The 144,179-nt window shown below is 37.8% G+C and overlaps 3 protein-coding genes, 1 long non-coding RNA gene and 2 pseudogenes across 6 annotated transcripts; 1 reads left to right on the plus strand and 5 right to left on the minus strand.

Moving 5' to 3' along the window:
• The first annotated feature begins 10,786 nt into the window (after positions 1-10,786).
• On the plus strand, positions 10,787-27,920 carry LOC142621866 (uncharacterized). The gene is made up of 2 exons (XM_075795234.1): positions 10,787-11,719; positions 27,440-27,920. Exons 1-2 carry the CDS (start codon positions 10,952-10,954, stop codon positions 27,596-27,598), a joined length of 927 nt encoding a protein of 308 aa, XP_075651349.1. The 5' UTR covers positions 10,787-10,951; the 3' UTR covers positions 27,599-27,920.
• A 17,683-nt stretch (positions 27,921-45,603) lies between these two features.
• On the minus strand, positions 45,604-98,911 carry LOC142611855 (DNA ligase 4). 3 transcript variants are annotated; one of them, XM_075784005.1, is made up of 27 exons: positions 98,437-98,911; positions 94,354-94,445; positions 93,871-93,956; positions 93,636-93,772; positions 89,120-89,194; positions 88,809-88,900; positions 88,055-88,126; positions 86,243-86,322; positions 86,089-86,126; positions 85,978-85,984; positions 85,648-85,809; positions 69,925-70,000; positions 68,670-68,794; positions 68,518-68,552; positions 68,359-68,417; positions 66,201-66,284; positions 65,679-65,774; positions 65,537-65,585; positions 65,294-65,381; positions 64,953-65,147; positions 64,034-64,159; positions 63,810-63,909; positions 63,624-63,726; positions 63,102-63,232; positions 62,801-62,962; positions 60,575-60,730; positions 45,604-46,485 (listed from the first exon to the last, which is right to left on the minus strand). In XM_075784005.1, the coding sequence occupies exons 1-27, from the start codon at positions 98,767-98,769 to the stop codon at positions 45,846-45,848; spliced, it is 3,399 nt and encodes a 1,132-aa protein (XP_075640120.1). In that variant the 5' UTR covers positions 98,770-98,911; the 3' UTR covers positions 45,604-45,845. The 3 variants fall into 3 exon arrangements, with proteins under 3 accessions (XP_075640120.1, XP_075640113.1, XP_075640127.1); XM_075783998.1 differs by having other exon boundaries at positions 45,604-46,566; XM_075784012.1 differs by lacking the exon at positions 94,354-94,445 and having other exon boundaries at positions 45,604-46,566; positions 98,437-98,733.
• Positions 73,757-74,658, minus strand: LOC142622494 (uncharacterized). The gene is made up of 2 exons (XR_012841916.1): positions 73,943-74,658; positions 73,757-73,880 (listed from the first exon to the last, which is right to left on the minus strand). It is a non-coding gene; the product is annotated as an uncharacterized LOC142622494 (long non-coding RNA).
• A 3,240-nt stretch (positions 98,912-102,151) lies between the features above and the next one.
• On the minus strand, positions 102,152-111,576 carry LOC142606408 (protein ANTAGONIST OF LIKE HETEROCHROMATIN PROTEIN 1-like; annotated as a pseudogene).
• Positions 111,577-111,842: 266 nt separating this feature from the next.
• On the minus strand, positions 111,843-112,860 carry LOC142609809 (uncharacterized; annotated as a pseudogene).
• Positions 112,861-121,390: 8,530 nt separating this feature from the next.
• Positions 121,391-121,858, minus strand: LOC142627762 (uncharacterized). Its single transcript, XM_075801640.1, has one exon. It carries the CDS (start codon positions 121,856-121,858, stop codon positions 121,391-121,393), a length of 468 nt encoding a protein of 155 aa, XP_075657755.1.
• Between the last annotated feature and the right edge of the window lie 22,321 nt (positions 121,859-144,179).

Consider the following 144,179-nt stretch of genomic DNA (forward strand, 5'->3'; position numbering starts at 1 on the left):
TGTCTTTAGCCACCATCCTCTTCAACCAAGTCTCACGGATCCTGCCCAAGACCCTTTCAGTGAAGACAAAGATATAAAAGACACTATCATCACTAGGAATCCCTTAACGATCTCCAAATTGCCTTGCAATGCCATCTAGGGAATAATAAAAGCAACAACGAAGCCCAACCAAAGGAACATAGTTGTCTTTGAAGACACGGTTGACCATGGTTGTAATGCACCACCATTCCACTACCAATTGAATATCTGAGACATCAATACTCATCAAAACTCATCTCAGTGCATTTGGGCCTATGGTCATGATAGTGCTTAGGGAGATATTGACTAGGAGGAACAATGGGGGGATGAAGCAATCGAAGCCTCTCATATAGCCATATCTAAAAAAAGGGGAAAGAAAAGAGAGAGAAAAGAAAAAGAAAGCATAAGTGGAAAAATGAGAGACAAAAAAAATGATGATATGAAAAAGACGACATAAGGAGCCTTAATGGGTTGAAAACCAAAGGGCAATCCATGCAAAAATTAGAGAAATTCTCCTAGGTTGAGAACCTATACAAAAATTAGGGATAATACCTGAAGGAGGAGAGGACTCCCCACGGAGAAGGTTGCTTCCTCCCTATGAACAACATCCAAGCCATTGAGAGTTTCAGCCAAGATCATGCCTATAGGGCTTCCCTTGTCTAGATTGTTGACCATCAAGCACATCCTTTGATCTACTCAATATGTTTCATGCACCAAGAAATACCTCACAAGGAAGCATAAATAGAAGGCGTTAAGATAGTGAGAGTGTCCCCTACTAGTCACAGGAATGGCCAAGTGAGAGAAGTATGCAAAAACCATGCAAATGTTCAGATGGTCAAGCGTACACCATTGCTGTGCCGCAGCTAGAGAAATCCGTAAAAGGTCATGAGCCAAGTCAGTGAAATCCTCGCCAATGGTAGGAAGGATACGAGTACTAACTTCAAGTTCTCCCATGATTGCACTGAATTCTTCAAAAGTGGGGCATATTTCCACATCGTTGAAGTGAAAGCCATGCCAAGAAGGAATCCAAAAATTGGCAGTAGCACGAAGAAGAGGTTCATCCACCTTGATTTGGTGATATGAGAATACGCAAGAAAGGCCAAGACGGACAAGAGCATCTTTGAAACTAGGGCCAATCTTCTTGATCCATGCTAAGACTTCTAAAGGAGAGAATTCTACCATTGGAAGGCTTTAAAGAGTGTTTTCTGAGCTTAAAACACATTTGGTGAAGGTTTAAAGGCCCCAACGACTATTTTTTACTTGAATAAAGTAGCTAGGGTTTTCTTGATGTGCGATGTGTATGCGTAAGGTCAAGGCTGCGTACGCAAGTGCGTGTACGCGTTTGTAGGAAGACAAACATAAATGAATCCCTTTTCCTATTTAGAACGTGATTTTCCCGCGAAGACACTTCCCGTGATTCCTACAACCTAATGGACTCCTCAAAGACATAATCAAGCTTAGATTTTCAAGCATCACAAGTTGAGAAGAAGCAAAATTATATAAAATTGTGCAAACATTTCCATGAGTTGTAGATTAAGTATATGTCCTAAATAAAAGCAAAAATGTAAAAGATGTTCTTAAAATACAACCTAATGTCTCAAATGAAAGATGAAGTGTGGAAATAAATGCTAATAAAAAAAAAGAAGAATGAAAAAGTAAAAAGAAATATGCTATGTGTCTGTGTCTGTTTGTTTATTTGCAAGATCACCGGAAATGCATCTTCCTTGGTTGTAAACTAGGAGTCGCCTCTAAATCACCACCACCATCACCACCATCATCATCATCATCATTACCTCGGTAGGTAAACCTTCCAGGACTGTAGATTTGCCTAAAATACTCAGTCATCTCCAGCTTGAGGTTCCTCGCCAGCCAAACCAGCTCCTCATGCTTTGAACAATGGGCAGAATTTTCAAAGAAAGGAAGTGTTAGAACAAGTGTCGGGGGATACATGAATAGATAGGAAGAGAAAAGACAAGAATGAAAGAGAACTCACTGCTCATGTACCCTTCAAAAAAGGGTAGCCCATGACATTTGTGTTGCGGCCCACCACACTCTCACGAGCAAAACCATCAAGACCATAGACTAAATTGACCACAGTAAGCAAGGAGGGTCGATGGGAACACCAGTAGCAAGACCAACCTGACACAAGTAGCCTGTGTGAACATCATCTAATGAAGCGATGCAAAGGAAAAATGGAAATGAATGAGAAGAGAGAGAGCATATACCGCAAGAGTGAGAGAAGGCATGAGGTAAGTGAGGTTGAACTCATCATAATCCAACTCCTCTAAAACCCGCTAGGCATAGGGAATGCCGCCGCTCCTCCATCATGACCTGCGACATATCCGCACCCACCAATTGGCAGTGTAACCTCTCCATCAAATAGAGCGCCCTCAAGCCAGAGCCTCGAAGGGTTGAGTTATCCCGAAGATGACGAGAGCAGATGCCTCTAAGTTTAAGGCTGCAACAACAAGAAGGCCGCCCCATAGGCTCTAGTTGACCTATGACAACACATAGGGTTAGTAAGAGAAGAACCCTAAAAGGCGTGCAAGAAACGTAATAAAAGGCATTGAATTCCTAACTCACCTCATCAGAAGATAGCCCTTCGAAATGAGCCCAATTGAAGAGACACTCTTCAAATCTATGTCCACACCACGAGCAATGAGACCATGTTGAACGATCCAACACTGCAAAGAAAAAGCAAGATGACAGTTTGCAAGATGATTGAATAAAATTTGCAAGATGAAAATTTGCAATACAGTTTGTAAAATGACAGTTTGCAAAAAGAGCAATTGTAAAATACAGATGTGAATAGTTTGCAAGATGATAGTTTGCAAGATGAAGACATGGATACAGTTTGCAAGAGCATGATGCATAGTTTAGCCTAGGTGACATACAGATGGATATGATTGTGAAAAAAGAAAATACATAAGCCACAAAAGAGAAAAGGAAGAAGGACTAACCTCAAGGAGCTTCTAAGGCCCCACAAGCTAGCTTAAGGTCCTTTGACTGAGTGTGTCTAAGGAAGAGTACAAGTAGGCAAGACATGGCTGCCCCTAGTTGGCCTCTCGAGCCTCCCTAAAGTCGCAGAAGAGGGCTAACCACCTCAAAGACACCATCTGCCCTATGTTGACAAAGAGATATGCCCCTATAAGGTACAGCAAAAAGGCCCTAGACATCTTGGCACAGTCTTCGGCCGTCACTTGTGGGAGAGGCTTGTAATTCGCTTCGATGTCAAAGTATCAGATTGTCTCAGTGGAGAACCTCCTCCCAAGCAAGTCAATGCCTGAATCACCCTCCAAGTTTATGAGAGCCCCATCGCACCTAAGGCTAGTCATACGGTGAAAGTCGTGGGGAGTCACAGTCATCTCCCTGTTAGTAATGTGAAAGATGTAGGTAGTGTCCTACCATCTCTTAGCAAGGGATTGCACCAAAATGGCACTAGCAGATCTCTTTGGTAGTAAGTGGATGATAGGCTTAAAACCCTCTGCTTGAATGCGGGCCTTTGTTTTAGTGGCAAGGACCTTGTACCATGCCGCCACACTATTGGTACTATTAGGATTAGTGCTCTTAAATCCTATTATATGATGCTATGTATGTTATTATGTATGACATTATGTATGACTTAATGTTGTGTTTAATAAAGTTGTTTTATTATTATCTGAAATAATGGTAACATGAATATTGAGACATTATCATATAGTCCATGAGATGCATAGTATGTGATTTATGTGAAAAGTCACAAAAGATATAAATCACAAGTTCTTTGTAAACTCAGAATTATAGTTCGTAGTTGGTGATGAAATTGGGTTTTTCATCTGCGAAGATTATAACATATCAACTAAAATAATTTGTCTTGATCATGGAAATAGAGATTTCTAGTTGGTATGTTGATATGTTTTAAGAGTTAAAATATATTGAATTGGACCGTGTGAGATTTATTATTCTCCTAACGACTGTCAAATGAATAATAAACTCACGACTTATATTTGCATGAACTCTTAATCTTGAGAGAATAATGGACTTGATCATAAAGTGTGGGTTGCTTTAATATATCAGGAGTGAGGTCTAAAGAAACGATCAAAACCTCAATATGTTGGGCAACCACATTTAGTGTTGATGGACCAGGTATTCTCAAGATGGAATTCATAGTCTCTTAACGGAGATACAAAATATTCCCTTGAGATAAGTTTAATGGTTTTGTCATTCAGAATGCTAGGCCTAACTACTTTAGTAAATTGTTGCTAGAGTATATATTTATGAAATCCAATTTCATAAATATATGATGAATAACTTAAAGATTAAACCGAGTACTCAAGGATAAGATGTAGTAATTTACAAAGTGGCAGTCTACATTCATGACTTTGTATTACTACGAATATTTTATTAAGGGGTTGCATGTACAATAAAGTCTTGGGATATAATTTATAGATAAGGCCTAGAGTGCAACTATATTTATATAGTGGTATTAAATATAGTTAATGGTAACTTTGGACTTGTCAAGAGTTGACAGAAAAGCCCAAGGCCCATCTAGCTCTTATTGGTCCCACTTCAAGCCACATACTAAAACCCAATTGGAAAGGCCCAAAAGGTCAGTCCAATTAGATAATCAGTTAGATACAAAGGGAGAAACATACAGAAATTTCTAGAGAGAATTCTTGAATTGAGAGAACACTATTGTGAAATGGTGTATCTGAGAGTGAGACACTCTAACATTCTCCTTTGTAAATTGATTGAGAGACCACACATCTTGGACGTAAAGTGGAATTGGAGTGAAGATTGAAAGTGTTCCCGAGAACTTCTGATCTTTGGTTTTGAATTTCATCGCTCGAAGGTACACTCTCTTGTTCTTGAATTCTGAAACTTACATAGTGCATGTTATCGATTGTGAATGAGGTAGATCCGTTATTTTTCGGTTGCATATGTTTTGTATGAGATACAAACCATGTTTAATCCTATAATCCTTCCAAGTACTGCCCCTTCTTGAAAATTGGGTAGGGGGGGGCTACTTGAAAATGGGGGTGAAATCTACAAAAGGATGAAAAAAGGTGTTAGATTTGCATTTGGATGAGAAACAAAAATTAAATTAAGGTTTTTGCTTGGCAGCATGCGTACGCAGGTCTATGTTCGCATATGTAGGAACGAAGCACGCATACACAGGTTGGAAACCACATCCATATGAACTTAAGAACAAACATGTGTATGCATGAAAACACCCACTTATGCATGAAGTCTGGCTGCGCACACATAAGCACAAGCTGCATACGAGGCTCGAACCCACGTACGCATGAACATAGACAATAGGTCGTTCTTTAACATTTTCAAGCATTTTTCAACTAAAATTCATCTTAAACATGTTCCTACCCCTCCTAAGGTGTCAGGTATCATTTAAACCCATCCCACAGCAAAACCCAAGCACTTACATGTCCAAAAACATATTAAAATGGAAGATCAAAGGAAAATGAGAAAAGTTGGAAAAAAAAACTTACCGATCTAGCCCTTGCACCCTCCAAAAGATGGTCTTGTGGCTTGTAGGTCAGTGAAGGAGACTCATTCAGCCTCATCGCTCCACTTCAATGTGTGAGATTGAAGGCATCACTAAAGAGCATGTAGGAGGTTTTCTTGGACTTAAGTGCCATAGAGAAAATGAGAAAGTTTGGGAGAGAAAGAGAGTTTTGGGAAAGAAGAGATCAGATGGTGAGGAAATGAGAGAGAGGTAGGGAGTTTTGTAGAGAGAAAAGATGGAAGTTGGAAAGTTAGAGAAAATGTGAATAGTTAAGAAAGATGAAGAGAAATAAAAAGAAAAATAAAAGAATCCCACATCGTTTGGGAGCTGTTCCAAACCCCTATTTTCTCACTATATAAAGCCATACATGGCACCTTTTCAAGGACACATAAATTCCTAAAGGAAAACCTAAGATTCACTAGAAATAGTAGTGAATCAAAGATGGAGTTTTCCACAAAACATTTTTAAGTCAATTTTATTTTGATTGGGACCTTTTCTGGTCTTGATCTGATAGGCCAAGAATGCATTGACCCCTTGTGATGAATTAACTGATTAATTAGCCAAATTTATTAATTAATCAAATTAACATGCAAACGCGTGGTAGCACAAACAAATCACCAATTAACCAAAGTGCAGCAGTAAATAAATTGACATGATGATTTGTTTACGAATGGAAAAAACCAACACGGCAAAAACCCTACCGGGTGATTTTAAGGTCACTACTCCCGAGAATTCACTATTATCACAACAAGCGGTTACAAGTAAGGGAATCCCAATACCTTATATCAACCGACAGTTGAACCCTTACCCCAATACCCAATTGGACTTGTTCTGTAGTGACAATCTCTTCTTTTTCAATGCACGGCTCCTAGTACGTGACTAACTAATTGCGCGAATCCCGGTACGCGACTTCAATCACCAACTAGAAAAGAAGGTTGGCTGCAAAGTTCTTCTGCTCTTCAACACATGAAGATCTTGAAGTTGCTTGGTCACAAAACCCTACGGTGTACAAAACACAGCAGCTTCTCAAGAACTAGGGCAAACTAGGTTTCTGGTCACACTTGATAAATTATGCTCTTGTGCAATTATGCTCTTGGCTATGTAACCTGATACGGCCCTTAAAATAATTATTTTATATGTCTAGGGTTGTGAGAAAAGAAAGCCTAAAGACATAATCACGGATTGGAGGAAAAACAGAGTCGAAAATCTGAATTTCATAAACCTCGACAGATACCCTATCTGTCAAGCTACTGTCGAGCCACGGGCTAGAACAGCATTTCAAGGCTCGATAGATGCTAGTTATCTAGCTTTAATGAACAACACTTTTCACACTTGAATCTTGAACAGACTTGCATGGCTTTAACACTTGGTCTTGAAACAAGGTATCTTGAAGTATTAAACACATCCTAGATCTATCCAATTACAAGTAAAGTGCGTTTTGTCAAATGATTAGCCAATTACATAAATAGTGATGATATGTATGGTAGATGTATGCTAGGTTTGATATGGTTGCCATGATAAATGTATGTTAGGGTTTGGGATGAAATGCCATATTGATTGTTAAATGCATGTTAGTGTGTGTGTGTGTATGTGTGAGAGAGAGAGAGAAAGAGAGAGTTAGAATGCAATGTTGAATGTGCCTTTAATGAGATTAAGACGTAAAACAAAATGAGTGGAAGCCGACTCATAGGTCGGGCAGTTTTGGGCACCTAACACCTTTTCAAAATTGTACCTAAACTCTAAACCCATACCCTGGTAGTATGATCAAGTGCTTCCATGCAAGGACACTGTATACATGGTTCCTAAACCATAAAACTAGGTGGCAACTCCTTTTTCTCTACCCCGGTCCACTCGGTTGAGTCGTACTCCTCAAAGGTGGACCCACGCGTGTTGGTGCCCACAACCCCCCAAAATGGAATTCACTCCATGTAGAAGCAGTCCAGCAATTGAAAAAGTTAGTAGAAAGGCTTCCTCCATCACAAATTCTAGGACCAGGCAAATGAATCCTACAGACAAATGCAAATGATGAATACTAGGCAGCAACCCTTTTGAAGAAAATGATGGAAAAAGAAACATTTGAGGATATAAAAGTGACACATTTAGGACCTTGGAACTTCATTACCATTCCTTGTTCAAAGAAATACTTGCAGTGAAACATGGAATTGAAAAGTTCCAATTTCATCTCCTTGGGCATAAATTCTTGGTAGAAATGGACATGTCCTCCTTCCCAAAATGCTTCAGTTCAAAAGGAAAATGCTCCCTCATCCCCAGTTGCTCAGATTGTCAAATTGATTTTCATAGTAGTCTTTTCAAGTCAAACATATTAAAGGAAGAGACAATTTCATCACTGACTATCTTTCTAGAAAGCCCCCAACCATTAATACCACAGTCATTTCTTCACCCTTGTATGTTTACCCTATTACAAACCCGTCCTCATCCTCAAATCCATGTCTTATTAATATAACTGACATGATAGAAAGCCTTCCTTTAGATATAAAAGACCATATAAAAACCCTGACCCTTGAAGCCATATGTAAAAAGATTATCAGAGTCCTCCATGATTACCTTAAACAGCATTACAAGCATTTTCTTGCCATTTACGCTGACTTAGACTAGCCATGGAAAACACCTTTTGCCTCTTAGATATCCAACTGGACTGTGTTCCATTACCTTTACATGTGGTATTTGATTAATGAGTACTACATGTGCCTTCATTTTGAATCAGGATTTTACAAGCTCCTTTTCCCTAATAATAATAAATATTTTGAAAAATTCTGGATTGAAATTCTAAGAAATGATGCTCATAATGGAAATTGGAAACAATATACTACTATTGCTCATCCAAGATTTGGACACATAATCAATGTAGGATCCATGATTGTCAAGCTTAATTCAAAAATGATGTCCAAGTAGAAGGAATCTTCCACCCGCCAGAAGTCCATTGGCTCATTAATCCAAATAACTCCCTCCGTATGCATGTGGACCCATCTTGGTCATGTTACCATAAAGCACTCAGGTGGACAGAAACCCTCAACATAGGAATTGAAAATCTGCATGAACCAAGTCCAAGTACTCTAGAAGTTTATAATCACCAAGTGCCACATGTTGACTATTGGGAGCTACCCAATACGCTTCTGGTAGACCACGACTTTGCAATCAATGAGCCTTATTATGACAACAATGACCTAGATACGGATCTTGATGTTGAATGGTACTAAGGAATAGATGGATGGAACTAATCGTGTTCAACACTTAAAAAAAAAAAAAGAGCTATCATCTTTATTAGAAGCTGTTAGAAACTTTTATCATTCTAAACCGAATTTGCCAAAAGCTATTATGGCCCTCCGTAACAGCTATATGTTTCGTGGTCTATAAATAGCAAGTCAGTATATGAAGGAAGGCGGAACAGAGCCTTAGAGTTTCTGAATCCCTTCCTCCTCATTATGTAAAAAACCTTGTTCAATCTAATAATATCAACCAATCTTATGTAATCTTCCACTCTTCTTTATGTTTTCCTGTAATATTTTTATATTTTTGTGTTGTAGTCTTACACCCCCTTTGAATTTCTTATAGATTACTTACGTTTATCTATGTGTTCTCTTTGTGTTCTCTCACATTTGGTATTAGAGCCAAGATGGGTCCACTAGAAAAGAAAGATGTACCAGTCTTTCCAACCCAAATGGCAATGTTGCAGCTCGTATCATATGTTGGTGAAAAAGGCCTAGTAATCAAAGCATTCCATGAGAATGGGAAACCTTGTTATGAAGGAAAATCACCTTCTGGCCACATATGATGGGATATTTGTGATTGTGAAAAATGCAAAGAATGAGCAATTGATGGTGTTGATCAACCAAGAAGAAGAAAGAAAAAATTGCCCCAGCAAAAGTTGAAAGAGAGATATGAAGCAGGTGATCCTAAAGTAGATCTCCTTGGAGAACTCTCTAGAAAATTTGATTATTATGTCCTTTATCCTAGAACCAGAAAGAAAAAACTTCAACCCCCTCTATGTAAAGATACCAAGACAAGACAAGACAAAAGATATATAAATATATATATATATATATATTCTATACTACTATTAAGAGATTTCAGACAGTTAGGTATGGTTTCAAAAAATATCAAAAATACCCCTAATCTAATTAGATAATTCTTATTCTTAAAAAATAAAAAATAGGGTTAAAATTGTAATTCAAAAAAAAAAAAAACTACAAAAGAAACTTTTTTTCCTAAAAATCAGCAGACTCTCCATTTAAATATATCTTACATGCGTTTAATACATTTTTTTCCCTAAAAACTAACACACACTAAACCCAACAATTTACTCAATTTCAAACTATGAAGCACGGGTGCGTTTTGGGACTTGGGTGCGGGTGCGAGTGTGGGTGCGGAACTCGGCAATTTTTGAAAAAGGTGGGTGTGGGTGCGGCGGGACTCGGCAATTAAAAAATTATTAAAAATATTTTTATTTATATTTTCTATATATTTTTACAATTAAAATATTCTTAAAAAACATATTACTATGCCTTGATTCACAAAACAAAGAAAGAAGAAGGCAAGAAACACAAAACAAAACACAAAACCAAAATGAAAACACAAAAAGAAGCAACAAATATTCAACATAAATTGAGGAAGGACAGATTTAGGGTGTTTGGGCCTCATTCAAAGCCGATTTCGGCCTGTTTCAGTATGTTTCGGCCGTTTCGGTCGCCGGCCGATACGACCCAATACGGCTGATACGGCCCGATTTTGGCCGAATCTGCCCAGTTCGGGGGCGAATCGGGGCGAATCAAGCTGAGTCGGCGCGAATCCATGAAAAAAAAAAACTCAGACGCGCGGGCAACCGCGTCGGACTCGGGTGCGACACCCTCCCAGCCACGTCCGTGCTTTCTAGATTTCAAATCCTAAATTTTAATTTCTTACAAATCTCAACCTGTGTAATCTCACTAACAATAGATAAATTCAAATTGAAAAATTATATTAAACTAAAAAAAAAAGCATCATTGCAAGAGCACATGTGACGAGGCTAGTATATTAATTAGTGATAATTTAAAAGAGCCCAAATTGAATGGAAAAACAATCCAACAATTAATTGCAAAAGCCCAAAATTTGGAAGCTAAACAGTGTAGGCCCAATTCTGAAATTCGGATTGGACTGACCATGACCAATTAGGCCCAGACTGGACTTGTCTGGTTAGGTTTGGTCTAGGGATCATTTAACAGACGGAAGAGATTTAAAAAAAAATTAAAAAGAAAAAGAAAAAAGAAAAGAAAAGAAGCAAAACGGGAGTATTTGTAATAAGAGAGATCTGGCGATGAGTGTTGAGTGTTGACCACAACTACCAGCACCTCACTTCTCCCCCGAAAACCAAAAATATAGCAAACAGAAGATTGTTAGTTTCTTAATTTTTAAACAGAAGATCTCCCTTTCGCTATGGACTCTTTGCTAGCTAGCTACGGCTCTTCAGAAGAAGAAGAAGAAGAAGAATCGAAATCATCTCCTTTCCTTTCTCTCCCTAAACCTAAATCTTCCGGTCTCTTTCTATCCCTCCCCCAACCCAAATCCAAATCCCTAAACCCAAACCCAAATCCAAATCCAAATCCAAATCCCAACCAACACCAACATCAACCCAAAAGGGTTGTCCAATTCCGCCCTCCCATAAAATCAACCCACCATGAGGTTGAGGATGATGACGACGAAGACGAAGACGAAGAAAAGGAAAGAAATCGGCCAAAGGAATCCGAGTCTTTGGCTGCCGCTGAAGCCCCGTCTGTGAAGTCGTTCTTGTCCAGCATTCCGGCACCCAAGAACTCCATCACTTTGGGCGTTCTTTCGAGCCGTCGAGCCACCATTGAGGCCACCCGGCCCCCTGCCGAATCCTGTTATGCAAATTACGAATTGGGTAGTCATCACAATCACAATCACAATCTCAATGTCAATATGGATGATCAATCACAATATGTTAGTAGTAGTGGTGAGAGTTTGAGTTATGATGCTATTTATGGGAGTAATTGGGGTGATACTGTGTCGGGGACCTCGCCCTCGCCCTCACAAAGTGCGGTTACTGTGCTGGGGAAGAGAGGGAGAAAAGAGATTCCTACAGAAGAAATAGTTGAGGTCAAGCAGGATGAGTTGATGAAGAATCGGCCGAGAGAGGATCAGGCCAAGCTAACTGGAATTGCTTTTGGGCCTTCTTACCAGGTAGTAATTTCCAACTGCTTCATTCTTCATTTTTAATTGCATAGCGCTCTTTAAATTTTCTGCTTAATTAATTGGGATTTGTGGCAAGAGGTGCAGCTGTTTTATCAATAATCATCTTACAAAAATTGTTTTCTTAATCATTATTCCTTGTGGAAGGAATTTTTATGCATTTGAGATTATAACTCAATTGCAACTTTATTTATTTATTTTAATTTTGGTGGAACAATTGAGTTGTATAGGCATGCCACTCTTATTAATGTTCGGAGTAAGAAAATTTTGACAGTTTAATTTTATATTCAAAAAAGAAAAGAAAAAAAGCGATTGGTAATTAGTTTGAAGGAAGTATCTATTTATGGTATTGGCATACAATGGTGACGTCGTGATGGTTTTTTCTTTTCTTTTTTTAGTGATTTTATATTAAATAAATAGACAAAAGTCTTTGAATTTTAAACTTAATTCATCAAATATAATATTTGTTGCTAACATTGTATATAACTTAGTTGCTTAGTGGTGTGTTATATCATTTATGTTAATTTTATATGAAATCCTTTTAGTGGCCAAGCAAGCTTCATTAAAAAAATAAAAAATAAAAAATAAAATAGAGAAACCTAGCATAATTTATTTTTGTATACATTGATAGTTGGGGGTGGGGGATTTGAACTTTGGATGTCTTTGTTGGAAAGACCAAGAGGTGCTGGTTGAGTTACAAGGCCCTTGGCACAACTAGGGATGGCAATTTTTACCCATATCCATTAACTCACCCATGATCCACTTAATTTGGGTAAGTCTTGATCCAATTCAATTAAAAATTTAGGTTAAATGGGTAAAGACCCCATTGGGCTAAATGGTTTAGGTTTTGGTGAGGAAAAGGCGGGAAAATAGTAGGGATTATAGGATTTTCAAAGGGGACAAGGATTGGTAAGGTTTGGGGATGAAACAAAGGAGAAAAATCAGAATTTAGGCCGTTGTTCCAGTGCTGTGAACAATAATCTGTGAACAGTAAAATTAAAGAAGAAATAACATTCTAAGTATCACACCTAGACTTCCTAAACATCACACCTAGGGGGCGTTTGGTTCGCTGTGATGTGCCCTTCATTTACGATGATGTGACATTAAGATTTATGATTTATTTGATTTTTTTCTAACATTACCATTATCTGAAATTACAAAATATATCACATCACCTTAATCTCATCACCTTCCTAAACAATATACTGTTCTATTCTTGTATTAAAATTACATTAATTAGATTACAATAATGTAATATTATGATGTAATATAACATCATGGCAAACCAAACATCCCCCAAGGGTTCCTTGGCATCACCTTGGAGAGGGTTGCATCACGCAAACTATAAACAAAAGCTTCATATCTCTTAAATTCTGAAAATATATTATTAATTCCATTAGAAAGCATTACAACTCTTTAAATAGAAGACTTATACACATTCCTAGTTGAAATAGGACTTTATTTAAAAATAAAATACTAATAAGGACTTGCACTCCTTGGGCTTTACTATTAAGCCCAAATGAAATAAGTAAACTCAAGTAAAACCAAAAAAGGCCCATTGAACTATTGGCACAACCCTTTCCTCTTTGTATTTTCTAATATTGGGCAACCAAATTGCATTAAACATGAGTTAGATTCAAGGATTTAGTTTTGGAGGAGCTCCAGCTGTATGAGGAGACTTGTTTATGATCCACTTGTAAAAGAGGATCTTTTTTTGGTTTGGTGGGGTTGGTGTGGGGGGAAGGAGGGGGGAGTGAGGAGATTTAAGATTCAAATGCAGGCTTTAATGTTTGGTAGGTGTGGATCATATAGGCTATTGAAATTTGCATGTTTAATTGTGGAGCAAACCGTTAGTGGTAATATCTTGAGGAAGGAAGTTCATGAAAGAAAGGTTCACAGTTGACACCTGCTTACAAGGTGGAAACTATTAAAATTTCTTAGACAAGTCTTGGAAACCAGTAGTAGACATAGGATTGATGGTAGATTTAATGTGCTCTTCCTATGAAACTACTTTTTCTCAAGTGTCTACAATGTGTGCTACCGTATGCTTTCCTCTTTCTTGGGAAACAACTAATTAGAGACAGCGAGGTAATGGGTGGAAGTTAGAGGAGGAAGGAGAGGGAGAGGGAGAAGTAGAAGGGAAAGAAAATTGGAGGAAGAAAATCTTGATGGCTAAGGTGATGTCTCTCCCTCCTCCACCCTCACCCCCAACTGTCCCCAACTCCCTCTCTCTTCCCCCTGCTACCACTGGCAGTCCCACATTTCCTTCTCTCTCTCCCTATCCTTTTTTGTTCCCAGCTCAATTCCCACCTTTTGGATTACCATCATACACCTTTTGTCACCCCTTTACAGAAATCCCCCCAGCTCAATCCCACCGTCACACCCTATACAACCATCTACATTGCCTAAAAACCTTCTGTGCCTACACCTCCATTGTTACCCAATATCTCACTATCTAAAACTGGTACCAAACCAGTTTCACACCTTAATACCTCTTTACCTTTATTGGATCATGGGGGTAGAAAAGTTTCTTTTTGTATTGATGCAAAGTTTTCTCGTTTTCTTTCAATGGTGGGCGGCCTAATTTGTATGCTATTCACAAGAGCACACGGCATGTCAAGCACAATATTTGGTAGGGCGTAAAGGTTTTGAGTGGATCCTTTCTAGTTTTGCTAATATTCGTGATTGGGTTTCGGGTAAAGTTTCTCTTTGTAAATGTTTCCGAGAAAATAATAAGTTGTTGGAATTTTGTGGGAGATCGAATAAGGCTGACATTTTTGTGGCCATAGCTGATTACTATGGTGGGGCTCGTCGAGGGTGTGTTATAATACCAACAAGCACTAACCATTCTGGATGGTCTTTGTTTCACAAAGAGTTAGGCCTCTTCTTTTCCGGTGACAAATCAAGGCCGGGTAATGGAGGTGAGAGCGGTGTTTTCCTGCCAGCCAATGGTGGTCGGAATAGGCAAGCTGTGAATAATTATGGGAACTAGCAAAAAAGTTTAGGAATTTTGAAATTTTGGGAGGTAAATTGGGTAAAAACGTGATTCTTGGTGATTCTACCAAAAATTGTTTTAATGGCAGACCCACACGTGCATTTATTTTTAAGTTGACTATTGAGAATGTGGCTTTGAGAATTTCTAAATCTGAAGATGGGAAGAGAAAGTGCTTTAGACTAAAGCCCAATGAAGTCATTAAGTATGGGCCTTTAAATGTGGAAACCCAGGTGCCCATTCCTCCTATTTTTAATAGGACTATTTCTGCTGGGCTTGACAAGGCCCACACGTTGGCTCCGAAAGACCCTAAAGGCAAAGGGCCTTTAGTCCAACCCTTAGTCCAGCCCGTAGCCCAACCTTTGTATGTGCTGGGATCTCAGGTTCTGAAGCCGATAGAGAATCAGCTGGGTGAGAGTGAGTCTCAGGGCCTGTCCTCATTAGAGAGACAAGTGGGTGAGAGTTGAAGTAGTGATGGGATGATGCCGATGAGAGTATTTGGTGATCTAGAGATCGAAAATGACTCGGCGTCAAGGTGTAGCTCTACTGCAGATAATCTTGATTTTGTCAAGGCTATTTTGTCTATGGTCACGAGCTCCGATGCCAAGGTAACTCATGGAATAGGTAATTGAGACTCTGGGTTCGTCGGTGATATGGTGGTTAGCTCGGCGACGACGGCGATTAAGTCTCCGATTTTGAAAGATGTGTCGCTGATCCTTTGTCGGCATACATGGGTGGTTCAAAATCAATTTTCTCCTCTCTCAGACTTGGGTAATGGGGTGGAAGTTGAGTTTGGGGAAGGAGAAGATCATGAAGAAGAACAGAGGAGTAGTCACCATGATGATACGACGCAGCAGAGGTCAGTAGATTCTATTGTGGAATTTTAGACAGATTCTGGGCTTTACCTTTTACCATGGGAGACCATTGGGGTGGATGACCGTGGTTGTGGCAGTGGAGAGAGACAATTTTGTTAAAGTGTGACCTTCTGTCTCGGTGGGAATCCAATGAACTCAAAGAGTTGTTGCTGGTTCAAGATTTAGTAGAGGGAACTCAAGTGATAGAGTCTGGGCCACCTTCATTGGGTGTCCCAGTTGATGAAAAAATTTTGTAATATGATGGGTTTCCCTATTGTGAAACACGAAGCTCAATGTTTTGCTTTCTTTTGCCTTCTGGAACAGGAATGTCTCAAGGTGATTGATGATGGGATGCCTAAGCGGCCTGCAAACTCAGGGTCACTAGGTTGCAGGGAGCTTAAGGGGCTTAGTTCTAATGTTAATTATGATGGTGTCTCTTCTAGGAGTAGCAGAGCTTCTTCAACTGCTATGGGGGTTGTTGGTGGTTTTAAATGACTCTACGACTAATTTCTTGGAATGTAAGGTGGCTTAACAATCTCCGGAAGAGAGAGGCTTGTAAGAATCTTCTAAAAGAATGGAAGTGTGATATTGTATGTTTTCAAGAAATGAAAGTATCTTCTATTGACGTTGCTTTTGTTCAGAGTTTATGGGGTAGTCCTTTCATTGATTGAGCTGTTTTGGATGCTATGCAAACTTTGGGAGGGGTCTTGCTGATTTGGGATAAAAGGATTTTTGGAGAGTTGGATGTAATTGTTGGACAATTTTTTGTCAGTGTCTTATTGAGAGGAGTGGTGGATGACTTTGTTTGGGCTTGTACAGGTGTGTATGGCCCTAATGACGATGGACAACGGTCTATTTTGAGGGAGTTATCACAGGTGCGTGCCAAGTGGCCCATGGCATGGTGCTTAGTAGGTGATTTCAATGTTATCAGGTACCCAAGTGAGAGGCTTGGCTGTGAGTCTTTTAGCCCTGCTATGTTTGCATTCTCGGATTTTATAGAGAGTAATTCTTTAGTTGATTTACCTTTAGAGGGGGCTTCCTTCACTTGGTTTAGAGATTCAGGTCTCCCCTCTATGTCAAGAATTGACAGGGCTTTGGTTTCTCTAGACTGGGAGGAACATTTTGAGAATGTATCCCAACAGGTGCGTCCTTGTGTTATTTCAGACAACTACCCGCTTTTGTTGGAAGTTGGTGTTGTTCAACATGGTCGAAGTGCCTTTAAATTTGAAAATATGTGGTTGAAAGTTGAGGGTTTTGTTGATAGACTTCAGCAATAGTGGAATGGGTATAGTTTTGCGGGCTCTCCAAGATTTATTTTGGCACAAAAATTAAAAGCTCTGAAAGTAGATTTAAAAAAGTGGACCAGGGAGGAGTTTGGTGATTTGCCTTTTAGAAAGAAGAATTTGCTGATTGAATTGATGGGTTTAGATGCTAGAGAGGAGTTGGTGGGTCTATCAAATGATGAACAGATTCGTCGTATTCAACTCAAAAGAGACAGAACAATTGGCTTCTCTTGAGGAGATTTCCTAGAGACAAAATCTTGAGCCTTGTATGTGAAGGAGAGAGATGATAATACTTGTTTCTTTCATAGATTAGCAAACTCACATAGAAATGTTAATCAAATTAAGAGGATTGAGGTGGATGGTGTTCTTTATGAGGATTAGTTTGATGTGCGCTCTTAGTTAGTTTTCTTCTATAAAGGGTTGTATGAGGAAACTGAGGTGGGGCGAATTATTATGGATGGGTTAGATTTTGCATGTATTGAACAGGATGATAGGTTGTCCTTAGAGAAGGAGTTCACAGAGGAAGTCATCCAGATCTTGAGGGAGATGGAGGGTGATAAAGCCCTAGTCCTGATGGTTTTACCATGGCTTTTTTTCACAAATGTTGGAGTGTTGTGGAAGAGGATGTCATGGATTTTTTTGATTATTTTTATCGGCACTCCGCATTTGAACGGTCTATGAATGCTTCGTTTCTCACTTTAATTCCTAAGAAGTGTAATGCCGTTAACATTAAGGACTTTCGTCCTATTAGTTTGGTGGGTAGTGTGTACAAGCTGCTGTCCAAGGTGTTGACTAACAGGTTGAGGGCGGTTTTGGATAATCTCATCTCTGAGACTCAAAATTCATTTGTTGGCGGAAGGAAAATTCTGGATTCAGTGCTCATTGCAAATGAATGCCTAGATAGTAGGTTGAAGAGCCGGTTACCAAGTGTGGTTTGCAAGCTTGATATTGAAAAAGCATACGATCATGTAAACTAGGAGGCCTTGTTTTATCTGTTGGGCCGGATGGGTTTTGGGTTGAAATGGATGGGGTGGATTAAGGCTTGTGTTACTTTTGACCGTTTTTTAGTCCTGGTAAATGGATCCCTTGAAGGTTTTTTCGGAAGCTCTCATGGGCTGAGACAAGGAGACCCATTATCCCCGCTTTTGTTTCTCTTGATAACGGAGGTTTTAAGCAAACTTTTGAGGAAGACAGAGGAGAGTAATCTTTTTCGGGGTTTTCATGTGGGAGCAGTGAATTCTGTCGTTGTGCATATTTCCCATTTGTTGTTTGCCGGTTACACTATCTTATTTTGTGATGCTTCTAGGGAACAGATGTTGTCCATAAGGTTGGCATTGTCTTGTTTTCAGGCTTTTACAGGATAGATGTTGTCCATAAGGTTGGCATTGTCTTGTTTTCAGGCTTTTACGAGTTTGAAGGTCAATGTTGGGAAAAGTGAGATTGTCCCTGTTGGGGAAGTGAATAATCTAGATGCACTGGCTAATATTCTTCATTGTAGATTGGGCAGTTTGCCTATGAAATATTTGAGGATGCCGTTAGGAACTTCTTTTAAGACAACTTCAATTTGGAATTTTATTTTAGAGAAAATGGAGAAGAAACTATCGGGGTGGAAGTATCTCTATTTATCTTAGGGTGGTAGGCTCACGTTACTAAATAGTACTCTCTCTCAAGTCTTTCAACGTACTTTTAATCACTTTTTACCATTCCTAAAATTGTGGCTGCTAAATTAGAAAGTATTCAAAGGAATTTTCTCTGGGGGTCTTCTGAGGGGAGTTTCAAATATCCTTTGGTGGCTTGGGAAAAAAGTGTGTTTGCCCATCGAATTGGGTGGTTTGGGGATAAGAAGTGTGGTGTCATTTAATCAAGTTTTATTAGGGAAGTAGCTGTGGAGGTATGGTCATGAAGTTACCCATCTTTGGCTGGGAGTTATCTCCACAAAATATGGTGAGGGTCAAGGGGGGTGGAGTACGAAAGTTTGCAAGAGGACTCATGGATATGGCTTTTGGAGAAGCATTCATGAAGGGTGGGAGAGCTTTTCTAAGCATTTGTCTTTTGTAGTGGGTGAAGGCACCCGTATTCGCTTCTGGCATGATAGGTGAATTGGTGATAATATCCTAAAAGATCTCTATTTTGAGCTCTATGTTTGTTCAGCTGCCAAGGATGCTTGTAGCTTTTGAAGATTGGGAGCTAGATGCATCTTATTCTCTACTTCAGATTATCCAAACTCGTATTCCTCAGGGTGATAGGAGAGATACTCTTTGTTGGCGACTCAAAGGTGATGGTAAGTTTGACACCCAGTCTTACTACCATGCAATTTGGGGTACTCCGAATTCTTTGTTTCCTTGGAAGGGTGTTTGGAAACCAAAAGTTCCTAAGCAAGTGGCTTTCTTTTTGTAGACAGCTGCTCATGATTGGATTCTCACTTTGGATAATCTCATGCTTAGGGGTCGCCCTTTGGCAATCAATGTTGTATGTGTTGTGATGGGGAATCGGTGGACCACCATCTTCATTGTCCTGTTACACATACCTTATGGACTTTTATGCTTCAAGCTTTTGGTATACATTGGGTTATGCCAGGATCGGTTGCGGAATTGTTATCTTGTTGACATCGATGGCTTGGGAAGTATAATTTGAACATTTGGAATTTGATTCCAGGGTGCTTAATGTGGATTATTTGGTTGGAACGAAATTGTCGCTCCTTTGAGAACAATGAGAGGACAATGAGAAGGGATGAGTTAAAGGTTTCTTGATTACCCTCTTTCTGCTGTTCGTTTTATCTTTTTCTTGTTGTTCATCATCATGAATAACTTGTACCCTTCTTTATTTTTTCATTAATAATAGTTCTCTGATCACCTATTAAAAAAAAGAAAATCTTGAAACCAAAACTCACATCATTGTCCTCTTTATATTTCTTCCATCTTCTTTTCTTGGTAGGGGTCACTTAAGCTCAATGCATCTTGCTGAAATTAGGCCTTTAGACGTGTAAGCTTGTACATTGATGTGTAAACATTGATTTCTCAGTTGTTGTCTTTGGGCTCTTGCTCCTAATATATATGTGTGTGTGAGTGTGTGTGCACATATATATATCGAGAGAGAGAGAGAGAGATCATTCAATCTGTTATCAATCATGGGCAATATATGGATAGGCTTAGCCACAAGTCAGGTTGGAGTGATGATGTTTTGCAGCTAATAAAAGTCAGGTCATCTTTAGATAATATTTTTATGTTTGGTATTGTTCAGGGGAGATTTGTGCTTGTGTATTAGCCTGTTGAGGATCCATAACTGACCTCAAATTTTTCGAATAAGGCTTGGCTGTTGTGTGTGTGTCATACCTAACAAAATTTTGCTTCCCATATGTTGGTTTATAATTATATTGAGCATATCATTTGGCCGCCTCATGAAGCTGAGATCCTTAGTTTGAATCTTCCCTTACCTGCCCCGAGGTCAAACAGCCCATACATACTTATTACACACACACACATCATATCATTTATCCATTCAGGGCTGGATTGCATAAAAGTTTGATAAATTATTTCTCTTTTAATTCCAACTTTGAATTAAACTTTTTTTTTTTTATAAGTAATAAGGATTTATTGATATTAAAAAGAAAGACACCCAAGTACACAGGAAGTATACAAGGGTGAACATATCAAATACAAAAATTACATAAATCAAGTAAATCCAAAATAGAAAAAAAAAAGGTTGGTTTCTCCACATTGAGAACCAGTCCAATAAGGTTCTGAAAAATAGAAGCTTGAGACACTCATTGTCTTCAAAACGCCTACTATTTCTTTCCTTCCAAATACACCACATCAAACAATGAGGAACAACCATCCATATATCTCCATTGCAATGGCGACCAAATCGACCTTGCCAGCAAACGATGATGCATTTACTCCAATTACGAAGCTTCCGAATTGAGGATAATATTCACGATAAGAATGTATCAGCCCGTAATATGGCTTTCTTTCTACTATAAACCCCTATATGGTATACTTTTTTTTTTTGTAACCTCCATATGGTATACATTTGTTATTAGTAGAATTTGAGACTTAGTAGGCGTAAACCATAAAACTTGTACTCTTTTTCTCTCTCTGCCCCTTATAAATTTATGTAAGATTTATTTTCATGCCAACATGCCCTAGCTCAAATGGCCCCTCCATCCCATGTAAAGTGGAGGATGACTTCATGGGCTTAAGAACCACTGGGGTGCCTAATTAACCAATAAAAAAAACCTTGCCCCGACATTGGATTGCATTCAATTCTCATGCTCATTTAATATTGATTATTTCGGTGATATAGTGCTCAAAATCAAAGATATGCATTACAAATATCATTATCTTTTCTGGAAAAAAGGTTTTAGCTGATCTTTTAGGCATAGAAAAGTTAGGTTTAAAACCAAATAGTTAGTTGATGTCCTATCATGGTGAATTTTTTGATACATAAACCAAACAGTTAGTTGATATCCTATCATTGTGAAATCTTTTTTTTTTCTTTTTTTTTATAGGTAATCAGAGAACTATTATTAATGAGTAAATAAGGAAGAGTACAAGTTGTTCATCATGATGAACAAGAAAAAAAAGATAAAACAAACAGCAAAAAAAAGGGTAATCAAGAAACTAGTCTGAGGGAAAACATAAACTCAGAGAGAGAAGAATAATCAGTAAAACCTCAACAATGAGACCACTCAAAAAGACTATACTGGCGTAAAACCTTTAACTCATCTAGCGTCTTCTCATTGTCCTCAAAGGAGCTACGATTTCGTTCCAACCAAACAATCCACATTAGGCACCTTGGAATCAAATTCCAAATGTTCGAATTATGCATCCCAAGCCACTAATGCCAACAAGATAACAATCCCGCCACCAATCCTGGCATAATCCAATGTATACCAAAAGCCTGTAGCATAAAAGTCCATAAGTTATGTGTAACAGGACAATGAAGAAGAAGGTGGTCCATTGATTCCCCATCACAACACATACAACACCAATTTGCCAAAAAGCGACCCCTAAGCATGAGATTATCTAAAGTGAGAATCCGATCATGAGCAGCTGTCCACAATGGGCTGAATAAGATACATAATGCATGCAAGGAGTTAAAGTAACCCACTAATGGGCTGAATAAGATTCAATTTCTAAGAATGTTGTTAATAGGTGAAATACTATCTTGTTTTTCCATCTTGTAAATACACATGCCCCAACAAACACGTAGATAACAATAGAAAAAGTCATGCTTTGGAGACAAATCAGGCATCAATCCAAAGTGTAATCTCAGTACTAAAAGTTTGAGTGAGTAGTTGGAGTTCCACCCCTCAAAAAAGATGATACTTCAATTAATGCTAGACATGACACAGCCACCCGTGTTGCCATTCTATTAATTTTTCTTTTTCTAATCGGGGTATGGAAGATGCATTACCACCTGGGAGTTGTTGCCTTGGCATCTTCCTTATCCCTTGGTCAGGATCATTTTCAGAAAGTATAAAAATGGTAGATCAATAAAAATTTTACAAAATGATATTCTAGTTTCTGAGATTCAACAACTCCTTTCTTGAGTAATATCACACAGAAGAAAAGTATATTTAAGTCCTTGGAATAGTCTCCTGGTATGTATATAATGAAAGTAGGCATATAATTCTAGAGGCTTGATAGGATGGGAAATAAGGTATGTATAGGAATGATTAGGATGCCTGTATTGGGGACCACCCTTATGGTTATGACTTTGGAAAACAAAATGTTGAAGTATGTTCATTCATGTAAGGTATTCTGGTGGTGTGCAGAATGAATTCATCATGTTCTCAAAAATTACTTGATGGTTTTACTCTGCTACTCGTTTGATGGTTTTACTTTGGTGTAGTCATTAATGTTGAACCTTGGACGAGAGAATTATGTCTGTAGAATAATAAATGGAGCAGCATGGTTACATTGCTTTTACAGATATCTTAAAGTTTGGGAGGCAGATTTATGAATTCATCATATTCTCAAAAATTACTTGGTGTTTTTACTCTGGTACTCATTTGATGGTTTTACTTTGGTGGTCATTAACGTTGAAGCTTGGATGAGAGAATTATGTCTGTTGAATAATAAATGGTGCAGCATGGTTACATTGTTTTTACAGATATCTTAAAGTTTGGGAGGCAGATTTAACATAGAAATGAATGCTACCTTGTGGTAAACAAGGTTTGGGGTCTTTGGGTGGGGATCGGAGAAGATGAGTTGAGAGTTGAGACAACTCTGGAGTTTTTATAATTATTATTATTATTATTATTGAATAGACAACTCTGGAGATTTCACTGTTGAGTTGCTTTTTAACTGCATTGGCGAGTAATGGGTGAGGCATCTTTCCCAGTTACATTACTTTGGAACCTAGGTTCCAAAGTGTCACTGATGAAATCATGGAAACTTTGCAAATTCGCCTATTCCAGAATTATTTTATTAGGTTCTCATGTGAAGTCCAATTGAAGTGAAAATCGTGTCATTTTAATGATCTAAGTATGAGTCTTTTAGGGTTAAAACAGTTTTTAACTAGGTAAAAGCCCATACGTTGCACGGTTTTATCATAATATTATAATATATATATTTGAAAAACAATTATAAAATAAATAATTATTATAAAGAAATGAATAATGAGTTTTTAATTGCTACGCCACATGGTCCATGCTTGCATCAGGAATTGAGCTACTGCTTGATATGTATCTAGATCTGTATCTTTGTTTGGAATTTCTACTGATGGTGAAAGCCAAATCAAAATGTGTGCATGGGGCAATCATCTTTTGAGGAATTCAATAGTGTACAAAAGTACATAGAACAAACAATGTATTTTTAATTATTAATTATTGTAAATAAAATTATTAATTGTGATAATATATTTTTATATAATTACTATAATTAACATGTAATCATGCAAAAATTTTCATTTTGAAATTTGAAGGCATTTTATTTGATAAAATTTAGTTTTTCATCATACCTGCAAGGCTGCAATAACTCTCCCAAACAACTGACCCTGTACAATGTCCTTTTATCAATTGATCCAATTTTATTTTGAAGACTAGTCTTGATATTAGGTATGTCTTCAGGGTTTGTGCTAGGTATTTCACGTCTTTGCAAAGTTGCAACAACATTAGCATCCTAGTTTACTAAAGAATATCAAGAAGATTAATTTTACTTGGAAACAATTTTATTGTAAAATACATGTTCCCAATTGAAGCAAATTGATACAAATTTATTATGTAAAATAAATGTATGACCATATTGGTTACCTTCAATTGTTAATTACTTATATGATTTGTTTGCAAAAATAGTGTTTCTTTGTTTGGCTGAATTTACAAATCTTGATAGTCGTTAATTCATAATGGTATTTCGTTTTAATCTTGCAAATGATTAACACAACCAAATTAACAATATACCTATTTGAAAGAAAAATTAAGTGCATGTAAAGTGTAAAAAAATACTTGCCTGTGGTAGTGGTGTTGATGTCTTCCATGTCAAACCGCTTCTTGGAGAGGGAGTGAGATTTTTTTTTTTTTTTTTTTAATTGAAAGAGAGACTTTGTTTGAAAAAAAAAAATATATATATATATATATAGAATAGCTAAAACATTAATATTTAGAAGACGTATTTGATGCGGATAGTGTTTCAATTGTAATCAAATTATCTTCTCCTTTTTTGTCTTTTGTTTTTTATGTGCATTATCCTTTTTGTTTAGGTGTCTTAGTCTTATCAAATTAGTTTTGTTGGTCCTTGTAATTCAGTTTAATTAGAAGTTTTTGTAGTCATGCTTTATCTAATTAGTTTTGGAAGTGGTATTTGATGGGGATTAGTATTTCAATTATGATCATATTCAAGTAGGATATAGTGATATACATAGGGCTTAATATTTATTTATTTTTTGCCCATTTTAATTATAAGTTTTTGTAGTCACAATTTATCTAATTAGTTTTGGAAGTGGTATTTAATGCGGATTAGTATTTCAATTATGACCAGATTCAAGTAGGATATAGTACATAGGGCTTAATATATATATATTTAATCTATAAATTTATTGCAATTTGGATTGTAATCAAATCTTGAAGTTGCTGCTTTTTGTTATAATACACTACACATAAAAAATAAGGACAAGACGGATTAGATGAAGAATTTGGATTGTAATCAAATTTAGCTTTTTATCAACTTAAAAATTATAGAAGGAAAATTACATTTTTTTTAATTCTAAAAATCTAAAAAAAAAATTCTGCAATATGGTGAAGCCACTTGGCACAACTACAGCTTCTAAGCTTAACTTTTATTATATAGTATACTAGTCGCTAACCTGTGCTATGCACAGGAACCTACCTATTTGTGAGATAAACTAAAATAATTTTTTAAAATCTTAAATTAATTAAGAAGCTACACCATTACATGATTTGCTCTTATATGATTTCAATTTTTATTACCATTTGATGAAGAAGTCATTGCTTGAATGTGCAATGGCTTACAAAAAATTTGTCAGACAATTTCAAATACTGCAAAAAATAACTTAAAATTAAATTCAGATATTAAAACTTCTGAAAGATGAAAAAATATTAAAGAATCAAATGACTCACGGCTTAGAAATTATTGAAACAAAAAAAAAAAATATATATATATATATGACTAAAAAAGAGAAAAATATAAGAAAAAGATTGGGTTACATTGAAAAGAATAATCCATGGCTATAAGTTTGCATTCTATCATAAAATATCACGTTAGTGAAGTAGAGTAATAATAATAATAGCAATAGTAATAGTAATATCAATGTTTGAGTTTGAGTTTGAGTTTGAGTTTAAGAGATAGAGTTCCACTTCTTTCTAAGTTTGGATAAAACAAAAATAATTTTGTTTTAAAAAAATGATGAGTTTGAGTTTAAGTTAGACTTGTTAGAGAGATAGAATTTCACTCCTTGTTAAGTTTGGACTAAACAAAAATTATTTTATTTAAATAAAATGATAATTTTATTTAAATATTATGTTGACGTAGAAAATTGTGAAAGTTTTAGTGACTTCGGTTTTATATATAGATGATATAATATGATATGATTTGAGTTTTTATTTTATTAGTTTTGGTCAATTTTATATTCAGGGGCAAATCTTTAATTTTTGCAACTCTTGCGAATTAAGGGTATTTTGGTAATTTAGTTGAATCTAGGATCTTCTAGGGTATTCTAAGTATCTTAGGTTTATTTTCTTTGGGTGCAAGTTAGTATTTATTAGGTTTTATTTTACTAGTTAAAGTAGTAGTCCTAATACTACTATGAGTCTTATTATTACTAGGAGTCCTATTACTATTAATACAAGCAAGAGCCTTAATATATGTTCAATGTATTGAGTTAATTAATGAAATTGAGTGTATTGAGCAATAGGCACTTTGGTCTTTGTTGGTTCTTTCTCCTTCTCTATTACTACTAATACAAGCATGAGTCTTTATATATATTATGTTCAATGTTTTGAGTTAATTAATGAAATTGAGTGTTTTGAGCAATAGGCACTTTGGTCTTTGTTGGTTCTTTCTCCTTCTCTATTCTCTTTCTTTCTTCATCTTCTTTTTCTAGAGTTTTCGTTCATAGGTTTTCACACAGCCCCTGGACAGCCCTTATTTCTCTCTAATTCTTCTTCTTTCCTAACCCTAAACCCACCAAACCGCAACTATACGTAGACAAATCCCTAATGTGTCCTACATCTCACTCATTTTGGTCAATAGTGTTGGATAAGATCTTGACAATGAGTACCTCATCTCCAAGCAATGACCTATTTACAAAAGATACTAGGAGTTTTGGATTATCTATTTCTTGACTGGCAATTTTGTTGAACTTTGGAGTTTGGGTTATGCTTCCTTTAATCAGCTTTTATTTTCATGTTATCAGAATATGGAATCATCTAGATGAATAGTTTTTGGAAACTGTTTTCTTTTGCATTTTGAGGTAAACTTTGAAAAGGTTAGGAGAATTTTGGAGGGGAGGAAGATTATTTCCTTGTATAGGTGAGTTGGTCCCTGGTCATTCTGCTGGGTTCAATAGCCTGTTTTATGTTTTCTTTTTTATTTTTCTGCAATCTTGTTCTACTTTCCAACATAGGTGCAAAATGTTTAGTGATGCTTTCTTTGAGAAATAATTGTGGAATAACTTGAAGCTGTAGTTAAGTTGTGGAATAACTTGAAGCTGTAGTTAAGTTGTTCCTCTAGCTTTATCAATGGGTTGAAGTTGTCAAGATGGCAATATTAGCAGCATTATTGGGAACTGTATAGTGAAAAGCCTTTCACTTGTATTTAGTAGTAGCAAAACTGAGCTCCAAAGTATGGTTTTTACAAAATAAATAAATAAAATTAAAACCCTGGTTAGTGAGTTAGAATTTTGTCGTGAAGCATGGTGTCAAGTTCTTGTTGAAAACTTATTCATAGTAGATTTAGTAAACCTTTTCCTTATAAGATTTATTTTTGTGGTAGACTCTTAATCCTTTTACCTATAGGATCATTAAATCGACAATTTCTGAATTCATGTGTGATTACCTTTTCACATTCTCTTAAATTTGTACTCTCATTTTATATACTTACCTCATATTATGTTTCTCCTGTAGCCTGTTTCGACCAAGGGGAAGCCTACAAAGCTGCACAAGAGGAAGCATCAAATTGGTTCTTTATTTTATGATATGAAGCAGAAGGAGATGGAACTTGCAGAGCGGCGTGCAAAAGGCTTCCTCACGAAAGCTGAAACGCAGGCCAAGTATGGGTGGTGATTATAGGATGAGTGTCTTGTTGTATTTTATCACTGTACTTCAGAAGAGCAGACATGACACAAAGGATTCCTCTCATCTTGTAGCTATTGTTCCATTTTAATAATTTATTTCTTGAGAATGTATATCCATATAATCTTCCCCATGCTAATTTGAGAAAATTCACTGTCCAGATAGGGGGAAATCCTGGTACTTAGGGCGTAACTCAATTTGGTGGGAACGTCCCGATGTTTTTAGATTATCTTCAAAAAAGGAAGCTATTTGGAATCTCCCTGTTAAACCGAGTAATTAAGTCAATTTAGCCAAGGTTGTCTTTCATAATAAACTCTGTGGGGGAGCGCTACATGTGTGACAACTGACAAGGTGTACATTAGGGTGTTACTCAGTTGGGCATATTTTTTGCTGGACACTAATTTTTTGAATATTTAATTACTTAATGATGGTGTTACACAGAGCTGGGTGCTGAGATTTACATCTCTCCGCTCATTTTGGTTAGTTTTTCTGATGATTCGATAATTATAATTAAAAAGAAAGAGAGTTTTGAACTCTAGATGTCTTCATTAAAAATGTCAAGATGTGCCAACCATTGAGGTACAAGATTTTAGTTTTATATAATGTTGGGTGTACAAAACTTTGACAGCAGGTTTGGCTCATTTGATGGAATGAAGATTAAAGATTTTGATCATTTCTGCTTTCGTATTATATGTAAAAGCACTCACATTATTGGGCGTATAATTGGGGTAAAATTTATACATTTTTGCTTAAAAAAGACCTGCATTAGTGTGTATAATCGTTTGAATTTTCAAGTTTACTATTATAACTATGTAAATTTACACTAAAAATCATTTCAAGTTTTCTAGATGTCTTCATTAAAAATATCAAGATGTGCCAACCATTGAGGTACAAGATTAGTTTTATATAATATTGGGTGTACAAAACTTTGACAGCAGGTTTGGCTCATTTGAGGGAATGAAGATTAAAGATTGTAATCATCTCTGCTTTCTTATTATATGTAAACCACTCACATTATTGGGTGTATAATTGGGGTAAAATTTAGACATTTTTGCTTAAAAAAGACCCGCATTAGTGTGTATAATTGTTTGAATTTTCAAGTTTACTATTATAACTATGTAAATTTACACTAAAAATCTTTTTTTTTATTAATAATTTTCTTTAATGTTTTTTGAAGATGGATGAAGAGAGTAGATGGTGGTTGTTGACATGGGTATAGAGAAAGAGGAACAAATTTTAAAAATTAAGAAAATTTAATATTTTAATAAAATGTAGTGTAAAGTAGATATTCTGATATGAGGTATTTTAGAAAGTGAATATGTAAAATAGAAAAAGCAATTTTTTATACTAAAATAAACATGAATTTTTACATAGGCTGATGCGAGCTCTCTAAAAATATAAGATTAAAATCACATTACCATAAATTATTAATTAAGGTAAATTTCACTAACTATCCCTAGAGTTTGGGCTAAATACCAAGGAGATCCAAAAATATTTCAAAACTGACCATTTCAGTCCCAAAGTCCAAACGGACTGTAATGTTAACTCAAACCTCTTGTCTCATTCTTTGACTATCTTTCTCCTCTCTTTCTTTGACTTAGATTAAAAACAAAATAAAATAAAATATGAAGTATACAAACTTTCTCATAAAACAAACAAGGAAAAAAAAAATGCTAATCAACAATCAAAACTCATCTTCAAGTGGTGTTGGGTGTCTAACACCTTCTCATTCCCATACATAAACTTTGGACACATGCTCTAGTAAGATTAGTCTTTCACATAAGGATGCTATACATATGGTTCCTAGAATTAATCTAGGTGGCGATTCCATCTTGACCCTTCGTTTGGTCCACTCGGCCAAGGCTTATTTCCCATGAGAAACATTATTGCAAGCGCTTGCACCCACGCCAATGTGTTCCATCTCCTAAATCTAACAAGGGGTTTTCTAAATATGGTTTTGCACACATTTTCACTTGATTCTTTGTCCATTTTTCCATGCTCGGAGATGAGTGGGAATTCGAAGACTCCATTTGGGCCAAGACTTTCCAAAGATCATCCCACTAACTCATAATCTATGTCATTGCCTGTGATGGGCTTTGAGTACATTAAAGGTTTGCCCACCAATCCATATGGGGTCCATTTAGGTCCTAGGTTGGAGCATGACCCACCTAGTTGTGAGTGACCTATTAATCTGTCCTTTTAGCTTTAAGGAGTTTACCCACACATAAAGAGATTCTAAATCCTATCAAAAGAGGGTATCAATTTTATATCACTTGTTTGTTCAACCATATATCTTGTGATCACCTAATTCTAAAGGACAAATAAAGATTAAAATTGGAAGTATGACCTAAAAGTTATGGCATTCTCTAAGATTTTGGGATGAAAAGAAAAAAAGTATCTCACATATAAGAGGTTTATCTCAAAGCCCAAAAGTATATCTTAACTTGAAAGGTTCATGGGACCATAACCCATTTGCTATCATAAGCCTAATCAAGGCCTTTTGAAAAAGAAAGTCTTGGGCCTAAGGTAACAAATATGCTATGAGTCTAGCATCCAAAGATCCTACAAAGTCACTGAACCACTCTAGTCTTGGCCTCCTTGTTGTATTTGAAGGACAAGATATACCATTCTAAAGTACGTTTTTTATAATTTCTATTTTCAGTTATGTCTTATAAATAGCATGCACTCATTGTAATAGAGGAATGATGGAATAAAAATCAGAAAAACATGAGGTTTTGCTTCTTCTTTTGGTTCTTCAAGAACTGTGAACTTATCAGGGATTCTTCCTAGTGACATTCAAATTTTATACCTTTGGTTCGCGATTCAATTATAATCATTGGGTCAAGGTTTCTATCAAAATCTAAATTTTAGTTTTCTTAGGAAAATATTTCAATATTATTTGTTGGGTCTCAAAGTGTGTTGATTGAGGTTCGCATCATACATGTTCTAAAATAAAGCAGAAAATATAAAGATGTTCTTAAATACAACCTAATGTCTCAAATAAAATAAAAGTGCGGGAAATAAATGCTAAAAGAAAAATAAAATAAAATAAAATTGGAAATGTGTCTATTTGTCTGTCTATATGTAGGATCATCGCCGATAATGCCTCTTCCTTGGGTAGACCCTCAGCGTCACCTTAGGATCATCATCATCATCACCATCTAGGCCTCAGGCATACCCATCAGGACCATGGAGCTGCCTACAATACTCTATCACCTGTAGCTTGAGTTTTCCAACCAGCCAGATTAGGTCTTCATGCTCAACTACAGTAGGCTAATATTTTGGAGAAAGAGACCATATTAGGATGATCTAAGAAATTGCAGAAGGAAAAATGCAAAGGATAAGGATAAAGAAACTCACAGCTTGTGTCCCCTTAGGGAATGGATAACCCATGACATTTGGGTTATACTCCATAGGAAACTTCAGAGGAACCTTGTCCGAGCCATAAGCAAAGACCGACCAAGGTAGATGAGGAGAGTCAATAGAATTTCCATCAGCTGGACTGGCACCACCCTATACATATTGATGTTAACACATATAGGACATGACATATAAGACAAGAGAAAAGAAAGAGATGATGAAAAAAGTTACATACTGTAGCACCGATAAGAGGCATGAGGTGACCCTCACTAAACTCATCATAGTCCTAGTCCTCTAAAAGGCGATCAGTGTAGTTGAAGTCGTCTCTCCAAGTCTGATACTCAGCCTCAATCATAAAAAGAGGGGTAAGCATAAAGAAGGGAGGGTTGATATAGTTTGCAAGTTAGGAACAATTTTCAAGAAACAGAGTACAGATACAATTTGCAAGTTAAGAATAGTTTGCAAGAAAAGAACAAAGTTACTATTTTGTTAGTTAAGAATAGTTTGCAAGAAACAGAGCATAAATACATTTTGCAAGAGTATAAGATACAGTTGCAAGTCCAGAATAGCAATTCAGATATAGGGAACAAATACAGTTTGCAAGAGTATTAAGTACAGTTTGTAAGACTTCAAAGAGAAGTAAAGAGAGAGAATATAACCTTAAGGAGCTTCCAAAGCCCCGCTAGCTAGTGCAGAGTCCTTCAATTCAATGTGTCCATGACCGAATAAAAGTAGGAAAGGAAAGCATGCCCCCAATTTGCCCTTCAAGCATCCTTAAAGTTGCAGAAGAGAGCCAACCACCTCAAGGACACTGTTTGACCTCGATTGGTGAAGAGATACGACCCTACCACATAAAGATAAAATGCCCCAGCCATCGGAGCTTAGTCCTCAAGAATCACCTGAAGTTCACCTCCAAATCGGTGTAACAGACACACTCACTAGGGTAAGCACGCCCTAATAGGTCTAGACCAAGCTCCACACTTGACTCGCCTTCTAAGTTGATGATGGGCCCATGGGATCTTGAACCGGTCATCCAGTGGAAGGAGTAGGGAGTCAGTCATCTCCCACTCAATAATGTGAAAAGTGTGGGTAGTGTCCCACCACCTCTTACCTAGTGCCTAGACCAGCACACCGCTGGTCGAGCTCTCTACAAGAAGGCGCATGAGTAGCCCAAATCGACCGCCTCTACCAAGGCCCTCATTTCGGCTGTTAAAGACCGATGCCAGTTGAATAGGGATTTGGACTTACCCCAACTCAAATATGCTCGTAGACCCAAGCATATAGCGATACAGCGTGTTCTAGGTATAAATTACGCTTGTAGGCCCAAGCATGCGTGTGCATAGTATAAGTATGTGTACATGTACTACAAGTGTACACACATACATAGTGTACATGCACACATACCCCGAGCATGCGCATGCACACACTAAGTATGCACACGCATGGATGAAATTAGAACGTGTTCCTTTTTCGACCTCCTTTTGATTAAAACTCATCATAAAAATGTTCCTACCCTTCTAAAGGCATCAATTTTTCATCTAAACCCTCCCTATAGCAAAACCTAAGCATTTACAAGTCTAAAAACATATTAAAATTGAAGATTGGAGCGAAACTTGAAAATGAGAAAAGTTTGGAAAACTTACCAATCTGAGCCATGCATTTTCTGAGAGATGTTCCCCTGGCCTATAGAGTAATGGTGAAGACTCGTTCAGCCTTGTGGCATCAATCCAATGGGTGAGATTGAAGATATTGCCAGAAATGGTGTAGGAAGCATTTTAAGTTTTTGGAGCCATTGATTTCTTGGAGAGAACTTGGAGAAAGAGAGATTTCAAATTTGAGGAGGGAATGAGGGAATAAGAGAGGCAGAACGAGAAGGACTTGGAGAGTTAGAGAAGAAATGAAGAAATGAAAAAGATGAAAAGAATAAGAAGCAAAAGAAATAGTCAATAATTTATTAGAAAAATGAAGAGGCGAGTAAGACACCTAGTGGCTAAACTATGTGTAGTATAGGCCATATTGCTAAACTACGTGTAGTTTAGGCCACATTGCTAAACTACGTGTAGTATAATCACAAATTTTTTTTTTTGAAGGACAAAAAATCACAAAGACACCCCTAGTGGATCTTTAAAATGCAAGAAAACTAGAAAATCTCAAATCATAGTCAATGGTTCAAGGAACATCAGAAATTGCCAGATTGCCCCTAAATATTAAGAAGTTACAAAAATACCCCTCAGTGGGTTTGGAAAATTCAAAATTACACAAAGGGCCCAAAGAGTCCAGGAATGCCAGATAACTCTGAAGGAAAAAATTTGGTTTTGCATCTCATACAAAACCCACAGCGGAAGCGACGAACTAGGATCTATTTCATTCATGATTGATAACGTGCACCATGTAAATTTCAGAATTTAAGAACAAGATAGCGTACCTTGGTGTGGAGAAATTCAAAACAAAGATTAGAAGCACTTGGGAACACTTTTAATCTTCACTCCAATTCCACTTTACGCCCAAGATGTGTGGTCTCTCAATCAGTTTTCAAGGGAGAATGAAAGTGTGTCTCACACTCTCTCACACACCGTTTCTTTTTCTTTTCTAATCTCTTCTTATAAAAATTCTGTATATTTCTCCCTTTATAACTAACTGATTATCTAATTGGGTTGGCCTATTGGGCCTTTCCAATTGGGCTTTAGTGTGTGGCTTGGAGTGGGACCAAAAGGGACCAATAAGACACTAGCTCCAATGGGCCTTGGGCTTTTCCGTCAACTCTTGACAAGTCCAAAGTTACCATTAATTATATTTAATACCACTATATAAATATAATTGCACTCTAGGCCTTATTAATAAATTATATCCCAAGACTTTATTATACACGTAACCCCTTCATAAAATATTCGTAGTAACACAAAGTCATAAATATAGACTGCCACTTTGTAAATTACTACATCTTATCCTTGAGTACCCGGTTTAATTCTTTAAAGTTATTCATTATATATTTATGAAATCCAATTTCATAAATATATACTTTAGTAATTTCTTACTAAAGTGGTTAGGCCTAACTCTCGAATAACCTGAACCATTAAACTTATCTCAAGGGAATATTTTATATCTCCATCAAGAGACTATGAATTCCATCTTGAGAATATATGTTCTATCAACACTAAATGTGGCTGCCCAATATACCGAGGTTTTGATCATCACTTCGCATCTCACTCCCGATATATCAAAGCAACCTACACTTCATGATCGGTCCCATTATTCTCTCAGATTAAGAGTTCATGCAAATAGAAGTCGTGAGATTTATTATTCATTTCGACAGTCATTAGAGAATAATAAATCTCACATGGTCTCGTTCAATATGTTTTAACTCTTAAAACATATCAACATATCAACTAGAAGTTTCCACTTCCATGATCAAGACAAATCATCTTAGTTGACACGTTATAGTCTTCGCAGATGAAATGCCCAATTTCATCACCGACTACGAACTATTAATTCTGAGTTTACAAAGAACTTGTGATTTACATCTTCTGTGACTTTTCACATAAATCACATACAATGCATCTCATGGACTATATGATAATGTCTCATATTCATGTTACCATTATTTTGGATAATAATAAAATAACTTTATCAAACACAATATTAAGTCATACATCATGTCATACATCATGTCATACATAATGTCATTCATAATATCATACATAGCATCATACAATAGGATTTAAGGGCACAAATCCTAACAATCTCCCACTTGCCCTAAAGACTATTGTGTACTAATCTAACTCCCATTCCTTCCAAATGTGACTCGAAAGCCCTTTGAGGCAAGGTTTTGGTAAAAGGATCTGCTAGATTATTTGCACTTTCAATCTTTGCTACCACAACATCTCCACGAGCAACAATGTCTCGAATGATGTGGTACTTCCTCTCAATGTGCTTTCTTTTCTTGTGATTTCTTGGATCTTTGGATTCTGCAACCGCTTCACTATTGTCGCAAAACAATGTGATGGGAACTTGCTCCATTCTCACTACACCAAGATCAGAAAGGAATTTCTTGAGCCAAACAGCCTCCTTTGCTGCTTCACAAACAGCAACGTACTCGGCTTCCATGGTGGAGTCTGCAATACAAGATTGCTTGACACTCCTCCAACTTATGGCTCCACCGCCCAAGGTGAAAACACATCCTGAAGTGGATTTTCTGAAATCTAGATCCGATTGAAAATCTGAATCTGTATAGCCAATGGGAATCAAATCCTCACTATGGTAAACAAGCATATAATCTCTCGTTCTCCTAAGGTACTTGAGAATATGCTTTACAGCTTGCCAATGTTTTGGTCCTGGATTTGATTGATATCGGCTGACCATGCCAACTGAATAACAAATATCTGGTCTAGTACAAAGCATGGCATACATGAGACTTTCCACTGCAGAAGCATAGGGAACTTGTCTCATGATATTTTGTTCCTCTTGAGTCTTAGGTCTTTGGTCATCAGACAGAGGAACTCCATGTCTAAAAGGAAGCAATCCTTTCTTGGAGTTTTGCATGCTAAACCGTTCTAGGACCTTATCTATATATCCAGCTTGTGATAAGCCTAACATCTTATTCTTGCGATCTCGCTAAAGCTTGATCCCTAGAATAAAGTTAGCCTCACCCAAGTCTTTCATATCAAATTGGCTTGACAACCAAACTTTAACCAATGACATTACCCCTACATCATTCCCAATGAGTAGAATATCATCAACATAAAGCACTAGGAACATTACTACTTTATCTCGATGTCTTTTGTACACACATGGTTCATCAAGATTTTATTCAAAACCAAATGACTTGATTGCTTGATCAAATCTGATGTTCCATGACCTAGATGCTTGTTTAAGTCCATAAATGGACCTATTCAACCTGCATACCATATGCTCTTGGTTCTTTGCTATGAAACCTTCTGGTTGCAACATGTATATTTCTTCTTCAAGATTGCCATTAAGAAATGCAGTCTTGACATCCATTTGCCAAATCTCATAGTCATAATGAGCAGCAATGGATAAGAGAATTCTGATAGATTTAAGCATGGCTACTAGCGAAAAAGTTTCATCATAATCAATACCTTCTTTTTGTGTATACCCTTTCGCCACTAGTCTTGCTTTAAAGGTTTCAACCTTTCCATCTATCCCTCTCTTTCTCTTGTAAACCCATTTGCAACCAACAAGTTTAATGTCGTTAGGCGCCTTTACAAGATTCCATACATGATTGGAATCCATAGAATCCAATTCATATTTCATAGCTTGGACCCAATGATGTGCATCTATATCATTCATTGCTTCATCATAAGTGTAAGGATCTGATTCAGCCTCTTCTGAGATAGCCTCATAAGTTTCTCCCAAACCTATGAATCTTATAGGAAGCCGAACAATTCTCCCACTACAACGAGGCACCTGTGTACTAGACATCTCATGAGTAGTATCTTGTGGTGTATCTAAAACAGTCACATCATCCCTAGTTTCATCCATTGGTTGTTCAACTACAGGCTCATTCATTTCAGCCAAGACAACTCTACTTCTAGGAGTAAAATCATTCATATAGTCATTTTCCAAGAATTTGGCATTTGTGCTAACAAACACTTTATTATCCTTATGACTATAGAATAAACCTCCAACTGTTCCTTTTGGATACCCTACAAAAAATACCACTTCTGTTTTAGACTGTAACTTATCAGACTTTCCTTTCAACACATGTGCTGGACAACCCCAAATGTGGAGATGTCTCATACTAGGCTTACGCCCATTCCACAACTCTACAGGTGTTTTAGGAATAGACTTCAAAGGTACTAAATTCAGAAGATACATTGCAGTATTTAAGGCATATCCCTAAAAGGAAATTGGTAGAGTCGAATAACTCAACATGGACCTAACCATATCTAAAAGAGTCTTATTCCTTCTTTCTGCTACACCATTTTGTTGTGGAGTTCCAGGGTGCCAATCAATTGGGATATAATCCCATTTTCAGTCAAGTAATCCTAAAATCACCAAGAAGGTATTCGCCACCTCGATCAGATCGAATGGCCTTTATGTGTTTACCTAATTGATTCTCAACTTCAGCCCTAAACTCTTTGAACTTTTCAAAGGCTTTGGACTTCCGTTTCATTAGGTACACATAACCAAATCTAGAGTAATCATCAGTGAAAGTAATGAAATACTCATAGTCACCTCTTGCTTGGATTGACATAGGACCACATACATCTGAATGTACTAGTTCTAGCAAATCTTGGGCTCTTCTACCCTTTGCATTAAAAGGTCGTTTGGTCATCTTTCCTTCCAAACAAGATTCGCAAACTGAAAAACCATCAAAGTCCATGGGCTATAAAAGTCCATCTTTGATTAGTCTTTGAATCCTACTTGAATTAATATGACCTAAACGCAAGTGTCATAGATATGCATCACTAGTAGAAGGAAACTTTCTCTTTAATGATTTCACATGAGAGCTACTATCTAATTCAGAATTGTATAATTCATGCTTATCAGGAGTTAAAATATAAAGACCATCCACAATATTGCCAAAACAGATAAACACTTTATCCTTCTTTATTACAACATTGTCTTTCAGGATAACACAATATCCATGTTTACCTAAGTAAGTTACAGAAATTAAATTCCTACGAACATTAGGTACATACAAACAGTCTTCCAATATTAAAACTCTAGACTTAAAACACAAATTAAACACTCCAACAGCTTCAACCGGAATCTTGCTCCCATCAGCCAAAGTAAGAAATAGTTCTCCCTCATTCAACTTTCTCGGTCTCCTCGGAACCCCCGCAAAGAATTGCGTATATGATTAGTACAACCCGAATCCACACACCAGAATCCGTTGGATTCTGTACCAAACATATTTCAAGAAGAAATGAACTTTTCATACCTTTATTCTTGGCAGCCTTGAATGTTGGACAATTCCTCTTCCAATGTCCTTTCTCACCACAATGGAAACACTTTCCTTTGGTTTTCTTTCCTTTGTTGGCAACCCCTAAGGCGATTTGTTTACCATCTTTCTTAGCGAAGTCCTTCTTCTTCTTCTTCTTATCCTTGCCTTTCGACTTAGGTTGAGAAGTAGAAGCTTCACCCACATTGGCTTCAACACTAGAAGTACCAAGGATGCCTTCCGCCGCCACTAACTCATTCATTAATTCAGACAAAGAATAAATCTTTTTGTTCATATTATAATTGAGTCTGAATTCCTTGAATGATTCTGGTAGTGACTGGAGTATCATATCCACTTGGGATTCTCCATCAATGTCGGCACCTAAAACTTCTAATGTGTTCAGATTAGCAATCATCCTAAGACAATGCTCTCTCACTGAACTTCCTGCAGCCATTTTGGTATTATAAATTTGCCTCATGGTTTCTTGCCTTGCAGAATGGCCTTGCTCACCAAACATCTCCTTCAGACTATGCATTATGTCCGAAGCAAGTTCTACATCCTGCATTTGATGCTGTAGAACATTTGAGATAGATGCTAGGATGTAGCACTTGGCCATCTCATTAGATTTATGCCAACGATCATATCGTTGTTTTTCCTCAAGAGGAGCATCTAATGAAGGAAAGTTAGGACATGGTTGAGTAAGCACATATTTGTGCTCTTCAGCAGTAAGAACAATGTCCAAATTTCTTTTCCAGTCAACATAGTTGGATCCAGTCAATTTCTTTTGGTTAAGAATAGAAACAAGTGGGCTAAATGATGCCATGACAAAATCTGAAAATAATAAACATGAATATAATAAGTAAATTGGACATTATCAATTTAGCATAAAAGCATATAATATGGAACCTTAATAAAAACATAAAATAATATATGCAACGACAACCCAATCTCATATTCAATATCCCTCAGCATAGAGTGAACATAAAATACTATGATTGATTGAGAACTATTCTCATTATTAGTGCTATCATGATAACTCTTATCAAACACTAATAATATGCCGTTTTACATTTAGCCTCTAAGTAATAATAGTAAGAACTCAGCATAGAGGATAATATAATACTTAGTCTAGTGTATACCATTGTTTAGAATCATGTGTAACCACATTTCATCCCTTTAACAGGCTTATTTTGTAGTACCATGATAAAACACCCTCCGCATGGAATGCAAAGCTCGAAGTTAAGACAAAGTGTTTATCAAACCACTATAAACCAGGAAATTCAATCTTGTAGGACCATGAAATAAATACTCTCCGCATGGAATGCTAAGCTCGAGGCAAAAACAAAGTATATATTTCACACTACTATGAACTAACAATGGAGGCCGTGAGATCCAACCCTTGAATCTCTCTCCCACTAGATGTTTTAAAATAAAGGTTTTTAAGATCAAGAATGATAATAATGCTAGACACGTGAAAAAAAATATAATCCTAATCTCATTAGGAATAAATTTCATTAAACTAGCATTAACATATATAAATATATATAACGTAATAAAAACATTTATTACATATAAAAATCCATATTATATTATATATATAATATAATATACCAATTAATATATGTAATATATATTAAATTACATTACGTTATATATGTATTATATATATTATAATATAATATATGATTATAATATTATATTATATATATAATATATAGTAGTCAGGAAGTTAGAATCCTCACGGATTCTAACTTAAATGTATTATATATATTATAATATAATATATGATTATAATATTATATTATATACAATATATAGTAGTCAGGAAGTTAGAATCCTCACGGATTCTAACGTTCTTCAAAACACATGAATTGGTCAAACCATTCAACCATGCAATGTGATTACGTCCAAGCCATGCAAAACAAATGGGCCAAGCGGTGCAATCTTCTTAGAATCATAAACAGTTACAACCAAAACAATAACCACCATTTCAAGATACGGCACTATTCACACCAACTTCCAACATATATATATATATATATATATACAGATTCAATTATTCTAACGTAATAATGCTTGGTGTGCAATCCGTACATGAATCCATTAACAATTCCTTATATTCAATCAACCATATATAACAATTCTTGATATACAATAAACATATATCAATGGCCATCACGAAGACACAAAAAAAACAGTTTTCTTAAATTTCTGAAACTCAATCACACGCTATACAATCATGATATGAAAACCTGGCTCTGATACCAATTAAAGGAAAAAATTCTGGTTTTGTATCTCATACAAAACACATAGCGGAAGCAACGAACAAGGATCTATTTCATTCATGATTGATAACGTGCACCATGTAAATTTCAGAATTTAAGAACAAGATAGCGTACATTGGCGTGGAGAAATTCAAAACAAAGATTAGAAGCACTTGGGAACACTTTTAATCTTCACTCCAATTCCACTTTACGCCCAAGATGTGTGGTCTCTCAATCAATCGGCCAAGGGAGAATGAAAGTGTGTCTCACACTCTCTCACACACCGTTTCTTTTTCTTTTCTAATCTCTTCTTATAAAAAATTCTGTATATTTCTCCCTTTATAACTAATCGATTATCTAATCGCTGGCCTATCGGGCCTTTCCAATTGGGCTTTAGTGTGTGGCTTGGAGTGGGACCCAAAGGGACCAATAAGACACTAGCTCCAATGGGCCTTGGGCTTTTCCGTCAACTCTTGACAAGTCCAAAGTTACCATTAATTATATTTAATACCACTATATAAATATAATTGCACTCTAGGCCTTATTAATAAATTATATCCCAAGACTTTATTATACACGTAACCCCTTCATAAAATATTCGTAGTAACACAAAGTCATAAATATAGATTGCCACTTTGTAAATTACTACATCTTATCCTTGAGTACCCGGTTTAATTCTTTAAAGTTATTCATTATATATTTATGAAATCCAATTTCATAAATATATACTTTAGTAATTTCTTACTAAAGTGGTTAGGCCTAACTCTCTGAATAACTGAACCATTAAACTTATCTCAAGGGAATATTTTATATCTCCATCAAGAGACTATGAATTCCATTTTGAGAATATATGTTCCATCAACACTAAATGTGGCCGCCCAACATACCGAGGTTTTGACCGTCACTTCAGATCTACCCCGATATATCAAAGCAACCTACACTTCATGATCAGGTCCATTATTCTCTCGTGATTAAGAGTTCATGCAAATAGAAGTCGTGAGATTTATTATTCATTTGACAATCATTAGGAGAATAATAAATCTCACAATGTCCCGTTCAATATGTTTTAACTCTTAAAACATATCAACATATCAACTAGAAGTTTCCACTTCCATGATCAAGACAAATCATCTTAGTTGACACGTTATAGTCTTCGCAGATGAAATGCCCAATTTCATCACCGACTACGAACTATTAATTCTGAGTTTACAAAGAACTTGTGATTTACATCTTCTGTGACTTTTCACATAAATCACATACAATGCATCTCATGGACTATATGATAATGTCTCATATTCATGTTACCATTATTTTGGATAATAATAAAATAACTTTATCAAACACAATATTAAGTCATACATCATGTCATACATAATGTCATACATAATATCATACATAGCATCATACAATAGGATTTAAGAGCACAAATCCTAACAAACTCCCCAGTGGGTCGAAAATCACCAAGAAACTCCTCAGTGAGTCAAGCAATCCAAAAATTACAAGAAATCCCAAGAATGTTTGGAAAACCCCTTGAGCAAGTTTTCACCAAGATCATGAGAACACTACCATCACCATAAGGAGGCATCAAACTTTTTGCACATATCTTTCGGGAATTAAACATGCAGGCACAAGTTCTCAGAATGTTTAATATCATAATTAATGATTACAGAACTTTAGTACATATCCTCCTTGGAACTAAACATGTACACCTAGATAAAGGCATGAGCCACCAAGAATAGAAGAGGTTGAGACAGAGGTGTGAGCCACCCAAAACAGAAGAGATTAAGACAAAGGTGAAATCCACCCAGAGGCAAAAGCCACCCAGATAAGTTTGAAACAAGAGCCACAAATGGACACCATGAGAACACTACCATCACCATAAGGAGGCATCAAACTTTTTGCACATATCTTTCGAGAATTAAACATGCAAGCACAAGTTCTCAGAATGTTTGATATCAGAATTAATGATTACAAAACTTTAGTCCATATCCTCCTTGGAACTAAACATGTACACCTAGATAGAGGCATGAGCCACCAAGAACAGAAGAGTTTGAGGCAGAGGTGTGAGCCACCCAGAACAAAAGAGATTAAGACAAAGGCAAAAGCCACCTAAATAAGTTTGAAGCAAGAGCCACAAATGGACACCGTAGATATGTATCATTTGAGCTCGTAACAACACTTTGTTTATTTGGTTGATGGTTGAGGTCGTTGGTCATGTTTGTTTTTCTTTTTTGATGACTCCAGGATATTGAGTTACTCGCCTTTTGCTTGAAAATTGGCAAACTAGGTTCTGGGATAGTGAACCTATCGTTGCTCGTTTTCCGAGTAACACTCATGGGACTTTGGGCATACGAATCCCATACAACTCTTTGGAGTTGCACCTCGCCCCACGCATATGTATTGTTTGCCATGTGTGTGGGTTGAGCTCAACTCGTATGTCAAAACATAATGTTTTGTCTCTTTTTCTTTTGATTTCATTAACGAAGCTTACAAATAAAAAAAAGGGCAACTGTAAACACCTCATTTTGTGTACCCCTTACGACCTGAGCCCCCTTTCCCCATTGATGACATCACTCAGAGTCCTAAGGTTGATTTAGGGCCCAATCTTGTGAAATTTGAGTTGAGAGATTATTTTTGGAAAAGAAAAGGTGCAGGAAAAACCCTAAGCATACTTACGCATACACACATATGCGCAGGCACGCTTGAAGTATGCATACGCATACTTAGGGCATGCACACACATGCCCCGAGTATGCACACACATGCCCCGAGTATGCACACATATCTAGAATTCCAGAATATCTGTAAGGAAAGTTTTTGGACATAAATTCATGTAGAATAAATCCCACATTGTTTGGCAGCTGCCCTACACCCTTCTATGATTACTGTAAAAAGCCCAAAATAGAAATTTTACAAAGGAGAACGAAATATACAAAATTTACTAGAAAATAGTGAATCAAATAGGGGATATTTATACTAAAACATTCTCAAGTCAAGTTTTACCTGGTTTAGACCTATTTTGGTCTTGGTCTTCAATTTCTAAAGTTTACTAACCTTCTTGGTTTTGTTCTTAATTAGATTAACTAAGGGGAACGGTCAAATCAAAGTTCTAGAGAGTTCTTGTGTTGACGTAAAGGTTCAACTTTTCCTCTTCACTTCTTTGTTTGTTTGTTTACTTCCATGTTTTAATGCTTTGATATACTTGTTTTAGTCTAGTTTTATTTCGCAATCATATTAGAAGCATGATAGGATGCTAGATTTTTTGCTTTGATTTAGTTGTTCTGTATTTCTAAGTGTAAGTTTTTGGGTGTGTATGCAAGCACATGCTTCATGCATGCGTACGCATTCTCATAGTATGCGTATGCATACAACTCGGATGCACATGCACTCCCTATGTATGCGTACACATACTCGTGCCCAGAAACCTAGATTCAAGTTTCTTTGAATTTTGCTTACTTTCTTTCACATGTTTAGCTTCTGTTTGGTCTAGTTTCATATGTTTAAGTCCTAGAGTCAGTAGAATGACATGCTTTGTTTTGTTTAATTGATAGATGAATGGTTAGGATTCTTGCTTTTCTTGAATATAATAAACATACATAAGAACATAAATATGTATTGATGCACAGGTGCTGAGATGTTATGGTGCAGTGAGGTAAGTGAAGGTAAGTATGGTGCTAAGATGTTATGATGCATATAAATATGAACATGCATCTTTGAACACGATGATTGACCTCTTTGATTGATGAATACCATGATGCTATGTTTGAATGCTCAAGTATGCTTGATGTTATCCCTTATTGATGTTGCTGCTTTGTAATATACTTGCTGCCTTTGGATAATTATGAATGTCAATGTTTGTTTGATTTAGATGCATGTTAAAGTGTGTGAGTTTAGAATAACATATTAGAAGACAAGAAATGGAGGCCGACCTACGGGTCGGGTGGGGTTAGGTGTCTAACACCTTCCCATCTTCATACTTAAACTTCGGATACGTACTCTGGTAAAGATCAGTCATTCCACAAATGCCACTATATATATGGTTCCTAGACCTAATCTAGGTGGCGACTCCATTTACACCTTTCACTTGGTCCACCCTTGGCGTACTTCCCACGAAGAGAACACCAAAAACTCGTCGCGAACTCTTGCACCCAAACTTACACATTCCCATCTTGTAACTTAGCCCCCAAATCCAGGTTTAAGTTTGTAAAATAGCCTTTATTGTTAATAGATTGTAACTAGGAGACAAAGCTTTGTAATCTTTTTACGTAGCTTGTAGATTAGGACACGCTCTCACACGCGCCACTTGGATTTCTCACCACACGCCATACACGTGCCAATGAACTACATCATCTAATGACGTCATCCAGAGCCACGTTAGTCACCATGCAAGCATTGCCATGTCAGCGAGTCTCCACGCCAACATCGCGTCATCTTTAACCCTACTGACTTGGACCAACCCAACTTGTATATCCCGAATCTAACCCGTGACTACCCCGTTGACTTTGACTGCTGCCCTTTGACTTTGACCTTTTGCATTGACCATTGACCAAAAATCAAAATTTCTAAAAGGACCTATGTTGCTCATTTTTTCGTGTAAATTCCAATTTTGGATTTTGTTTCTTCATTTAAAGTTTCAAAATCGGTCAATTGGCACATTCTTCATCGTGATTTCTTCAAAAGCGAATGCAGGGCATCATCAAAGGATCTCCTCATGCTTAACCTCAAACCTTCATCAAGCTTTTGCCTTGAATTTGAGAGAGTGTAAAGATATACTAGACATATTAGCTAATGTAATAAATCCAAGCTCATACCTACTGCATTCTAGTAGTCTATGGTTTAGTTGCCTATATTAAGCATGTTATGGTTCATTGTAATACAAGTTATTGTACTACACTCTTATACAATAAATATGTAGCTCTTAAGGGTTTCCTTCATAGACGTGGGCCAATAAGGCTAAATCACGTAACCCTTGTATTCTTAATGTTCCTATTCTATGATTCCCCTTCCACACCCACTCTAGCATATATAACATGGTATACATATCGCGTTGTTAATATATTTAACAGTTCAATTCCTTTAATTTTATATGTGTGTGTGCGTGTGTGTATATATATATATATGAAAGGCAAGACTGTTTTTGGGGGGAGGGGGGCCAACCAGACGCAAAAACAACATAAAGGTAACGGTTGAAGAACCATTAACGAAGTACGTATTTTGAAAGCCTTTAATCCACTTGCTTTGCAGTAAAATAATCAACATAACAGCAACAATAACAACATTAATTATATGTTTCTATGTAAAAATCAATAGAAAGTTAGGAACACTTCCATACGCTCCTTTTGAATTGTGGCTCACATCAACCAAAAGATCGGGAGGAACAAATCATGTGTTATAAACTATTGGTCCTTCAATACGTTGCTGGACGATATTAGCGGCATACCCATAAGTAAAATGTGTTCAGACCAAACCAACAACAACAAAATAAATTTTTTTGAACAGATACTATCATCAACTTCTCCACTGACTGACTAATTATGGTTCCTGCATCTGACAAGAATTTTGCAAATAGTACAAGAGAACAAAACAAGAATTTTGCAAATAGAACACAAGCACGAAACAAGCTTACTGAAAAGCTAGTTTGTTCCCCAACCCTGTCTCACTCTACAACAGACATTTGATGCAAAACTTACAGCCAACACAGATGTAAGATATTACCAATCCTTCAGAAGCTTACCAGCAACGTCCTTGTAGCTGACTTTCTTTTTCTTTGTAGGCTCTGCATTGGGATCCAAGAGCGGTTTCTCGCGTTCAAGAATTGTATCTGTAGTCTCAATTTTCTTCACTCCAAGGCTCGGAATCATGTCCAACAACATGGCTTGAACAGGATCGATCATAACTTCGAATTTTTCAGGCCTCACACTGTCTTGGCTTCTATGTGTTTCAATCAGTTCAATATTAGGAACTATATTGTACTCTTCATATCTAACATCTTTTTCAACTTCTTCCTCAGATGCCTTGCCTCTATATGATGATTCAGAATCTTGTACCATCTCAGTCTCTTGGATTTCTGAACTTTCCTTACATGACATTTCATGATTTCCTTCTCTAATTTTGATTTCTTCCCTGCAAGTCTTCTCGTCGTGAGACCCACTTTCATCTGATTCATTATCACATATTTTACCAGGCTTCTTTCCAGTACATGCTCGTGTTCTTCGAGCTTGTGCCACAGTTGTTTTTCCTTTTCTATTGCTTGTACCACCAGCAGGTCTTCCTCTTTTCCTTTTCCCAACCTCCTCATGTGAGACCAAAATTTTAGGAATTTCTGGAGCAGTTTTCTCCCTTCTCTGTTCCCTTACATCAAGAGAAGAGGATATATTCAGATTGTCTAAATTGTCCAATCCAGAAAGGGCTCCTAGATCTACATCGTGTTTGCTGGAAAGGTAGCGAGAGCAAAACTATTAATTACAACATATAGCCAACAGAAAAAGTATTATAGACAGCGTTCATATTTTGAAAAAAGAAAAAGAAAAAAAAAGAAGGGCTTTACGTGTTTTACAAAAAATTGACCGCTGAATTTGACTGGGGACCCCTTTTAATATTCTAACAAAACTTCAATCTTCTTCCTAGTAGTTTCAAACAGAAACTTTGAAGAAATTTCTTCTTCAACCAGGACGATAATCAATTCTTAGGTGAACTTCGGAGAACTAACATGTATGAGCATGGGACCTGGGACCACAATCCAATTGGACCAGCGTTTTCAAAGTTGGGTTATGCTATTGATCAAACTACCATTGTCAACAAGCCACCTGGTACCACCAAAAAGTGATGCCCAGATTCAAACGATTTGACTTCAATGTAATACACTAAATTTGACAGTCATTGAAGGATTCTAATTTTATAATTCTTTCATTACCATCATTTTGTATCATGGGTTTTCTATCTCCTAGTCAAGTGCAGGTGGGCTAAAGAGGAACTTATTGTGAGAATCTACAATCTCGGAGCATATTAAGCACTGAACATATACTTGACAGTTTAAAAAAAGGAGCATATTTTTATCTTCTATTAATTCTCAATTGATTTAATTTTACCCATAATAAAAAGAAAATGAAGAAAAAACGAAAAGACATTATTAGCTCTCTTTTTTTCTTTTTAATTTTTATTATTTCCCTCACAATAGAAAGATATCAGAATTAAGCCATCCATGTACCTCATTGTAAGTACGGTTGTTAAAATCTGGAACCCTACATAGGATTTGTGAGAGGGTCTCATGGATAGGATCGAAGATCGTATTTTTATACTTTCCATAAATACTATAAAATAATAATAATAATAATAATTGAGGTGAAAAATTGCAAGTAGCGATGATGTTATATATCAAAGATAATTAAAATCATTATAGAAAATGAGAGAAATTTGACATAATACAACTATAGAAACATCATATATTTCTCAGCACAAATTAATCAAAAGCCAAATAACTACCAAGTACCAAATTGCCTGGAGTATCTGAACCAAAAAAAAAAAAAGGTTTATTAGATTGGGTTCAAAAAATTTATTAGCGATTTGCTTGGGTCAATGAATAAATTAATATTTGGAAACCCTGATATAAGGTTATTTAACTAATGAGATCGCTCATAATTGGGTTTTATTTCATTTTAATATATCCTGTTAGGAGGCTTTAGATTTTGAATTATTACTGAGAATAGTTATTGATTTTTTTTTTTTTTTTTGGCTATTGACCTTTTTTTTCAAATAAAAAAAGTTTTATAGGTAAGAAAAACTGTATTAAGAGAAGAGAAATTCATTAAAAGCGTGAAGTAGCCAGAAAAAATATGTACAGAAAACAGGAATATATATACAGGAATATGTGCAGAAAAGCATGAGTGAAAACCTCAATATATTGGGTAACCGCAAGTAGTGCTAGGAGAACACATATTCTCAAGATAAAATCTATAATCTCTTTCTATAAAGACATGAAATATTCCATTGAGATAAATTTAATAGGAACAGGTTATTCAAGGTTCTGGGCCCAACCACTTTAGTAAAGAGTTACTAAAGTTTATTTAATGAAATTAGATTTCATAAAATATATGAATAACTAAAATATTAAACCAAGGACCTAAAGGAATAAAATAGTGATTTACAAAGTGACATTTTATTATAACTTTGTTCACTACAGATGTTTCATGAAGGAGTCAAATGATATTATATTAGAGTTTTGAGATAAAATTTATTAATAAGGCCTAGAGTGGAATTATATTTGCATAGTGGTATATGTTATATAATTAATGATAACTTTGAGCTTGTCAAAAGTTGATGGAAGTCCGTGTTAGGATTAGTGCCCTTAAATCCTATTGTATGATGCTATGTATGACATTATGTATGACATGATGTATGACTTAATATTGTGATTAATAAAGTTATTTTATTATTATCCAAAATAATGGTAACATGAATATGGGACATCATTATATAGTCCATGAGATGCATTGTATGTGATTTATGTGAAAAGTCACAGAAGATGTAAATCCCAAGTTCTTTGTAAACTCAGAATTAATAGTTCGTAGTCGGTGATGAAATTGGGCATTTCATCTGCAAAGACTATAACGTGTCAACTAAGATGATTTGTCTTGATCATGGAAGTGGGGACTTCTAGTTGATATGTTGATATGTTTTAAGAGTTAAAACATATTGAACAGGACCGCTGTGAAATTTATTATTCTCTTAATGACTGTCAAATGAATAATAAATCTCACGACTTCTATTTGCATGAACTCTTAATCCTGAGAAAATAATGGACCTGATCATGAAGTGTAGGTTATTTTGATATATCAGGAGTGAGATCTGAAGTGACGGTCAAAACCTCAGTATGTTGGGCAGCCACATTTAGTGTTGATGGAACATATATTCTCAAGATGGAATTCATAGTCTCTTGATGGAGATATAAAATATTCCCTTGAGATAAGTTTAATGGTTCAGTTATTCAGAGAGTTAGGCCTAACCACTTTAGTAAGAAATTACTAAAGTATATATTTATGAAATTGGATTTCATAAATATATAATGAATAACTTTAAAGAATTAAACCGGGTACTCAAGGATAAGATGTAGTAATTTACAAAGTGACAGTCTACATTTATGACTTTGTGTTACTACGAATATTTTATGAAGGGGTTACGTGTATAATAAAGTCTTGGGATATAATTTATTAATAAGGCCTAGAGTGCAATTATATTTATATAGTGGTATTAAATATAATTAATGGTAACTTTGGACTTGTCAAGAGTTGACGGAAAAGCCCAATGCCCATTGGAGCTAGTGTCTTATTGGTCCCTTTTGGTCCCACTCCAAGCCACACACTAAAGCCCAATTAGAAAGACCCAATAGGCCAACCCAATTAGATAATCAGTTAGTTATAAAGGGAGAAACATACAGAATTTTTAAAAAGAAGAGATTAGAAAAGAAAAAGAAACGGTGTATGAGAGAGTGTGAAACACACTTTCATTCTCCCTTTGAAAAACTGATTGAGAGACCACACATCTTGGGCGTAAAGTGGAATTGGAGTGAAGATTAAAAGTGTTCCCAAGTACTTCTAATCTTTGTTTTGAATTTCTCTACACCAAGGTACGCTATCTTGTTCTTAAATTCTGAAATTTACATTGTGCACGTTATCAATCATGAATGAAATAGATCATTGTTCGTTGCTTCAGCTATGTGTTTTGTATGAGATACAAAACTAGAATTTTTCCTTCAGTCCGATGGTGCAGACATGAGGTACATGCCTCCAATTATGTGCACGTATGGGAGGAAAAGAAAGAAAAAAAAAAAAAAAGATGGCCCAACCTGTGGCCTTATGGATGGAGCCTGATAGTAATTGGGCTTAAAGATTAAGCAAGCCCGATCATTAAATAATTAGGGTTTCTTTATGCATTTTGTTGTTTGCTATTTAAGCACTTTTTCTTACTATTGTAAGACATTTTTAAGAATTATAAAAACGTGTGTTTCTTTTACACTAGTGCCGACTCCAGTTTTGCTTAGTGCTAACTCCAAGCAACCCCTAGGTGCTAACTCGGTGCTAACTCCTAGGGTTTTTTCTTTTGTTTGCCGTTGTTTAATTTTATCAATGATATAGTATGGTTGTCCTGCGTCAATTTTGGACATTAGAGCAGACTTCTAGTCCATGCAACACAACCATAGCCAACCACTTGAAGAAACAAAACCATCAGAAAACAAACCAAACAACTATGATGTTACCCTTCAATTTCTTATCCCATGAGATCTTAAATAATCCCAAACCAGTCCCAGTCTGTATATAAACCCTTTATCCACATGAATTTCTCATCCCCAAGCCAACAGAGAAGCCAGTTACTCCTTCCAAGCAAGTGACCATCATCTATGCCTGCCTAGGCACCTATGATCACATAACCCACAAACCACAAGCCAAATAAAACATAGAAAGATTGACCCACACAAGACCCATCAGCCCACCAGACACCGAGATCCAACATCAACCTTAACTAACTGCTGCCGAGATTGTCAAATCGCCACCACTACCAAGCCCCGAGACAAGCCACCACCAATCTCCTTTGTTTCACGCTACCACTATCTTCCCCGCCTTTGTGCCGCCACTAGCCATCAACCCCCAACGCCAGTCAAAGGCCTTCATCGCATAGAGTTTTCATTTTGAGTTTTGTTGGGTTATCTTTGAGTTTATGTTGTTTCTTTTAGTCTCTTTTGTATTTGTATTGTGTATTTTATTATTTCTCATTAGAAAAAATCAAAAGAAAAGAAAACAAAAGAAAGAAAGTGAGAAGGTATTATATGCAACAACCCATTTCAAGTATTTGACTCTTAAGTTGCATGTCCAAAATCCCACTTTGTCCAAACAGATCCACTCACTTGAGGAGCCAAGCCGTGTCATCCCAGTGCAGTAGGTTGGCCCACATAGGGGTACGGTTTCTTACTCTCCTTTGGTGGACTCAATTTTGTTTCATTAAAATATCATCTTTATATTTTTATGTGCATATTCCACCATGACTCCTTTGGCCTACCCATTTTGTGCTTAAGTTAGTTGTTTTTATTATTAGTTCCTTCTTTCTGTGCCTATCATAAAAAAACAGAAAAACAAAACTTTGCACCAATTTCTTTGAAATACTGATTCTCATTATTAATTGTGGAGCTTATTGGAAGTTGAATTTCATTTGGGCTATCTCTCAATATTGTAAACACTAACACTACTTGATTGCAATTTATCCCTTTGATTCATTGACTTAGTCTCTACATGCACACTTGCTTGACCTTAATTTTATATTCAGAATTAATTGCTTGAAAATTTTTCCGAATCTCAAGCATTCATATATGTACTAGTGCATGCATCTACATAGTGGTTGCATCATGTCAAACCTTGAACATCAATCCACTTTTGAACCTAAGTCTTCCTTAGAGCAAACCATTGAGGACCAAGCAAAAACCATCTAAGCCTTGCTAGAGAAGGTAGAGCTAGTTAAAGCATCTCAAAAAGAGAGCAATAACCACGAAGGTGAGATGTCCCACATAGGAGGAAATAACATGCTTAAACACAATCATCACGATCACTTTAATAGGGGTCCAAACCTTGAGCATGGCACTATAATCACAATGGCCCAAGGATTATGATGATAGGACGTCCAAGGAAAAGATAGAAGCACCCACCTTTGATGGTTTTCAAGACCCATGGAGTTTCACTAATTGGTTACGTCAGATGGAGAAAATCTGACTATTACAATTGGGTTAAGGATAAGAAAGTTAGGCATGCCAGGATGAAGTTAATTTGAAGAGCCGACCTTTTCTGGGAGGATCTTGAGGATACCCTTAGGCGATGACATCAACCCCCCATTACTGATTGGCTTGAGATGAAGGATGCACTCTCAAGGAATTATCTTCCTCCAACTTATAGGAGCTCCCTCTTCGAGGAATGGGATCCCCTTAAGCAAGACACTTCTCTTGTGGTTGAATATATAGGGAAATTCAAGGAACTCAAAAGGCGAATTCAAATAGTCAAGGTAGAGGTTGTCACACTCAATAGGTTTAAGAAATGTTTAAATGCTAACCTACTAGGAGAGATTATTACCCGAGGGGCCACTACCTTAGACTAGGCATGTGAGCATGCTAGGAATTGTGAATTAGCATCCAAATCTATCTTTTGGAGACATTCTGAGCTCCGAAGTATCCCTACCAACCCCTCAACCTTTTGGTAGCAAATCTAGACTTACCTTACCCCCTCCTAAGGTCAACCCTAATAGCACCCCCACTAGGAAAAGAGGATAAAGGAAAGGGTGTGGTCAACGAGCCTTCAAGATTAGGTTCTCACCTCCAATGTTTCAAATGCAATGTGGTTGGACATATTGTAGCTAAATGTCCCTCTAAAACCCTTGTCAATTAAGAAGATGAAGAGAAGGTAGGAGATGTAGAGGAGCGTGTATGACCCTAATGTTGAAGAAATTCAGGATGTTGAAGTAGAATGGGATGATGATCCCAGCTACCTTGCATGCATTTGAGCCATATCTCCCCAACTTGATGATTTCAAGGGCATCTTTGGTGTCCAAACCCCATAGTGAATGTGGTAAGGTGTGCGTTGGCACAATAGAAAACACTGATGATTGGTGAAGGAGTGCAATCTTCCACACTTACGCCAAGTGTGGAGACAAAACTTGCAAGGTTATTATAGATAGTGGGAGTTGTATTAATCTGGTGTCCTCTAGTGTTGTTTCCTGCCTAGGCTTGAAATTGAGCACACACCCTAACCCATATAAAATTCCTTAGGTAGATACCTCCTCCAAAGCCATAAAATAAAAATGTGTTGTTCCACTTCAATTCCTCACCTACAAGGCTAAAATATAGTGTGGTGTGATTCCCATTGATGTAGGGCATATTATCTTAAGTAGACCTTGGCTTTATGTTTTGGATGTCAGACTTCATAGTCGATCCAATTCTTGTTCATTTGTGTTTGAAGGTAAGAAAATTGTGCTCAATCCTTTGAAACCCAACAAGCCAATTGACCTGAGCAAGAAGAAAGAAGTGCCAAGGGCAAAAGGTTTGAACATCATACAAAGGCATTTGAAAGGGTGGCGGTTCAAAAATCAGTTGTGTTTGGCTTAGTTGCCAGGGAACTCAGTGGGTAGGCCCGTGAGGAGCCTCCTGAAGAAGTGAAGTCAATGCTCCATGATTTTAAAGATGTTTTCCTTAAGGAACTCCTTGATCATTTACCACTCATGCGTGACATATAACACGCCATGTATTTTGTGCCTGGAGCAACCCTACCAAACTTGCCTCACTATAGGATGAACCCCACAAAACATGCCGAGTTGCAAAGGAAAGTAGAAGAACTACTTCGAAAGGGGTTTGTTCATGAAAGTATGAGTCCATGTGCAGTCCCTACACTCGTCTTCAAAGAAAGATGGAACTTGGAGGATATGTGTTGATAGTCGTGCCATCAACAAGATCACTATGAAATATTGTTTCCCCATCCCTTGATTGGATGACATGTTGTATATGACAGCTGGAGCAACAATCTTCTCGAAGATTGACTCAGAAAGTGGATATCATCAAATCAGGGTTCATCTTGGTGATAAGTGGAAAATTGCCTTCAAGATGAAAGATGGTTTATATGAGTATGAGAGTGATGACACTTGCCCAAGCCTTTTATGGGCAAATTTTTGGTTGTGTACTTTGATGACATCCTCATTTATAGAAAATCTAGGGAGCAACACTTAGACCACCTCACTCAAGTTTGTACTACCCTTAGGAAGGAGTGTTTATATGGCAGTCTCAAGAAGTGCTCTTTCTTTACCGATCAAGTCATTTTCCTAGGTTTCATCATATCCTTAAAGGGAGTTTCTGCTGAACCCCAAAAGGTTCAAGCAATTGCGATTGGCCTAAGCCCAAAAATATCCATGACGTTCAAAGCTTTCATGGGCTCGCATCCTTTTATCGTCAATTGGTATAGTACCATTACGTCCCCCATCACTAACTACATGAAAAAAGAGGAGTTTAATTGGACAAAAGTTGCTACTAAGGCTTTCAATGGAGTGAAACAAAAGATGACTGAGGCACCTATCATGCATCTCCTTGATTTTACCAAGCCTTTGAGGTAGAAAGTGATGCCTCAAGTTTTGGCATAGGTGGAGAACTTAGCCAAGAGTGCCACCCAATTGCTTATTTTAGTGAGAAATTGAATGATGCTAAGCAAAAATAATCCACATATGACATATACCTATTGTCTCCAGAATTTGTTATCTACTCTAATCATAAGGCCTTGTACTATCTCCATTCCCAAAAGAAACTAAATATTATGCATGGTAAATGGATTGAATTTCTACAGCGCTACTCCTTTTTGGTGAAACATAGGGCGGGAGTTGAGAATAAGGCTGCGGATGAGCCAAATCGATGGGTATCTTTGCTATCAGTCATGAGTGTTAAGGTTACAGGATTTGAATGGCCCAAGGATGACTATGGTTCATGCCCAGATTTTGGAGAGCTCTACACTAGCCTAAGTAATGCCTCACGACCAATCCTGGATGATTATACTCTTCAAGATGGTTACTTGTTCAAGGCCAACAAGTTATGTATCCCTCGATCTTCAATGAGAGCTTTCCTAGTTTAGGAGACACACGTCGAAGGTTTTGCAGGTCATTTTGGTCAAGACAAAACAATTAAGGAAGTGGAACGTCAATTCTATTAGCCTAGCCTTAAGAGGAGCATTGAGAAGATAGTTGGTCAGTGTCGTACATGTCAACTAGCCAAACATCGTAAGAAAAACACTAGTTTGTATACACCTCTACCTGTGCCAGATCACCCATGGCAGGATGTGAGCATGGACTTTGTGTGTTAGGATTGCTCTGCACCTTTAGGAAGCACGATTCCATTCTAGTAATCATTGATCGCTTCTCTAAGATGGCTCATTTTCTACCGTGTTCGACCTCTAATGCTTCTAAGATTGCAAAGCTTTACTTTGATGAGATTGTCAAATTTTATGGTCTTCCCAAAACCATAGTGTCTGATAGGGATGTTCGCTTCATGAATTGTTTTTGGAAAACTTTGTGGTATTTAGTAGGCACCAAATTGAAATTTTCCACTGCATTTCATCTTCAAACTGATGGTCAAACTAAGATTGTTAACCATAGTCTAGGCAACCTCCTCCGGTGTCTAGTAGGTGAAGCCAATCAGAATTGAGATTCAATTTTTCCTACAGCCCAACTTGCATACAATAGCTTTATAAATAGGTCTATAGGTGCTAGTCCTTTTAAGGTTTTGCATGGTTATAAACCTAGGATGCACTTATATCTTTTGCCCAAGTCCCCACATATTCATGACTCTCATAACAAGATTCGCAAAAGAATTCAGGTAAGTAATTCTCAATATAATATTCAAGTTGACACTCGTCGACATCATGTAGGAGATTATGTCATGATTCAGATTCAACCTAAATAGTTTCCCTCAGGGACCGTTAAGAAATTGCAGATTTATAGTGTCGAACCATTCAAGGTATTGAAATAGATTGACCCAAATTCATGTCATTGACCTTCCCCATGATTATGGCATTAGCTCTTCCTTTAATACAGAGGATCTGGTTGCTTATAAAGGCCCCACAGTTATTCCTGATACCCCTTTCGATGAGCTTTTGCCTAATCCTATTGATGCCCCTATCCCAACCCCTATGCCCATAAATCTACTCTATGCACATAAACAATCTGTTGGTGCTATTTTAGATGAACAAATTGTTTCTACAAGTGATGGAGGAGTTCATTGTTTCCTAGTTCGTTGGCAGGGGGACCAGATTCTGATTGTACGGATTACTCAAAATGAGCTACACCAACTAGATCTTGACTTGCTTGAGTACTACCAGAGCTACACCAACCGCACTGTAGACAGTTTTGAGAATTATAATAAATGTACGTTTCTTTTACACTAGTGCCGACTTCAGTTTTTCTTGGTGCGGACTCCAAGCAACCCTATGTGCTAACTCCTAGGGTTTATTCTTTTGTTTGCCACTGTTTAATTTTATTAGTGATAGTGTGGTTGTCTTGCGTCACCCAAAGCCCATTAGAGCTAAGGCCTTAGCCTCCGTTTGGATACCAATGAAAAATGAAAATTATTTCACTATTCAACTTATTTTTGCTACTATTCATGGGTCCCACTACACTTTTTGGTACTATTTATGAGTCCACTGTGCTATTTCAACTAACTTTTTAGCTTTATCTACAGTACTTTCAGCAACAAGTTTTCAGTTTCAGCAAAATAAGCGATATCCAAACAGGCCCTTAATTTTCCCTTTAGTCTCATCCTAAGCCACACACTAAAGCCCAATTAGGCTGGCCCAAATGGCTAACCCAATTAGATAATAAATTGTTTATTTAATAAGAGCTATTAAAAATAATAATAGGCTAGGCTGTTAAAACGTACGTACAATTAAAAGAAGAAAAAAACAATTTTCCCTTTGATATCTCTTGAGCATAGTTTTCAACAGAAGATAAAATAAAGTACGTAAGAACTTATTGAGAAACCACACATCTTGGGCACCATATGGAATTAGGATGAACATTGAAGGTCTTCTAAGGATGCTATCTACTTCTTGTTTTCAATTTTCACTACATCAAGGTATGTTTTCTATTCTTTGTTCTAGAATTCAAAGTTGTATGTTATCTCTTTTGAATGCAGTAGACCCATGTGTTGCTTCCCCTACTTGTTTTGTATGAGATGCAAAACTACGTTTCCAATAGCAGGTTCATCCCAAGCAGCAGTAGCAAATAAACCAAGGAGTGCACCAGATGACTTTGGAGCAGACTGTAGAATTGCTAAGGAAGCAATTAAAAGCCTTGACTAAGGAAGTAAGGAGAAGTCAACTTAATCATCAAAGAAGTGATGGTGAACAATCTGAAGATGCTGATGCAGATAGCAACAGCAACTTCAACAACCCATTTGGCCAACCTGTGAGAGGAAATCAGCAAGTGCCCATGCAAGAACCAAGGCCAGGTCTTGTGCATTTGCAAGTTCCTCAAAGAGAAGAGCCAAAATGGGAGCCAAACATCAAAGTTGACCTTCCAAAAATCCAACTTCCAAAAATCCAAGGAGCCTGAATCCTGAAGAATTTGTGGACACCTTGAATCAAATTAAGAGGATCTTTGAGTACTATAAAGTCAAAGATTCGAAGAAGGTGAAGTTGGTCTCAATCAAGCTTGAGAGGGAGAGCTTCAACCTAGTGGGAACAACTCCAAAATCAAAGATTTAGGAGGGGTAAAGGAAAGATCCAAGAATGGTTCAAAATGAAGCGGAAATTGCAAAAGCAATTTCTGCCTTTCAACTATTTGCAAGCTATCTACAAAAATGATTCTTGGCAGACCAAGAATGATAAGGGAAATGCAGCAATGTGTTTTTTTGTTAATGTGGCCTTCGATTCATCAAGGCAGCCAATGCATGCAAAGAAGAAGGTATAGCTTTAATCCTTGATAACACCTCTGTACCCAAAGAAGATATGTTGATTAATGCACCTGTGTATGATCAACATGAAGAAGAAGAAGAAATGTGTGATAGTGTATTGATAATTGAAGACAATAAAGGAGGGGAATGCATTCAAGAACCTATATATGATGAATACATGGAAGAAGACGTAGATGCTCATATAGAGGAGGAAGAGGATTTATCATTAGTCATGCTCATATAGAGGAGGAAGAGGATTTATCATTAGTGACAAACGTCTTACAAGTTCCAAAGGAAGAAATGGAGGATGACAAGTGGCTTAGAAGAAGTAGTTATGAGGATATGGTGTCACAAGAAGTTATTAACAATCTTGAATTGAAGAATCAAGACCAGCCCCAACTACAAAAACTATTTTGCTTCAAGAAAGAAGGTGAAGTTAGAGATTCAAGAAAGTTCTTAGTGTTCTTAATTAATGACTTTCAAGATTATGTTCTTTGTAAGGTGACAACCATGGATGTTTGCCATCTCTTACTTGGGTGTGAAAGATCATGTCCATATCGAACCATTCCATGTGGAAGGAGCCAACTTATACAAGAAAGAAGATCGTTACACATTGCAACCAAAAAAGGGGAAACGCTAGCCCCAACCCAATGGTCAAATGAAGAAGGTTGGATGCAAGAGCATCTACATGGCTGCTTACACTTGCAGCCTTGACAAAAAGCAGAAACAGTCCTTAATCTCTAGCACAATGCAGCAGCTTGATACTTCAACTAAAAAGAATGTAGATCAGTGAACGACCAAATCATATGCACATCTCCAAAAGTTTTAATGTGCATCACTTGCTGCCCTATCATGCATCAAATCAGCTTACAACTAACCAAATTTAAGGACAAGTGTGTTCCAAAGAGGGACAGTCCTAATGCAATTCATTTTTAAAGCTAGTTGTTTACTAGTGCTTATGTTATATGATAAGTAGTTCCTTTTACTTGTAACAAAAAGTTAGTTGATAAGTGTACCCAATAAGACTGTTAGTAATAAGTGCAATAGCCTATCAATTAGTTAGAGAAGTTTGTTAGGCTTTGGCCAATCACATGGCAGCCACATTGTAGGTTCTTGTAACTAACTCAGCTGTTTTCTTATGTAACCATAAATAAGCAAGGCTGCCCTCATTGTATCTAGTTGAATTTGAAACCAAGAAATCTCTACATGTGAGGTATTATTCCAAGAATGTGTATCCTAAAGAACTAGTTCGTTCTTTTTTTTTCTAAGCAACTTAGCTTTCTAAAACAGCCTTCCTTTTCACCAATTTCCTCCAACAGTCAAGATTGAAGACCAAGATATTGTTTTGCAAGAAGTTGTTGAAAAGGCTCAAGAAGAAAATATGGAGTAAGATTGAAGAGATTGGAAAAAATGAGGAGTTGGAAATTGTTAGAAATCATATGGAGGTTTTAATTGGAGTTAGATATAAAGGAGAGAACATAACCCTCAAGTCTCAGGATCCCCACTAACAACACATCAAAGGCTATTGTTTTTTTTGGAGTAGAAAACTTTGATTTTGTTCTCAATCCGCTGTTAATTAATGTTGTAAATCAATTGATGGCCAGTGAGAAGAAATTTTATGCTATAGTAAATCAAGGATACAAGTTTCAAAATAGGGTTAAGTTAATGAAGTATTCAAAGAATCTGTTTATTTCGAGTGGAAGTGATGTGGACAAGGAAGAGCTCAAGGAAAAAGAAGATTAAATATACAAAAATTCAAGAATTGTGGTCTAGTTTTGATGTCGGATCTTCTTAGCACTTTTGATATCTTAGTTATTATTGAGTCTTTGTATTAAGTCTTTTAGGTTAGGAAGCTGTTGGATCAGATTTTATTAAGTTTACTACAATAGATTTTCTGGAATGGGTTGTCCTAGAGGCCCATGAGTCTTATTTTATATTTTTAGTCCTCCTATTTGGTTTAGGAGTTATTAAGTCTTTTTGTTAGTTATTAGTATTCCTATTCAGTCTAGGAATAGGTTATTTAGAGTCCAAGTCCTTCTAGGAAAGGGATTATCAATGGCCGCTATATAAAGGCTTTATTGTATTCAATATTATTTCATTTAGTGATTGATTAATAAAATTCAGCAGCTTATTTTAAGCTTTGAGGGTGTGATTGCTTCGGAAGACCTAGGTGTGATTGTCTAGTGTTTTATGTATTTTATTTTTCGTTTATCCCCCTGTTCCAGCCCCAAAACAGCCTTCAATATTCATTCTTTTCTAACCTAAAACTCTTAAATCTCAACCTAGTGTAGTGCTGAATTCTTAAGGAACCTGCATCCAGAAGATTTCATCTTCCATACGCAAACTTGAGGTCAAGTTTCATTCAAGTGGAGGGGTATGATGTAGGACTCTATATGGGGATTAATTTTTCTTGTTTGTTATTTTTTTATTTTTATGTTATTTTAGTTGTTTTAGCTTTTAGGGTTTTATTTCCTCGATTTTATGTGTTTTTAAGGGTTTTTTAGTCAAATTAGAGTCCTATTATGGTAGTATATCGATTAAGATCAGTTTAGGAATATTTTGACTTTTAAAATAAATTTTTTGGAGCCTTTAAATAGGCATGCAATATTTTGACTCCCAAAATAAGTTTTTCAGATAAGTTTTTTCTTTTTTGGGTGGATTCTAGGTTTTCCTTGTGTATTCAATGAGCCCCTTATGGATTTAAGGGTTTCATTAATCTAGAATGAGATCTAACCATTCACGTAACTGTTCTGTCTCATGATAACATCCATTTTTTATAATTCAATCATTTCTTTCTTGGAGAAAATAGATTATTAGATTCCAAGTTATCAGCAGTTTGTAGTCTTCCAAAGTTAATCAATACTATGGCAAATCAGAACTCACATAGGCCTTCCAATGCAGAGGATTTGAAATTCCCAGAATGCCAATTCTCAAAATATTCAAAGCATATGCATTATCCTATAAAGCTAAAAGCATATAGGAACTCACCACTCTACAGTGCTTGAATCTTCCACCTCAATGGTCTTCAAGCTATATGTTTCTTCTTGCAATCTTTTGTCCCTCTCCATGCAGTCTTCTAACCATTGAGATTTCACAACATGCAACCTCTTGTTCATTAAAAGATGCTTCTCTGATGAAGTGAAGCTGTCAAAGGGAGAAGGGTGGGGGGAGATACAAGAAAAATACATTATAAGCTCTCCTTCACACATGAAAGACAGACGTAGCAATGAAATAAAGGTGTTTTACATGGCAAACGAGTGGTATTGGGTCAAGGTATGTCTTAGGACAAATGTTAGCAAGTGAAGAAGAAATAACAAACTAGATTGATTGTGCAATCAGAAAGAGAACAAATTGAATAATAATAATTTGGTGGAAAGAAAATAGATAAGATCAGACATGTGATCATTATATGGACGGGAATTGCATGAAAGATGAGACTGGCCTAACAACCAAAAGAATATGCTCATACCTCTCTGGATGACAAATCTTGATTGACTGACACTAGGAACCAATTTAGAGAAACAAGTGGAAAAACAACTTTTATAATGGAAATATTCTAAAAAAGTTTATTAAACTTAATACAATAATAATAATATATAATTTCATAACACTAACCACAAAGTAATTAAAAAAAAAAGTAAATAAAATTAAAAAGCACACACAAAACGAACCATTATAACAAGCATAATCATAGTTGTGGTGGTCATATTTCTTTCCATCATACCATTGCATATTTCATACTAACAAATCCACAATTCATTGGATTTTTTAAATTATCACCCCATTATAATGGCCATAACAAAAGTGACGTAGGACAAGGGGAATCTAGGTTTAATAGGGCTTTAGGAACGAAACAAAGGTGAAAAAATCAACATTTGAGTTGCTGTGAACAGTGCTGTGAATAGTAACAGTGAACGGTAAATAAAAGATAAAATCCTAAGAATCACTCCTAGGATTCCTTGGCATCACACCTCGGAGAAAGTTGTATCACACAAACCATAAGAAAAGCATAGCTCTTAAATTCTGAAAACATTCATTAATAATCTCAATAGAAAACACCACAACTCTTTAAATAGAAGACTAAACCTAATCCCAATACAACTAGGAAACCCAATACTAATACAACTAGGAAACCCAATAAGACTAGAATTTGGGCCCCTTGGGCTTTAATACTTAACCCAAATTAAATAACTAAACTTAAATAAAACCCAATGGACTAATAACACAGCCCATTTCAGAAAACATAAAATTACTAAAATGCCCCTAAAACAAAAAACTAATTAAAAGTCTTAGGACGCCTTTTATATGTCTTCAATGGTTGCTGCCATGGTCCTCCATCAGAAAGCCATGCATTAGAAATCACATCCGGGTTTGCATAGCAATTGCTATTTCCATCTAAAAAATTAGATTATCTATTATACCAACCCACTTTACAATACACCAGACATCCCAATCTCTATTGTTTTACCATTTCATTTAAATATTATTTTATTATTCTTTATTTACATTTAAAGAGAGAGAAAGAGGAGATATTTTTTAATAAAATAATATATTTGGTTTTATATACCTACCGTAGTTGGTATATATGAGAATTTACTGTTCACAGTTGCTAAACAAATTTAGCAATACATACCCGGGTAAAGCTCATTTTAGGCGTGTATGTTGGTAAAATAGCAATTTGGGGGGTTTTACCCCCCCCCCCCCCACCCCATTGCTAATGCTTAGAACATGGTCAAGATAAGAACAAAATAGAAAATTTAGCTTATCATAAACTAATCTCAATAAGCAAGCTGTAATGCATCCTGAAAGGCACTTCTTCATATGAGAAAATCAAAGAATTATCCTAAATGATCAAGTTTTCACCATTCACCAATAAATTGTTGATCAATTCATGCCACTTAACATTAGAAAGGAAGACCCTTCGTCAATTTTATCGGAAAAGTAAAATTGATGAACAATTGAATATCTACTCAACTATATTATATAATTGTAGCTAACACTATGCCCTATACTATGATGTGGTGTAGTGTCATGATAGGACCACAATGGAAGTAATTACAACAAAAATAAGTAAATAAAAAGGAACTTCGTCTCCAGAATTGATGAAATATGAAACTATCTGACAATGAAACACTTCTTGACTGTAAGTTATTCAACAGTCATCCTCAAATACAAAGACCAAAAATCCATGATCAACACAGAACACAAACATACCTATTTAATACAGTTTCGAAGTCCAATTCAAAACCTGGTACTGACAAGACTACCAAATGGGTAGCAAGGACAAGACTGTCACTGACTTTTCCACCAGCAGTGGAAACCTCAAGCTTCAACCTCTTCAATGCAAGCCCCATCAGAACTTCCCAATCTGGTTTCCTTCACACAAAAGTTAAATTTAAATACAATTGAACAGCTGTTTGGAAAAACAAACTGTTCAGAACACCAGGTAAATCAGTTTATTCAAAGAAAATAGATCACCAATAAATGTAAACTTGTAATTGATCACTAATCTTACAAAGATGGTACTGGAGGGTGAAGGTAAACACAGCAGCCATGAAAACGAGACCATTTCTCCTTTGGACAGTACTTCTTCTTATAACAGTCGACAGTTTTTGCATCTTCATATCTGTTCACATTACTTAAGAGCTGGAAAGAATGAAACTAAATAAATCATCTCATTTTTATCAAGTGCTTGCTATATGTTTCTTCATTAATAGCAACACTACGTATTCAAAAGCCAAAATGGTTGTACTGGAATTTCATAGCAAGACTTCATCTCCTCTTTTCCATAATTACTTTTTCAAAGTTTCCATACATGGTATAGTCACTCTATAGCACAAAATATTATTAAATTTTGTTAATTAGCGTAAAAGGGATTTTTGTAATCTATTTTATTTTATGTTAGTTATGTATAAAGATTGCAGCCACCTCACTTAGGCTGCAGACTCTAATTCTCCCAATCACATAAATCACACTAATTACCCTAATCACGTTAACAAATTTAAAGTAGAAAACTTAAGCTCCTATGCAGATATACCTGTTTGATGTCTGCAAGATCAAGATCCTGGTAGTAAGAGTCAGAAAATTCATCAATTTCTTCTTGTAACTTCTTTGATGAATTGGAAAGGAAGAGGAAGTGCCTTCAACAGAAAACAGCCAAATGAACTTTACTAGTATAAAAGGTTTGTCTGTAAGTTTATAGATTACAAAAAGCATGACTGACTTTGGCCGTAAATGAAGGAGCTTCTTCTGTGAGCAACAATCCAATATCCAAGAGTAATTAATAATAACTCCATGACGTTTCGCCGCCTGATACTTAATCCCTGCCAGATTTTCTTATTCATCATATATTCCAGCCAGTAATAGATATGCATCTGTGAATGCATATGTGCAGCTGTGTGAGTGAGCGGTTGTGCATGCATGAGTTTCAGAGCGAGAGAAGAATACCCTTGCTATCAGCTGCAACACAATGGGTAACTGAGTTGTTCAAATTCATTGAGAAAGTCCCTCCATTCTCAGCAACCATTTTGTGGAATGAATCAAGAGAATGGGTTGGTGGGACATTAACGAAGTCTACATGTCAAGGAAAGATTAGCACAGCTGTGAAATAATTTAACAACTGCTAACATAAAAAGAACCATTAAGATCAAAATCCCATTTTAAATGCAATCAAATTGTCTCCATCATTAAAGAGATAAGACATACAACATGATATAAGAAAGAATGCATTGCCTAAAAGTATTGCATTACATCCTCTCTCTCTCTCTTCTTTCTTTTTTCTATGCCAAGAAGGGAAACTAGTATCAAAATATAATATGGAGCATGACAATATCAACATTATGTACATGCAATTGTGCTATGAAGTAGATAAATAATATGGTTTGTGTGCTAGCAGATTCTGTGAGGAGTTCAGAATTGAGACACTGTCCAATGGATTGCAGAAACTGGTTCAATGACAAGAATTGTGTCTTCCCTACATGTTTCTAAGCCTCAAACCCTTTGTAAAAGGTAATGCATATATCTCCACCAACTGGAGTTAAGGAATGCAAGGTGAGCAGAGATATAGGAATATCACCAGGGCAGGCCTTGAGGAACATGTCAAACACTAAGACTTCTTTGGCCTTGCCCCTATCTCAACAGGGGCTTGCAGACAAGTAAATTCAAAATTCCTAAACTTTTTTCAAACCCCAAACCCCCCCCCCCCCCCCCCCCCCCCCAAAAAAAAAAAAAAAGAACTGCATATATTTATATATCATAAGACACAGAGTTATGTATTCAACACAGAATACAGTTCAAAAGATCAGATGTTTTGTCAATCACTTGAGGGATACGAAATTGGTAACTGAGAAAAATTTCTATAGGATACAAAACATCATATTCAAGAATATTGATGAGCCTCCCTTAATGTCAGAAACGTCAGTCTGACTTAAATGAGAAGGAACAATGGAGACATTTCCCATCTTAGAGGTTTTCATTCGTTTTGGCTTACTTTCCTGAAGGCCACCATAATCCATCCCCCTTTGTGTAGTACCATTGCTTGAATGTACTAGTTCTACAAAAGCTGCAACAAAAGAAAAGTTTTAATAGAACAAAATTCAGTTAAAAGCTTAAATCAAAGAAATATGGAAGGAAAGAAAAATAAATATATACTATTCATCTTAAGTGAGAAAACCAAGAGAAGCATTGGAACGTAAATAATCTAGTTACATTGCACATCCAAGCATTCATGCCAAGGCTTGTCATATCTCACTCGGTCAATACGCGGAAATCTCAGGCTATAAGGAGCAGCAAATACCTGCCAGAGTGAACAGATCAACAGTCTAGTGACAAGACATAAATTTGGTATAATGCAATTAACTACTTAAGTAACAAAATACAAACTTCCAAATACAAAAATTGTTTTTTTTTTCCAGTTAGCTGAATGGAAATTGTGTAGTTTTAAGGACACACCTCAGACCTTATTGTTCGGATATCACTGGTAATTGAAAGAATTATTGATCTGCAACAAGGGCAATAAAAGGGGGTAACATATAGTATTGAAGTTAAAAAAGAAAAAAACAATATTGCACAAGGTAATATAAAAGCTACTAACTTCTCCGGGCTGTCAATCCAAACATCCGGTCTTTCTTTCGAGTTATTCGTTACTTGATAAAAACTTGGTGGTTGCTTCCGTGGGTACTCATATTTCCTAAGAAAGCAGAGTGAGATAAATAATAAATAAACCCTGCATATAGCATTTTAAAACACCTAAAAGCTTCTTCATGCCTAGTAGCTTGCAAAAGAAAGCATATCTAGCCCTCTTCTGATGCTTAACCTATATGACAGCCTTGGATGTCAGAATAAAATCCATCTCAGTGGCACTTTTCTCACTTACCAAATATTGAATCAAATTATTATGCCTAAACTTGACCAAAGCCATACTGGAAACCAGCACTGAGATCGAGTTTAGGTCAGATACCCCCCAAGTTGAGTGGTCAGGCAGGCATACCTCATAGCCAGAGCAGTTTTAAATTCTTTGCAACTAAATAATCTAGCTCAGCATACATTTTTAACCAACAGAACAGTGGAAACACATCTTTCTAACATTTAAGAATTTAAGTTATCTAAGAAGTACCTAAAATAAGGCTTCAATTTGGTTACAACAGCATCTAGCTCGTCATCAGAAAGTCCAGTGCCCACTCTGGAGAAAGAAAGAAATCTGCAAAACCGAACTTTCTTAGAATCTTTCATGGACATATTGTACATACATGTCAAACAAACAACAATTACAATTTTGAAATCTGAGCATCAGGTGGATTAAATCAGCTGCAACTTAAAATTAGTTCAGAATTTTAGGATTTTCAAGACCACAAGCTTAGCATGCGTTCCAGTCAACTATTCAATCTACCCAAATAATGACCTAAACCCATTATCCAAAGGCTAACCCAAAACCAAAAATTAAAGCATTTGTATTCGTAAAACATTTGATAAAATAACAATCCAACAAAAATCAGAAAATGTATCCATAATATAATCAGGTTGATTACAACTCTTCATGAGTGCAAGAAACCATGTTGGAGATCCCATATTAAACTCAATTGCACAGCCAAAACTAGAGACCAAAAACATACAAAATTTATCTCCTACCTCAGGAAGGTTAAGGTCCTCATGGTTTTGTTGCCAATGAGCTCTAGCTTAAATCGCATTTTATCACCTTGTAAGAATAAGGTCAGAGGGCAAGGCCATGGGTTCAAGACCCACTGGGTGCTTGTGTAATTACCAATTTTAAAAAAAAAAAAAAAGGTTCTAAATGGTCATACTCATATCCAAGTAACCCTCTATCACATAATGTTGATATTCAATCAAAATTAGCAATTAGAAAGAGTCAATACAAATACACCTCTATTGGTCACCAATCAGTTTGTCAGATCTTCATATACAAGGTATAAGACACATACTTCCTCTTGGAAAGAGTAAAACACCTTGCTTCAACCTTGCAACCTTGATGCCAAGAAAGTACAACAACTCACCCAAATCTTTCATATCAGAATGACTACTAAATGGCGTTTAATGCCCTGATACCATTTATATAAATGCCAGAACCAATCATGATATCTACATAGCAAGAACAAGCACTCCACTAGAGCTTATTCTAATAAAACTGAATAATCAGATCTGACATTGTTTCTTTTTCAATCCATATGTTGCTACTACCTAATTAAATGTATTGAATCATGCAATACAAGATATTTTGAGGCTATTAATTGCTCTCTTCAATTTAGCAAACCTTCAGTGACCCCCTAAACAATAAAACTAGTTGGTTGCTCCATAATACCTTTACACCTTCTTTTGAATATTAACACAAAGATCTTGATATCCAGCTAGTACAAAGGCCACTCCTCGCCACTTTCTAATCCATGATTATAGTGAAAGTTAACACAAAACATCAGCTCTTTTTCACAAGTGAACCCAAACCAGTTTGAGTACAATACGAAAAATGTATGAAAGGAAATCAATCTGGAAGCCACCTTGCCAACTCAAGAAACGGAGGAAGTAGAAACTAGAGTATTTAACAGCACTTAGATGGCTTCAATCGGCACTAATTTCCTAACACAAGAGCAGAATTTCATATGCTTCTCCTCTTGCCTCTATTTTTCTACATCAGCTCCAGAATTGAAAGTTCTCATGTAAAGGGTCAATTAGGAAGTAAGTTATAGTTTATGGTAGCACATACAAGGGATTAGTTAGAGCTCATCTAACACATGTCAAGTGTGGGGAATAACCTCCATGTGCTAATCGATCATCCAATAGGGACTAGAGAATGAACATCCAATAAGAATTGAGCATGAACTTGTATAAATACTCAACTTGAAACTCCTAAGCTCATTAATGAATTGTGATTCATTTGCTTAGATGTCTCTCTTGAATTCTCTCTACAAATTTCAGCTCTCTCTCTCTCTCTCTCTCTCTCTCTCTCTCTCTCTCTCTCTCTCCTTCAATATTCTATTATCATCTTAGTCTCATTTCTATTCAAGAACCATCACTCCACATCTAGACCTTCTCATACCCCTTGCTACCCCCATTTCCCCTAGCCCTTAAACACCTAAAACCAGCCACCCAACCTTCAAGATCCGAATTCCATCATCAAGGAACACTAACCCCCAACTGTGTTCCTAAAAACATATATGTAGATGATACCACCATAAACATGGTGTTTCTGTGGTATTTTTACCAGTATAAAGCTACTCAGTAGTCACCATAGAAATTCAAGCTAATTGTTGAGAAACTCTTACCGTCTAGGATAGGTATTAGGGGCTGGAAGCTCTGCAATGCCCACCAAGAATTGAGCTACCTGCAATAGTAAGTACTTATATCCATATGTAGATTTTCAAATATAACATATATTATGCGGAGAAAAGAAAATTATACATTACAAAGGATGGAAAACTGACCTCCCCACCACGGCGTCCAGATCCATAGTATCCCCCTATGAAAACGTATGCAAGCAAAGGCATCTAATATATTGCTTTGATGTACTTATCATATACATATACATATATATATATATCTTTTAAAAAAATGAAAGAGAAATTAAATTACAAACCTATGATTAGAACATCCAGATCAGAACCAGCACGAATGTACTCAGGCTTCAATTTCAACCACTTTCCAGTCCGATCACTAGGTTCCCATTTGGAACCAAGGTCCTTTAAAACAATCCCTTCATCTCTAAAGAACTAAAACTAATTAATGCTTAAGGACCAATCAAACAAATATATTTGGGTCACTAAACTTTTAACTTTGACAACATACAAAATAAAATACAAGAGAAATAATCATGTACCAGAACTCAAACTACAAACTGGAATTACATTCTATTCTTGCTCAGAACTAAGGGTTAGGCTGGGTTTTAATTAAGATCCAAGGCGCAAGAAGCCACAATGTCATATGAACAGAGTCATGAGTTATAATTCAGGTGTTGATCATTTTGAATTGCAGATTATCATTTCAATCATAGAGACTTCATGCACTTAGACATGGACATAAAACAGTAGCAGGACCCTTTTGGTATTTATTTTTGGTTTAGGTCTCATTGCCAGTGCGAATATTTGTATCAAGAAAAATCATTCATACTGCCAATGTCAGGGGACAAATTTACGTCTAGGCCTACAACTACAAACAAAGTCTTAGTCCCAAAATTTTGGGTTCAACTTAGATCCTAGAAGAATTAGTTAGGGCCGGCCATATGTATTCTTTTCTTCCAATTCTACTCTGTCTAAATTCATACTCTCTATTACTCCCTTAATTGACATGTCCTTTTTTCATTACTTCCACTAATGTGATTTTCAGTCTTCCTCTACATTTTTTGTTCCCTCAACTTGGACCAACTCACTCTTTCTTAGGAAACAAAAAAAAACTTCTGCCCAGGAATGCTTTTAAAATTTAAACACACTGAAACTTCCTCAAGTTAACCTTAGAAACACAGCCCATAGTTTCACCACGTTATCCTCTAGCATATGCTTTATACACAATCTTGTAAATCAGACTTCATACACAAACCTATCTTGAAGTGAGTAATCCAAAGGTTGGATTCCTCTAAGCCCAATATATAATGCTAAAAATGTCCTTGAAGAAAACTGAGGAAAAAATGGTGGCAGTTTTTTTCTTTTTTAAAGGGGGTGGGGGTGGGTGAGAAGATATTACACTATACCAATTCTAAAGTCCAATAATGCCCAAGCATAATAATGCAATAAAATAAAAAATCCACCCCTAATAACTCAGCTACTGAGCTTTTTTGCACCTGTAGCTAAATGACAAGTTAAACTTTTTCCCCTAAAGGCATGGTAAATAAAGCTGACCTGTTCTCAATGGTCTCTTTGAAGAACCTCTCAACATCATCCACATTATGAGCAATAAGTGACCAACAAGGCTCCCCTGCATAAGCACAAATAAGACACTATATCTAACCAGAAATATACAAAAGCTAATAAATTCAAGATTAAAAAGTTGATGGGGTGGGTGGTCTTTTTTTCTTGTGGGGGGGGATGATGCAGGAAAATCCAGATGCAACAAATCCCAAATACGACCTAAGGTTACACTTATGGACTAATTTTTTAACTGGTCCAGCAATATAAGATTACATTCTAATGCACCATTTGTTTTTATTTCAAAGTAAAATATTTTCCGAAAAATGTTTTCCCATTTTCAAGTGTTTGTTTGCTGGTAAAATATAATCAAACTTGTATAATATTTTCCATTTACTGTAAAATCCTTTATAAAAAGTTGTAAAATATTTTACTTTTGAAAATTTGGTAAAACATTTTCCAAAAACGCACGGTGGCTTCCCCTTCCCCATCTGGTCGCTAAGTCATTGGTCCAGTGCTGGTAATTCAGTGGTTGGAGATGTCGCTGGTGCCAAAGGTCCGGTAACTAAAGACGTCATTTTGTCAACCGGTATTCATGGTCCGGTCACCGACAATACCGCTTCGACAGTGATCGCCGGCAGTCCGATTGCCAGAGACACCATTCCAACTGCCAGTTCCAGCAGTCTGGTCATCAAACCTCCAAAACTAGCGGCTTCGGTGCTGACCATTAGTTTTGGTGGTTTGGTTGTGAAAATATTTTACTGAAAATGTTTTACATGTAAAATATTTTATGTTTAAAAATATTTTACTTTGAAACAAACTGAGTGTAAAATAGAAAAGAAGCATGTCTCCATAAAGTCAAATCTCAATTACAAGAGTCCGCACATGCTAAAATATATTTTAGGATATCACACTCCACATTAACAAATGGGACTTGTAAATAATAGCTAACAGATGAAATCAAGTTGATAATAAAAGGGGGATTTGGGTTCATCAAAACATCTTGTAGTTCACATAGAATTTTAAACTCAAAATATGCAATCTGTACAAGGTATTTGAGCCTAGAATTAAACGCAATTTTTCTCTTTTTTAAGAATTATAAGTTAAACACACATCCAAGTTAAGAGATACTATAAAGTATTGAGACGAGGAAAGTTTTTCCTTAGCAGGGCATTTGGAAAGTTAGGGTACCTCCAAGGGTAGCTTATTTTCGTGTGCACTGTATGGTGTTAAAAAAGACATCAAGTATTGATTATCAAACAAGATGAGGGTTGATCCTTACAGATTGGTGATTTTTGTGCAAGAACTAAGGAGAGAGTGCGGCTCATTTCTTAATTATGCAGTGACTCTGGAAGTGTGGTCTTTGATTTTCTGTTTGTTTGGAGTCTCTTGGGTAAATAGCATTTCAAACTTGGAAATGTTGTCATATTGGAAGGGCATTTAGGAAAAAGAAGCAATGGAGAGAGATGGAAAATTGTTCATATGCATTTAATGTGGTGTATCTTGAGAGAAAGAAATACATGTTGCTTTGAGGGAAAAGTGATAAATTTGGCAAAGCTTAAGTTTGTATTCCAGAAGACTTAATCTGAGTGGATTCCTAGACACCCTAAACTTCCGTTAATTTTATTGTACCTTTTTATATAACACAAAGAACCTTTCTAAAGAAAAACCCTTTGGACTCGCCTCTAGCCAGTAAAACCTACAAGCAACTAATCCCATCCACCAAAACTAGTTGCCAGGTAATCCAAGGGCATTCACCCCTAACAGGCTAAGTAGTTTATGCTCACACCCAAGAGCAATTATTTTTTGTACCTTTATCTTTTTTTACCTCTTCTTTTTTTTGGTTGGGGCTTCCCTTGGTATCCTCCTTGTGTACTACGGTTGCACTCCTTTTGCACTTCTTCTCTTAATGAATTTTATTACTTTAAAAATGTCTTGTCAGCCCATGAACAATCCATCCTCCTAGTGACATAGGACAAGGGGGAAAAACAAAACCTAATTTATAACTCCTGAGGCAGATCTGGATAGCTTGTGTTTTGAAGAATTAGGGTTCAGTTTTGGTGGGGAATAGACTACAAAATAATAGGGATTATAGGGTTTACAAAGGGGACAAGGATTAGTAGGGTTTGGGAATGAAAAGAAAGGTGAAAATCAAGATTTGGGTTGCTGTGAACAGTGATGTGAATAGTAAAATTAAAGAATATAAATAAATTCTAGGCATCACACCTTCCTAAGCATCAAACCTCGGAGAAGGTTGCATCACACAAACCATAAAGAAAGCTTCATAACTCTTAAATTCTGAAAACATTCATCATCTCAATAGAAAGCATTACAACCCTTTAAATAGAAGTCTAATACCTAATCCTAGTTGAACTAGGATTTCTTAAAACCCTAATAAGACTTGAACTTGGACTCCTTAGGCTTTTACTGCAAATCCAACTAAATAACCAAACTTAAAATAAAACTCAAAAGCAAATCTAATGGACTAGTAGCAAACTCATTTCAGAATATTATGAAATTAAAAAATTGCCCTTGATACATAAAATCAAATAAAATATAATAAATCTATCTTCCCATTGCCTCATACATCATTCTCCCTTGGTTGGAGAAAACTAGACCTCGAGTTTTGAAGTAAAAAAAATCTTCATTTCTTGAAACATTGAATAAATACTTTTCATTTGAATGTCCTTTTGTTTCTTCATTTGTGGCAACAATAATGATAATGATATACTCACCAATTCAATTGACCCATTAAACTTTTCAGCAATGACAAAATCAATATCTTGAAAAGTTGGTGTATGCAATAGAACCCTGCTTTGGCACGCGACATGAACTAGGGAATAAGATGCTTCAAGTGTTATAGCATTCACTTCTGCCTTGTAATTTTGATAGGTTTCCTTTTCAATTTCAACTACTTCATCAACAGTTTCCATCTCTTTCAAGTCTTGTTGCATTACTTCAATCTCCCTTTGTTCAGTTGCATGTATCTTCAACCCAACATCTCCTATGTTGCTCACTAGACAACTTGTTCCTTTGACAAAGCTAGTGGAGTACTCATCCACAGGACATAAGGGCTTTGATAAATTTTTCGAAGAGAAATTAGTGCAATCTTTGGACAAATTCACTAGAATTTGAGGCACTTCTATAGGTTGATCAACTGCTGTTTTGGGAGCTTCTGTTGCTACAACAGAAATTTTAGGTTCTGTTTCTTTTCCTTTAATGACTTTTGGCTTCAATCCTTTAAATTTATCCATCTCACTTAAGGTTTCAAAACAAACTCCTTTTCACCAACCATTAGAGCGTAGATGTTTTCTTTCCCATCATGTTGGACATTTTGATCAAAGAGCCAAGGTCGACCAAAAGGATATGTGTAACTTGCACAGGAATTCTATCACACATGATAGAGTCACAATAAATACCACAAGAAAAAGAAACAAGGCATCTATGAGTTACCAAAATAGAGGTTGTCTATCCAAGCCAGTTGTATGGTTAAGGATGAGCTTCTACCAGAAGCTTAAGGCGTTCAACCGTGCAAGACGAGACAAAATTCATACAACTTCCCCCATCAATGATAAGCTTTTTAGCTTGGTTTCCACAAGGAACCAACATCTGAAAAATTGAAGTTCGCCTCCAATCTTCTTTCTCTACTTTAGGGCTGCTAAAATGCATCTCACTACAGAGTCTTCATCTTGCTGTATTCCTTCTTCTTCATCTTAAACTCCAATGTGTAAGCTTCTCTTCTTTGGATATTGATAACCTATATGACCTATTCACCACACTTAAAGCATTTAAACTCTCTTCCACTGGAATTATTTGACATGACTCCTTTGCCTTTAGATTCAACCAAATTGGTAAATGGTTTTGACCCATTCCATCAATTAAATGGTTTAGCACTACTTAACTCAACAAACTTCTTACATGCTGTCTCCCCAATTTGTGACCCAATTTTCCTAGTAATTGGATACCTCAAGTATTCCTCCATGTCTAGGGCCACTTGGAATGCATGTTCCACATTATAGACAGGTTGTCTAAGCATCTCCCTTCGTATATCAACCCTCAAACCAGTTTTGAATCGAGCTAGAGTTTGACAAGGCTCTTCGGCTACCTGACTCCTAGTCTTAAGTTCATCAAATTTCTGCATATACTCAACTACTGACATGCTGCCCTGCTTCAAGTTAGAAAGTTGTTCGCACAACTTATCTCAATAATTAGAAGGCATATATTTTTCTCGAAGCTTAACCTTCATCTCTTGCCATGTGCCTATGGGCAGTTGGACTATTCTCCTTATATCGTTTTCAACATCACACCACCACACTTTTGCCAAGCCTACAAGCTTCATCTTGGCGAACCTTACTATCCTATCATCCACCATATCATACCAATCAAATTACTCCTCAATAGAAGCAATCCAATCTGAGAATACCGTGGGATCAACCCTTTTTTTTTTACAGGTAATAAGACTTTTATTGAAAAAATTGAACATCATGTTCACGATGGTGAACACTCTGAACAAGAAACAGATGCAATATAATCAAGAACTAAAGGAAATAGAGACTAAAAAATCAAATAAAGAAATACAATTTGTACACCCCCAAATATGAGCCCAAAGAAACAGAGTACCAAAGAGGAGAGATTTCAGATGATCTAATGTTCTCTCCTTGTCTTCAGAAGTGCGGGTATTGCGTTCCTGCCAAACTAACCACATTAAACATGCCGGGACCATATTCCAAGTGGTCGAACGATACTTTCCAAACCAGCTTCTCCACATAAAGAAAAAAAGAGCTAACTGACCTTGGCATTACCCATTAGATCCCAAACACTGCAAAAGCTTCGCACCATAAGGCGTGAGAAAACTTACAGCGAAGAAGAAGGTGGTCTACTAATTCCCTATCACATTAGCATAAACGGCACCTTTTAACCAAAAACTAACCTCTCTTGACAAGATTATCAATAGTGAGTATCCCATCATTAGCTGATATCCATAAAAAGAAAGACACCTATTTAGGCACCTCTTTTTTTTTTATAGGTAATCAGAAAACTTTTATAAATGATAGAAAAACTAGAAATACAAGAAGTTCATGATGATGAACAATAAGAAATAAAAGGAGTAAACGAAACAAAAAACCAAGGGTATTCAAGAAACTAAGCTAAGGGAGGACAAAAACTCAAAGAGAAAAGAACAATCAGAAAAACCCTAGCAACGAGACCACTCCAAAAGACTACGATGGCATAAAAGCTTTAACTCAACCACCGTCTTCTCTTTGTCCTCAAAGGATCGATGATTTCGTTCCAACCACACAATCCACATTAAACACCCTGGAACCAAGTTCCAAATGTCCGAGTTATGCTTTCCATGCCACTAATGCCAGCAAGATAACAACCCCACCACCGATCCTAGCATAACCCAAAGAATACCAAAGGCCTGAAGCATAAAAGTCCATAGGGAATGGGTAAGAGAACAATGAAGAAGAAGGTGGTTAACCGACTCCCCATCACAGCAACACATACAACACCTATTAGCCAAAGGGCGACCCTTGAGCATTAGGTTATCCAAAGTGAGGATCCGACCATGAGCAGTAGACCACCAAAAGAACGTCACGCGCTTAGAGATCTTTGGTTTCCAAACCCCCTTCTAAGGAAACCAAGAATTCGAAGCACCTTAGATCGCAAGGTAGTAAGACCAAGTGTCAAACTTACCATCTCCTTTAAGCCGCCAATAAAGGGTATCTCTCCTACTACCCTGAGGAATACGAGTTTGGATAAGCTGAAGAAGAGAATACGATGCAGCCAACTCCCAATCTTCAAAAGCTCTATAAAACGTTAAATTCCACACTCTAACAGTACCCCCTTCTGGAATCCACAAAACCTCAAAGATACAGGCATCCTTGACCGCTGAACACACATAGAGCTCAGGATAGAGATCTTTTAGTGTAGCGTCACCAATCCACCTATCATGCCAAAAGCGGATACGAGTGCCTTCCCCCACTCTAGAAGACAGACGTTGAGAAAAGCTCTCCCATCCTTCATTAATGCTTCTCCATAGGCCACACCCATGGGACCTCCTGCAAACATTAGCACTCCACCCCCCTTGACCATCGCCATATTTTGAGGAGATAACACGTTGCCATAGATGGGTAACTTCATGGCCATATCTCCACAACCATTTTCCCAATAGAGCTTGATTAAACAGCATCACCTTTCTTATCCCCAAACCACCCATCTCAACAGATAAACACACCTTATCCCATGCCACCAAAGGATATTTAAAGCACCCTTCAGAAGACCCCCAAAGGAAATTCCTCTGAATACTTTCCAATCTAGCCGACACAGTTTTAGGAATAGTAAAAAGAGATAAAAAATACGTTGAGAGACTTGAGAGAGTACTCTTTAGTACATGAGCCTACCACCCTTAGATAAATATAGACGCTTCCACCCAGAAAGCCTCTTCTCCATCTTCTCCAAAATAGGATTCCAAATCGAGGCTGTCTTAAAAGAAGATCCCAACGGCATCCCCAAATATTTCATAGGCAAACTGCCCACTCTACAATGAAGAACATTAGCCAAAGCATCTAGATTATTCACCTCCCCAACAGGGACAATCTCGCTTTTCCCTACATTGACCTTCAAACCCGTAAACGCCTGAAAGCAAGACAACACCAACCTTATGGACAGCAACTGATCCCTAGAGGCATCACAAAATAAGATAGTGTCATCCGCAAATAACAGATGGGAAATACTCACCCCAGCAAAGTTCACGGCTCCCACATGAAAGCCCCGAATAACATTACATTCCTCTATCCTCTTCAAGAGTCTACTTAAAACCTCCATTATCAAAAGAAATAACAGCGGGGATAGTGGGTCCCCTTGTCTCAACCCACAAGAGCTTCCAAAAAAACCTTTAGGGGAACCATTAACCAGGACTGAAAAACGGACAGACAAAACGCATGCCTTAATCCACCCCCACCATTTCACCCCAAATCCCATCCGGCCCAACAAATAAAACAGGGCCTCCCAGTTCACATGGTCATAAGCTTTTTCAATATCCAGCTTGCAAGCCACACCCGGAATTCTGCTCTTCAACTTGCTATCCAAGCATTCATTTGTAATAAGCACTGTATCCAGAATCTGCCCTCAGCCAACAAACTAATTTTGAGTCTCAGATATGAGATTATCCAAAACCACCCTCAACCTATTAGCCAACACCTTGGACAGCAGCTTATACACACTACCCACCAAACTGATGGGGCGAAAGTCTTTAATGTTAACGGCATTACACTTCTTAGGAATTAAAATGAGGAACGAAGCATTCAAAGACCGTTCAAACATAGAGTGGCGATGAAAATCATCAAAAAAAATCCATTACATCCTTTTCCACGACACTCCAACATTTCTGAGAGAAAGCCATGGTGAAGCCATCAAGATCAGGGGCTTTATCACACTCCATCTCCCTTAATACCTGGATGACTTCCTCCTTCGTGAACTCCTTCTCTAAGGATACCCGCTCATCCTCTTCAATACAAGCAAAATCTAACCCATCCATAGTAGGACGCCCCACCTCAGTTTCCTTATACAACCCTTGATAAAAGAGTACTATTTGAGAGCATCAAATGCCCTCCCAAGGAAATTCATCAATGTTAGGACTAGATAACAGCTTATAAAAAGAGCGCACACCTAATACCCCAGACGTAGTCAATCTTCAAACCAAGTGATCATCCCCCTCACCCCTCAGCATAGAGGAATAAATAAGCTCAAAAAAGGGATAAACAATGTCTGCGTCCCAATCCTGAGGACCATGACGGAAAAGTAAATTCCAGCTCCTATTTCCTTCAAAGTTAGATATTACCACGTCAGAGACTCATGCTTCTTTAGAAAGAGAGCAAGCAAACATAACAACAAAAAGTTCTTTCAAAGGAATAGGCCCACACCAAGGATCATGCCAAAAACTAACACGGCAACCCTCCCCCACATTATACAAAATTTGACTAAAGAACTTCTCTGTGCCTTCCTTAATACTCCCCCACATCCCACACCCATGAGAACCTCTTACCCCTCTAGTGCACCAGCCTCCTCTCCCCTCACCATATTTGGCTGCTATAACCTAACGCCATAATCTGTTACTTTCATTCCCAAAACGCCACAACCACTTCCCAAGTAAGGCCTTGTTAAACAACCCAATTCTCCAGATCCCCAACCACCACTCTCAACAGGCAAAAAGACCTTATCCCAAGCAACTAAAGGATATTTAAAAACATCCTCTGAGGCCCCCCAAAGGAAATTCCTCTGAATTCTTTCTATTCTAGCTACCACGGCCTAAGGGATAGTAAACAAAGATAAAAAGTAGGTGGGAAGGCGTGAGAGAGTACTTTTTAACAAAGTAAGCTTGCCACCTTTTGAAAAATAAAGTCTTTTCCAGCCAGATAGCCTTTTCTCCATCTTTTCTATAATAGGATTCCATATCGACGCATCTTTATAATGGGCCCCAAGAGGCATGCCCAGATGTCTCATAGGCAATGTGCCCACCTTGCAACATAGGTTACAGGCCAAAGCATTCAAATTCCCAACATCCCCCCGACAGGAACAATCTCACTCTTACCTACATTAACTTTCAGGCCTATAATAGCTTCAAAGAAGATCAGCACCATCCGAATGTATAATAACTGTTCCATGGAAGCATCACAAAACAAAATAGTATCATCAGCAAAAAGAAGATGAGAGATATGTACACCCCCTTGTTTATGGGACCCCGCTTGAAAACCACAAAGAAAACCACCATTTTCCGTTCTCTTCAGCAGTCTACTCAGCACTTCCATAACTAATAGGAATAATAGAGGAGACAAAGGATCCCCTTGGCGTAGGCCACGAGAACTACCAAAAAAACTAGCAGGAGACCCATTGACCAAAACTGAGAATTTAACTGTAGAAATACAAGCCTTAATCCATCCACTCCACCTCGCCCTAATTCTCATCCTTTCCATAAGGCAAATTAAGGCATTCCAATTCACATGATCATAAGCCTTCTCTATGTCAAATTTAACTATAACACCCGGGTTGCCACTCTTTATCCTGCTATCTAAACATTCATTAGCAATTAGAACTAAATCAATAATCTGTCTTCCTCCCACAAAAGAATTCTGAGTATCGGATATCAGTTTATTCAAAACCCCTCGAAGTCTATGAGCCAACACCTTAGCCAAAAGCTTGAAAAGGTTGCCCACAAGACTAATAGGGCAGAAGTCTTTAATATTGACTGCATTAGTCTTCTTAGGGATCAAACACAGAAAGGTGGCATTAACAGATTTCTCAAAAACACACTGGCTATGAAAATCCTTGAAAAATGCCATGACATCCCCTTCCAAAACACTCCAGCACTTCTGAAAGAAAGCCATAGAAAACCCATCTGACCCAAAGGCCTTATCACCTTTTGCCTCCATGAGAGCCTCAATAATCTCCTCCTTCTCAAATTCCCTCTCCAACGTAGACCTCTCAGTTTCGTCTAAACAAGCAAACTCTAACCGTCAATAGTAGGCCTCCAAGCTTCCGGTTCCTAATATAATTTTTTTGGTTAAGCAAACTCTAACCGAAAACTTGGACTCCTTAGGCTTTTACTACTAAGCACAACTAAATAACCAAACTTAAAATATAAAAACAAAAGAAGATCTAATGGACTATTAGCACAACCAATTCCAGAATATTATGAAATTAAAAAATTTCGCTTGATACATAAAATCAAATAAATTATAATAAATCTATCTTCCCATTGCCTCCTGAGTCACCTAGGTTCTTACAAGGAGAGAGAAGAGCCCTTTGAACCATTTAATTGGCACCCATAATTAAAAATAATAGCTTAAATTGGACTGAAAATGAGCTCTTAAATTTTTTTTTTTTTTAAATAACAAAATTGTATTAATCAAAATTCCCAAGTACATTGGGGATGTACATTATTCAGCTCTTTCATTCTTTCTTTTTTTGTAAGTAAAATAATTTATTAAAGAAGAAGATAGTCCAAATAAAAAGGTGTGTTCCCAACTAGTCCTAAAGAATTACAATCTTAATTCAAAATATCCAAAAATTCTAAAAAAGTTCCACGTTAAAATATGTGGGTTAAAATATGTGGCTGAAAGCTGGAAGTTTCCTAGAACAAGTCCAAACATGGTGGGAGGATGACTTAAAAACTATGGCTCCTAAGGATGACTTGTGAGCATGGAATAGAGATGTTTTTGGCAATGAGGGAGCTAAAAAGAAACATATGTTGGAAGAGCTAAGGAGTTAGACAATAAGCAGATCCAGAGATGATCAAATGAAGGAGGGTCTAAAATCTAAGATAGAAAGGCTAGCAGCCTAGCACAATTGAAGGATATAAATTGGAAACAAAAGTGGTTCTTTTACCATATGGAATCCAAATAGTGGTTCTTTTACCAATTAATCCAAGATGCAGTTCTTTTACCATTCTCTCAACAGTCATATCCCAATACCTTCAATTGCCTTTGGGATCTTCTTTAGGCTCAAGCAGTAAGGAATACAACTATTGAGAAATGGAGAGGAGGTGTGCATGATGGAAAAAACTCTTCTCTCTCAAAAGGGGGTAGGATCACTCCTATCAAAAGTACTTTATCATCTCTTTGTACTTACCTTATGTCACTCTTTGCTTTTTGTGGGGCGGAATGGGGATGAGAAGAATTTTCATATGGTAGTTTGCTCAACTTTGAAGGAAGGTGGACAGGAAATTTGGAATCCAAGTACTTTTAACCTATAGTACATATGTTGGATCATTGTAATTTGGGATCTTGATTGTTCTCTACGTATGGTACATTTCCAGTGTACTTGGGACTGCTTGGTTTTCAAAAAAATTCACGTTAATTAACCAAAAAAATAGTACTTTTAACCAAGCATTGCTAGGGAAATGGTTATTAAGATTTGCAACTGAGAGGCAGAAGTTATGGAGACCTGTTATTTGCATGAACTATGTGAAATTATGGGGGAATGGACAAGGGAAGAGCCCAGGGAGTCAGACTGTCAGCGACATACATTGGGTCAGTTAATGAAAAACCATCTGATGAGGGTGGGACGTTTTCACAAATTTCTCAAATTTTCAATTGGGATGACAATAGGGTCAGGTTTTGTGTCTTTTGACACAATCCATGGTGGGGTGTCTCCTGTCCTACAAGCGGGCTTCCTTATTTTTTTGTTGGAAGTGGATATGGATGCTACCATTGCCTCTTATTTGAATGGTGAATAGAGTTGGAATCCACTTTTGTGTCGATCTTTTCAAGATAGGGAGTTAGATGCAGTGAATAGTTTATTTTATTTATTGTACTCTCATTCTCCTCAAGGCCAAGCTGAAGATCAGGCTTTATAAAGTTTAACTAATCAAGAAACCAAAATGGGGCTGATTAATAGAGCAGTGATTCGTAGCTTGTGGGGTGGCCAACATGTTGACTGGTCATACTTAAGCTCTTGTGGTGCTTCTGGTGGGGTATTAGTGATGTGGGACACTCGGGTAGTGAATAAATTGGAGGAGGCAGTGGGGAGATTTTCGGTTTCCTGTAAGTTTACGAGTGTGTCAGATCAGTTTGTATGGGCGTTTACGGGTGTTTATGGTCCTAATTTATACCGAGATAGGAGATTATTATGGGAGGAACTTTGTGGTTTGAATAGCTGGTGGAGTGTCCCATGGTGTGTGGGGGGTGACTTAAATGTGGTTAGGTTCCCTTCTGAACGATTGGGGTCTACTTCTTTCACTACTGCTATGAGGGAGTTCTCCAATTTTATCTCAGAACAGGGTCTCATTGATCTGCCATTGCAAGGAGGTACTTTCACTTGGTCTAATTCTAGAGAAGTTGTTTCGAAGGCTAGGTTGGACAGATTTTTGTTTTCTGCAAATTGGGAGGATAAATTCCCAACAATTTCTCAAAAACGGCTGTCTAAATTGTGTTCAGATCATTTTCCAATTGTCCTTGAGGGTGGATTTTTTCAGAGAGGGAGTATGCCATTTAGATTTGAGAATATGTGACTGAAGGATGAAGGTTTTGTGGATAGGGTTCGGTCATGGTGGGATTCCTACTAGGTTCATGGTGCACCGAGTTATATTCTGGCCAATAAATTAAAGCTCCTTAAAAATGATCTGAAAAGATGGAATGTGGAGGTGTTTGGTCATGTTGATGTCCGGATTAGAAAATTGTGGAAGGACCTTAGTGTTCAAGAGAAAAGGGAGGAGAGTCAGGGATTATCAGCAAAGGATAGGGTGGAAATGGGCAGAATTCGTGATGAGTTAGAGAAAGCTATCCTGTTGGAAGAGATTTGTTGGAGACAGAAATCCAGAGTTCTTTGTGTTAGGGAAGGAGACAGGAATACTAAGTTTTTCCATCGTATAGCTAATTCTCACAGGAGGGTTAATTCTATTGATAGGCTTATGGTGGATGGGGTGTTGTCATCGGACCCGGCTGCGATAGCAAACTGTATCTCTCAATTTTATGGCGGCCTTTATTTTGAGGAGGTGGCTCACGGCACTGCCTTAGATGATGTAGATTTTTCTAGCATCTCGGTGGAAGATGCGAGTTGGTTAGATAGGCCTTTCGAGGAAGAAGAGGTGTTTCGGGTGATCCATGGCTTTAATGGTGATAAGGCACCGGCCGGATGGCTTTTCCATGGCATTTTTCCGCCTTGTTGGGGTGTTTTGAAAAATGAAATTATGGCCGTATTCCACAACTTCCATACTCGGGCGGTGTTTGAGAAGAGTCTTAATGCTTCATTCCTAGCCCTTATTCCTAAGAAAGTGGATGTCATGGAGGTCAAGGATTATCGACCTATTAGCTTAGTTGGTGGGATGTATAAAATTATTTCTAAGGCTGGCTAATCGGCTTCGTAGGGTGGCGCATGGACTTATTTCGGATTCACAAAATGCTTTTGTGAAGGGCATTGCATTTTGGATTCCGTCTTGATTGCTTCGAATGTATTGATAGTAGATTGAAGTCGGGAGTTAGGGGTGCTATGTAAGTTGGATGTGGAGAAGGCGTATGATCATGTGAGTTGGGATTTTTTAATGTATATGTTTCGGCTTTGTGTTTTATCAGAAAAATGGAGAAAATGGATAAGGTATTGCATTTCAACTGTGAAGTTTTCCATTTTGATCAATGGTAGCCCATCTGATTTCTTTGGAAGTTCTAGAGGACTTCGGCAAGGGGATCCCTTATCTCCATTGTTGTTTGATATTGTGATAGAGGCGTTGAGTCGTATGTTGGATGTGGCTGTATCCACTGGGCAATTCTCAGGCTTTTCGTAGGCGGTATGGACCTGTTCTTTCAAAAGAATGGTATCTCACCTTTTATTTGCAGATGACACATTGATTTTTTGTGATGCTGAACCTTCTCAGATTGCTAATTTGAGGGCGATTCTTGCTAGATTTGAGGAGGTGTCAGGGCTTCGTATTAATTTAGGGAAATCTGAGTTGGTATCTGTTGGAGGGGTACCCAATTTGGAGGCTTTGGTGGGTTTGTTGGGGTGTGGACAGTCTTCTCTGCCCTTGAAATATTTGGGCCTTCCTTTAGGTGCAAAATTCAAGGACTTATCTGTTTGGAACCCTATTCTTGAGAGAATGGAGAGGAGATTAGCAGGTTGGAAGAGAATGTATTTATCTAAAGGAGGTAAGGTGACACTCATTAAAAGCTCACTCTCGTCCTTACCTACATATTTCCTTTCCCTTCTTCCTTTACCGGGTAAGGTGGCTAAGCGTATGGAGAAGTTACAGAGAGATTTTTTGTGGGATGGGATTGGTGGTGAACCTAAATTTCATTTAGTTCATTGGGCAAGGTTTGTAGGCCTTTGCGGGATGGGGGGTTGGGTATAAGACAAGCTTGAGTAATTTTAATTCGCCCTATTAGGTAAATGGTCAGGAGGTATGGTATCGAGATGGTGATGCTTTATGGAGGAGGGTTATGTAGGCAAAATATGGGAACATGTGGGGTGGTTGGTGTACGAAGAAGGTGACAAGTCCTTATGGGGTCACTTGTGGAGATATATTAGAAGTGGTTGGTTGAACTTCTCTAAACTTCTTGTTTATGATGTGGGGGATGGTACTAGAGTAAAATTTTGGAAGCATGTGTGGTGTGGGGATTGTACTCTCCAAGAGGCCTTTCCGAGCTATATTGTCTTAGTAGGTCCAAGGACTCCTCGTTGGCTGAAGTTATGGGTTGGTCACGGGAGGTTTCATTGGAACGTGCAATTTCGTCGTCCACCACAAGATTGGGAAGAGGAAGCTTTTGACCGGTTCATGGGGCTAGTCTATTCCTCGTCACCGAGAGGGTTTGGTCCAGATAAGGTTTGTTGGAAGTCTACAAGGAATACAAGTTTTGAGGTTAGAAGTTATTACAGTTCCTTCTACCCTAATAATCTTGTTTCCTTTCCATGGAAAATGATATGGCAATCGAAGGCGCCTCCAAGGGTAGCCTTCTTTTCTTGGTCTGCTTCCTTAGGTAAGATCTTAACAACAGACAACCTTCGTAAAAAACGAGTGATAGTTCTTGACTGGTGCTTTATGTGTAAGAGGTGTGTGGAGTCGGTGGATCATCTTCTACTTCATTGCACCATAGCTTGGGAGTTGTGGTCTTTGGTTTTCTGTTTGTTTGGCATTCAGTGGGTTATGCCTCGTACTGTTATTGAGGTGTTTGAGGCTTGGCAAGGAAAGTTTGCGCGACATCGTCACATTGATGTTTGGAGATTAGTACCTCACTGCTTGATTTGGTGCATTTGGCGAGAAAGGAATGCTAGAAGTTTTGAGGGCTGTGAACGATCTTTGCTGGAGATTAAGTCATTTTTCTTACACACTTTTTGAATGTAGTGTGGTTTTTTCTCATTTTTCTTGTTCTTCCTTTTCTATTTTTCTTGACCGTTGTTCTTTTGTTTCTTGATTTTTGTACCCATAGTACATCCCCAATGTACTCGTCTTGGCTTTTTCTTTATTATTTTACTAATATTCTTACGTTATTTATCAAAAAAAAACTAACAAGGGGTAAGTTTGACGTGTGCTCTTTTTATGAGCTTCTTATAAAATCTACAGGAGTCCATTTCCCTTGGATGAATGTTTGGAATGTAAATATAGCTCACAACATCACTTTCCTTGCTTAGACTGCAACAAGAGTTAACATTTTAACAATGGATAATCGTCAAAAAAAGATCCCTTATGAATAATAATTGGTGCTACATGTGTAAGAGTATGCATTGCTTAGTGGTGAGTGACTAATGATCATTTGTGTTTACTCTTTTGGAGGTTTCTTTTGAGCTTGAGATTGTAATTCTTTGGGAGTAGCTCAAGTTGTGCAATTTGATCTATCGCCTTTTTGAATAAAATTATTTTAACTTATCAAAAAATTTGGGACTAAGGCTTTGTTGTTGTTGTTGTTGTTGTTGTTGTTGTTGTTGCTGTTGTTGTTGTTGTCATCATAAAAAAATTATTATTATTATTAATAATAATAATAATAATAATAAAAGAAGGAATGCTGCCAAAAGTATCCATCCAAGCATTCAATTATCTCAACAAAAAAACTATTCAGCTCTTAGAGTAAAACATTTACTCATATAATAGTACCAAGAAGACAAGACCACTAAATCTACCTAGTAAAACAACATATCATAATCAACAATGAATAAGCACTCATGCATGAGAAATAGTTTGTACTATGTTCGATAATAATTATTAAAACACAAATCTCTATAACTTTTTACCAGAAAGGCAGTGAGTATTAAGATCAAGACCACCATTAGGTACTAAGATCTCCAAACAACCCTTTAAAGGCTTCACAACTTTCTGTAGAAGCTCATGCCGTTCTTTCAAGCTTTGGTGAATTACGCTGGTATCCCCAACATAAAGAATATCAAATGCAACATCTAGCCAATCTCATGTCAAGACAAACAAAAGAAACTTTAACCAACTACTTGCAAGTTCAATTTACAAATATACAGAGACATACAAAGTATGTTCACCATCAAAATCTTATTAGAGCCCCTGAACTAGAGACCAGACCTCAACTGTGAATTCAGGCACAGAAAGGATACAGCACAACTGCATCAGGAAAAAGAAAATATCAAAACAAATAAGAAAAAAAGAAAAGAGTTTCTGCTTATGAAGTTCCAAAATAAAAATAGGGAAAAGTCAAAAAAGAAAACCTGTCGATCACTGTCCAGTCCATCCTTCACTGCCTTGGCTGTAAAAAAGAGAAAACAAAGAAATAAATAAATAAAATAAAACTACTTACAAATGTTGATGATACTATAAATGAAAAGGCAAAAAGAGGCAATCAAATCAAAGTGATGCACAAACCTATTTCCTGATTTGAGCCAAACTCAGCAAAACGATTCAAAGATGTATCCCAGACTAACATTTCACCATCCAGTATGCATCTAAACAACATTACAAGAAGAAAATTAGCCAGGTAAGATATTCAAAACTGTTTTATGCCTGACGGAGTCTAAATGTTTTTCACGCCAAGCACATTGTGTAATCTAAGGATTTGTCTGATACAAGCATTACATGCATACTGAAGATGGAAAACTTCATTGTCCTTCAGATTGAAGATGGAAAACTGACATTGTGATATGAACTGAAGCCTTTTTTTATAGGTTGAAACCAAAACTTTTAACTCTAAAATGTTATCACTGCTTAATTCTCTCATGTTAATCAAGGTTCAAGTTCAACTTAGAATGCCAGACAGATATTACACTGCATCACTACAGATCACAATCATCTTTCTTTTAGAAGAAAATCTACCGGGTACTCGTCCCAAAAAATAAAAATAAAAATTACTTGGGAAGTATCTGTCTGGCATGCACCTTTTAGCTACACTCTGATATAGCCAACTCACAAGGAAAGTACATGTGTGACTTCCCAATTAAAAAAAATCGAAGGGGTGGGGAAATCAGTTCATTTGTCATTTACTAGGCCAAAAATCATATTTTGCAATCAGCATGAATGGCCAATATATGTACTCTTCTACCACTATCCATTTGGATATACATATGGAGCTCCATATACCAAATTGTTTGTCCTAGTAAATGTAATTTGCATGCAGAATATGATAAAATTAGAGTTGAGGCCATCACAGATGTTGGGTAAGTCCTATATGCAAGGAGCTACAAGGCCCACTTTCCATTTGTGGGCTGATAATTCTTTAGAGCCAACCCTACCTTTGGCTTTGCATGAATGTCTTCTTTCTTATCTTTCCTTTTGTTATAAACACCCTCATTCAATCTTTGGATACATACCTGTATTTCTACGGTACAATTTGCTGTTTAATTAATGGATCTCTAGCTAGTTTTTTTGGTAGATCGAGGAGTTTAAGGCAAGGGGATCCTTTATCCCCCTTGCTCTTCCTTTTGATGATGGAGGTTCTTAGTAGGATGCTTAAAATAATGAGGGGCTGGCATTATAAAAGGATTCAAGGCAGATGGTGTGGGAGGAGATGGGTTATGTATCTTAGTTGTTGTTTGCAAATGATACAATATTCTTTTGTGATGCTAATATCGAGCAGATCCTCCATATTTGAATGTTGTTGACTTGCTTTAAAGCAGCGACAGGTTTAAGGGTCAATGTGGGTGGGTACAAGTGAGATAGTTCCTACAGGGGATGTGGAGGATGTGAATGCCTTGGCGGATATTTTGGGCTGCAAGGTAGGGGGTTTGCCTATGTCATACCTTGGTATGCCTTTAGGGGCCTAGTACAAATCAACAACAATTTGGAATCCAATATTGGAGAAGTTTGAACGCCAGTTGGTAGGTTGGAAGATGCCTTACTTTTCTAAAGGAGGCCAGTTGATTTTGCTGGGCAGATTGTCCCCTTCAGTTCATCTCTCAGTATTTGTTCTAACTAGAGAAACAACAAATAACTTAACTGCTTCACACCTAACGTAGGTAAAATGCAAGATTTTTTTTATAGATAAGCTACACAAGCATCCCAATAGGCTTGAACTCAAGACTTCACCTTCCACCCTAATTATTCAGATAAAGGACATGGCATTTGAGCTAAGCTTATTGAGTAGGTTATATCTAAGAGTTAGAAGACAAATATGGGAAAATATAAGAAAACCAGCCTGACATAACATGAAATTTGAAATGACAACTTGACATGAATATTTACCTATCAAACAAAACATTTTGTATGATAATGTCTGACATCCCATGTGCATATTCAGAGTGATCAAGAAAGTTCCTGCAGAAAAGAAACAACCATTTGAATCATACCAAGACCAAAGAACATAAAGTTTTAGGAATTTCATAAACTTAATTTTCAAATCACTTGGATAAGATGGCCCAGGCCTTGCTTAATTTCATGTTAAAAAGATTCCCTAATTTTGTGGTCAATTAGCTAAATAGTAAAACTTAAATTTAAAACTTAGGTACAAAAACATTTAAAAGTTTAAAGGAAATTAACAAAACAATAGCATCATCAGGATAAAGGTTGGAAGCTTAAGCGTGCATTTGGCATTGGCTTAAAAAAGCCATCTTTTTTTACTATTTAGCTTATTTTTACTACTATTCATGGGTACCATTACACTTTTTGGTATTATTCATTTCAACTACCTTTTAACTTTATCTACAGTACTTTCAGTAAAAAGTTTTCAGATTCAGCTAAATAAGAGTCTGTTTGGGATCTACTTATTTTCTTAAAGCTGAAAACTTTTTGCTAAAAGTACTGTAAATAAAGATAAAAATTAGCTGAAATAGTACAGTAGAACCCATAAATAATACCAAAAGTACAGTGAGGCCCGTGAATAGTAGCAAAAATAAGCTGACTTTGTAATTTTTGCCAATCACACACTAAGTTGTTCCCAAACAGACACTAAATTTAATAAACCAGAGAAATTGGTGATAAGGTATGGATGTGCACCTACCTTGAGAAGAAATGTATCTCAGTTCCATTCTTATGAATTTGGATGCGATCACCATCAAATTTGCACTCAACAACCACTTCTTTTCCATGGAGCTAAACAGATGGGAAAAAGTTATCAAATTAGGGGGTAAGATATTACATTGATGAAGAAAACAATATAGGAGTCTTGAAACTTGGTTTGAGGGAACAAAGAATGTTTGCAATACTAGAGCCCTTAGTTATTTTTGAATGTCAAGGCCTCCTAGATGAATATGGAAAATTACACTTTAAACATAAGTGATAAAGATAATTAAATATTTGTTGAAACAACACCTTTTTCCATGCAGCCGTAGCATCAGTAACTCTCATAGCTAGTTGAGGGCGCACAGCTTTTCCAATTTCAATGTCCTGCAAAAAGATGTCAACAAAAATGTCCTAAAGAAGTAGAAGGAACTATTGAAGTAGAATTGCTCTAAATAATCTATGAAGCTACAAACTATATACATCTTGTTAGTCAGTGACTGCACCTGATCTACCTGCAACTGTTTCTGCCTAAAAGAAACAGTTGCAGGTAGCTGTTGTAATGAAATTTTCAATATAGTTTCACAAAGATTTTTCAACAAAATAGAATAAAATCTCAACAGAATGGTGAAAGTTACAATCCCAAGAGATTTAAAACATCATACGACATAATTTAGAAAACTAAAACTACTAGATAAAAATTAAAAGTGAATCACCATAACCAATTTTGTCAAAACTTAAAACTCAATTACCTTAGCTTGTGGATAGACATAAGTATGCATTAATGATTTAATGTATATATGAGTGGAGAATCAAGGAGCAACAATGCCTATGAGGTGTGATTTTTTGTTTTTAATTAATAAATGACTTTGTCCCCCACCCCCCCCCCCCCCCAAAAAAAAAAAAAACACCCTGCCTGATGAACAATACAAAGCACAAGATAATCTAAGGGATTGTTTCCAAATAATCTTACAAGTAAAGGATATCAAATTAGCGAACTCAATGATAGTACCACTGTCACTTAGACCCAAGACAGTTGACCATTCATAGAGTAATAAAAAAAGCCACAAGGCCCTCAACTATACATCTTCAAAAGTATAGGAATTCCGCTCCTGCCAAATCATAAAACAAAGGGGCGAAATTCCACACTGTAGACAAACATTTACCAAACCAATTCCACCAACCAGCAAGTACATTAAATACTCTTATGCGACATCACCGAACTCCAAAGAGACACAAAACAAAAAACAAAAAACAAAACAAAAAAAACAAAAAACAAAAACAAAAAAAACAAAAACAAAAACAAAAACTCCCAATGAAGTAACAAATAATTCAAATCCCCACACCAACCTACCATGTGATTCCTTTCTTTCTAACATTATCATTAGTCAAAATATTTCCCCATGTTGCGGTTCACACAAAGAAAGCCGGTACCGCTTTCGGGCTTTGGCACACCAAATTCCTCTCCAAGGGAAAGAGATATCCCTTGTGGGCTATGGTGTTCTCCTTGTTTGGTATTTTGGGTTATGCCGAAGAAGGTGGTTGAACTTTTAGCTTGTTGGCAAGGGAAGTTTGGGCGACATCAGAATGGTACTATCGGGAAAGAAATAACTAGATATCTGAAAGGACAATTCCTGATCTTAAACTCTTCTTCTTCAAAACCTTATTGGATTGGTTGTCTGTAGTAGACAATTATTCTTGTAATTCGTGTTTTTTATTGTTCTTGTCCCTAGTGTATACTTCGGTGATACACTCTTGGAATAATACCTCATAGGTAGAGATTTCTTGAATTCAAATTCAACTAGTTACAATGAAGGCAACCTTGCTTATTTATAATTACATAAGCAAGCTGTTGAGTTAGCTACAAGAACCCACAATGTGGCTGCCATACGATTGGCCAGACCCTAACAAACTTCTCTAACTAATAGGCTATTGCACTTATCACTAACAACCTATCAGTTAATTAACTTTCTGTTACAAGTGATACAGGCTATCAAAAGTAAAAGGAAGTACTTATCATACAAACATAAGTACTAGTAACAGCTAGCTTTAAAAATGAACTGCATCAAGACTATCCCTCTTTGGAACACACTTGTCCTCAAGTGTGACCAATTGTAAGTTGATCTAGTGCATGATAAGGTAGCAAGAGATGTACATTGAAATTGTTAGAAATGCGTAGATGATCAAGTAGCTTGACTTGGTAGGCATTGTCATTGTTCTTATGTAGTATAAGACAAGGACCAATCTTCTTTTGCTGCAACTTAGTATAAGATCCAGCAGGGTTCCTCTCCTTGTTCAAGATCACCAATACTAGGTCACCTTCCTTGAAATCACTTGTCTTTTCTTCTTGTCAGCTTATGCCTTGTACTTAGCATTGCTGGCCTTTACTTTCTTTTTAATCTCTGCATGTAGCTGTTGTATGAAGTCACCTAATTCAATGGCTTTCGGATGCTCTTTCTTGGGTAATAGTAAGCTTGACAAGTCAAGAACACTAGATGGTTGCATCCCATAAACAATCTAAAAGGAAGAATGTTGAGTGGTTCTATTGGTAGATGAGTTGTAGGCAAACTCTACCGTAGGTAAGTCATTCTCCCATTCCTTAGGTTTGTCCCTTACAAAACACCTTAGGAGGTTGCTCAAGCTCCCATTGACCACCTCAATCTGCCCATCCGTTTGAGGATGGAAACTGGTTCTGTATTGCAAGTCGGTACCAAATTTCCTCCACAAAGTTCTCCAGAAGTGGGCAGGAAACTTGGCATCCTATCAGACACAATGCTGGTTGGAACTCCATGTAACTTATAGATATCCCTGAAAAATAAACCAGCAATATTGGAGGCATCATTAGTCTTTTTGCAAGCCACAAAATGGGCCATCTTGAAGAATCTGTCCACTACCGCTAGAATAGAGTCTGATCTTCTAGCAGTAGGGGTTAATCCAAGCACAAAGTCCATGCTAATGCTGGTCCAAGGCTTGTTAGGCACTAGAAGGGGCAAATACAATCTGACATCTTTGAACTAGTCTTCCTACATCCTTAAGCATGCCTGGCCAATAGAATTGTTGTTGTGGGAGATGCAATGTCTTCTCTCTCCCAAAATGGCCTTGGTTATGCACTTCAAGAAGAATCTTGTGCCTGAGAGAACATTTTGGAATACAAAGGAGCAAGCCTTTAAACAAATAGCCATCTTGCAGGTTGAATTAAGGACAGGCAGCTCTATTGCCTTGTAGCAAATTCTACATAATCTAAAACAACTTGGAATCTTCTTTATAATGCTCCCTAAATGCCTCGAAGCCCTCAACTGTGTTGTACATCTGCACTAGTAAGGAAGACCTCCTACTAAGACCATCTGCAACTCTATTAAGGACTCTAGCTTTGTGCCTTAAACTAAAGTCGAACCACGGAAATACACGAGTATACACTGGCTCCATCTGAGACCAAAACCACACCTTTTAAGCATATACAACAAGAAATTTATATGCACATGATCATATGCTTTCTCCAAATCTAACTTGTACGTGATATGCCAAATCTGAGGGGACTATGGGTGAATTTGGCGTTAGCTTTAAGCTTTAGCTTTTAGCTTTTATGTACAGCTTTTTAAAACCTCACTTTTTGCCACCTTTTCTCACTTTTTCAAATTTTTTCAAGATACAAGTATTCTTTAGCACACTTTAAGCACAAAGTTTTCAGCAAAAAGCTTAGATAAGTTGTTCCCAAACAAACCCTATATAAGCATTCATGGGCAATCAATGGATCATGCACAATTTGGGTAGGAAATGGCAACAAGGTAAGATTTTGCAGGGTGTGATAATCAATCTTTGAAGGAGATGTACATGTAACCCAAGTTGTATGCAATGGCTAACGATAAAGATCCTCAATTAAATCTTACTTTATCAAAATGATGGGAGTACACGCTAATGGAATGTCATGTTCATTAGAAATTTCAATGATTGAGAACTAGAGTCAGCAAATTTCATTGTGATATTTTGTACTCAAGCATTCAAAGGAGAGAATACTCTGATCATATGATGTGGAGGTTGAATGGCAATTACGTGGCGTTGAGAGGTTCAATGATGCACATTTCTCTTAGAAAAGCTATAGCTCTATTTAATAATAAAAAATTAAAAATAAAATAAAATAAGCTATGGCTCTAAAAAGGGCTGAATTCTTTGTGTGGACAACAGCTTGGGTAAAGATTCTAACATGTAATAAGTCTCTTAAAATTGGGTCACTCTAGTAGATTAGTGTTGCAAACCAATGGCAAAAGCCACGAAACTGTGGATTTTTTGTTGTTACAATGTGACATTGCATTTGCATTGTGGACCTTTGTCTTCTGGGTGTTTAGGGTTCAATGGGTACTTCCAATGAGTGTTTTTTTTTTTTTTTTTTTGTAGATAGGTAAGAAAGTAATATAATTAAAAAAGGAATAGAAGAAAAAATACATAGAGTTCACAATAGTGAACAAAGGAAAAAACCGAAACAAAGAGAAATAAAGGAATCATAAAACTAGCCTAAGAGACAAAAGAAAATCAAAGATAACACTAACAAGAGTAATTGATTTGGCAGACATAAATGATCTAGATTCCAAACATTGCACTAACAGCTGTACAGAGAGCTCTTCAAGTGAGTTTCTTTATACGCACTTTAAGTCAAACCTTAAATGCTATTATATCTGGCTTCATTTGACAACTCGTATTCATTACAACATTCTGTCATAAACTAGTGCTTAAAAATAACATGCCTCCAAAAGCACTCGAGAAAAAAAAATGTTAAAAGAAAATAAATTATGAAAAACAGAATCAAAGAATTGCTTGAAAATTAGTAACAGACCTGTCGATTGTGCCGTTGAGTTCTATCCCTCAGCTTTTCACAAACCAATTTTAAGTCACAGGTAACATTAAACAAGTCTTCAGCATCAGGATGGAATTCATGAAAAACGCTTTTTTCACTAATCCCCAGCTTTAGATCTTCAAAAAATAAAAATAAAAAGTTAGATAACAAACATAGTTTGCAGTAATGAAGGAAAGAGCTCAACAAACTATGGAGGATGTCAATGAACAAACACCTTTAAGAATAATCATGATAATCCACTTCATTTCCAGTGCATTTGTCTTGTTTATCAGAGTAGAAAGAACTGATGTCTTCTCGGCCCTGTAGCCGCGAGTGCATCATACAAAGAATCAAAATGAGCAAGAAGGTCCATAATGACATCATGAAAAAAAAAATTTAATAATAATAATAATATAAAAATACATAATGTTTAGACTATATTGTGCTTTGTACTGTTCATGAACTAGATATCAGTTTTAATTGTACCATTGAAACATCTTCTTTTTAAAACTCTCAATGTTTTTGCAAACAAATTTCTGAAAACATAACCAAACAGATCTAAAAATAGATGGAGTTGGCAGCTCAACAAAACTGGTCTCGGGTAGGTTTGGGGTTTTACACATTGTAATTCCACTAGTGATTTTGAAAACTATCTTAGTTATTCTATCTGATTTATTGTAATTCTTTAAACAAACTTTGTTCTTTTTATGTAATATACCTGTTTTCACTGGAAGACAAACGATCAAGCAAGTCATTGACATCCTTAATTGTTAGTCCACCAGACGCCATTCCTTGTCTACACTGCAAAACCTGTTTGCACGCACGAGACTACCTCAGTCAGTAGTAGTAGTAATCTAATACTATATATAAAAGCAGAAGCCTTTTAAGGAGGTGTTGACACATTAGGAAAATAAGACACTTTAAAAACTGACCCGTATGTAACTTTAAGTTAAAAGACCCGCACAGTTCAACGTTTCAGTAAACTTAAAATAGCAAAGTTATTGTGTTTCGCTTTTACACACCGTTTAACTTAACAATTCAATAAAACCGGTTAACTAAATATAAAAACCCAAAAGGATCGAGAGAGATACAGAGAGTTTGAGGGTTTGTAAGGCGCAGAGAGAGAAGGAGAGACATCTCATGGCGCCGCCGCCGCCGCCGCCATTCGTTTGAAGCCACCAGAAAACTGGCTTTCCCCAACGCCCTAACGCCCCTATCAGACGACCAAAACCACTATACAGAAACGCCACAAGGTGCAAATAGAGAGATCAGAGGGTCGCTATTGGTAAAGTTTTTTCTTTCTCTGTTAGGTTTTGGCTTTGAGTATTTTGGCCAGATTGGTTTTAATTCAGGTTTGATTTTAGATTTTGGTTTATATATTAAGGTATTTGGGTTAGAATTGGTTTGGTTTTGCATATTTGTGTTAGATATGTTGAAGAACATGGATTTATGTGTTGCCAAAAAAATAAAGTTCTGTCATTTCATTTATGTTGTTTTTAATTTTTTGTTGAAATATTTTCCCCTTTTTATATTTTCGTTTCCCATGTCTCTTCTCTGCCATTGTTGTTAAGGTTTTTGCAGTATATATTTAAAGCTTTTCGTTTGTAGTTGCTCTGATTTTAAAAAATTAAACCCTAGAACATAGAGAATAAAAAGGTATTGAACATTAAAATGCCTTTTTGCCTCCACTGCTGCCAATCTGCTACCTTTTTCCTTAATTTCCAATTTATTTTTACAATTTCTTGAGTTCTGTTTGTTCGATTGTTGTGTTGATTAAATTTTGTTTTTGTTCATTTCAATATATTCGCTTTTGTTATTATTATGTTCCATTTTTGTTTTAGGCCCTTTTGATGTCGTTTTTCCTGTGATGAATGTGTTGTTCATTCTGTTATGCATGTTCAATTTTTGGTTTTTTTTTTTTTGGTTACTTCTGTTATGTTTTCATGGTGAGATTTAAGTTTTGTTGTAATTGGTTTCTTTTTTAAAATGGTTTTATGTGTTGTTAAATCCATAAATCCGATTAATAAGACTTTGGTTCTATGCCCTCTGATTTGTAAATGTTGGGTTCTTTTGCATATGACTAATTGCGGTAGATATTTTGAATTGCAATCATCTTCTGCCTTTATTCACCAGGTTTAGTACAACTTCAATGTTTCTGTCCTTTTTCTCCCTAATTTCAATACTAATTTTCTTATCACATGGATTTCATGTCTATTAATTTTCTTATTGCATGGATTTCATGTTTATTTTTCTCTAAAAAGGTAAGTGATACATTACATATTAAACTACATCTTTAGCAAATTCTTCAAACTGTTTTCTGTTCTGTGCCACCATTATATCTTCATATTTTAATTTTATCAAGGATGGTTTCTCTTTGGAGTTCATAGGTTTAACGATGTTATTGAATAATTTTTTCCACAATCTTGATTACATATAGAACCACATAATTTTTTTGAACTTTACTCATATATTTTACTATTTTATCAGCTCAACCCTTTCTGTAAAGGATCTGGTCTTAAAAATCTTCATTTGTTTTCATGAAATCTTTTTTTATGCTTTCTTATTCATTTTGCAGATCCTACTTAGGTGCATCAGTCTTTTAGTACTGGCCTGGTGATTCTTCTGAAGTTTAAGGAGCTAATGCAAATGGCGTCTTTATATTATATGATGAAATGTTACTGTTTGGAAACTACAAGACCAGAATCTTAAAATTGTCATTTGGAGTTTTGGTTTTCCCTACCTGTTTTGATCCCTGTTTCTCTTTGCTTTCCTTTCAAAATATTGTAGTATTGTGACTTCCCACATATCGTTTAAATGCCTTGGAACTGTTTTATTATTTTCAAGTGAACATCTATTGTACTTCAGGGAGTTTGGGAGTTTTAAACAAACGTGTCTTTTGAAATTTCCGTGTTATTTATCAAATAATGGTTGTATTCTATGAGCCCTTGAGTTGGTTAATTGATGCTATGTATTTTACTTGGTTTTGATATAGTTGCTTTGGTTTATTTGTGTCCTACATTTACACTCTTGAATCTGTTTTGTCTGATTTTGTAAATATGGTATGCTTAATTATGGAACTGAATGGCATGTATCAAAAAAGATTTAATGTGACTGAATGGTGCTCCACAAGTTAAAAGGTTATGTATTACTGTGTTCTATTGAAATTTGAAGACCACCACATTGTTCATGATTATATCTTGACTGTTTTTTATTATTATAAAGTAACGGTATTTTATTGCACACGATAATGAAAACGATATAGCCTAAAAGAATTACAAAAAAATTATGCACAAAGGTATATCTAACTTCTTATCTGTTCAGTTTGCTTACCACAACTTCTACTGCAGGCAAGGCTTTCATGCAGGTTTACAAGCCATGGTTTTTACTACCTTGCGATAGTGCGTCACACTCTAGCAATTACTTACCCAAAACACCTGCTCTTGGGGGGTGGAGTACACTAGGGAATAGGCTAAAATGTATGCATCCAGATTTTTTACTTTTTATCTCACCCTTTTTATTTTTAAATAAAACCCCAAAACTAGCTTTTTTCGAAAATAAGCTAACTTCTATCTTTTTGTCTCACCTTTAGCAAATAGGCTATCACATGGGTTACTTGGAAATTCCCCCATCTGCAAAAATTTTATGGAGATTTGAAATGATGTTTTTATTTGTGGTACTAATAAGCATATTCATGGATTTTCCCCCCTACTTGGGCCTGATCACTATAAGTATTTGGTTATTTGTCTGTTATTTTGGTAAAGAGGATGTAAAGTACTTTGGTGATTCAATTTTTTTTCAAGAAGGGGTGTGGATTTTGTGGTTTACTAGGATAGATTTGTGTTGAGGGAGTATTTTCCTATAATTGCATTCTTCATATCTGTTTGGTTCTTTAATCTGCTTCTTTAACTGTAGTTTTAAATATTATTAGATATTATTCTCATATACTTTAAATGAAAACATAACAAATGTTAATGCCTAACTGATTAAAAAAATTTGTAGGTAACTATCGATTGTCATTCACATGGGCAACAAAGCTCTACATCAACTTTGACATTCCAAAAGTCACAAAGGAAATTATGCCAAAATAACCTCCTAAAGGACTGGATGGATAACTTTTCTTACGTAATAGAAAATAGTTGCTGAAATAGAAGACTTGGAAGCATAAAAAATGCTTAAGAATTATGTACCAAGTTCTATTCTTTATACCCCTTTCTTATTTACTTAATTTTCTGGTTTATTTCAGATTATGAGATATTTAATTTAGGCTATGGTTTTGTAATCTGAGCATTCTAAGACTCTTATATCAACATGAATTTAAGTTTTGTAATATATGTGATTCTAATTTTGAACTCATTTATAATTGTAAATTGCAATTCAATTCTCTGTTAGATTGACGCACTGTTCAGTGCAGCCTTATTTTGGGAATACAAGATTGATGAAAATTGAGAATGCTATGAGTATGCATTTTTATAGGTGCTACATTAAAAAGCTTCTAATTTCAAGCAATGAAACTAAATATCAGAAAACCTATGAATCTATTGTGCTTGGTCTATCACAGATGGATCAAATTAATTGATGACATGCAAAGTCAAATTAATTAATTATTTTTGCATGTATTATATACAACACAAAAGGTCAAACCTATCAAATATGGTGTGAGTGATGTAAAGGTGAATCTAAATTATAAAATGATTCCGCGCATTGCGCGGGTTAACCACTAGTAATAATAATAATAATAATAATAATAATAATAATAATAATAATAATATTAATAATAATAATAATAATAATGGAAGCAAACCTCCGCAGCAACGAGCGAGAAATTGCCGGCATTGGCACCAGTTTGGGCGCCTCCTTTGCGCCAATTGAGAAGGCGGAGGGCGTCCTGAGAGTCGCGAGACATGCCGAGGGCGTCGATGAGACAGGTGGCGAGAATGGACTCCTTGAGGCCATAGGTACCGCGCTCGCGGTCCAGGTTGGGGAGCACGAGGCGGATTGCTGTGAAGTAATCGCGGGGATCGCAGAAGGTGTCCAGGAATTTGCGGAACTTGGAGCGCGTCTTGGCCGACGACTTACTCCGCTGCATCCAAGTGAATAGGCTGCATAATACGCTGAACTTTATCTGCTCCGTCATTTCCAACTTTCAGATTCCCCCGGACTTCGATTTCGGTTTCAAGCAGAAGAAACCCAAAACTCGCCAACCCAGGGATATTTGGGGATTTTTCTTTTCATTTAGCCTTAAATATCTATCATTTTCCTTTAGTTGTCAGTTTGAAAAGAAATATTAGAGGTTTTTTCATTTGGATCTATTTTACCGATAAAAACTTACTTTTTTTATTTTATATATTTAATTTTACAAAACATCCACTCATCTATTCTATTATCTCTTTTAATTAAATAATTAATTTTTTCAAATTTTTTATTATTTTTTCAACCACCTTATTTAATACACGCGCTCTCTCTAGCCATTATTTCTGATTTTTTACTCTCTCTATACGCATCTCTCTACCCACTCTCTACCCTTCTTTTTTTTTTTTTCAGATCAACTCTCTTGATCACGATCAGATTTGACCAGATCAGACCCACGACAAGGCAGCTTCGACACTGCGACCCACGATCCACCACTCTGGCCTTGCTCCTGGGCCACGCCACGGGGCATCGCGGCCCGTCCATGCTAGTGTAGGAGACGACGACGCGGCAGCTGGAGGAGCGCAGGGCTGACTGGGGGTACTCGAAGCCCATGGTGGCTTTGGACATCATGTGGAACGTGGCATTCGTAGTGGTCTCGGTCTCTCCCTAGCTCCGATCCACAAGCACCAACCGATCTCCCTAGCTCCAATCCACAAGCATCGATCAAATCTGAGATCTCCCTAGCTCCGATCAGGCTCCAATTGTTCCATGAGCACCGATCAAGCACCGATTTGTCTCTGTGTGTGTTTTTTTTTTTTTAGCAAGTGTATCTTTGTTGATTTGTCTATGTGGATGTGCTTGTATGTGGGTGTGTTTATGTGCATCTGAGGAAAAAGAAAAAGATGAGAAGAGGAGAAGTTAACTGGGTTTGTTGAGCACAAAGAAAAGAGAGAAAAAAAAGGAGCGAACGGAAATTAATAAAATAATGGATAAACGAGCTACAGTAATTGTGTAAATATACATGCTTACTGTAGCTCATAGATGGATTTGCACAACTTTACACATTTTTACACCCACTGATGTGGGTGTTTTTTTGCTCAAAATGTTTAAAATTTGTAGTTTTTTTTCTAATTTAGAAGACTTTACAGGAACTGGTGTGGATGCTCTTAGGGCTATTTGTTACACACTTTTTTTACATTTTTAGGGCCATTTCAATCCCACATTTTTACATTTTAAACAATATTACACGCTTTTTCACCTACACGTATTTTAAAAAATTACAAAAATCTCATATCAAACTACTCTATTAAACACCCCCTTAGTATCTGACATCTAGTGTTTTTAAGACTCGAGATTAATTTAGAACTCGAGTTTCTAAAGCTTGATTTTTGGTGTTTGTATGTGGACAAATTTTTTACATGAAGCAAATTTAGTCACGTAGAAATTGAGTTTATAAGACTCGAAATTAGCCATGTAGAAATCGAGTGTATAAGACTCAAAATCTGCACACCACAAACCAAATACAGTAGCACTTTCAAACACCTCACTCAAACACTCTCAAAGTTTAAACACACTGAAACACTCTTCGTCAAATACTCACTCACTCAAACTTCACTCCGCTCTCTCAAACTCACTCACTCACTCTCAAAATCATTGATTCTGAAACTTTCAAAATCACTCACTCTCACACCCAAATCAGTCACTCAAACACTCTCCTATCTCAGTACTGCTCTCATTGACCCACCGTGCCGAAGGTACTCTCTCTCTACTCAATACATTGTCGTTTTTGCTTCTTAGATTCCTCTCTCTCTCTCTCTCTCTCTCCAATTTTAGAACTTGAAATTTCATGATGTTACCTAGGGTTTTTCGTTTTTCATTTTTGGATCTTTTTGGGTTTTGGTGATTCATGTTTCGTTTCCGAGAAAAAAATTGAGGTTTTAGGTAGGAAATGATCATTTGTCATTTCAATGAAGAATGTATATTATTCTATTTGGTTGTTTGGATTATGGGTAAATAAAAATAAAAAAAGATTTTTTTTAACAAATTGAGCATTCAAATTGTTGTTATGAAATTAGTGTGAATTTCGATAGTGTAAAAAGTGTTAATTTCTGGATTAGACTATTTCAATAGAATATTTACAAAACCTCCTTCAACAGAACCAGCCAAAGTTTGGCCTTTCATTAATGCATGGATATTAGAGTCTTTGGAAAGAAAACTTCACATTAATTGGATTATTGGATCCCATCCCATCGGCAACGTCCAAAAATCTATCATCCCAATAAATTTAATTATATTCATGCCATTTATTAGAGAAAAATTAATGTTCAGACTGAGTAGTCATAGTAGGTTTAGTTAATTGGTGGGCAGTAGGAACAAGGAACCAATACTAAAGCCCCCCAACTCTTGTTTTTTAACAAGTTATTTTCTCTTCATGTTCAACCACCTAACAACTGGTAATTGGATATTAATCTCCAACAATCTCTTCTCTTCGTAAGTTCAGTTCAACAACTAATTTACATATTCTCTAATATTCTCTTCTAAACATAACTTTTCTAAGTTTATGTGTGTATCCTATTTTCTACGACCGGTTTTATGTCGCTCAACACATTTTGTGTGATCATACTTTTTAATCTTTTATTATATATATGAAGTGGCTAGTGATCAAGTTTTGACTTGGACATTTATTTATATATCATAGTTAATTAATTTAAAATGTTTATTAATTTATGACTCGCAGTCTTACTTAGGGTGAGTTTGGTTGGGCGTTTTGAAAAAGTGTATAATAAAAAAGTTGAGTTTTCAAAAAGTGCATAATGAAAAAGTGTTTTTTCAAAAAACTGAGTGTTTAGTAAAAGCTGTTAAAAAGTGCTTTTTGAAAAAGCTGAGTGTTTGGCTAACACTATAAAAGTTGCAGTTTGAGGGATAAATTACCAAAAAGGACAATGTATATATAAGGAAGTTTATTTCATACTTAAATCAACTACTTCATATACTTACTAAATAATAATAATAATAATAATAATAATAATAATAATAATAAATATATATTATTGGTATTATTTTAATAATGTTTGGGCAATTATTCTTTTTTAGTGTCATAATTATTTGTTATTACCATTAATGACTTCTTATTAATATTAATTAAATCTAAATAATTTTCATCATCATGAAGCACAAAATGAAAATGTAAAAAGATGATAAAATATACACCAATAATCCAAGTTTAAATTGTACTATATAAAAATGTAAAAAGATATAAAATACATATCAATAACCCAAGTTTAAATCGTACAACACAAAAATGTAAAAAAGATGATAAAATACATACCAATAACCCAAATATAAATTATACTACATGATATTATAAAAAAAAAAAAATACAACTACTAATTATTATCCTCCCAAATGGAATTTGATGATGCGAAGAAAATCAGTAGGCTGGATGCTTCGGACTGGAAAGGACTACTGGTTCTTTCTATGGCCTGAAAAAGAAAGAAAAGCGTATCAAAGGCGACCGAGGCTGCCGGCCAAAAGTCCTCCGATGGCAAAGTTAGTTTTTTCCTCTAAGTTATTTGAGTTCCAACTTTTTTGGAGTAAAAACTCAACATACCTTGGGTTTGTCTGAAACTTGACCTTTATATAGTGTTATCATAGGCGGTTACCAAAATATGAACTTCTCCTGGCTTCAAGGAGAGATAGAAATCAAACGTAACTTGCATAACCATTTGGAAGTTATGCTCTTGTTTCACAACGGATACCTGGCGGTTATGCGTGGGATAAGGGATTATCATATCTCATTTGGAGATTTTCCTAAGTGTGACACCCTCGTCCTTGAGTTCCTCAGTTGGGCGTGCTTTGTTTCACACGCGGGGGCTGTTTCGCCTAACGGGTGAATTTGCTCAAGACGAGGATGTCGACACTCTGGACGAGTGCATCACTGATGGTGCGTACCTCGTCTTGAGCTCTTCTTCCCTGGACGAGGCACTTGTAGGTAAGTTTCTGAGGGCGTTTACGGTAGTAGGTGGGCTACGGACGACCTGTATGGACGACTTGGAGATGGGCTAAATCATTCTCTTATCAGTTGCCCCCTGTTCTAAGGTCGTCCAAAGTTCTTTTGTTTCTTGGACTTGTTTCAACATATTATTCCACGTGTCTCAAAGTAAGGGACGAGGTTACAAAGGCTTCATATTATGTCACGTGTCATTACTTACCCGGGTTAACCGTTGTGTTGGTTTGGGTTTTCGAGGAGGTTGCCACGTGGTTCTTCCTGATTGGTCATTGCGTTCTGGGTTTTACTTTTCAACGCCTATAAATAGTGGATTTCCTCCCTGTCTCCTCATTTTTAAAATTCTCTCGTTTGACATCTCTCGTCCATCGCCTCGTCTAGGAGTATTCCAGCGTCCTTTAGTTTTCTTCGTCTAGAGCCAGGTATTTTCTCTACGCTCGTTTTAGGCTTCCCTTACATTTCCAAAATGTCCGAAAGTTTTTCTTCGTCTAGCAATAGCGTTGATAGGGAGATAGATGAATATCGCAACACAACTAGCTATAGTGGCTCTTGTAGTGACAGCAGTAGTAGTGGTAACACCACTGACTTCCCTCGTCCCTGCTCATTACTGATAGTACTTTCGCAGATCTTCCACGTTCCAAGGATGTTCTAACTTCCGTCCATCTAGGGCTTCCAGGTAGTAGGACCCCTGCCTTTTGCAATTGATTACTTTGTAGGGTCCTTCCCAATTGGGTCCCAGTTTTCCATGAGCTGGGTTCCTGGTCGCCAAGGAGACCCTTTTGAGGACAAGGTCCCCAACACTGAACCGTCTGGGCCTTACCATGGCGTCATGCTGTCTGGCCATGAGATTTTTGTATCTTGCTGTCCTTTGCTCCACATCCATTCTTACCTCATCAATAAGATCGAGGTCAAGAAGAAGTTGTTCCCCGTTGTCTTTCTCCTGGTACTTCATCACTCGGTGGCTTGCCATATGAACCTCTGCCGGTATAACAGCTTCACTCCCATATGCTAGTTTAAAAGGGGTCTCTCTTGTCGGAGTTCGTGCAGTCGTCCTATAGGCCCACAGAACACCAAGTAGCTCGTCTGGCCATATCCCTTTTGCCCCCTTAAGCCGAGTCTTGATGATTTTTAGCAGGGATCGGTTTGCTACTTCCGCTTGCCCATTTGCCTGTGGATGGGAGGGTGAAGAATAGTGATTCTTGATTCCAAAATGATTGCAGAAATCCCTGAAGGGTGCGTTGTCAAATTGACGTCCGTTGTCGGATACTAATACCACAGGTACTCAGAACTGCATAGGATATTCTTCCATACAAAATTCTTCACGTTACTGTTGAGTGATTCTTGCAAGAGGCTCGGCTTCTACCCACTTGGTAAAGTAATCTATCCACTACCACCAAAAACTTCATTTGCGGACTCTATTGGAAAAGGACCCGGGATATCCGGTCCCCAGTGTGCGAAGGGTCATGGGGGCATCATTGGGGTACGATACTCGACGGGCATGCAGGCACATTGCTATAACGGCGGCATTGGTCACATATCTTGACATAGGCTTTAGCGTACGCACATTGTTGACGATAGTAGCGGCACGGACGATCTTATGGACGAGGGACCTTGCCCTGGCCGAATGATTTCCACGGGATCCTTCATGAACCTCCCTCGAACATAGTTTGACTCGTCGAGAGCCAAACATCTTAAGTAGGGTTGAGAAAAGCCTCGCTTGTACAACACCTCATTTATGATGACATACTTGGCCGACGGCCGACCCTTAACTTTCTCGCTTCATCCTTGTCTTCGGGAAGCCTCCCATCTTTGAGATAGATTATTATCGGACTCATCCAATTTTCTTCTCCTCCCTATCTGTTGTATGTCGGGGATGTCCCCTATGCTCGGCATGTGCTTGGATGTCGTCGAACTCGTCTATGACTCCTGCAGAGGCGGCTTTTGCCAATGCGTACGCCGGCGTTCTCCTCCTAGGAAGTTGAATAAAACTTATGGCTGAGAATTTCCGGGCAAGGCGTTTCACTTTGTTAAGGTACTTCTTCATTCGATCTTCTTTGACATCGCACATCCCATTTACTTGGTTAATGACTAGTTGAGAGTCTCCTCTGATTGTTAACGACTCCGCCCCTAGGGACTTGGCCAATTCCAACCCCTTGAGTAGAGCCTCGTACTCAGCCTCGTTGTTGGTAGTTGGATATTGCAGACGGGCCGCATACTCCAGCTTGTCACCCTCAGGGGACTTCAGTACGATTCCAATCCCTCCTGCGTACAGTGTGGACGATCCGTCTACATTAACCACCCACATTTCATTTCTTTCGTCCTTGTTCAGGTCGTTCTAACTGGGAGTAAATTCCGCAATGAAATCTACCAACGCCTGCGCTTTTATCGCGCTCCTTGGGAGGTACCTGACATCAAACTCGCTGAGCTCAACGGCCTGTACTAGCCGTCCAGCAGCTTCCAACTTGCTCATTGCCTTTTTTATGGGATGGTCCGTCAGGACGTTGATGACGTGTGCCTGAAAATAATGTCTTAGCTTCCTGGAAGCTGTGATTAGTGCGAAGGCTAGTTTCTCCATCATTGGGTATCGCCCTTCTGCCCCTCTCATCGCGTGGCTTGTGTAATAGACCGACTTCTGGACTTTCCCCTCTTCTCTGACTAACGCTGAGCTTACTACGTGTGGGGACACTGCCAAGTACAAATACAACTCTTCCCCAGGTACAGACGGACTCAACAGTGGTGCCGTCACTAGATACGTCTTCAAGTCTTGGAAGGCCTTCTGACACTCGTCCGTCCATTCAAAAGCCTTCCTAAGGACTTTAAAGAAAGGTAAACATTTGTCAGTAGCTTTCGATACAAACCTGTTGAGGGCGGCAACTCGTCCAGTAAGAGACTGGACTTCCTTGATATTTGGTGGCTCCATGTTCAGTATCGCCTGGATTTTATCTGGATTCGCCTCAATTCCTCTGTGCGACACCATAAACCCCAAGAATTTACCCGATGAAACCCCGAAAGCACACTTGCTCGGATTTAATTTCATGTGGTACCGTCGCAATGTATCAAAAGTCTCTTGAAGGTCGTCAAGATGTTTATCCTCGTCCTGGCTCTTTACTAGCATGTCGTCCACATAAACCTCCACATTTCGCCCGATTTGAGGACGGAACATATGGTTAACTAGCCTTTGGTAGGTCGCCCCCGCATTCTTCAAACCGAAGGGCATAACATTGTAGCAATACAACCCTTGGCTCGTGACGAATGAGGTTTTCTCTACGATCCGCTTCATTCATACGAATGCGGTTATACCACCGAAAGCGTCCATGAAGCTAAGTATCCTGTGGCCTGCCGTCGAGTCCACTAACTGGTCAATGCGCGGCAATGGGTAGCTATCCTTGGGGCATGCCTTGTTTAGATCAGTGAAATCCATGCACATCCGCCACTTCCCATTGGCTTTCTTGACCATGACTACGTTCGCCAACCAGTCTGGGTAATGAACTTCTCGGATAAACTCCGCAGCGACCAACTTCTGCACCTCTTCCTTAATGGCGTTGTCTCGCTCGGGAGCAAAAACTCTTCTCTTTTGTCGCACTGGTTTCGAATAGGGACACACGTTCAGGCTATGGGTAATGACGCTCGGATCGATGCCAGGCATGTCCTCATGACTCCATGCAAAGATATCGAGGTTTTTCTTCAGAAACCAAATCAAAGCGTGCTTTGCCCCCGTTTCCATGCTCGCCCCCACTCTGGTAGACTTCTCGGGCTGGTTATCGTCCAAAAGGACGTCTCTGTGCTTCGGTGGGCTCGGCCCACAACCTACTCCTTCCGTCTATACTCTGCCTTTGCATATGCTCGTCCATGGCCGGCGCTAAGTAGCATTCTGCGGCGGCCCGGTGGTCTCCTTGTGCACGGCCTACTCGTGCTCTGTCGAGAATTTGATGGACGAGGTGGTAGGTAGAGGTCAACTTTGCTTTCCGAGTTGTTCAATGTTGGCCTTCCAATAATCGCATTGTATGACGATGCACAATCAACAACAAGGAAATTCACCTCCTTGGTTATCTGCTTTGCGGATATGTTCGACGACCACTGGCGGCGTGATGGTGCCGGACGGGTTGCACCTTCATTCCCCCGAATCCTACCAACGGCGAGTTCCTTTGGTCGAAGGCGATCTCGTCCTAGTCTCGTTGTTGGAATGCGGGGTAGTAGAGAATGTCTGCGCGAAGGCCCCGCCATTGTCTATCGGTACCTACGGTCGTGTAATCGGAGATGAGTAGGGTGATGACTATCGCGTCATCGTGGGGGTGGTGAACTCGTCCTGCCTCCTCGTACGTGAGTAACGGCTGTTGGTCTACCTCCTCCGTGCGAGAGGTCGTTCGAGCCATTGGATGTTGCACCACCTTTAGGTATGTCTTCCTTGACTTGGACGGCTGGCAGTCGAGCTTCCTCCTATAATTACCCTTATTTCTCCTAGTGGGGCGTGATGATTCTTCCACCTTGGCCTTCATTTTCTCATCTTTCTGGTCTCGTCCAAGGAAGTTCCTCAATTTTCCCTGTCTAATGAGATTTTCTATCTGCTGCTTCAAGTCAAAGCACTCGTCCGTATCATGTCCATGGTCCCTGTGAAAACGGCAGTACTTGCTCCTATTACGCTTGTTGGGGTCCCCCTTCAATTTGTCCGGCCACTTCAAGGACGGATCATCCTTGATCTGCATAAGAACATGCTCTAACGGCATAGTCAAGGGCGTGTATTGCTGATTCCTCGCGGAGGAACTGGCCTTCTTACCATCCTTATCTTTTCTCTCGTCTACTAGAAACTTTCTTTGGACGAGGTCCCTGGTCCGGATAGCGATTGTGGCCCATTTCCGAGCGTTCTGCCCTTTTTCTTTTCTTGGCTATGATAGCGTCTTCAGCATTCATAAAATTCAGGGCTGAATGGACAAGCTCAGCCATAGTCTGTGGTTCCTGCTCGTAGAGCTTAGGAATGAACAAGTCAGAATTAACCCCATTGTGGAAAGCGGCCAGCAATAACTTGTCATCCATCTCGTCCACCGTTAAGGCTTCTCTATTAAACCGGGTGATAAAAGACCGCAAACTCTCATTGTCCCCTTGCTCTATGGTCAGAAGGCTAGAGGAGGAACGCTTGTGACGCTGTCCTCCAATGAAGTTGTTGACAAACAGTTTACTTAGTTCTTCAAATGATCCCACTAAGTTTGGGAGAATCTTGCTGAACCACACTCGCACTGGTCCCTTGAGTGTGGTGGGAAAAGCTACGCACATGATCTCGTCACGGGACCCCCTGTAGGTGCATGGTCGTCTTGAAAGTTGCAATATGATCGCAAGGGTCGCGATTTCCATAGTACTAGTCTTGAGAAGGCATTTTGAACTTCGGGGGTAGAGAATTGTATTTGTTGATGGAAGGCGTGAAAGGGAGTCGTTCGGTGGACCATATCATCTGCGGTTTGCTCGCCTCATATTTTCCCTCATTTCCTCCATGACTTTTCTCATCTGGTCCATTTCTTTTTCCAAGTGCGGCTCCTTCTTGAAGCGGTACCCCTTGTTTGATCTTCGGACTCTACATTTTCCCCTCCTCCTTCGACTTGGGGCCCTTCCCTCCGTATGTCCTTGACGTTGCCTCACGAGGTTGATCTCCTTATTCAACTCCACAGTTCGATGCGTCGGTTCTGCCATAGCGGCAGCCATGGATTGTATGTCTTGAATAGAAGGCGATTGCATTACGGGCGGTCTGCGATCGCGAAGGGGATTCTTGGAGGCATCCCTACTCTGGTCACAGGCTGGTAGCCACTTGATCTTGTTCGAACCATTCAGCCTTTTGTACGGGATAGAATAACAAGTTCTTTCCCACGAGACGGCGCCAAGGCGATGATGCGAAGAAAATCGGTAAGGAACCGGATGCTTCGGATTTGGAAAGGACTACTTGGTTCTTTCTACGGCCCAGAAAAAGAAAGAAAAGCGTATCAAAGGCGGCCAGAATTTCTTGGCCAAAAGTCCTCCAGATGGCAAAGTTAGTTTCTTCCTCTAAGTTATTTGAGTTCCAACTTTTTTGGAGTAAAAACTCAACATACCTTGGGTTTGTACGAAACGACCTTTATATAGTGTTATCATAGGCGGTTACCAAAATATGAACTTCTCTACGACGAGGAGAGATAGAAATCAAACGTAACTTGCATAGCAGTTTGGAAGTTATGCCTCTTGTTTCACAACGGATACACAGCGGTTATGCGTGGGATAAGGGATTATCATATCTCATTTGGAGATTTTCCTAAGTGTGACACCCTCGTCCTTGAGTTCCTCAGTTGGGCGTGCTTTGTTTCACACGCGGGGGCTGTTTCGCCTAACGGGTGAATTTGCTCAAGACGAGGATGTCGACACTCTGGACGAGTGCATCACTGATGGTGCGTACCTCGTCTTGAGCTCTTCTTCCCTGGACGAGGCACTTGTAGGTAAGTTTCTGAGGGCGTTTACGGTAGTAGGTGGGCTACGGACGACCTGTATGGACGACTTGGAGATGGGCTAAATCATTCTCCTATCAGAATTAGCAATGGAATCACGAAGAACCACCATCGTAGGGTCTGTTAAAGATCCTGAGTTCTACTCATAACTGCTACCTACTTCACTATTATGTTATCTTCTAGAAATTGAATCTTGATTGGCGTTTATGAACTCCCTATCATCCCTATCATTTAGTCTAACAAAATTATGAAGAGCCATAGTAGCAGATACAATAAGTATTTGGATATGGAATGGAAAAGATGGCATGTTTCTGATAATTCTCCATTCATTCTTCCACACACCAAAAGTGCGCTCAATCACACATCGAAGAGATGAGTGAGCATGATTAAATTTTTCACGTCTAGTTCTAGGGCTTCCACCTCTCCTTTGAAAGTCCTGAAGATGGTATGATATCCCTTTGTATGGTGCCAAATAGCCTTTCATCATTGGGTATCAAAAATCAACTACATAATATTTTCCTAGACAAAAAATTCAATTGTATTAACACACACACAATATGTCATTATAATGAACAATTGATTAACCAATTACAAACCTGGTGGTGGGTGCGGAAAGTTGTTACTTTGTTTACGAATAGTATTAAGAAAAATGTGGGTGTCGTGTGCTGCACCTTCCCATCTAGGCAAAACAAATGTGAATAACATATCAAAGTCACATGCAGCTATCACATTTTGGGTTGGATATCCCTTTTGATAGTGGTGATTTTACAAGTTACTTACGCTTTAAGAAGGCTGACGAGAGCATCGAACCCATCAGCCATAGTCATTAGGACATCTCCTTTTGACGCTCGAAGCCACGCACCATACGTGACGGCGTTAGGCTGAAGTATCAGCTGACAAAGTCAAGGCTGAAGGTCCTAAGCTGACGATCTTGCTAGAGACATACGTGGGCTGACGACCTTGCTGGAGACATACGTTGGTTGACGACCGTATAGGAGACGTACGTAGGTTGACGACCTTAGTAGATAAAAGTTGAAGGAATAACCCAACCTTCATCCTTGACTTGCTTTGCCCTTTACATACGTGCATATAAGGAAAGTTCTTGCGCTACACGCTCGGCCTTAGTCAGGAAGATTCCTATAAGGAAAAGGGCTTTAGATGATACGCGAAACCTACAAATTACTCTCCTAGAAGGAAAGTACTTCCTCACCAAGGCGCTTATTTCGGATCCATGCCACTATATATACTCCAAAACCCTCATAAGCCAAGGTACGCATAGTTATCTCCACTCTGGCACTCTAGAGTTGTTGAAAATACTCTAACTTGACCTTCAGAGGGTTTTTGGCCGGCACCACACCAGTGCTCTCTGTTTAGGTTGTCTATTCTCTTTTTGTAGGTGTTGCTTCGGTTCGAAGAGTGCTCGCAGCTTACTGGTGATTTCATCGGCATCATCACCTTTCTTCCAAAGTATGGAATGGACTTCTCAGTAGGTACAATCGCTATCACATGTGTGCCATCAATCGCACCGATGCAATCTTAATAAAAACATTAATAGTTTGCAGTTCCACATGCATTGTATTATCTTATAGACAATAACACTTATTCAAATATACAATAGTACACATACTTTGAAATGTGGCCAATAAATTGGATGGTCTTGTATTTTGATTGGAACTTCACTAAAAGTTGGATCCGAAGGCTTTACATATGCAGTTGCAAAGCGAGCACCCAACAGAGTGATCATCTTCTCAAAATGTCTACTTATGGTTTCACCCAAATGCTGAAATAATTCTTGAACCATTCGGTTACATGTTCCATGACCAAGTATCACTAAACAGATTGCCACTAACTCTTCTAACCTTATATTCCTTGAATGTTGAAGTCCAAAGTCATGTTGTAAAACTTGACACAAATTATGAAACACCTCCTTTTTCATTCTAAACATATTGTAACACAAATTCTCATTACCTTCCATACAGCGTCTCAGCCAATCCCACCTTGTTTGTTCAGAATCATAACAAGGAGTCTTATTAATGTACTTATTGAAATACGTCACAACTGCTTCACAGGTAACTGCCACAAGCTGGTAAAACTCCTCGTCAGAATCGTCATTACCATCATCATCATCAGAATCACCGTCACTGTCATCATCACTGTCACTACTCTCACCATCATCATCATCATCATTGTTATCACCATCATTATTATTGTTCGTACCATCATTATTATTGTCAGCATTGTTATAATCACCACCATCATGATCATCACAATAATTTCTGTAATCCCCATCCATTAATAGTTCCATAAAATGGCCACTCTCATGAGTACCATTATAATCATCCATATTGGTTTAAGCTTCACAACAAAGTAACAAATACTCAATCAAGACAATTCAGAACATACCAAGACAATTCAGAACATCAAGTACATAACACTGTAATGAAAATTTCAAATGTGTTTACATTACACATATATTAGTCCAAAGCTAATACTAAATATCACATAACTTAGTTTAAAGTTAATACAACATAGCTAATACAACATAGTTAATACAACATAGCTAACTTAGTTTAAAGTTAATACAACATAGTTAATACCACATAAGGTTAGTCACTTCTTTTGGTTATAAATCATTTCTTGTAGCCACTCCAGCTGTGACTCTGGGTCTTTGAAAGTTAGGAACATCTCCTTCCGTGACCTTTTTAGTAAGATAATGGAAGCTTGAACCACAAACGTACTTTCCACTCCAAGAAGTGCTCTCACAATTGCCATGACATTATCAATTGAACTTGGTGACTCTCGAGAAGTACCTTCGGACCTATTCTAACAGACAGTTATTAATTGACTAATACGATTGTCCAACATTGCAGCTCCTCCTATCTTCTTCTTTTTCTTCTGTGAGGGTATTGATTCACTAGTTCGCTTTTGTCCTGAACTACGTGATTGACTAGTATGTCCTTGCTGCAAACTATCAATGTCTAAACTCATGTCACATTGGTTATCCTTAAATTCGGAGCTACCATCTGAATCACCAGCACCCTCTTTTGGCATTGTTGGAGGTAATGTATCTGAAGAAGGAGTCCATGCAGCCACCCCAGTTGCTGCAACATCCCTAAACATTATCTCAAGTTGTTCTAGATTCTATGGACCTTTCTCTCGAAATTTTTTAGCTTTGGGTAATTCCTACAAAATATAATTGTAATTTCACTCATATAACAATAATATTAAAAAAAAACTATCTCCAACTAACTACATATTAATAAAATGCTCAACTCACCTTCAACTTCAAGTCCCACCAATAATCAGGAGTAGCAATCATTCCCTTCACTGCATCCCAACCTAAACTTGTGTCAAGATTCCTGAATTGTTCCCACACTCTCCAATCACCTTTTAATACATCCCACCTACTTTTTAATTGGTCCTTATCATAGTTTTGACCGGTCTCATCACAAAATTTGGTCACCAAATTGAACCAACCTTTGGTACTAAAGCCAGCACCTTTTGTTCTATTCCCGGCTTGAATTTGTTCCACTCAAAGGTTACAAAAAGTAGTTGTCCACGTTGGATTAATATCCCAATCTGCTCTAGCCTTTTTTACCTCAAGGTTGGAAGTGGTCTTTTTACCCATCTATAAAGTTAACCAGCTATAAGAAATGCAAAAAATAGAATACATAATATTCCAATTTAGTGAACTAGTTACAAACATGATCTAAAATCCAGAAAAAAGAAAAAGAAAATTGCTGCCTAGTCTGAGCATAAAATAGAAAGGGCTAGAGAGGAATCTCATCATGTCACCGTTTGTACACTCACTAGTCAGTAGTCAGTAAACACAGCCAGAACATTGCTGCCATAAAAGGTGGGAAGAACACACTAAAACCTTTGTCTGAAACCCAATCTTATCTCCTCCATAATTCTAGGCTAAAGTTATGCCAAACCATAACAATCCATTTCATTTAAATTGGGTTTCTTTACCAAACCTACTAGAGTAACTCTTCTGCTTCTGTGGACTTTAATTTTTATTTTTTTTTTTTTAAGTAAAGGATAATTTATTAGAGACGAATAGGAGTGCTTCAAGTATATGTATACAAGAGGTCCTCTTAAAATTCTTACATTGAAATTTTAACAAGTCGTGAGAATCTAGAAAAGAGGAAGATGAGACTGCCCAAAACATAACAATTCCATATAGTGATCTTAAAAATAATCTTAATCCAACAAATCAACTGCAGTATCCAAGGTTATTAACCTTGAGAACAAATCATAACTGAAGCAAAACACTTCCACTCCTCATTACTAAAGACCAAAAAAACCACATAAACAATAAAATTTGCAAAAGTTTGGGTTTGGGGTCTGAAAATCATTGTATAGCTTACAAAAGTTTGGGTTTGGGGTCTGAAAATTGTATAGCTTACAAAAGTTTGGGTTTGGGGTCTGAAAATCAGAGGAGAAAAAAGAAAATATGTAGTTGTTGTCAGGGTGTGCATGCCCCATCAGCAACAGCCGCACCGTGTGCGTGCTCTCTTGATGTGGGGTGCGGCTGCTGCTAATGTTAAGCAATTGGGTGAAATTGTCTTCTTATATTATTTCAATGAATCTAAGCTTTACAAGGGTGAAATTTATATAGGGAGAATGATAACTGCTCTGAAATGAATTCTCCAACTGTTACAACAGAGCAGTAACTAAAAGCTAACAAACCTAACAACTTAACAACGCTCCTTCCAATGATAGGTTGAGTGCCTCAATGATAAACTAGTGACTAGAAGAATCATGACAGGTAGTTTTTGCAAAGAAAGGAAATTACACACAGCTGTCTCGAGACTATCTGTCACTTAGATAGGCACATTGGAGATGACAAGTCAAGTAGCTGATTTAAGAAGTCTTTGCTCTCTTATGAGATTAGCAAGAGTAGAACCCAAGACTTTATATCTCATACCTATCAATTTCTTAAACACTACGTTTATGACATGATTAATTCAACAACTCTTTTGGTGAATGAGATGAAACAGATCATATTGTCTTGTTGAAATGCACTTGGATTCTAGACTCAACAATCTACATTTATCCAGCAAGAAATAAGTTTATAGTGAAAAACAAAAACAAAAAATTCCTTGGAGAGGTGGACTTCTTACTAACCTTCTCTTGTTGGGTTGCCGAGAAAACAAATCAAACACAACAAAAAACAAAAAATTTGAAGCAACCCAATACTTTAAAAATACATTCTTTTTTTATCTGTTTCAGCTTCCCAAAAAGTGTGTGACTAATTACAAAAGAAAAAAATTACAAAGCATCCACAAAGCATGTAGCTAATAGTCAAACAGAGCATCCACAAAGCATCCTCAGTCAAACAGAGCATCCACAAAAGAAATAAAAATTACAAAGCATGTAGCTAAAAAAATTTTCAATACCCGGCAAGAGAACAAATAGATCATTAGCAACAACAAAGCATGCAAGATCTGAAATTTTTTTTCCCACACTCGGTAAAAAAAAAAAAAAAATTCAGATCAGTGTTGGTACTTGGTGGTTTTTGGTAGCAGATCAGTGTTGCTTGGTGTTTTGTTGATCAAATCTCTACCTTCAAAATGTATTTCTTAGATCAGATTAGACATAAATAAATTTTTTTATAAAAAAATACAGATCAGAGAAGACGAAGAAAGCAGAAGAAGAGGAAGAAGATTCAAGGATGACTTACCACGGAGAGACTGGTAGCAGCACGGAGAGGGCAGAGCAGAGAAGAGATGAGACGCGTTAAGCACGGAGAGGGCAGAGCAAGAGAACAAATAGATCATTAGCAACAACAAAGCATGCAAGATTTGAAATTTTTTTTCCCACACTCGGTAAAAAAAAAAAAAATTTCAAATCAGTGTTGGTACCTGGTGGTTTTTGGTAGCAGATCAGTGTTGCTTGGTGTTTTGTTGATCAAATCTCTACCTTCAAAATGTATTTCTCAGATCAGATTAGACATAAATCAATTTTTAAAAAAAAAAATACAGATCAGAGAAGACGAAGAAAGCAGAAGAAGAGGAAGAAGATTCAAGGATGACTTACCACGGAGAGACTGGTAGCAGCACGGAGAGGGCAGAGCAGAGAAGAGATGAGATGCGTTAAGCTTCAGGGATTTTAGGTGGAGCAGAGAGATGAGATGAGAGGAATGAGAAATAGTTGCAGAAGAGAACTGATGATTTATCAATGGGTAATTCGGTAATTTTAGGAAGAGCCCAATGGATAGCTGAAAACGCGCATGGACTTTTTGTTTATGGAGCTCCAGAGCTCCAAAATTGGATTGGGCATTTTTGCCTTGGCCCAAAACGCAACTTTTACCCAAAAGTTGCGTTTTTGCTTCACCAAATGCTCAAAGAAGTCCAGCTTTTAAATAAAGGTGTGTTTCAGCCCCTAAAAGCCCAACCAAACGGGCACTCAGTTCAGTCCTAACTTTTATAATTGTCTTTCTTGCTCCAACATATAATTGTATTGTACTTTTTCAATTATTTGTCATGAACTGCTAAAATGGACAATTCTATTCCATAATTTAACAACCAAATTAACATTTGTATATTGTTTTTATTGTAATTTTGATTTAACCAAATTTTATAATCTTAATGTGAAGTTGTTACTACTCTATATATTTTAATAACCAATAACGAGGAATATCTCATAAATAGTAATAGTATTTGTTATTCTTATCCATTCTTTGATGATAATGATATTTCATAATTCCATATGGGCCGCAGTCACTGATTTTGCATTTAGAGTGGTTCAGCTGTAATATTTCAAATATTTTATGTAGTGAACTATTTTTTATATCTTCTTGTGAAATCATTGTGTGTTGTGGTAATGCCTGATTTGTGATGACTCTCACACCAAATAAGGTATGTCTGCCACTATGTATGATCTCACAGTAGCACTTTTTGCAGTATGGAGCCTCGGATCGATGAGGATCCAGAGATTATGTGCCCAGTCCAGAAAGTACTTCATTGCTGATGCAACAAACAAATCATCAATCAGAAATTATTTGGAATGGTGAGGCGAAATATCTAGTTCTAAGAACCGCTTATTTTTTACAAAGCGTGTTTCACTTTTAGCAAGTTCTTTCAAAGTTGTATATCAAATTCTAACAACTGCTATAATTTTTATCCATTTTGTAGGACCCGGGCCCACTTCAATGCCATGGTCGCTTTAAGGAGATGGAAAACATATCGATACAAGATAATCAGGTGATAGACATTATCAAGTTGGTGGGGCTAGAAGGATTATTTAGGGCCCCTTCTAGAGAGATAGATCATTGCCTAATAACGGCCCTAGTTGAGCGATGGCGGCCGGAGACTCATACGTTCCATCTTCCATATGGTGAGATGTCAATCACCCTACAAGATGTGGAGGTCATTTTTGGACTTCCTATAGACGGTGAGGTCTTGGTTGGGCCGATTGTTGTGGAGAATTAGAGGCAATTCTACGCGGAGTTGCTTGGTTTTGGAGTTCCGGAGAATGACAACAAAACTTTGGTGGGCAAAGAATTCTCATCAGCCGCCTTGTTGAGTGCATTGCAGAGCCATTGCCTCATGATGCAATGGAGATTCAGATACATGAGTATGCCCGGTGCTATATGTTAGCGCTACTAAGGGATAAGCTTTTCATGAACAAGTCAGGAGAGAGGGTGCATCTGATGCACTTGGAGTTCTTGCGAAACCTTCGTGATCCGCCACAGTATAGTTGGGGTAGTGATTGTCTGGCATGGTTGTACAAAGAGTTATGCCGGGCAAGCCATAAAGAGACAGCGCAGATTGGTGGGGCGTTGCAATTGGTCTAGTATTGGGCATGGGAGAGGTTGCCATTCTTGTGCTCGAGGAGAGAGCCCCCACCTGGAAGTGATTATGGCCCATGGCCAAAAGCTCCACTTGCATTTAAGTAAGTATTTTCTTGATATTCAGTGTGTTATGCAATGTACTCTTCTTAGTAACTAAGTAGTAGTATCTTATCTTATGTTATTCGCTCGTAACTATAGATGGGTGCAGGTGCCAAGCTCGAAGAGTAGGCCATCCGGCATGGTGTTAATCCACTTTCGTGAGCAATTAGTTAGAATGTAGCCAGACCAGGTAATAATATACAAAAATTCTGTTTGGTTATGTTGAATAAAAATTATTATCGCACGTTCAGTAGTTGAGAGCCTAGGGTGTCTGCTTAAGTTTTAGGCCATGATCAAGCTTTGCAGTTATTGGAAAGTACCTGCGGTCTCATTAGTGTGCCTGTCATCCTTTGGCAGTGCTAGAAGAGACCCTCCCCCTTCATGTTAATTTTAGGTAATAAAGTTCCTATGCAATTGCCTTTGCAAAAGAACCTCTATGTATAGGATTCTGTGCCAATGGCTAAGCCACTAAAACTATACCACATTTACATTATTAGCACCCATAAAAGCTCAATGAGAAACAGGGTTTTAGGATAAACATGTTGGGGGTTCCTTTGAAGTAAATACTAAACAGTTTCATTATATTTATTTAATTGACTTCACTGATGTTTCATTTCTATGTATTCTCCCTTGTTGCACATTTGAAGATGTTATGATAATTGTTTTTTGTTTCTATTGTAGATTATGTGGCAGACATATGAGGCAGACTTAAGCCACCTTCTTGCCTTCTGCATTGCAGGGAGGGATATGTGGACGGCAAGGGTGCCACTTGTGTGTTTTTGCATAGTAGAGACACACCACCCAGACTGTGTCCTTCAACAGTTTGGGTTGGCGCAGGAGCAGCCTGACCATGTTGTGTACGATGATAAACTGCATGGAATAGACTTGCGTGGGAAGGTGGAAAAAATTGAAGGGAGGAGCATGCACCGTATATCCTTTCATGGGGTATGAGACAACAATGACTTTACCATGCACCTCTTCAGATGGGTGAGATGCCCCGCGATCATGCCTATTACCGATGGTACCGTCCAGTCACTCGAAAGTATCTCGACCAAAACAGCGCTAAATTACATATAATGGTAATGTATTCTAATTAGATTTTATTGCTTGCTTTGTTTTTTCTTCAGTACATGTATGAATGTAGAATCAATTGATTTCTTGCTTTAGCAAATCTGGTTTAATCTAACTGACATCCAATTAAAAAGATTTTCTATTGCATATAGTATTCTAATAAAACTTTTAGTTCTTAGTTAAGTATTTGAGTAGATATTAATCTCAAAGTTCTAATTGTTAGTTGAGTATTTGAATATGGCATTTTTCTGTAAAATATACCCTAGTTTTTCTTTCTTTTTTCATTTTCTTAAATCAATAAAGCTATTTTCATAGATTTATTACAGTTCAAAATTACTGCAAACAAAGATTGTTAACTGTGACAAGTTCAGGATTTCATTTGATGATGTGACTCTAGAAGTCCAGAATTCAACTTGAAACTAATATAAGTATCAATTGATACACTTTTAAAAGTTCATAATTCGATTTAAAAGTAATGATAATATAAGATTTAATTTATAACAGTATTAAACTTCTTGATTTAATTCAAAGATTCTGAACCTATAAGATTTAATTTCAAATCATCCTTATTATAAGTATAGGCTTTGAAATGTAATTTACCCAACAAAATTATACCTTGCCTATGCAAGTGGATTAAAAAGTATGTTGCATGCTACTTTTGAAGATATGGGTTCTCCTTTTTTTTGTGCATGTATTTTTTAGTGGACTTTTGTCCTTATTCTACAACTCTCAGTAACTAAAGTTCATTCTTTATAGAAGTTGTTTTTATTTCCTTGGTATTTAGTTCTCTGTCTTCTTCCTAGAGGTGTCTCTTTGGGTAGTATATTTAGGGACTAGCATGGTAAAGGCAGACAATATTAGCAATTAATAAGTACTATATTATCTATTTTGTAATTGATACATAAATGTCTCAAAGCTGATTGTACTGGTCGTTTCTCTATTTCAGATTGAAAACCATAATGCGTTATTGGAGATGCTTCTTGAAGGTAGCCCAGGACATAACCACGTTCGGCGCGTCCTAAGTGCTATGGTTGGGCTTTGTGGTGGTCTTGCAGCAAATGGGCAAGCAAACAATGGGCATGAGACTGAATCAACAGCTGTTGTAACCCTAAGCACAAGTGCAGCATCCCTAAGTACAACGAGCTATGGTCGGCTTGCTACTGCAAGCCTAAACACAAACGCAGCTAGGGGCCGTGGTTGGCGTGCTACAGCAAGCCCAAGCACAAGTGCAGCTAGGGGTCGTGGTTGGTGTGCAACAACCCCTCGGGTTGTAGCTAGTCCTGAGGTACCTGCACCCATCCTGCACGCATCTCCTCAGCCTGAGGTCCCTCCACCCATCCCAGATGCATCTTCTTAGTTCGATGTCCCTCCACCCATGGTAGATGCATCTCCTCAGCCCGAGGTCCTTTCACCCACCCCACCTTCACAGCCTAGTTTTGATCTTGGTATTGATTTTCATATGACCCCTCCTAGCACCCTAAGACACCCTCATACCCACCCACCAGCTCTAGTGCACCCACTTTACCCATGACAATGATCCCCACTCCTGGCTATACAAAGCATCATTACCCACCTACCTCATCCTCATCCGACCCTCTAAAACCCCCGGTTAGGATTGACACTGATGTACCGGACGAGCATCCCCCTCATCAGCCCTCACCCCCATGAGGTAGACCGTAACATGCTAGAAGAGCACCCACTTGTGGGACTGGTGGACACAAAATAGGATACAAAGGCAGCTTTATGGTATGATAACATTACTTACAATGTAATGATATATTTTGCAGTTCACTTTATTCTTATCATTACACTGAATATTGATTGTATGCATCTAATGTCTTTGCAGCACGATGATGAGCCTAAGGATGATGCCCCGCAGCCTTCTCCCCCTGCGCCCAAACATTACACGAGGGTTAAAAAATACAAAATTGGTGAATCTTGAAAAAGATGCAATACCTAAAATGCAATGAGTGGGCCCTTACCAGCTGAAATTGGACAACTATCAAAGATGCAATACTTGTAGCTGTTAAACTTCTTATTTGTATCAATTCACACTAGTGGAACTCGACTTTGTGAAACGCGAGTTCCACTAAGACTCGAGAGTTTGAAACTCAAGTTCTATAGAAAAATGCTAAGTGAAACTCAAGTCTTTGAAACTCGAGTTTCACTGAGAAATTTTTCCCTAGAAAGCAAGCATGCTCTATTTCTGGCAGAGAGCATGCTCTGTTTTTAGAGTGTTCACACTAGTGGAACTCGAGTCTATGAAACTCGAGTTTCACTGGGAAATTTTTTTTTCCCTAAACATGCAGGCAAACCAGAAAAAGAAATGTGTGCACACACCTGCTGAGAAACAGAGATAGAGAAGCTAAGAATGTAATCCACAAACATTCATTGAGAGGCAGAGAAGTTGAGAATGTAAATGCACTCAAAAGGCGTTCTCAATAGGCACCAAACTATAGAAACTGTTATGCTCTTTGCATAAACATAGTTTTATAATGTAAATGCACTTAAATCACAACAAAAAGCATTCTCAATATATCAACATTCTAAACATGTCCAACCACACTTAATTTGTAGTTCTAACCATACTACTCAAATCACAATCTTCATAGAGGTACATTGGATAGAGAATTACAAGTACATTCAACAAAAACCAAAAAGTTAATTGTGCCGATACAATGTAGTCACTTTTGATAAGATCGGCAGTCCTCACAACAAAAACGTTGTCCATGGAAGCATGCCTGAAAAATGTAGACTAATCACGTTAGGAGACAAGACAGTAAACATTAGGTAAACATAGAATGAACAACCCGATCCAGAACTTTTTGCCATTTGTCACCTACCTAGTTTGGAACATAACCACTTATCGAAGCGCCACGGGACTGCGGACATTTTCTGTGGTTATGCCCGGAAGCATGACACAGTCCACATGTCTGCTTGGGTTAACTCTCTATCAAATCCGCGTCCTCCCTCTGCCATCCCGATTCTCGATCCTTATTCCTCACTCCATCCATCTCATTCCTTATTCTTGACTTCATTGATCGACCTTTGGCCCGCAACAATGCTGGACTAGGCAACCACTTTGGCCCCATGGGATCCCTCCACAATGACTATGACTTAGGAACCATAAATGCATGTGAGTAAGTGTGAAAGGCATGGTCCAAACTATAACATGGGTGAATATATGTGGTCAATCAATCTGTAGCGCATCACATACTCTAATTGCATGTGAACACGGGATGGAAATGTTTTGCCATTTCCCACAACTGCACGTTCTTTCCAGTAACCGAACCTCATAACTGTGGTTTCCCCCTCTAGTGCTACACATGTTGAATGAAGTAACTACTTGATATACTCTGTGTTCATTGTTAAATGCCTTGAGATAGTGCTTCTCAGATTTACGCCTATTTTCCGACCACGTGGAGAAGGCATATGTGCTCCATTTCTTACCCTCCAACAAATCATGAGTATACTCCTTGCGCCGGTTGTGGAAATATTCAACAAGTTTGGACCAAGTGAACTTAACCATTGCGGCAATAGGAAGGCCTCGTGCACCTTTTAGTACACCATTGAAACACTCTGATATATTGGTTTTCATTACCCCAAAACGTCTCCCACCATCATGTGATTGAGTCCACATATCCACAGACTCGCTCATTAGGTATGTGTATGGAAGATAATCTTAATTCTTTTTCTTGCCATCCTTCCTCGTCACCTTCTTCTTATTCCTAATGGCCTCAATTTTCACCTGCTTAATGGACTCCATTATGATATCAAATTTAACTACTTGAGTAGCATATCCCGCTTTTAACGCCGTTGACTTTAGAGTCGAGTTCTGAAAATGTGTGTTGAAGTTGCTAGCAACATGTCGAAGGCAATATCTATGAAATACCCGTGTTCTTCGATCATCCCCTCTAGGCTAGTTTGCAATAGCGTTTTTGATACCAAGATGTCGGTCAGAAACTATACAAATGCCTTCGTCAGGTATCATGTAACCACCTCCAACTGGACCCTAACTCATAATCCACAACAGCAAAGGCAAGAGGGAATACCTTGTTGTTAGCGTCGGTTACCATTGAGACCAACAACTTTTCCTGATATTTACCATACTGATGGGTCCCATCAATATTGATAACCGGCTTGCAATATTTGAATCCATCAATGAATGGACCGAAAGACCAAAACACACAATGCAACAATACGGTGTCATCTTCACCGGTGGCTGTGGTACGAAAGAACACCTTGGTAGTCGGATCTTGATCAATATATGCCATTAGCAACTTTTGCAACCTTTGGTAAGACTCTTCCCAATTCCTAAACATCTTCGCAATTGCCTTTTGTTTCACATCCCATGCTTTGTAATAAGAAGGCTTATGGCCCTCATATTTCGACTCTATCATAGATCTGAGATTCTTAATTGAGGTAGTGTGATCTTCACATAACTTCTTAAGAATGTTTAATGCAATAAAATTACAAGTTATCATTCTACCATCATTTCGCATCTTAATTGGTATACACGTGTGAGGACCCACATACACGGTGACCATCCATAGTCCGTGGAGATTGGGCTTCATGACTGCGCAGACATACCACTTGCATGACTCATCGACGCATTTCGCACAAAGTTTTTTCTTCGTTGACCTACTGATCATAAAATGTTTATTTTCCTTGAGGGTATAAATTGTTAATGCACTGCACCTCCACTTTATTGGCAAAAGTCAACCCCTTGCACAAATTCATGCCCTCTCTCCAAGTAGACACAAATGGTATCTCAATATGTGAAGGATCAACCATATTTTTCCAAATATTTGCAGAAAATGACAAGGCAGGAGGTGTGTAGGCAAGGATTGTGTTCGTAATATTTTCGACACTAATAACATTGTCTGCATCAGGTTCACTATCGTCCAATGTCTCATTGTCAGCAATGTCCCTCTTAAGGTCCCCAAAGTCCATTCGTTCAATCATCTCTTCAAACCCATCTCTATTGACAAAATCTTCATTGTTAATGGCAGTAGTCTCATCAACATAGTCGTTGTCATCATCTTCATCATCATCATACTCATCGTCATCATCATCTTCGGCATGAACATCATTATCCTCTACATGTGTAGAATACTCATATTGCTCATTTGAAACTGTAACCTGTAAACTTATGGCTGTTTGTCAGATTTCCTCGATGCCAACTTCTGCACGCGACTCCAACTGTATGTACAACTCAATACCATTTACTTCCAGTCTTCTCTCTAACTTGTCAAACATGATCTTTACATGTTTGTATGTATCTATCGCCGTATACTTGTAATTAATCCAGTGCCTCAAGACTTCATGTGGCATACAATAAGTAATTTGTATGTTGTGTATAGCAGGATTCACACACAATTCTTCCATAACTATCATCTTCAATTCATCAAGGGTCTTCAACCTACAATCAATTTGGGTATAATACAACTTTATACCCGGCCCTTCAAATGGCAATCCTTTGGCTGGGTACAGGTTGGTGGTGTCTGAGCCTTGCGCATGCCTCACTTTCATGTTCATCCAAAATCTGCCTGCTGCTCATGTGTTTGCCGCGGTATGAAGGTCCGTCTACACATTCTGCCATTCGTCCTTGACTTCTTATAGCGTGGGCTATTTTCCTGATTTCTCATTCTTTATGGCTTGCTCCCTTCGGGGTTGGACTTTGCTCGATTATGGGCTTCCCCTTCTTCGTGCCATTCTCCATGTTTTATTCTTACGGTCTTCCCGTGACTTCCTACTACATCATTTTGCTATTCCTGCCGTGATGTTATTTGACCCAAAATTACTGGGCCTCTTTGGGCTTGTTGCTTATTTCTTTTCTGACGGCCCAATAAACTCATTGGGCCTTTTACTACATTACTTGCGGGCTTTAGTGTCCAGTTTACTTCCTTTTGGGCATCCTTGGCCCATTTACTTTCTTAGGGTATCCTTGGCTCTTTCTAATTCTGTGCTTCCCGTGGGCTTTTACTAACTTCTTAGACTTTTCTAGCCCAATTATGTTATACTTCATCCTTGGGGCTTATGGACTCTCTATTACCCCTTACTTTCTTTACTTACATTACTTTGGGCCTGATGTGGTAGCTGTGGCACATTCTCACTTTTCTACATCCATACTGCCCATGGGTTTGCTACTTCTCTCTTTTCGGGCCTTTTTAGGCTCATTTGCTTTCTCAAGGTCCATTTGTTTGCTTTATGAACCTATGATCCATTATTCCTGCCGCTTGGGCTTAATGGCTTTTCTATCCAACTCCCTTCTGCCCACGTTGCTGGGCTTCTTCTTCTTACTGGGCTTCCTAAAAAATGAGCATCTACATTTAGCCCTCTGAGCATATGAAATGCTCCTATGGTTTATATGCGAACAAAGGCTTTCCTGTCCCTTTTGTTTTCTTCTTCTTCTATTCAATCGCGGGCTTTTTCGAATAGTGGACCCCAACTCATATACATCTTTTTTTTCTTTTCCTACCGTGAACAGTGTCGTCTCTTCGAATTTTCTAGTTAGGAATTATTTTGAAACACAACCTCCGCTTCATTAACTCCTTCCCTTATCTGATGATTGACCTATCGCATCTCTTTGTACCACTCTTAATGGCGTTGGTATTTAAGATAGAGTCCCTTCATATCTCGGACACAAACACTCTTTCCTTTCCCTTTTCTTCTCTGTGTCTTTCTTCCTAAACACCATGAATCGTCTTCCCCAATCAATCGATACTCCATGACGCCGGCGAAAGGCCAAACCTCTTCCCATCGTAAGGGAAAAGAGGTTGTCAATGATCCTGCTGCGCGTGAGGCAAGCGAAGAGGCCGCCTATTCTGAATCAGATCATTCCAATAAGGAAGAAGAACAATGTGATCCCAATAGTGAGTACGCCCCTCTTATAGATCCTTGGTATGATGTCCATGGCCACTTTCCCAAAGTTCCTGGTGATTATGTGCCGTGGCCACCAGGCCGTGTGTGGCTTGGCCTTTGTCTTCATAACACGGACGTTTCTTGGGCTCTGTTGGCTTCTTCGATTTTCGATCTTGCCATCCACCAAGGCACTTCGCTCCCCATGCCCATTCACTTCGAATTTAGGTCCGGCGCCGCTTTGGGTTGGAAGGAGTGGGTGGATACATGAGGTTGCTACAGAGGGCTGGGGTATTAAAGTCCATTGTTTTATCCCGCCGTCTATCTAACTTCAGAGATTTATTCAACCTCCGCCATTTGGTCCGTCGATGGTGCACCGCCACTCACACTTTCTTTCTCTCCAGTGGTAAGATTATCTTGACCTTGGAAGATATGGTGAACCAATTACTTTTGCCCATCATTGGTGATGTCGATCCTGCCACTTTAGAGCTTTCTTCGAAGGAAGAGGCCGTGGAGGCCGAGTTGAAGAAAAGAATGAATGGCAATACAAAGTTGTCATTTTCGATTAGTTCCCCTTCCAAGCTCCCCGTCGCTGCTAGCTGTGCGTCCTTCATCACGTTCTGGCTCTATAAGTTTGTCTTTGGCTCTCATCCCCACTATGCTGTGAAGCCCCTGTATTTTTTATTGGCTATTAAGATTTCTGCTGGGGTGAGTCTGCCGCTAGCACCCATATTCTTGGGACATTTGTATGTCCAATTAGATATTGTACAGAGCGATGAGAGTCAAGCAGGTTCCTACCATATAGTCTCCACTTCTGTTTATAGTACCATCTTGTAGCACCTGTTGTATGAGCATTGTGCCTAGCATTTGGCGAAGTGTAGGCCCGTCCATTTTGCCAAGGAGAAGTACCGTTTGTGCCCAAAGGTCATGACGGAATTCTATGGCAAGTTTGACTCCGATTTTCCGTTGGCTTTTCATTGGGTTGGTTTAAATCCGATTGACCATCTTGCTGTTGAATTCTTTGATAAGGGGGTTGGGTTTTCATGGAGGGCATATAGAAATTTAGGTACGGGTTACACATGTGTGGATTCTATGATGGGTACATTTGTCAATGTTGTTGGTACCACTACCCCGTTGACCGGCTTTGAGGAGAGGGGTATCACATATTTGGCAGCCACCAATGCCAGGTGGTTGCCTTTCTTGGTTGACGAATGCGTCAGATTCGTACACTATCCTACTAACAGGGTGAGAAGGCAATTTGGGTTGGATTAGGACATTCCTGATGATATTTCTTTTCTCATGGAGTCTCCCACTTCTGTCTAGCCATTCCTATGGCACATAGCTTTTGAGTTTTGGAGCCAACACTTTACCGTAGTTACCATCCCAGGTTTGCAGAGGGAAGGTATTTATACCACTGCTATGCACGGGTATTGGCAGGCAGTGATGATTTCATTAGAGAAAGAGTTGTTAGGCAGTCGTGGAATTTCTCTCATTCCTCCAGATGGGCTTGGCGCAGTTGTCTTTGCCAACCCTCGATTGCTTCTGCCTTTGCGTCTGTGTTAGCGTATGCCAAGAAGCAATGTTGATCTGCCATATTTAAGTGGGTTGAGGAGGAGAAATGGTGGTTTTGGCATGCCGGTGATTATCCTACAACCTGAGAGAAAAGGGTGAAGGTGACCAATGTCCCTATGCCCACAAAGAAGAGTTTCACTAAGTCCAAGCCTGCGAAGAAGAAGACAGGTGATGATTTCTCTAAGACCTGCTCGTACATTGTACCCTTTGAGAGTGACCTTCCTCCCATGGGTAACATTGTTTTAGATAGCACTACTCCTCTCTCTGTTCGCACTCGTTCCAACAAGCGTTTTGCCGCAGGCAAGACAAGGCCCACTATTCCACTGCCATCTACTGATGCTCCTCCCTCCAGCAGGACTTGAGGCAGTAAAAGGAAGACTTCTCTCTAACAGCACCCATCACTACTGAGCGTTGAGTATGTTATCTCTACCTTTTCTTGTTCTTTATTATTCTCATATAAGGTTCTTCTTGCGGCTAACTTTGTGCACTTATTGGCTCGTCTCCTTCTTCTCATCTTTTTTTATTTTTATTTTTATTTTATTTTATTTACAGTCTAAGTACAAGGAGGATTCACCTGCTACCCATCCTATTTCACTCGACAGGCCCCGAGTTTGAGGTATGTCTCTTTCCTTCTTTCTTTTTCTTTTTTTATACATGCCATTAACCTTCCTCCTTGTTTCACAGGCCGAGCCTGAACCTATCTCTGTGTATCACCCCACGGTTGAGGAGATTTCTGCCTCCATGGGTACACCTATGGAGAGTTTCTTTGATGGGGCTGATGTGGCATTCCCTGCCGCAGCTTCTGCCACTCCTACTGCTGCACAGGGAGTTCTTGCCGAGGGGTTAGTGAGACTGCTCCCACTCCTGCCGCGACACCCACTCCCCAGAAAGGGGCCGTTCCTTCTGCTGCTATCCAGGCTGAGGCTGTCTCTCCAGTCACACCCATTATTATCTCTACCAGTGACCCTTTCGCGGGTTTATTACAAGCCGTGAAGGATGGCTCCTTCTTGGTAGTTACCCCTTCTTCCATCCTTAGTTCTGCCACACGTGGTCCTGATGTGGACTTTTCTTCTAAGGAGTCTAAAGATGTTCTTGAGGACCCTAATGATGAACCTGCCAAGAAGAAGAGTATTTCTGAATCTGAAAGAGAAGAGGAGGGCGCTGAGCGCAAGGCCGAATTCATGGGTACGTGTCTCTTCGTATTGCTAAACTTCCCTTCTCTTTTTTTCTTTCTTTGCTATCTCCTCTTTATGCGTATATATTTGTGTCACCCCTCTGTTGTGGTCTCCCTTTATTTTGCATGTTCATTTTTTATATTGCAGAGACCTTTGAACATCCAAGAGTTGCAGCAGGCAAAGATATGAATACAGCCACTTCCCCTGCAGACTTGTAGCACCCGTTTCTGCCATTCCCATAGCCCCCATTCTTACAGGCACTAGTGAGTTCTCTCTCCCCTTTTCTCTTCCTCACCCATTCACCATGAATGTCAGTTTGCTTGCTTCATAGTTTCTTATACCATTATTCTCATCTCCTACCAGGTCCGCTTCCTATCGTTCCTCCTCAGTTCGAGGTAGGCAGTAGTTCCGCTACAATTCTGGATCCGGCGAATGAGGCCGCAACCTTCTTTACTCGTTCATCCTAGATCATCTTCGTGAGATCGTTCGAGCCTTTTTCATGAGGAAGGTTTAGCCTGCCATTGATGCCATTGATACACGCCTTGAGGTTCTGAAGAAGGAGGTGGTAGACTTGGAGGGTCGTTGTGAGCGCCTTCTTTCCAGCATTGGTGGATCCAGCCGTTTTGGGGACCAGACCCTTATCTTTGGACTTCGTTGATGATGATGTGGTTCCCTTCCTTTTTTATCTAGTACCCTTTATATTCCCCCCCCCTTTTTTAGCACTCATCTGGCAGGTTTGCCATAATTTGGGTTTGTAACTATAAAATGCTACACTTTGTTACTGTTTTTTGCTACTATTATGACATAGAATGTTTTATAATACTTTATAACTTTTTATTGCATACTTCATGAAAGCATGTTACAATTCTTTGTTTTGTGACATAGTCATTTGAAAAGAAAACAAAAGGGAAACGTAAACTCATTAAACAAAAGCGATAGTTTCGTAACCTCTCCTCTTCTTTGTTTTCTTCTACGCATAATAATGCTTCAACCACTTCCCATTGATGGGATCCATCAGGTCTTTACCATCCATCTGGGTCAAACAGTAATACCCAGTGAGATGCGCCTCTCTTATCACAAAGGGTCCTTCCTATTTTGGTGCAAACTTAGATGGTCCTGCTACCTTTAACACGAGTTGTCCTTCTGTGAACACTTTCTCTTTAGTCATCCTACTGTAGGCTTCTGTCATCCTTTGTCTATATCTGCGGCTGCGCTCCTAAGCTTCTTCTCTCTTCTCGTCAAGCCCTTCTAAATCCTCATACCTTTCTACCGCAAAGACTTCCTTTTCCTTTTCCTGCATCTGCATAACCTTTAAGGAGGGGGTCATTACTTCTACTGGGCTCATCACCTCTGTTCTGTAGACTAAAGAGAAAGGTGAAAATCATGTGGCTAACTTTGGCGAATTTCTGTAGGCCCAAAGAGCGTTTAGCAGATGCATTGCCCATCCTTCTATATACTCTTAACTCATTTTGCTGATGATCTTTATGAGGGTTTTGTTTGTTGCCTCCGCTTGCCCATTTCCTTGTGGGTAGTAAGGTGATGAACGATGGTGTTTGACCTGGTAGAATTTCAGCATCTTTCTTACGTCACTGTTGACAAATGGCGTGCCATTGTCGCCGATAATCCTATGAGGTACCCCGAACCTCACAATTATATTTTCCTTGATGAAGTTTGTCACTGCTCCTCCCGTGACTTTGCGAAGTGGCACTGCCTCTGTTTATTTAGTAAAATACTCTGTAACCACTAGGATCCATATGTATCCATGCGATGGTGAGTTAATTGGCCCTACCAAATCAAGCCCTCAAGTATGGAAGGGCCATGGGGGTAACCATACTGTGTAAATTCTACGGGTGGGTGTGAATTAAGTTGGCTTATACTTGGCAACTATGACATCATTTCACAAATTTTGCCGTATCCTTTTTCATGGCAAGCCAGTAGTAACTCATCTGTAGCAGGCATCTGTATAACTTCCTCTTCCCCTGGTGTTCCCCACATTTTCCCGCGTGTACTTCCTTTATCATATCTTTTGCTTCCTCAAGTCCCAAACAGCGTAACGGGTTTCCGTCATACCCTTTCTTGAAAAGAACCCCATTGTGTAGAAAGTTACATGTTGCCAACCTTTTAAGCTTGTACCGTTCAATGTGCTTTTGTGGTAGGAGGCCTTCTATTAAGTACTGGGTGAATGGTTTTCTCCAGTCTTCGCTGACAAACACAGCATAACTTTCTTCCCTGTCTGCTGCAAGTTGGCAGATCTCGCATTGGACCTGGACTTAGACTTGGTCCGCATCTTTTCCCATACTTAGCCATTAAAAGTCTGCCCTTTGAAGTCTGTGGTAAAGGTTGATCTCTCTGCTGGATCTGCAAGTCTTATCATGCACTTCCTTCAACTTTCTCTGGGCCTCCTCTTGCCCCACGCATCTAGATAAGACCCCGCTTGGCATCCTTGTTAGGATGTGTGCCCTTAAATCCTATTGTATGATGCTATGTATGACATTATGTATGACTTAATGTTGTGATTAATAAATTTTTTTTTTATTATATTCTAAAAATAATGGTAATATGAATATTGAGACATTATCATATAGTCCATGAGATGCATAGTATGTGATTTAGTCACAGTAGATATAAATCACAAGTTCTTTGTAAACTCAGAATTTTAGTTCGTAGTCAGTGATGAAATTTGGCATTTCATCTGCGAAGACTATAACATATTAACTAAGATGATTTGTCTTGATCATGGAAATTGAGATTTCTAGTTGGTATGTTAATATGTTTTAAGAGTTAAAACATATTGAACTAGACCGCTGTGAGATTTATTATTCTTCTAACGACTGTCAAATGAATAATAAACTCACGACTCTATTTACATGAATTCTTAATCCTGAGAGGATAATGGACCTGATCATAAAGTGTAGGTTGCTTTGATATATCAGGAGTGAGGTCTAACGATCAAAACCTCAGTATGTTGGGCAATCATATTTAGTGTTGATGGAACATATATTCTCAAGATGAAATTCATAGTCTCTTAATGGAGATACAAAATATTCTCTTGAGATAAGTTTAATGGGTTCAGTTATTCAGAGAGTTAAGCCTAATCACTTTAGTAAGGAGTTACTAACGTATATATTTATGAAATTGGATTTCATAAATATATGATGAATAACTTAAAGGATGAAACCGGGTACTCAAGGAATTAAGATGTAGTAATCTTCAAAGTGGCAGTCTATATTCATGACTTTGTATTACTACGAATATTTTATGAAGGCGTTGCATGTACAATAAAGTCTTGGGATATAGTATATAAATAAGGCTTAGAGTGCAACTATATTTATATAGTGGTATTAAATATAGTTAATGGTAACTTTAGACTTGTCAAGAGTTGACAGAAAAGCCCAAGGCCCATTGGAGCTAGTGTCTTATTGGTCCCTTTTAGTCCCACTCCAAGCCACACACTTAAGCCCAATTGGAAAGGTCCAAAAGGTCAGCCCAATTAGATAATCAGTTAGATACAAAGGGAGGAACATACAAAATTTTGTGTGTGTGAAAGTAATAACACTATTGTGAAATGATGTGTAAGAAGTGTTAGACACTTTGACATTCTCCCTTAGAAAACTGATTAAGAGACCACACTTCTTGGGTGTTAGTGAAATTGGAGTGAAGATTAAAAGTGTTCCCAAGTATTTTTTATCTTTGTTTTTTGAAATTCACCGCACCAAGGTACAGTCTCTTGTTCTTAAATTTTGAAACTTAAATAGTACATGTTAACATTTATGAATGAAGTAGATCCGTTATTTTTTCACTGCGTATGTTTTGTATGCGATACAAACATGTATTTATCCATCAATCATGCAGTATAACTCTCCTCTTACTAGGGCATAATCTTTTAGTACCTTTAACTCCGCAGCTTCTCCGTCCTTCATCAAGATCTCCCTTATGGGATTCCACCAATCCTCTTCACACTGTTCCTCCTGAAACTTTTCTTTCAACACTTCAACAGTAGACTCTTTCCTCTTACTAACTTCTATCCTGGTGCTATCCTCTTCGAAGATTATTTGTGAGCCTAATGCGGCCAGCGCATCTGCGAACTGGTTTTCGCTCCTTGGAATATGCTCTATTTCAAAGGTCGAGGACTTTTCCTCCATTTTCTGGGCCATTGCCTTGTACAGGGCTAGATTGGGTTCCTTTAAGGAGAAGCTTCCTTTAGTCTGGTAGACCACTAGGTTCGAATCTCCTACTCTTAAATGCTTGACTCCTATTTCAAAGGTCGTGGCTAACCCAGTTAGATAGACTTCATATTCTGCCGTGTTGTTTGCACAAGGAAATTCTAATTTGAATAATAATGCCACAGCCTCGTCTTCTTCATGATACAGAACTACTCTCACTCCCCTTGATTGGGTGGTAGAAAACCCATAAAATTTCATTACCCACTGTTCTCCGATCTCTTCTGCCACGACTACTTCTCCTAGGACTTCATCATCCAGCGGAAATTCTTCTTCTCCTGGGAACTGTGCCACCAACAGATCTGCTATAGCCTGGCTGTTTACTGCCTTGGGTGTTCCCGCCTTCAAATCATACTATGACAATTGTAACAACCACTAGGATAACAACCATTAGGATATTCTGCCAGGGAGAATTGGTTGTCGTAATAAGGCTTTGATGGCATGGGACTTAGTCATCAGCCACACCTCGTAGGCCAAGAAATAATGACGTAACCTTTGCAAGGCATACACGATAGCCAGACATGCCCTCTCTGCCCTTGGGTAACGAGTTTCTGTGTCTTTTAGAGCTCGGCTGATGTAATAAACTGGTTGTTTCATACCATCTCCATCCTCTTAGGCTATCAATGCACCCACGACATACTGGTTGGTGGCTAAGTACAGCAATAGTGGCTTCTTGTAGATCAAAGCTTGCACAGTAGGGAGATTCATGATAATCTGCTGTAGCCTTTTGAAGGCCCGCCTGCTGTGCCTTTCCCCATTCAAAGTTTTGCCCCTTCTTAAGTAGTTTTCCGAAAGCAAAGGTAATGGATGCCAATCCAGGGATGAATCTTCGAATATATGAGACCTTCCCCAAAAACCTTTTCAATTCCTTTACTGTGGCTGGAGGTTTCATGGTTGTTGTGGTCGTAGCTTTGGCCGGGTTTACATCTATTCCTCTGCTATGAACCAAAAAATTCAAGAATTTGTTAGGATTAGTGCCCTTAAATTCTATTGTATGATGCTATGTATGATATTATGTATGACATTATGTACGGCATTGTGTATGACTTAATATTGTGATTAATAAAGTTGTTTTATTATTATATAAAATAATGGTAACCTGAATATTGGAACATTATCATATAGTCCATAAGATGCATAGTATGTGATTTAGTCACAGAAGATATAAGTCACAAGTTTTTTGTAAACTCAGAATTTGTAATTCGTAGTCGGTGATGAAATTGGACATTTCATCTGCGAAGACTATAACGTATCAACTAAGATGATTTGTCTTGATCATGGAAGTGGAGACTTCTAGTTGATATGTTGATATGTTTTAAGAGTTAAGACATATTGAACTGGACCGCTATGAGATTTATTATTTTCCTAACGACTGTCAAATGAATAATAAATCTCACGATTTCTATTTGCATGAACTCTTAATCCTGAAGGAATAATGGACCTGATCTTGAGGTGTAGGTTGCTTTGATATATTAGGAGTGAGATCTAAAGTAACGGTCAAAACCTTAGTATGTTGGGCAGCCACATTTAGTGTTGATGAAACATATATTCTCAAGATGGAATTCATAATCTCTTAACGAAGATATAAAATATTTCCTTGAGATAAGTTTAATGGGTTTGGTTATTCAAAGTGTTAGGCCTAACCACTTTAGTAAAGAGTTACTAAAGTATATATTTATAAAATTGGATTTCATAAATATATGATGAATAACTTAAAGGATTAAATCAAGTACTCAAGGATTAAGATGTAGTAATTTTCAAAGTGGCAGTCTATATTTATGATTTTGTATTACTATGAATATTTTATGAAGGGGTTGCATGTACAATAAAGTCTTGGCTTATAATTTATTAATAAGGCCTAGAGTGCAATTATATTTATATAGTGCAATTATATTTATATATTGCAATTATATTTATATAGTGGTATTAAATATAATTAATGGTAACTTTGGACTTGTCAAGAGTTGACGGAAAAACCCAAGGCCCATTGGAGCTAGTGTCTTATTGGACCCTTTTGGTCATATTCTATGTTACACACTAAAGCCCAATTGGAAAGGTCCAATAGGCCAGTCCAATTAGATAATCAGTTAGTTATAAAAAGAGAAACATATAAAATTTTTTATTAAGAAAAAGAATTAAAGAGAGACATCATTGTGAAATGGTGTGTATGTGAGAGTGGGACACTCTATCATTCTTCATTGAAAAACTAATTGAGAGACTACACATCTTGGGCATAAAGTGGAATTGGATTGAACATTAAAAGTGTTCCCAAGTACTTTTAATCTTTGTTTTGAATTTCTACACACCAAGGTACGCTATCTTGTTCTTAAATTCTAAAATTTACATAGTGCATGTTGTCAATCATGAATGAAATAGATCATTGTTTGTTACTTCCACTATGTGTTTTATATGAGATACAAAACTAGTTTTTCCAATAGAATTTTCCTAAAAATACTCTGAAAGCACACTTGAGAGGGTTCATTCTTAGCTTGAAAGTTCTACATCTCTCAAATACCTTCCTCAACACTTGGACATATTCTTCTCGCTTCATTGATTTTACCACTATGTCATCCACACAATCCTCTAATTCTTGATGCATCATGTCATGAAATATAGTCGTCATTGTCCGTTGATAAGTTGCACCTGCATTCTTTAACCCAAATGGCATTACTGTCTAGTAAAAATTGCCTATAGGTGTTCTGAAAGCAGTCTTCTCTGCATCCTTCAGCGCCATTCTGATCTGATTGTACCCACTGAATCTGTCCATGAATGAAAACATGGCGCTTCCTGCCGTAGAATCTATCAGTAAATCCATGTTTGGCAGTGGGAATTCATTTTTCGGGCAGATCCTGTTGAGATTTCTGAAATCTACGTAACACCTTATCTGCCCGTTCTTTTTCTTTACTAGCACTATGTTGGACAACCAGCGTGGATGTTGAATGGTTTTGATGAATCCTATAGCTAACAGCTTCTGTACCTCCTTGATTATTTGCCCTTCTATTTCGGTGTGGAATATCCTGGCAGGCTGGGCAACCGGCTTGGCCTCCAGATCCACATTCAGTGTATGCACTACTAGCCCAAGATCCAATCCTAACATTTCACTATAATCCCATGCAAAGACATCTTTGTACTCCTTCAACAGCAATATCAATTCTGACTTTTCCTTTTCTGACAACTTTGAACTGATTGAAATGGGCCTTGGTTCCTGTGAGTCGGATCCCAAATTGACTTCTTCTAACTTCTCTTATGCCATAACCTGTGTGTCCTTTTCTACCATAACCTCCTCATCTTTCTCTTCGTTGATTTCTTCCTCTAAGTCTTCTTAAGCTATGCAACACACTAGGCTCTTGCGCTACCACTCTTGTCTGGGGCCCGCTTGTGTTTCACTCGTGGGCCCCGCGTACCTTCATAGTTTATATACAATCCTACCATTAGGTCCTCGGACCCTGACGCATTGTGATGTGTCATTTGGCTCTGCAGCAGGTGCTTCTTTTCTTCTCTTCTTCTTCTGAAATAGTAATTCTCTCAGATCAGGCTCTAGGTCACCCCGAATGTCCTCCCACCTAGGGACAAAGGTGCCTCTTGGTTTTGACACTGAGCTTTCCCCAGATGGTGCCCATTAGTCATAAAACATGGTTTCTACTAGATGGGCTTCTGCCTGCTCAAACAGTGATGGGTTTGCCACTATATGTATCATCCTGCCATTCAACCTTCCTTTCACGCACTAGTGGTAGATGGACGGCATCAATCGGTGTTTATGCAATCATAGCCTCCCTAAAAGCACGTGGTATGAGACCTTTGTCTTAACCACGTGGAACTGAGCTAAAGAGGCTATAGGGCCCACCTTTAACCATAGTTGGATGTGGCTTACGGTATATTCGCCGCTTCCTCCAAATCCAGTTACTTCCATTGGGCACCCCTAGATCTTTCTTTTTAAAAATCTCGCCGCTCGTAGGGTGCTTAATGGAACGAGGTTTACCGAAGCACCTGTATCCACCAAGGCTCTCTTGATGGGGATCTGTTTTATTGATGTGGCTAAGTAAAGGGGTCTCCTGTGGTCAGGGCACCCCACCTCCATATCCTCATTACTGAAAGTGATTTCACTTGATTCTTGTAAGAGAGCTCTGTCATTTGCGACTTCTGCCAACAAACATTCTACTCCTGCCCCGAAAGCAATGCTCACTAAGGCCTCTGTGGCTATCTTCTGCTCTTTCACTGTAAGACCTAGTTGGTCAAACAGATTTTTGAATTTAGAGCTCTTTTATAGGGTGGTGATTACTGCGGCAGGCAGGGCTGGATTCTCCTCCTCGTCCTCCCCTGGATCTGCACAAATTACTACCACTGCTACACCCTTCCCTTTGTGGTTTGGGAGTGGATTTCTTTGAACTTCCTGCTGCAACAGCTCTAGGGTCCCTTCTTTGATCCTGCGGTGTACTAGTCTGTGGAGCGCCCAACATTCTGTGGTAGGATGTTGCATGTAGTTATGCAAACAGCAGAAGCGTGGGTCCCTCCACTTCTTTTCTGTGGGCTCCCTAAAGACTTGATTAGGCTTAAAGACTCTGTTTGCTATCCACTTGTCTAGGAGCACATCTAGCTCATTTGAGGTGCATGGTATTAGTGGAGGGGTATTGTACTCCCTTCCATTAGTTTTCCTTTTTCTCTCGTCGGTGGAGGCCATTAAGGCTTACGGGGCATTTCTTTCGTCAGAACTTGGCCTTACCAATGGAGCGGTCTTTCTGGCCTTCTGTAACAGCTGCGCAAACTGGAAAATTTCCAAGTTTCCTAGAACAACTCTGTATTCCTTGATCATGTTCGTCATACACATCTCCACCAATGTCTTTTCCTCACAATGGTCATAGCAATCAAGTGCTATGTCCTTGAACCTCTTGATATACTCTATTAAATCTTCACCATTTCTTTGCATGGTAACTTGCAAAGTTGCAAGCATCACTGTTTCTTCTCCGTGGAAGTACTTAGTGCAAAATACATCCACCATGTCATCCCAGGTTGGGATTGATCTTGGTTTTAGACCGATGTATCAAGTGTAGGCACGGTCACATAGTGATTTAGAAAATTCCTGAAGACATAAGTCCTTGTCTGCTGCATAAGGGCCAAGAGTATCAATAAACTTGCTCACGTGCTCAACAACACTTCCCTTCCTGCCATCATACTGCATGAAAGCTTGTAGTTCATACTTTTCACGGTATGACTTGCTAAGCACTCTTAATGGATAAGGAGGCCTCCGCGCATAAAATCTCTTTTTTGGCGCTCTGGCCCTCTCTTGCTCTAAGAGAGACACTACCTCGGCCATGGTGATGTAACGTTGTCCTTCATTCTATGGAGCTCCCTCGACTGGCGTTTCCTTTTTGTTTGCCGCATGCTCTGGGACATGTTGGCTCCCTCTCTCTTTTGTCTTTTCTGTCTTCAGTTGACGAATTTCCTCCATCATCTGTTGTTGTGAATGTTGCAGTGCTTGCAGCACCTCAACAAAAGTATTGGCATTGTCAGTGGGATTCCTTGCCTGCAGTTGGAGTCCAACCCCCAGCCCGTTAATGCCTTCCGCCTGGTTAGGCTGATGAGGCATTGTTGGCCTCGACTCTACCTGAGAGGGCACGAAGCTCATGTTTTGCGTTGTCCTGCATTTGGCGACATTTGTTTGCGAGGATCTCTGTCCCTGTCTGCTTCCCAACTCCCTAATGAAGTTGCCAATTTAAATGTGGTGGGCCTTTTGTGCAGTATTGGGCTGGGCTGCTTCCTATTGTGCTAGGCCCAAAGTGTTCTGGATCAGGGAGTTGGAACCAGTCCAATTGCAACCCACCTTGGTCCGGCTTGTGTGCAAACTATGCTCCGTTTTGCCAAGGCTTTGATCACATGCCCATTGCAGGCAGAGCTGCTATGGTAATTACAGTAGGCAGATATAATAAAGATAATAACAGAGATTCGTTCACCATTTAGACAAAAGTAAATAATGGGTCATTATAAGGAACACATGTTTTATGAGATATCAACAAAAATAAAAATGAAAAATGTGGTAATAAGCCTATTGAATCACAAAGAAAAATCAGTTTGCCGTGTCGAGTTATGTTACAGAGTCTAAGTTAAGAAGGAAGCCATTTCGTCAATGCGAATAATCTCTTCGGCGAAGAAATTAACTGCTTTGAGGGAACAAGCCTAAATGACTTGTGCCCAGAGGAGTCTCTTGCCTTTAGCAGAGAGCATGGTTTGAGAGGGAGATGGGTAAATCATCCTATTCGGTGCATGTCTGCTATGTTATTCTCTCTTTTTTGTTTTTCCTTTTCTCCCCGATTCTTTCTTTCTTTTCCCTTCGTTTTTTTATCTCTTCGTTTTTGCTTAGTTGTTGTGGTTCTATCCTTAGAGATTACTCTTACCTTCCTCCCCCTTTCTGTGCACAGTAAGGGTTCCTTATATAGTGCCTGCCGCAGTTGGCTTTTACCATGTTAGCCCTTAACCGTCTTTGTCTAGTGTGAGTGTCCTTGCCAACCATTACTGATTAGTCAGTCGCCCAGCCAGCGCTACTTACATGTCCTGGCCGCGCCACTTACATATGCTGGCCGCGCCATTCCACATCACCAGACAAAGAAGACTATTTTGTTTGTTTACTTGCTGTGACATTCTTGCTTGCCACAGTGCGAGTGCTCTCTTTCTCTCCGTCCCTCATGGCATGCATCTAGTGGTTCCAACTCAGCTTTGCTTCTTTTGGGCGGTATGTCATCCCAGCAGAACACTTCCTCCAAAATAGCCTGAGTAAGAAGCACAATAATAGGTTTTTCCCCCTCCCTACCGCCAGACCATGCCCTCTTACCTCTGACCCATGACCCACTACTTCCTGTATTGGTTGGGTACAGACTGGTGGTGTCTGGGCCTTGCGCGTGCCTCACTTCCATGTTTGTCCAAAATCTGCCTACTGCTCATGCGTTTGCTGCGGTCTGAAGGTCCGTCTGCCCATTCTGCCGTTCATCCTTAACTTTTTATGGCGTGGGCTCTTTTCCTAATTTCTCATTCTTTATGGCTTGCTCCCTTAGGGGCTGGTCTTTGCTCGATTGTGGACTTCCCCTCCTTCGTGCCATTCTCCATGTTTTATTCTTACGGTTTTGCCGTGACTTCTTGCCACATCATTCTACTATTCCTGCCGTGATGTTATTTGACCCAGAACTATTGGGCCTCTTTGGGCTTGCTGCTTATTTCTTTTCTGATGGCCCAATAAACTCATTGGGCCTTTTACTACATTACTTATGAGCTCTAGTGTCCCGTTTACTTCCTTTTGGGCATCCTTAACCCATTTACTTTCTTGGGGCATCCTTGGCCCTTTCTAATTCTGCGCTTCCCATGGGCTTTTACTAACTCCTTGGGTTTCCCTAGCCCAATTACTTTATACTTCATCCTTGGGGCTTATGAACTCTCCATTGCCCCTTACTTTGTTTACTTACATTACTTTGGGCTTGCTGTGGCAGCTGTGACCCATTCTCACTTTTCTACATCCATACTGCCCATGGGTTTGCTACTTCTCTCTTTTCGGGTCTTTTTAGGCCAATTTGCTTCCTCAAGGTCCATTTATTTGCTTTATGGACCTATGATCCATTATTCCTGCCGCTTGGGCTTAATGGCTTTTCTATCCAACTCTCTTCTGTCCACGTTGTTGGGCTTCTTCTTCCTGCTGGGCTTCCCAAAAAATGAGCATCTACACTCATCATTATCATTTTTTTAAAACACAATAATTTTTTTTAATCCATACTTAACAAGGAGTGAAACTCTATCTCTCTAACAAATTCAACTTAAACTCAAACATTGATAATTACTACATGTAAAAAAAAAAAAAAAAAAAAGAAATTGAGATATCACATGCCTAAATTACTACACGTAACATTATCATTATTGACTAATGCAATTGGTTGATGGAAATGTTAGACCAATGCAATCAAATTGGTCAAATATTGTTACCTTCTTTTTTTTCTTTTTTTTTCTTTTTGTGTGTTTTTCATTAGTTTTAGTCTTTGTTTAGCTCCTGTGAAATTAGTGGTACAAAGTATTTAGTATCGTAGGTAATACTCAACCTCTGATTCAAATTTGAGAGGGTCTTCAATGTCAGTTTTGATTATTTTTATTACCAAGTTAAGACTTTTATTGGCTTATCAAGCATGGGTTAGTTGAGAAATCTGGTCCTCATACGCAATTGACAAATAATTACTAAGAGAGACAATCACTTATTATAAATAGAGGTTGAGGAGTTTAACAAGGTTTTGGGCATGTGGAAAGCATGTCTTAATGAGTAGCAACATGATGAGAAGTTGATGGAGGAGATTGGAGAGTTTTTGGACTTTTATTTATTCTATAATCCAGGTCAAAATCTTACAATATTGTGAGTATTTCGTAGTGTATTATTTTGGGTATTGGGTATTTTGTTGTCCAAGTAGGAAATAGAAAACTTAGGTATAAGTAGTTGATTTGTTATTTGTTATTTCATACTTCCTGAATTGTTTCCATAGTTTGTAAGTTTAGGGAAGGAATTCGTGTAATTTGGAGTGTGGTTTTTGGTAGATAAGGCTAGAAATATATATAGAGGCGATGTTTAGAATATATAGCAATGTATAGATTCTATGGACTTAACTGAAATTTTACATGATTAATAATGTTATTTATTTATTTATTTTTAATGGATTATGGCAACATGGTTGAGACTTCCATGCAAACTACAGATGTAGTAAATACTAATAATAAGCTAGAGATAATAGATGCCTAAAATAATTTAACATTTGTTAACTATCCCATGAATCGCATAAGTTAACAATTAGTTTTTACATATTATGAAGCATATGTCAGTACTAGTACTTGATCCTATAGCCTCTTGGCACTTGGATCGAAGTGATGGGTATTTTTGAGAGCTTTCTACCCTGCACCTTTTTAAGTATGATGATCCCTTCTACTATTTTTTTTTTAGGGAAATCCCTTCTACTACCTTTTAGACTGGATTTGCTTCAAACAGGGTTATGTGGCAACAAACGGAGGCGATACATGACCAGATTTGAGTAAGGACAAGGATTTCCTGCACACAAGGTTGCAACAGTTGCTGCATATAGGGACAGATGTCAAACAAAAAGAGAAACACGTGTGGAAGGTTATGTGCAACGCACGTGAGAAAACTTCTGTCAACTCTTAACGTTAATGATCTCTCTCAAGTACACAATAACAAATCACTCTCTCTCTCTCTCACTCATCCTCGACCTTCGTTCTTATCAGAAACTCCAGCCAAAAAACCACTGCCACATGCTTAGGTGGCCGATCCCACTGACCATGTCTCGACTGTTCCCTCCCCTCAGCCAACACGAAGACCTTCTTTGGATGAATTCTCAGCTTCAATCTCCAAAAAAGAAAAAAAAAAAAAACCACTGTAAAGCAAATGAAGTGTACCTTTCCCATAAAATGAAAAATTGTCCCAAAACTTAAAAAGGGGAGTATTGATTATTTCAAGAAGAAGCAAAAGCATTGAAACAATGTTCTCTACTCTCCCCCTTTTCTTTTCAGCAATATTGCTCCAATCCGATCCAATCAATGTGTGGGTCTTGTGGGATATAGTTTTAGTTTTGTTAATATATATCTCTAACAAGTTTTAAAGAAGGATTGGTAAGTATATATAGTCTATAATCTAGAAAAGAGGAAAATGAAACTGAAATATTGAGGTGGAACTAGAGCACCAATATTACGAATCTGGGTTGCATCGCGTAAGAGGAGCGAAGCTTGGTTGGGCCAGGAAGGAGGGTTGGCTCGTGCCCCTCACCCTCGCCCATAAGTCCGTCATACTCGTCCTTGGATTTGGCTCCTCTTCACTTGATTATCTTGTCAAAATTCGACCCAAAGGAGAAGGAGGATGAGCGAGAGAGGGGAAAGAGGCGTTGATGGTTTTGAAGATAGAGAGAGAGAGAGAGAGGGGTGCTATCATTGCCGTGCACGTGAGAGAGAGAGAGAGAGGTATTGAAGGGGTTTTGAAGAGGGAGTGATTTAGTGCCCGTTTGTTTCAACGTTTTGAGCACAAAAAGCCACTTTTTCAAAAAGTCAGCCTTTTATGTGCATTTGGTTCAGCATAAAACGCAACTTTTTGAAAAAAGTTGTGTTTATATTTGTGAAGAAACGCGTATATCCTGAAAGGAGCTCAGAGCTCCATTTTGGAAAAAGCCAGTGGGCGTTTCAATCTATCTGTTGGACTTACAGGGCAATTACCAAATTACCCCTTCACACCATTCCTCATTCCTCTCATCTCTCTACTCTGCCCTTTTCCCTCTAAATAACAAATTTCCAAATCCAAACACAAAAAAATCTATAACAAATTCCCATATTAACTAAGGAAAATAAAAAATCAATCCCTTGCAAATTAGGATTCCTCAAAACGCAAAAAAAAAAAAAAAAAAAAAAAAATGGGAGAAAGTGAGAAATGAAAAAAAAAAAAAAAAAGGAAGAGGAAGAAGAAGAGCTCTGGAACGTTTTGGAGTTTGGAGGAATGGCAGGGGAAAAAACAGGAGGAAAGAAGGGAAAAAAAAAGATCATGGGTGTTACAGACGAAGTGCTAGGAGAAAAGGAAAAAAAAAAAAAAAAGAAGAAGAAGAAGAGGAAGAAGGAGAGCTCTAGACGTTCTGGAGTTTGGATGAATGGCAGGGAGAAAAAGAAAGGAGGAAAGAAAAAAAAAATAAAGAAATGGTAAGGGTACGTGTGTGGAAGAGAAAAAAAGAGGGGAAAAAAAAGGAAAAAAAGTAAAAGAAAGAAATGCCGTGTGTGAAGGATAAAAAAAGAGGGGAAAAAAAAGGAAAAAAAAAAGAAGGAAATGTTATTACAATATTTTCACAATATTTTCACAGTAAATTTTAACGGGTAGGTTAATATTAGCTAATATTGGTGAGAAAAAAAATAATTTTTTTAGAAAGAGAAACAAATAATTTTAATAGTACATTCCAAATTAAAATCAGTATCAATTTGTATCACAATATTTTCACAATACTTTCACAATAAATCTTAAGTGGTAGGTTATTATTAGCTAATATTGGTGAGAAAAAAATAATTTTTTTAGAAAGAGAAAAAAATAATTGTAATAGTACATTCAAATTAAAATCAGTATCAATTTTTATCATAATATTTTCACAATACTTTTACAATAAATCTTAAGTGGTAGGTTATTATTAGCTAATTTTGGTAAGAAAAAAATAATTTTTTTAGAAAGAGAAAAAAATAAATAGTACGTTCAAATTAAAATCAGTATCAATTTTTATCACAATATTTTTCACAATACTTTCACAATAAATCTTAAGTGGTAGGTTATTATTAGCTAATATTTGTGAGAAAATAATAATTTTTTTAGAAAGAGAAAAAAATAATTGTAATAGTACATTCAAATTAAAATCAGTATCAATTTTTATCACAATATTTTCACAATACTTTCACAATAAATCTTAAGTGGTAGGTTATTATTAACTAATATTGGTGAGAAAAAAATAATTTTTTTAGAAAGAGAAAAAAATAATTGTAATAGTACGTTCAAATTAAAATCAGTATCAATTTTTATCATAATATTTTCACAATACTTTTACAATAAATCTTAAGTGATAGGTTATTATTAGTTAATATTGGTGAGAAAAAGATAATTTTTTTAGAAAGAGAAAAAAATAATTTTAATAGTACGTTCAAATTAAAATCAGTATAAATTTTTATCACAATATTTTTACAATATTTTCACAATAAATCTTAAGTGGTGGGTTATTATTAGCTAATATTTGTGAGAAAAAGATAGTTTTTCTAGAAAGAGAAAAAAATAATTGTAATAGTATGTTCAAATTAAAATCAGTATCAATTATCACAATAATTTCACAATAAATCTTAAGTGGTAGGTTATTAGTAGATAATATTGAAGAGAAAAAAATAATTTTTTTAGAAAGAGAAAAATTGATTTAAGTATATGAAGTAGTTGATTTAAGTATGAAATAAACTTCCTTATATATACATTGTCTTTTTTGGTAATTTATCCCTCAAATTGCAACTTTTATAAGTGCTAGCCAAACACTCAGCTTTTTCAAAAAGCACATTTTAACAGTTTTTACTAAACACTCAGCTTTTTGAAAAAACACTTTTTCATTATGCACTTTTTGAAAAC

Source organism: Castanea sativa, chromosome 1, assembly GCF_040712315.1.
Source record: "Castanea sativa cultivar Marrone di Chiusa Pesio chromosome 1, ASM4071231v1".
Taxonomy (NCBI): Eukaryota; Viridiplantae; Streptophyta; class Magnoliopsida; order Fagales; family Fagaceae; genus Castanea; species Castanea sativa.

Excerpts from the sequence above, each read along its gene's own strand:
- LOC142611855 (XM_075783998.1), bottom strand. The coding sequence starts at position 98,769 with ATGACGGAGCAGATAAAGTTCAGCGTATTATGCAGCCTATTCACTTGG. Across the intron at positions 70,001-85,647 it reads TAATACTCACTGCCTTTCTG|GGGAGCCTTGTTGGTCACTT; the intron begins GTAAAAAGTTAT and ends GTGCTTATGCAG. Across the intron at positions 68,553-68,669 it reads TCTGGATGTTCTAATCATAG|GGGGATACTATGGATCTGGA; the intron begins GTTTGTAATTTA and ends ACGTTTTCATAG.
- LOC142621866 (XM_075795234.1), top strand. The coding sequence starts at position 10,952 with ATGGACTCTTTGCTAGCTAGCTACGGCTCTTCAGAAGAAGAAGAAGAA. Across the intron at positions 11,720-27,439 it reads CTTTTGGGCCTTCTTACCAG|CCTGTTTCGACCAAGGGGAA; the intron begins GTAGTAATTTCC and ends TTTCTCCTGTAG.
- LOC142627762 (XM_075801640.1), bottom strand. The coding sequence starts at position 121,858 with ATGAGCGAGTCTGTGGATATGTGGACTCAATCACATGATGGTGGGAGA.